This window comes from Macaca nemestrina, chromosome 12 (assembly GCF_043159975.1).
Source record: "Macaca nemestrina isolate mMacNem1 chromosome 12, mMacNem.hap1, whole genome shotgun sequence".
NCBI lineage: Eukaryota > Metazoa > Chordata > Mammalia > Primates > Cercopithecidae > Macaca > Macaca nemestrina.
Window position 1 is genome coordinate 59,839,763 of NC_092136.1, and position 142,880 is coordinate 59,982,642.

Here is a 142,880-nt window from a genome sequence, read left to right on the forward strand (position 1 = left end):
ACCGCGCCCGGCGAAATTTTTTAATTTTTAATTTTTGTGGGTACATAGTAGGTGTATATATTTTGATACAGGGATGCAATGTGTAATAATCACTTAAGAATAAATGGGGTATCTATCACCTCAAGCATTTATCTTTTTTGTTACAAATGATTGAATACTCTAAGTTATTTTCAAATGTATAATTAAATTATTTTTGACTATAGTCACCCTGTTGTGCTCCAAATACTGTGTCTTATTCATTCTAAATTTTTTTGGTACTTATTAACCATTCTCACTTCCCCTCTGCTCCCCCATTACCCTTTGCAGCCTCTGGTAACCATCCTTCTACTCTCTATCTCAATGAGTTCAATTGTTTTAAATTTTAGCTCCCACAAATAAGTGAGCCCATGCGAAGTTTGTCTTTCTGTGCCTGGTTTGTTTCACTCAACATAATGACCATCCATCAGTGTTGTTGTAAATGACATGATCACGTGATCTCATTCCTTTTTATGGCTGAATAGTAGTACTCTATTGTGTATATGTACTACATTTTCTTTATCCATTCATCTGTTGATGGACACTTAGGTTGCTTCCAAATCTTAGCTGTGAATAGTGCTGCAATAAACATGGGAGTGCAGATATCTCTGATTTCATGTCTTTTTTTTTTTTTTTTTTTTTTTTTTTTTGAGACTAAGTCTTGCTCCTTCGCCCAGGCTGGAGTGCAGTGGCGTGATCTCGGCTCACTGCAACCTCCGCCTCCCGGGTTGAAGCGATTCTCCTGTCTCAGCCTCCTGAGTAGCTGGGATTACAGGCACACGCCACCATGCCCGGTTACTTTTTGTATTTTTAGTAGAGATGGGGTTTCACCTTGTTGGTCAGGGTGGTCTCGAACTCCTGACCTCAGGTGATCCATCTGCCTTGGCCTCCCAAAGTGCTGGGATTACAGGCATGAGCCACCGAGCTTGGCCCCTCTGATTTCATTTCTTTTGGGTACATACCTAGGAGTGAGATTGTTGAATCCTGTGGTAGCTCTATTTCAGTCTTTTGAGGAATCTCCAAAATGTTATCCACAGTGACTTACTAATTTACATTCCCACCAACAGTGTATGAGGGTTCCCTTTTCTCGACATTGTCGCCAGCATTTGTTATTGCCTATCTTTTGGATAAAAACCATTTTAACTGGTGTGAAATGATATCTCATTGTAGTTTTGATTTGCATTTCTCTGATGATCAGTGATATTGAGCACCTTTTTTGTGCCTGTTTGCCATCTGTCCCATTTTGAGAAATGTCTATTCAAATCTTTTACCCATTTTTTGATCAGATTATTAGATTTTTTCCTATAAAGTTGTTCGAGCTCTTTATATATTCTGGTTATTAATCCCTTGTCCCCTGCCTTGGGTTGGTTCCAAGTCTTTGCTATTGTGAATAGTGCCGCAATAAACATACGTGTGCATGTGTCTTTATAGCAGCATGACTTATAATCCTTTGGGTATATACCCAGTAATGGGATAGCTGGGTCAAATGGTATTTCTAGTTCTAGATCCTTGAGGAATCGGCACACTGTTTTCCACAATGGTTGAACTAGTTTACAGTCCCACCAACAGTGTAAAAGTGTTCCTATTTCTCTACATCCTCTCCAGTACCTGTTGTTTCCTTATTTTTTTAATGATTGCCATTCTAACTGGTGTGAGATAGTATCCCATTGTGGTTTTGATTTGCATTTCTCTGATGGTGGGTGATGATGAGCATTTTTTCATGTGTCTGTTGGAAGTTTTCTTTTATGATGTATCTTTGTCTGGTTTTGGTATTGGGGTAATACTTGCCTCATAGAATGAGTTTGGAAGTATTCTCTCCTCTATTTTTTGGAATAGTTTGAGTAGAATTGGTATTCATTCTTTAAATGTGTAGTAGAATTTAGCAGTGAAGCTATTGGGTCTCGTGCTTTTCTTTTCTGGGAGACTTTTTATTATGGCTTCAATGTAATTACTCGTTTTTAGTCTATTCAGGTTTTGGATTTATTTTATTTTATTTTATTTTTCTTGAGACAGAGTTTCGCTCTTGTTGCCCAGGCTGGAGTGCAATGGCACGATCTTGGCTCACTGCAACCTCCGCTTCACGGGTTCAAGCGATTCTCCTGCCTCAGCCTCACGAGTAGCTAGGATTACAGGCATGCACCACCACGCCTGGCTAATTTTTGTATTTTTAGTAGAGATGGGGTTTCTCCATGTTGATTAGGCTGGTCTTGAACTCCCTACCTCAGGTGATCTGCCTGCCTCGGCCTCCCAAAGTGCTGGGATTACAGGCGTGAGCCTCTGTGCCCGGCCAGGTTTTGGATTTCTTTCTGGGTCAATCTTGGTAGATTTTATGTGTCTAGGAATTTATTTCATCTAGATTTTCCAATTTATTGGCATATAGTTGTTCACAGTCGTCAGTAATGATTCTTTGAATTTCTGCAGTATCAGTCATAATGTTCCTTTTTCATGTCTGCTTTTATATATTTGGGTCTTCTCTCTTTTTTCTTATTCTAGTTAAAAGTTTATCAAAAGTTCAAAAAGTTCAAAAGGCCAACCTTTTGTTTCATTGATCTTTTGATGTTTTTCTTCATTTCAAATTCACTTAGTTCTGGTCTGATATTTATTATTTCTTTTCTTCTACTAATTTTGGGTTTGATTTGTTCTTGCTTTTCTAGTTCTTTAAAATTATCATTAGGCTGTCTATTTGAAGTTTTTCTTCTTTTTTGACTAGGTAAGCTATAAACTTCTCTGTTAGTACTGCTTTTGCTGTATGCCATAGGTTTTGGTATGTTGTATTTTCATTATCATCATCATTTGTTTCAAGGAAGTTTTCATTTTTTTCTTAATTTCTTCATTGATCAACTGTCATTCAGTAACATATTATTTAATTTCCATGTGTTTGTATAGTTTCCAAAATTTTTCTTGTTTTTGATTTCTAGTTTTATTCCACTGTACAACACTTTCTTTTTTTTTTCCCTACCATTTATTTGCCTACACATATCACTTTCTAATATCATCTCATAACAAGCTCTGAGCCTCCCCTTGTACCCAGAGTTCTGTCCCATTCAATTATGGGTGGCTACCTGTCTACAGAAGGCCTTGTTTCCTGGTGCTTTTGCTTCCTCCCACTCCTGATGCAACTAACTCTTTTTATGCTATGTGCCTGATACAATGATAAGCACTTTGTATGCATGATTTTACTTAATTTTCAAAATGGCAGTGTAAGGTTAATATAATATTACCGTTTTACACCTGAGCCTAAAACTCATTTAGATAATGTGCAAAAAATCACACAACTTTTAAAAGACACACCTAGGACTGGAAAGACTTGAAAGAGGGCAACACACTATAATGGCAAGAGAAAAAGCTTGGAAGTCAGATACCGAAGCTCAATTCTTGGCTGTATTCTGGCTGTAGGACCTCGTATAACTCCCTTAAGCTTTCTTAGCTTCACTTTATTTGTCTTTTGAATGAGGAGAAATGTTCTGTGGAAGTATTCAGAGAATGAAATGAATCAGTGTATATAAAGTGCCTATCACATAGAATTAGATCTTACCACTACCCTCCTCTATCACCCAACCAGGCTCAGTGATCTTCCTACTACACGATGCTGCTCCCAGGCTGATAGGAGAAATTAGGTAGGAACACACATGACTATGGCAAAAGAGAGAAAGCAGTAAGTACAATATGAGCATACAAACTTTGCCAGAATGACAAAGTAGGACTTCATTGGGACAGTGATATTAAATCTAGACCTGATATGTTTTATCAGATTCCTAGAAATGGAAAATAGATGGAAGGAGCTTAAGAGTCCATATCTAACAGCTGAATAGGGCATGGAGTGGGGTGATGGAGGTACAAGTATTCTGTAGACCCAGCCCTCCCCTACCCAGCTCCCGGCTGACATTTCGTGGTCATCTGGAGCCCAGGCTCCAGCTAGAGGGGGCAACAGCCCCAGGCAGTCTTTAGAAGGGATGGTGGAGTGCTAGGGAGCCTATGGGCCAGCCTACTCCCACCTCACAGAGAAGGTGGCATGAGAGAGAAAGGCCCAATATCTGCCTGCGGCTCCACAGACCAGCTGGGATTCTATTTTTAACCATCCCTGTCGTAGCTGACAGCTTGGAACGCCTTCTCCCTCCTTTTCTTCCTTCTTCTTGCCTCTTGCAGCCCAGAATCCCATAGAAATGAGGGATGGGAGCAACCTCAGCACTGATAAACAGAAGAACCACTCTCCTTTCTCACTGTCCTCTACTCCATGCAGCCTTCTCCAGGGTAGTTAGTGGGTGTATTTTAGGGCATATTGGCTGTGAAGTGAATGAGGCCTAAAACTGAGGGCTTATCACTTGCACAGGCCCCTTTCAAGGCCCTGGTCAGGGTCTCAGTAATCTTGTATCTGTAACTTTGTGTTCTTTTTCTTTCTTAAAAAAAGAGCACCCAATTTTATAAACTTTAGGTCCCACAAAACTTGTTTCTGCTCCTCATGGGTGGGTCTTTTTCCCATCTCCAGCCCAGTGTCTACTTCAACACCATTATTTTATCTTGCTCTAACTTACTGTATGATCTTGGGCAGCTTACCTTCCTGCTCTGGGCCTCAGTTTCCCCTATCGGTTACAAGATGAAGCATCAAAAGACCCCTCCTCCAATATACTATGCCTCTGATTATCCATGTATGTCTCCTTAGTGAGGTCCTCAGTTCCTGTTCTTCCTCATTTGTCATTGTGTGTGGAGAGGTGATATTGCTGGTTTTTGCCTGTCTCGGGCTAGATCATTCTTGTAGTAAAAGGGAGACTAAGTTCTCAGACTCCTATTCAGTTCTTTTTTGTTGTAGCTGCTAAGAGTGCTTCCATTTGGCAGAATCTTGGCCAGATTTTGACACTGGAGAAAAGAGTACAGTAAAAATTCCCTGCTCTTTAATTAACTTCTGTATACTTGTCATGGTCTGATCTCTGGTGTTTCACACACACACTGAATAAACTTAGTCTTACTATACAGTGCTTCTTCTTTTATCTTTTCATCAAAATTTAACAAGTATCCATTAATATAGTATCTTAACAGTGGCACCACTTTGGGATAATGTGATCAGGAATCATGATACGTCATGGATATGCCATTTTCCATCCCCATTCACAGTTACTGCAACACTGGAATGTAGGTAGAGGTTGAAAATCCAGAAAGAATATGCACAGTCACATTGAGCCTCAGAGGCTGGGCTTTCTGGCAAGGGGTTGTGCACAGTGGTGTGCAACAGTGGGAGAGAACTGACAGAAGGATACTGCAAAATCCTTGCCTCCTCATCTGCCCCAAAAGAATCCAGAAAGGAAGTTCAGGAGGAAGCCAAATAATTTATTATCTCTTGAACAGTTTGGGTAAGGAAGGAGAGGGCAGGGCCACGGTCCTTAACTGGAAAGGAATGAAGAACGTTTTCAGTGCAGAATGGTCTGTTGGTCAGAGGTATGAGATTAGGCCTGATGGTATTTTCAGTACTGATTGGGAAAGGGCATTGTGATCTCAAACTAGGAGCATCCCAGAGTCAGTCCTGTGCCAGGCTCCATAGTCTCTAAAACAATCAGTGCCATTAATCTGTGTGTGAGAGGCAGGTCAGCACTTGTCGGAGTTCCCACTGTGTAGAAATAGTTCACTGCTAGGGACGCTGTGTCTGTCAGTGTCATGTTTCTATGGGCCAGGCTCAGTCCTGTATCAGAGGCATGCCTCCTTTCCTGTGTACTGCTCCATTCTTGTTCCTTTTGTGTCACATAACCTACCTTTTCCTGTGCTTTGGGGTTAGTCCATGCTTTGGGTGCCGGTCTCCTGCGTCAGTTGTGGTTTGTGTTTTGTGTGTCTGGAAGGGTCAGTACTTGTCATTTGCCCTGCCTCAGCCCCCACGGCCCCTCTACTCCTCATCCAGGGCCCAGTGTGCTGATGGTAGTGTAGCTAAGCCTGGACAGCGAAGCAATGGATGGAGTGGGAGGGTCCTCATCGGGAAGAGGCCTGGGGCGAGCTCGTGGAGGCCGGGGGCAGCAGCGAGCGCACGTTTCCAGGCAGGCCTGGCGAAAGCGACGGTGCATGAAGCAGTAGACCAGGGGGTTGACACAGGCCGAGGCATAGCTCAGCAAGTGAATGAAGGAGATAGGAGCACCTGAGAGTGCTCTGTGTGCACCCAGGCCATCAAAGGCGCGCCACGTGTTGGCACTATAAACTGGCAACCAACACAGAAAAAAAAGCACAACGATCACCAGCAACATTCGCACCACGCGCTTCTTAGCCAGCAGCTTGGCCTGGGTGGGCCGGGAGCCGGGCCCAGGAGCCGTCAGCGCAGACAGCTCCAGTGCAGGCCGGGAACGCGGAAGTTGCACATAGCAGCCATCACTGTCTTCGCCAACCGCGCCAGTCTCAGACCGGCAACGCCCGTTCTGGTGAATAGCACCTGAGCACAGAGGGTGGGCGGTCAGAGAAAAAGGCAAGAGTCCTCCCAGTTTCCAGCCCAGTCCCCACCTGACCTCCGCTCCCAGCCGTAACCCCATTTCCAGCTTTTTTCTCACCTCCATTTTAGCCCCACCCACTCCAGCAGGCCCTGTCGCCCTCCAAAGCTCCGCCTCTTCCAGATTTTGCTCACCTGGTCCAGCCCCACCTGGCAGCCTGCCTTGGCTTCGGACCCTGCTTTGGCTCCCGCTGTCACTGTCACCGTCAAAGCGAAGCCCTAAGTAGAGCTCGCGAGAGATAAGCCCATAGGCCACGGCCATAACCACACCCGGGATGAAGAACAAGAGCAGGAGCAGCAGTACGGACCTGAAGGCAAGACAGACAGATCACTCGGGTTTCTGTCCAGCTATAATCACAGATGGAGAAAAAGCCAAGGACTGGTGTTTCTAGGGCTGTGGCCAGGTACCTGAAATAGGAGTAGGATTTGGGGGTGCCACTGGGAAGGGAGAGAGAACTGCAGAAGAGACCCAAACTGGAACTCCAGGGTGGTGGATGCGGAATAGGAATTGGCGTGGTAATTCTCTGGGCAGCTGGAGGAAGATTCTGGGCAATGGTCGTAATCATCTAATAGGGGTGACAAAGGAATTCCTAGGATAATTTGTGGGTAAGCTCACCAGGTCTGGCGGACCCGTGCACTGGGCCAGCGATGCACGCACTGTAGCACACGAGGGCCCACTGGTTGCACGACGGTGTACACGGGGTAGGGCACCATGAGTAGTCCGGACAGCAGCCACGTGGCTACGATCACGCGAGCCGCGTGGGAGCGCGTCTGCCATACTCGTGCCTGCAGTGGTCGGCAGATGGCGCTGTACCGCTCCAGTGCTATGGCCACGAGGCTTAGCGTGGACACGCTCACAGACACCCCTAAGCAAGGGAAGAGACAGGAGGGAGTCACCTAGGAAACTTGCGCTGCACAACCATCAGTGGGACTTCCTCACACCCCTCCCTGCCAACTGGGGAGGACCCCTACATCCACAAGAGCTTTAGGAGGGGAGAATGGCAAATGGGGGTGCGTGGTTGTCTCACCCACCCATGAAGTAGGAAACCGCCTTGCAGATAACTGTGCCAAAGATGAATGTGCCCATGAGATTGGGCAGGAGGGTGAAGGGCATGCAAGCCACAGCCAGCAGGAGGTCGCTGACTGCCAGTGAGAGTAGGAAGGCATTGGTGACGGTCCTCAGGCGGCGGCTCAGTCCCAGGACCACGATGATGAGCACGTTTCCTCCAACGCTCATCAGGAAGATCACTGCGTAAAGAGTGATTCTAATGGCCAGCTCCAATTCTGGGTAAGAAAAGGGAGAGGTGGCAGTAGGTGGTCAGCCCTCATTCAGCCAAACCCCCCTCCTTCCCTCTTATCCCCAACCCTCATTACCCAGCCAGATGCCTACATTCCCCACCCAGGAACTGCTCAGTAAATGGTGAACTTGAATCCTTTAGCCTTCTAACCCCTTGAGGTTTGGTTAAATTGGCCCAACTCTGCCCTTCCTTAAGAAAGCCTGCCTCTTCTCAACGTTTGTTCCAAATCTTTCTCTTTGCAGCCAAACTTCTTAAGAGGATATTTGTGTCTTCTCATTTGCTCTTCAATCTATTACAATACAATATTCTGTACCCTATCGCTGCATACTTCTTCCCAAGTACACTAATCTTTAACTGCTAAATTCAAAGGTCCTTTCTTAGCCTATTCTATTTGACCTCTCTAGAGTATTTTACACTGTTGATAACCCACTGCCTTTTAAATCACATCAGATCATGTCTTTATTCTCTAAAGGCAAAAGCAAAAAATATCCTTCGCTTATTCTCTACTGTCTGCAACCCCTCAGAATGTCATCAAGATCTTCCCAGAAGGGATCTCTTTCTCCCCTACCCCCTCCCTGCACTGCAGCCATTTAAGCAAGCCACTGGATGACACAGTTTCTTGAATGCATCATTTGCACTTGTGACTCTCTTCCTGCTCAAGCTAGTTTCTCAGACCGGAATACTCTTTCACCAACCCTCCTCACAATTTCCACCCCTCATGACAAGCTTATTTTCTGTATCTGGTGAATTCCTATTCATCCCTTGTTGGTCAAGACTCAAAGTGACTGCTACTTCTTCTGTAAGGCCCTTCTGGATACCTCATTTGGTATTACTCTCTCCTTTCTCTGACCCATGCCTGTTGCTTACACAACTGTTAAAGCCTGTTTTACTTCTGCCTTGTATTTTAATTCTCTCCAAACATTCATTCTCACTCTATAAACATTTACAGAGGACTCTCTTTGTGCTAGGCACTGGGGACAAAGAGATGAACACGACAAGCTCCCTGCCATTTGAGAACTCACAGTGGGGAAGTAAATTCAGATACATAAACAGATGTGATAAGGAATGAGGCTGAAGGATATAAAATATGCTGTCAGAGCTCATAGGAGGGACACCTGTGTGAGGCAGAGGAGCTGGGAGGCTGACCCCATTCTTTTGTGCCATTGTCTACTAAAAGATGGATTAATCTTTGGACCACTATGTCACAACCAAGCAGATTTAGATAAAATCAAATTGGATTGAAAAGGCCTGAATCACATGCCTATGACCTCAGCATAAGAGGGATTAGAGCTCGAAGGTAGAGAGGGCAGGGGACAGAGCCTCCTAGATTGCAGAGAAGAAAGGGCTCAAAGCTGCAGTCCTCTCTTCCAGAGCCCTATACTTTGACCCTCATTTTAGCTCCCAAATTGAAAACTATAGCCATGCACTGAATACAGATGTTTTGGTAAATGACAAATTTCGTATACGATGGTGGTCTCATAAGATTATAATGAATAGCTGAGTGCAGTGGCTCATATTTGTAATCCCAGCACTTTGGGAGGCCAAGGCGGGAGGATCACTTGAGGCCAGGAGCTTGAGATCAGCCTGAGCAACATAGCAAAACCCCATCTCTACAAAACATAAAAAATTAGCTGGGTGTGGTGACACATGCCTATAGTCATAGCTACTCAGGAGTTTGAGGCAGAAAGATTGCTTGAATCCAGGAGTTTGAGGCTGCAGTGAGCTGTAATAGTGCCACTGCACTCCAGCCTGCACAACAAAGTGAGACTCTGTCTCAGATAAAACCCAAAACAACGATAACAAAAGATTATGATGGAGCTGAAAAATTTCTGTCACCTAGCTATGTTATTGTAACATTGCAGCATAATGCATTATGTATGTGCTTGTGGGGATACTGGTATAAACAAACCTACTGTGCTGTCAGTCATGTAAAAGTCTAGCACATACAATGATGTACATGATACTTGATAGTGATAATAAATGACTGTGTGACTGGTTGATGTATTTACTACATTATACTTTCAATCATTATTTTAGAGTATACTCTTACTTATTTTTTTAAAAAGTTAACTATAAAACAGCCTCAGGCAGGTCCTTTAAGATGTATTCCAGAATAAAGCACTGTTACTATAGGAGATGACAGCTCCATGTGTGGTGTTGCCCTGATGACCTTCCAGTGGGACAAGATGTGGAGGTGGAAGATGGCAATATTTATCCTGTCCCTGTGTAGGCCAATGTGTGTGTTTGTGTCTTGGTTTTAACAGAAAGGTTTTTTTTTTTTTTTAAAGTTAAAAACAGAAAAAAGCTTAAAGGATAAGAGTATAAAAAAAGAAAATATTTTTGTATAGCCATACAATGGGTTTTTTGTTTTACACTGTGTTATTACAAAAGAGTCATAAAGTTTATAAAGTACAAAGTTACAGTGTGCTAAGGTTAATTTATTATTAAATAAGGAAATTTTGAAAAATAAATTTAGTGCAGCCTAAGCATCCAGTGTTTATAAAGTGTACAGAAGTGTACCGTAATGTCCTAGGCCTTTACATTCACTCGCCCCCACTCACTGACTTACCCAGAGCAACGTCTACTCCTGCAAGTTCCATTTATGGTACGTGCCCTATACAGGGGTATGATGGTTTATCTTTTATACTGTATTTTCACTGTACCTTTTCTATGTTTAGATACACAAATACATAATATTGTGTTACTCTTCCCTACAATATTCAGCACAGTAATATACTGTATAGGTTTGTAGCCTGGGAGCAATAGGCTATACCATATAGCCTAGGTATGTAGTAGGTTATACCATCTAGGTTTGTGTGAGTACTCTCTGTGATATTTACACAATGAAATCACCTAATGATGCATTTCTCAGAAGGTATCCCCCTCATTAGTTAATGTATGACTGTATTTTCTCATAACAAAAACCAATTTATTTAGAAATTGTAGGCATCAAATAAATGCTATTTATAAAATCTTCCAAACTGAGCTCCACAGTAACATTCTTTGCTCAAGACCACACACCTGATAAGGGGCTGAATCAGAATAGAAGCCAAGTCCCTGATCCCTAAAGTGCTTTGCCTCCTACTGTTTGTTCCTGCAGTGCTCTGTCATGCATCATACTGCCTCCTTGTTTTTTTGTTTGTTTGTTTGTTTTTGTTTTTGAGACAGAGTTTTGCTCTTGTTGCCCAGGCTGGAGTGCAATGGCATGATCTCGGCTCACCGCAACCTCTGCCTCCTGGGTTCAAGCGATTCTCCTGCCTCAGCCTCCTGAGTAGCTGGAATTACAGGCATGTACCACCACGCCCGGCTAATTTTGTATTTTTAGTAGAGATGAGTTTCTCCATGTTGGTAGGGCTGGTCTCAAACTCCCGACCTCAGGTGATCGCCTGCCTTGGCCTCCCAAAGTGCTGGGATTACAGGTTTAAGCCACCGCACCCAACCCATACTGCCTCCTTCTTAATCAAATCTCAGTCTAAATGCCTCTTTTTCCCTCTCTCTCTACTCAACCATGTCATTTCTCACTGCATTAGTATGTATGTAATTCTCTGTCTTCCCCACTAGACTAGGAGCTTCTTGAGGACAGGGGCAAGGTCCATCTCACTCTCCAGTATATCCCTAGCACTTGTCATCCCTAGCACAAAGGAGGCAGTCAACACAATGACTTGTTAATGAATCTTGGATGATTCTGTCTTTCAAGACAGACGTGCACCTGCTTTCCCCCTCCTCATCCATCTCTCATCTCTGCAGAGGTGCTCCAGCATGCCCTCTCTTCTTCTTCTTTGCCTCTGTCTTTTTGGAGACACATGTTGGAAGGTCCTTGTGGGGGTCAGTGAGAGGCTATGATTTCAGATGCATAGCTTTTGTTTTTTATATGCAAACCATCTATATTTCCTTTAGAAGCTGGGCCTCTCTCTGTAAGGCAGGATTATGGAAGGCTTATAGGTGACAAAATTTGACGGTAATAAGTGTGTATGGTGGAGAATAAAACACCTTTAGGAGGGAGGCCTCTGTCAGGGAGGTCCTTGGACTCAGAAAAGAGCTGTGGTTTATCTTGGACTCACTGTTTCTCCTCCAAATCTATTGTCCTCCCACCCCCAGCCTCCACCTCTTTAATCTTTCTAGGTCCATTATCTTGCTTACATCTGCCTGTGGATGTCTTTCTTCAACTAATTATTGATGCAATTGCCACACTTCAAATTGGTACAGTACTGTGAAGTATAAGAAGCAATTTCTCATTCATTCATCCAGCTGATATGTCCCATGTGTGTGCCCTTGAGCTTGGCTAATTGTGATGGACCATAAAGATGTAGCTAAATCTCACCCTTATAAAGTTCGCAATATGCTTGGGGACTCCTGAAATGTAGAAGACAAAGTCCCGGTAAAAATGACCAGCAACTGTGCAGTGTTTTGCTGTTTTACCGGACATTCCTAGCTATTATCTTATTTCCAGCCACCACTGTCTCCACAGGTCTTTGCTGTTGAACAGTTTGGAAATGTGAAAAATTCTAATTTAAAGCAATTTTAGAGCCAGGAGTTTGGGGAGACAGAGCGAGGGATAAATAGGTGAAGCACAGGGGATTTTTAGGGCAGTGAAACTATTCTGTATGATACTGTAATGGTGGATACATGCCATTATACATTTGTCAAAACCATACAACACAAAAAAGTGAACCCTAATGTAAACTCTAGAATTTAGTGAATAATGTATTGATATTGGCTTATAAATTGTGACAAATGTACCACACTAATGTAAGCTGTTAATAATGGGGTAAATTCTGTGTATATGTGTGTTTGTGTGTGTATGGGCACTCTGTACTTTTTGTAAACTTAAAACTGCTCTAAAAATAATCTATTAGTTTAAAAAGTCATGCACAAAATAAATCAGAATTAGACTTGCATGCGTGTGTGTGTGTGTGTGTGTGTGTGTATTGATGTGTGTTTGCAGGGTGGAATATGAGTGATGACAGTGGCTTCAGTGACTAGAAAACAGGCATGGGCAGAAGGATGGGAGATAGCACCTACTGGAGTACATCCACAAGTGCCTTGATAGTCTACCCATGAGCATCATCTCATCATCTTCCTGGGGATGAGAGGAAAACTGGCATCAGACCAGGGGACTCAGAAGACTGGGACAGTTCAGTTCTTCTCCTGGTGTTTAGAAGATCGGTATTTGTTCTGTCTAGATAATTGCAGAGAAGTATGAGCACAAAAATCCAGACAATGTGACATAAAATGAAAACCAAGCCTTTCTAAGGAAAAACTCCACAGAACACTGAAGCTGCTGATGCCTCAAATTCTGCATTCTACTGGCATGTTTGATCTGTTCACCTATGCACACAGGCATCAAAGTAATACCCTTGTCTTTATGATAAGCAGGGATCACATGCAACTGACTGTGGGTAGTGGCTGGGTGAATGGGGGAATCCACATAGTGGGTACTGAGGGGGCAGAAGTAATATACAAGGGTGTGTAGGTAATATCAGAGTGAGTGTTGGGCATACTTTAGTCTTTGAAATAGTATATGGGTAGGTGAAAGTCACGAAATAACTGGAGAATGGTAACAGCTACATGCTTATAGGTAATATCCGATTGAATATGACTTACATTTAAGTTTAGATAATATCCGAGTAAGTGTAGTAACATTTGAAAGAGCAAAGGTTAATATTCAACTCTCTGTAGATAACATTTTGTAGGTAACATCTTCAGGAAGCATAGATTACATTCAGAGGTCTACTTGTGAATAGTGGAATATCCAGATAATGATAGAAATTGCTGACTGAGCAGAAGTAATATCCAAGTATGTATGGGTAGTATTTGAGTATGGATAGATGTTAGCATGTTAAACTAAATTAAGATGTTAATCTGGGCCAGACATGGTGGCTCATATCTGTAATCCCAGCACTTTGGAAGGCTGAGGTTGGCAGATCTGTTAAGTCAAGCATTTAGAGACCAGCCTGGGTAACATGGAAAAACCCTATCTCTACAAAAAATACAAAAAATTAGCCACTTGTGGTGGCACATGCCTGTAGTTCCAGCTACTCAGGGGGTTGAGGTGGGAGGATCACCTGAGCCTGTGGAGGTCAAGGCTGCAGTGAGCCGTGATCATGCTACGGCACCCCAGCCTGGGCAACAGAGGGAGACTGTCTCAAAAAAAAAAAAAAAAAGATGTTAATCTGAATAAGTGAAATAACTGAGCACCTGAGTGAATGTAAGTAATATTTAAGCCTTTGTGGGTATTATCTGTAATATTATCTGTGAGAGTAATATTTGTAATTTTATGGGTAGTATCTGGGGAAAGCTTACTTAAGTGAGCATAGATAATATCTGATTGTATGTGGATAATAATAAAATGAAAGTGAGTAGTGTTTGATGGATGGGTAACACCAAAATGACTTCGGACAATATTAAAGTGAGTGTGGTAACATTTGTCTTTCTGTGGGTACTATCTGAGTGAACATGGGTAATACTCAAGTCTGCATGGATTATATAAGAAGAATAAAGTGGTAACATCCAAATTTCTATTGGTAACATTGGAGTGAACCTGGGTAACATATGCATCTGTGGGGATAATATCTGAGTGAGTGTGGCTGACAGGGTCTCTGTGTGTAACATCTGACTGGCTGGGTAACATCCGAATGTGTGAGAAGCATTTAGATAAGTGAGGCAAATTTTTGCACCTGTGCTCTGAATTGCTTCACATCCCGCTTTCACAGGGACTCTTCTCTATTGACTATCCCCTTTCTTATCTGCACCTTCAATCTTCCTCTCTTGGCCCAATCAACATCAAACACTTTTAAAAGCTCTTGTTTTAAAATGTGTGCACACACACACAACAAACCTACACATATACCCGCCCCCCTACCCCAACCCAGCTGCCTCAATCTCATGCTATTTTTGGCAATATCCTGCTTTTCTCTCTCTCTCTCTCTCTCTCTTTCTCTCTCTCTACCAAACATTTGAAAGTTTTGGCTATATACCCTGGTTCACTTCTCATAACTCCCTCTCCCACCAGCCCAATCTTCAACTTACTATAGTCAAGCCTCAATACCTACAACTCCTAAATATTTTCTTGTTACTGAATCTGAAAGATGCTGTTCTGACTGTCCTGTTTTTTATTTATCTAACTTACATCAATAGCATTTGACATCGCTTACCCCAACCTGCTTGAAACTCTCTTTTTCTTGCTTTCTGGAAGGGCATAGCTCCTGCCTTTCTGACGGTTTCATCTGAATCTCCTTCATAAATTCTCCTTTCTCTGCCTGGGTTTTAAATAATGGTCTTATGCAGAGTCTTGACCCAGGACTTATTTTCTTCTCGTTCTATACAAAATATTATGATTTTAACTATTCTCATGGCTTCTACCTCGTGTAGGCAAATACCTTCAAGTCTGTATTTCCACCTCAGACCTCTCCTGTAAGTTCCAGACCCCTGGATTCAATAGCTTACTAGGTAACCTCACCTGGATGATCCCACTAACATTTAGACTCAATGGGTTCCAAACTGAATTCATAATTCCTTCTTCCAAACCTATTTCTGCTGTTTTGTTATCTTGCTCATTGTATACAATTGCTATAGCACCAATATCCATTCAATTGTCCAAGTTAGAAATCTGAATGTCATCCCTTGACCTCTTCCATCCTCTCTGCTTCTAATCTGTTGATTCCATTTCCAGAAAAGGCTCTCAAATCTATACACCTCTCTCTGTCCCCCTTGCCATTACCGTAGTCTCAGCTAGCATCATCTTTCACCTAAACCAGTGTAATATAGTAACCTTCTAAAGTACCCCCCTGCCTTCCATCTCATGTCTTCCAATCCATTCTCCACATTATAGAACTAATCCTGGTAGTGCTACTGAATCTTTTAGTAGTTCCTATTGCCCTCAGGATAAAGTCCACATTCCATGGTCAGGTCTAGTAGGCTCTCTGCAAACTCTCTAGGCTGGTCTCCAGCCTGTTCATTATTCCCTTCTTAAGATATATGTTGTAGCCACTCAAAACTATGTCACAGTGGATAAAAGTGCCATGAATTCAAACTTGGAGCTTTTTATACATCTTTTATTTGGGATGCTTTCTGCCTCTTCTGCCTGTTTACTTGACTGACTCTCATATATATATATATATATACATATATATATATATATATATATATACACACACACACATACACACACACACACACACACACACACACACACACTTTTTTTTTTTTTCCAACAGGAAGCTTAGAGCCAATCTCCCTAATTTTTTTCACTCTGTATCTCATTTCCTTAAGAGGCCAACCTTAATTCTCACGGAGGCTAGGCTGGGCTAGAGGTGCTCCACTTGTGTTCCCACTATCTTTTCCCTATCAAGGCTCTTCCACTTTGTGCTTCTATCCCCTGCTTGTCTGTCTCACGCATTAAGCTTTGAGCTCTGTGAAGTAGGAATTGTGTCAGTTTTGTTCAACTTACATTCACACTGCCTAGCACAATCTCTGGTTCAATAAATATTGGCTGAATGACAAATCCAAGTGTGAGTGTGTAACAAATGGGCTGAGAAAGCATAGATTATTTCATGGGGTAAATACTTGGATTACAATTTATTCCAACTTTCCCTTCTCAAGTTTAGAAAAATTTATTTCCTTCACTAGAATCCCACTCCTTCCTTTTCTGCCCACTCAACTTCAAGACCCAGCTCCAAGATTCTAGCCTCTGTGAAGTTCTTTTGGTGCCCACAGTTTAAACCTTTTCATGGGATTTCCACTGTGTCTGTGATTTTTCCATTTGCTTTTTTCTCTCTGCACTTGGCTATGGGTCATGAGGGACCAGACTGGGTCTAGTTTGCCTTGTACCCCCAGCACCTAGTCTAGGGCTGAAGAGGGAGCTTGGAAGATAGCTGGAGACATTACTTGCAGACAAAGAGAGAGGGCACAGAGCCTTGAAAGCTCCAACTAGGGAGGCAGAGGGGTTTGAGGAGTGAAATGGAGACAGGCAGTTTTAAGGGGCATCTCCTAGTGTCCAGCCTAAATCAGATTTGAGGATCTTTTTTTGGGATGCCTGGGGGCTGAGGTGTCAGATGTGATCACATCTTCGGTTTCCCATTCAAGCTTTCCAGAGTGCTCCCTCCCTCAACCAGCCCCCTTCTTTTCTCAATCCTGCCTTCCTTTCTTCCTTCCCTTCTCTGTTGTGGCTTTGTGAACTGGATGTAAGAGGGAAAAGGAGATCTGCAGGGTTGGCAAGAGGAGCTCCTCGCCTTCTAACTGGTGTCTAGGAGGGGCTGCGTGTTGGGGAAGGGGCTGTGCTTTGGGGCAAGCAGCGGCTCTGGGTGTAATCAGGGGACCAGGATGTGAAGGAGTTCCGACCAGGTGGTGTGAAGCTATGAACCTGTGAGCTGTGGGGGTGAAGGTGTGAGAGGAGCTGTTTGGGGGCTGAGGGGCACGGTGTGGGCGTTTGAGGAGATAGTGTGGAGCTCGTGGGGGGACTCTATTAGTGTTCTGGGGTACAGTGAGAAAGAGCTTGTGGAGGGGGATGAGGGGGGCACCCACCTCGTGTCCCGGCTCCGCGAATGCGAGGGGGCTCGCAGCTGAGGTTGCCCACACTGCTGCTGTTGAGGAGAGGCGCCGCCGGGCGGCACAGGGAAGCCCCCGGCCCGGGTCCGGTTCCCTGCACGCTCCGATTCAGCTTTAGCAGCTCCATGGCCCCGGCGGAGCCCGCCGCCTTACTCTGCTCGGCCTGGCGGGCTCCCACCGCGGCTCCACCTGCTCACGCTGCGATGGGCTCAGGCTCCCACCGCCCTCCTTCCCCGCCTTCCTGCCCCGCCTGGTCTCCGCCCCCAGCCCAGGCGCCTGCCCTTCCACTCTCCCGCGGCTCACCCCGCCTCGGTTCCCGTCCCTCCGCCAGCCTCTGTCCCACCAGGTGACTGTGCACCCCCTCCCGGGCTCGGGAGTTCTGCACCTCCCTGTGCGACTGTCCTCCAGGCTCGCCCCCTCCCTAGATCTGTCCTGTCTCCTCTTAGAGATTTCTCTCCTGCCCACCTCTCTTTATCACCCGCCCCCACCCTCGATTCCCCGGAATGACAGAGAGAGAGAGAGAGAGAGAAAGAAAGAGAGAGAGAGAGAGAGAGAGAGAGAGAGAGAGAAGACAAGAGTATTGGCAGCGTAGCGGGAGGTTTTGGGGAAGGGAAGGTAGGAGGCGTTGGGTAGAGACGGCTGCCACGGATCCAACATCTTTCTCTGGTGTATCAGGGAACGTGGAGGTGGCGTTGGAGACCGGGTCTGCGTGCGTCACCTGCTGAGGCGCGGATGCTTTAGTCTGCACCTAGAGCCGCATTTACGGTACTGTGTTGCAGTGACCGCAGTGACCGTGACACTATTGCTACCGTAGTTCCCTGCAGCTCCTCGCTGCGGGACTAGGGTAGCTCCTGCATCTGTCTCCGCAACCTTCACCTCCTATCGGAGGCTCAACACTCAGGCTTCCACTTAAGGTTCCCAAGGAGCCCTCCACAGCTGGGCGGGAGTGGGGGTGGGGCCGGGATTTGGCTCCAGGGGAGGCTTGCCAGGGGAGAGGGCTCCCGGGAGGCAGCTTCTGACTTGGCTGTTGAGGGCAGTTGGGGGTGGTGGCAAGAGCTGACAAGGATAAACCCGAGTAACGTGAAGATGGGATATAATTCTAACACCGGCCCAGCGCAGACAAAAGAGGAGGAGAAGGTTGGCTTTCTCCACCGTCTCCAGGCAGCGCCCACGCCGACCCGACACGCTAACGGCTCCCTGTTTACTCTCAGTGCAGGCAGAGCTGCCTGTGTAGGGTGTCAGGTTCCCACGAGTGGGGGCTGGAAGGGGACTGGGTCACTGGGGTGCAGCGGGAACAGGGCTGAAGGGTGCAGGACTGAACTGGGTTCATCTTCTCAGGGCAGGATTTGCCTCTTCTACTATTTCAGCCCTGCTCCTTATGCATTCTCCTATCCATTCCTTTTCTTCCCCAGATTCCTATCTCCAGATTCCTATCCATTCTTCAGATTCCAGATGAACTCCAATACGATGTGAAATTCTGTCTTTTGACCCCCAGCAGTAGCTGTAAGAGGTGGGGGGCGGGCATCAGTGGAAGAGCAAATTAGAGAATGGAGTCTGGCTTTATGGGGGATTCAGCAGGCCTTTATCCAATCAATCTTTTGGAGAGGACCTGGTTCAGCCAGCTCTGAGTTTATAGGGGCTGAAGCATTGAGAGAGAGTTGAAAGACAGTTTATGCCTGAGATGTCGTCAACTGCCCCTCCTTCCCTTCCTCCTGGCACTGCCTGTCTTGCCCATCAGAGAGCCTGGACCAGACGAGCTTGATTTCCTATTTGTTCAACTCCAGCGCAGGTGAGGCCTCAGATAACCTGCTCAAGTTTTCCCACATTGGATGGCAGTACGATGAGGAGGGAAGGGAGCAAAGGACATAAGGGAGAGGGGAGTGAAAATAGAAGTAGATGAACATTCACTTAATTAGCAAACTATGCCAGTTCTAGGGGTGTGCATTAGTTGTCCAATATAGTTTGCCCCTGAGTAGCACCTACTCTAGTGGGGATTTTCCCAAGTAAGCCAATGATTGTAATATACGGTCGTTAAGTGCACCCATCGGGATGTACATATCAGAAATTTAGGAATTATTATTGATGCCTTACTCCCCTATGATCCTTCACCCCTGTGCTGGATGCTGTGATGCAAAGCCCAGAACTCTCTTCAAAAATGAAGGATTTATTTTCCAGTTGCAGAGAGTGCTGCTAAAAGATGGCCCTCAGCTGTCAGAACCCTTCAGGAGTTGCCTAAGCAGAAGAAAGCCAGCTCATCCAAGGTTATGCTCCCTTTCTTGGGCATTCTATATCCAATGACCAATCAGCGCAGAGGTATAAAAGTTTAGTCCCCTCAACCCAGTGGTGGACAACTCTGAAAGATGCTCACATCCCCAGAGCTCTTCATAGGGTTGACTGAGGTCTTTGCTGGGTCTGAATTACTGCTCAGCTTCTCCTTTTGCCCAATCCTATTTTCATCCTCTCTCTTGCACAGGTGTTAACTCCAAGAGTACTCCTTAGTAAACATCCTCCACAGTAATCTTTGTTTGAGAGTCTGCTTCCTGGGGAACATAACTACATCCCTCCCATATTGAATCAATCACAAAGTCCTGTTCATTTTAGCTACTGAGTGTTCTTTGAATCTGTCTGCTTATATGTCCACTGATATTACCCTACTCTCGAACCACACTCCTAGCTTCCTAAGTGGGCCACCATATTTTACTGATGCCTCTTTACATCTATCCTTCATCTTTAGCCCATGTACTATGCTTAGAATACAAATCTGACTACCCCACTCTTTTGACCTTTGCTTTTGGGATAGAGAAAACATTTTAACAGAATCTAGAAAGCCTCTGTGGCCTGGCTCCCACTTACCTCTCTAGCCACATTATTTCAAATCACTATGAGTCACTGATTCTTTTTCTCTCCACTGTAGACACACTGGCCTTTTTTGGTCACTCCCTCTTTTTTTCTCTTTTCTTTTTCTTTTTCTTTTTTTATTTTTTATTTTTGCTATATGTCCTCCAGTTGCATAGCTTTTCCATATGCTCTCTGGAAGCTTCTTCTTTCCTTCCTTACCTAATTAACACTTACTCATCCATCTGATCTCAGCTCAAGCTGCAATTATTCAGGGATATTTCCCCTGACTTCCTCTCTTTGGGTAGGCAGAATTAGAAGATGACCCCCAATGACTCTCACCCTTATATAATCTTTTGTGTGTGGATGGACCTGTGCATATGATGAGATACTACTTCCACAATTACGTTATATGGCAAAAGGGATTTTGCAGATGGAGTTAATTCTACTAATCAGTTGATCTCAAGATAGAGAGATTATCTGGCTAGTCCTAACCAACTCACATGAGTTCTTTAAAAGCCAAGGGTTCTTTTTTCTGGCTAGTAGCAGAAGAGGAAATCAAAGAGATTGGAAGAATGAGAGGAATTCAACACACTGTTGATAACTTGAAGACGGATAATGGGCAAGGAATGCAGGTGGCTGTTTTCTGGCCTGAGGGTTAAGGAGGGCACAGGGCAAATCCTGAGAGTGGCCTCTAGTTGACAGCAGTCTCTAGCTGACAGCCAGCAAAAGAACAGAGACCTGAATCCTCCCCCGAGTCTGTAGAAGAGAATTCAGTCTGGCTGAAACCTTGATTTTTGATACCCTGAGCAGAGAACCCAGCCACACTGTGTAGACCTCTGGCCAATAGATCTGTGAGCTAATAAATGGGTGTTGTTTTTAGCCACTACATTCATGGTAATTTATTACAACAGCAATAGACAAATCATACACCTTTTATCTAATGAGGCAGCAAATGCAGATTCTTGCAAGCCATGCAAGGAAGAACTGGGAGCATTGGAAATTTGTTAAGATTTAGAAAGATTTGGAAAGATTGCAGTGGAGCTAGTGTGGAGAGCAACTTAAAAGGTGGGACCAACTGGGAGTCCATGACAGTAATTTGGGTGAGAGATGGTAGTGGCTTAACCTAAAGTCATGGACGTAGTGGAAAAGATTGATCTAAGAACTATTTAGGAGGTAGAAACAGAATTTAAAGATAATTTGCATGTGGAGGGTAAGAAAGAAGGATGAGATAAAAAATGAATAAGGTTTTGGTAACTCAATATAAACTATTTGATGATCACCTACTATGTTCAAGGCACATTACCTTTAAGCACATTTAATCCTCATGAAGAACCATGAATTTAGGTCCAATATTGTTGATTAATATTTTAGATGAAAAAACTGTGGCTTAGAGAGAGTTTAAGTAACCTGCCCAAAGCCAGAAAGCTACTAGGTGAAAGAGCCAGAATTCAAAGTCAGGGATTTTGGAAATCAGAATTCAGTTGTTCATACTGTGCTGCTTAGAATGAGTAGATGTCTTACCAGATTTCTCTGATTACCTTCTTTCTCTCATTTTACACAATATTGTTTTCAAATTTTCTTGTCTCATAAAATCTCTGATTTCTTCTCCCACCCTGACACACACACACACACACACACACACACACACACACACACACACAGCATTATTCACTCTGAACCTAGACTCCAACTTCATAGAGAAAATAGTAACTAGCAGAGAGAAACTCCCACCATTAAATCTGTTCTGTTTTGGACATATTAAGTTTCAGATGTCTATTAGATATCTAAGTAGAATTCCATTAGGAAGCTAAATATACAGATTGTATAGGAAGTAATGCAAACCACAGAATTAGAGTGTGTAGAATAAGAACAAGTGAAGTATCAAGTCAGACTTTTAGAGGTCATTATTTAAAGACTGGATAGAGAAAGATGAGCCTGCAAAATACATCAAGAAAGAGTAGACAGAGGGACAGGAGGAAACCCAGAGAGTGAAGCATCATAAAAGCTAAAAGAGAAGAGGTGCAAAAAGAAACTGGTGAACTCATTCAAATGCTGCTCCTGGGTAAGCAAAATGAGGAATGAGAAAAGTGGTCCAAAATTAGTGACCTGGAGATCTTTGGCAACCTTAGAGCCATTTTAGTGAGGTTGTTGAGGCAGAAGGCAGGGTAGGTGTCCTGAAAACTGAATGTGATGGGAGGAAGGGGAGTAAATGACTTTAGGTAAGTTTTTAAGAAATGTAGTTATTAAGGAAAGGGGATAGAGCTGCAGGAGGATGTCAAATGAAAGATTTTTTTTTTTTAAGATGGGAGGACTTGAACTAACTTTCTTTCTTTCTCTTTCTCTCTCTCTCTCTTTCTTTCTCTTTCTTTTTTTTTTGGCAGATGGAATTACTCCAATATATAAAAAGACTGAAGATATAGGAGAGAGAGAATGGTTAATTAATAATGCAAGGTTCCTGAGGAGTCAGGGATGTATGCAATCCAGAGTGGAAGTGGAGGATCCTAGCTTTTGATTACAGTAGAGACTCAACTGTAAGAGGAAATTAGTAGATGATTATACATGAAAATAAGCTATGGCCAACAAAATAACAGCTACATTTCCTAGATGTAGGAGGTGCAAAAAATGCACATTATGACTAGGTAGTATCTGTAGGTAGAAGTGATATATGCAGCTTCCACATCAAGGCCTTAAAGGAGAGAAATGGACCTTCTCTTCCTCTCTGCCCCTATGGGAGGGCAATAGGAATGTAAATAGGAAAGCAAGCCACCTTCAATCCTGTAGTAAGGGTAACATATTAGGGATGGCAGAATGACAAAATGGAAGGAGTCTGGGTCTCCTATACTCTCAATCCATTTTATCATCCCTGGTTCTTCTGCATGAAAAAGAAACTACAGTCTTAAGTTCTTACAATTTTTTTCTCTACCGTCATGGCAACCTAACCTACATCTTAACAAGACAGTTGTTTGTAGGTTTGGTAGGGAGCTGCTGTCTGATAGTTTTTATTTTTGCTATGAAGTTGGAGATCTGGTTATCAGAGAGTGGTGTGTGTGTGTGTGTGTGTGTGTGTGTGTGCGTGTGCCCGTGTGTGCATGTGTGTGTGTGTGATGAAAATTTTTAGTAGTCAAGATGGTTTAAGAAAACAATATATAATGGGAGAAGGGAAAGGAGACCTGAGGAATGTAGTGAGATAATAGGAAAATACTGAGGGCTCACTTAAGGGTTGATGACTACGAATTTCTAGTGGGATCAACTTCTCAGCAGAGCTCGGCTGGTTGGACGCAAGCAAGGAGAATGTTTATGGTTCAGTTCATCCAAAGTTGGAATTTTACCAGATGAACGGAATGGCAAAATAAAGGGACAAGTGTGAAATAATGAGTCATAAAATCTCAGCTGGACGTGGAGAAGAAAAAATTATATTCCAAGGGTCTGGCTCCTGCCCTTGTTACTGCATTTGGAGATAGGGCCTTTAAAGAGGTAATTAAAGTTAAATAAGGTTATAAAGGTGGGGCTAGAACTGTTGTCATTACAAGACGGGGAAGAGATACCAGATATCTTCCCATCCACCATTTCCCTCATCCCCTCCCACCCCTTCCCCCTGCAAGCCACACACAGAGGAAAGACCATGTGAGGATGCTGTCTGTAGGCGGCCCTCACCAGAAATTGAATGTGTTGGTACCTTGATCTAGGTTTTCTAGGCTCTAGAACTGTGAGAAAATAATTTCTGTTGTTTAAGTCATCTAGTCTGTGGTGTCTTGTTTTGGCAGCCTGAGCTGACTAATACATGCCCCTTTCTCCAACAGTTTCTCAGACTTCTCGCCATATTACTGTCATTACTTACTTTCTATCTTTTCTTTACTCTTACACCCAAACACTGGCTCTAGCTGGATGGTCATACTTGGCTTGAGGAGCCTCAAATATCTTATATTTTCCTTATGGATGCCATGTTTTCATTATCTTTGTATCTTGCTCATATTCTCCCCTCTAAGTAAATGCAGATGGGTATGGAAGGTGAGGGCTAGGAGATGGCATGTGTAGATTGATTTCAAGATGTTTTGTAAAAGGGAAAATAAAAAACAAGAAATAGCTATAGTGAAGAAGGGAGGGGGGACAGAGGATGGAGGGGAAAGGAATGAAAATGCAGTGCTAAAAGGGTAGAACTCATTTCTCGAAATCATGAAATTACATCTATACTTCCTTTGCTAGAGATAAGCCAGCATTTTGGAGAGAATGAGATATCTCAGGGCAGGAAAATAGGGATGCTTTAGATCAGAGTAAGGAGGGAATTGCAAAGCCAATATGGGCAAAGCCAATATGGGCAAAGCCATATGAAAGAGACTTGGACCCTTGTCCAGGAACAAGTCAGAAAACTAAGAGGTCAAGGAAGCACATGCAAGAGGTCCTGAAGTAGGCTTGGGCTCAGTCCTGAGGGACTCTGTCTTTCTAACTCAAGCCTTCACCTGACCAGGTTGTTCGTTATTTGGTTTTAGTTTTGGTTTTGGTTTTTTAGAGGGGGATTTTGGGCCACCTAGCTTGACTCTTGTAGCTAGAACAATTTACTTTCCCTTTTGGGAAGTCTCAATCTCCCATGGTACTGCCCCATTGGCCCAAATGTGGGCACATGATCCTTCTTTGAATACTCTATATCATAACTGAGATAAGAGGGGAACATTTAAATAAAACTTCAGTAAATATTCATGGGAAACAACTGAAGAGAGCAGAACATAGTGCCTCATGCACAGTGCCAGATAAGCTGCTTTATAAGGTACTGCTTATTTTAGGTAGCTTGCAAGGTCCACAAAATATCAGTGCTTTTAACCAGGAAACCCAGTGTTTACGTTCCCAGTAGTGTGAGGGTCATGTAATAGGCTCTGCCTCCAGCACTCCTGGTTCTGACGCACACACGTACAGCTAGGGTCTGGTGCTAGGAGAGAAATCAGCTACAGTTCAGTCTTTGGGGTGCCCAGCTTGCCCTTTTCTCCATTGGCTCAGCCCTCCCTCTGTGTCTGATTAGGCCACCTTCTCCTCATATCTTTCAAGGCCTTCTGTTCTCTGCATTTCTATGATGTGCAGACTTTCTTCTGTGCTGAGCTCCTGCCCACACATTCCCTGCTCATGCAGGAGGCCCTTCTCTTGGGATGATTAAACAGAGGGAGCCAGCTGAGAAGGCAGATGGGCTACAGCCAGAGCAGGCAGGGCTATTGAGCAGACAAAAGAAACCAGGACAAGGACTGGCCTTTCAGATGCTTGGGGCTTGTGTTGGGGAAGAGCAGAGGCACCCATTCAGGGGCTGACTCTGGCTGGATACTTACTTGACTTCAGATGTAGACCCTCACGGGTAGGCCAAGAGAGGCCTAGATCTCCCAGGTCAGGGCCTCACTCAAAGGTTAAAAGAGCCAACAGAAGATCATTCTGAGAGAAGGCTTCCATGAACGCATATAAGCTAATAGCCTCTGGGACCCTGTCTGTTGGACATACTGGTGAAGAAAAGGCTGAGGACAACAGGCCAAGGTATGGGAACTGAAAAGGTGGAGACAGACACAGAGAGGGTTCATGTGAGCTAGTAGTGAGAAGCACAAAGACTTTTCAGTCTGTGGGGAGGGCAGTCTGAATGTTCCCAGTCACTCATTCAGTGGTGCTGCCTGCGACAGGGCTGCTTTAGGCTCTGATTAGTACATCCTCTTCAGTAACATCTCTCAGCATTACCACTGGTATATTTCAGTCATTGTGACAAAAGCTTAAACAAGAGCAGTTGAGATCATAATTCCCCAACATTGTTGCCTGTCCCTAAGATTCCATTTCTCCCTGAGAAATTCTCCAAGGTTTTCAAGGCATTGCAATCCTAAAATCTGGGAGGGAGCTGGAAGGAAGGAAGGAGGAAGTGCCTTCTGCTCTCTGCTGGCCAGACCTGGTATTGCCTGCGTAACCTGGAGGCCCTGCCAGATGCCTGGAACAAATAGAGCAGGACAACCTGTGCCCAGGGCCCTCAAAGACACAGTAACTGCTAGAGGGACACGAGTAATAGCCATAGCTACTGTTAATTATTATGAAATTATCACCTTCTAGGCACTAGTAGGCAGTTTACATTCATTATCTTGTTTAGATTTTTAAATCTTCAGCATTTCTCTAAACAACCCTGAAAGATTTTGAGGAAGAGGCTGAGAGTCCCCCAGCTAGGAAGTGATGTTTCAGAACTAAAATACAAGTCTGGTTGGCACCTAATGCATGCTGTTTTCTATATGTTGTACTTTAAGGCCAGCCTAACATTTGCCCTGACTTGGGTCATGGCTCTGATCCCAGCTCTAACCCAGCTTGACCACATCCTCTGATCCTAGCCTCAAGCCAAACTCCAGCTTAGCCCAAACTAGAATCCTCTCACCCTGCCTCCTGCTTCTGACTCCTAGTGTTTGCACCAGGAGTAAACACTCCACTGGATTGAAAGGCCCCTTTCCCTAGGAATCTGATTTCCTCCCAAGCTTGATACTTTATTTCCATCTGTCTTATGAGGCTAGCAGCCAAACCCCAAGAAAGAAAGGGTGGGGTGTGGTGGGTCTAAGAAGATTCTGTGGGAGTGTAGCTAACTGGGAACACCAAGGAGGAGTCTACATCCCAAATCTTAGCCAGACTGGGGTTTCCTAAGGGTCATGACCCAAGGAAAGAAGTAAATGAGGCCCCAGGTCCTGTAGGAGGGAACAGAGCTAAGCCTGAAGCACTGGGGCTCTCAGAAGGAAGGTCCTAGAACAGTCTTGACACCTCTATAGAAATCTAGCAGTGACTCTCCAACTCCTGCCCTCCTCTCACAGCTGTATTTTGTGCAGACCCTGCGGCTGGAATTGGGAGCTCTTATCCAGAGTAGCTGATGGTCCTTTATCTTTGCTGGCAGGCAGCCTTGCCAGTGACTCACAAGCTTTCCCTGGCACAGCTGGCTTCTTCCCCCTGGTTACTGCAGTTACTACCCCTGACAGTCATTCTCAAGCAGGGAAGAGCTCGCTTGGCCCTGGCCTCAAATCAGGTGATTCCTTTCCTTATTTCGCTAAAAGAAACAATATGACAGACCTGGGCTTCATTCCTTGTGACTTAGGGACCCTGTGATATTGGGCAAGTTATCTAATCCCAGAATCTTGCTTTCCTAATTTCAAAATGGGGTAGCAATGACATCTTTCTCATACAGTTGTAAGGATTGAGACAATGCACTTAACCCAGGATCTGGCATAAAGAAACTTCTCAATAAATCAGATCTAATATCTTTAGTGGCTCTGTGGGCTTCAGATTCCTGATCTGGAAAGATGAGCATCATCATCATCATCATAGTATTAATATAATAATTTAAATTTCCTCACACTGTTTTAAGAACCAAATCAGATAATACATGTAGAGCAGTTTGTGAATTATTCCACAATAGTGTGTAAAAAATTAGACATTTGATTTTCTAAATCAGATAATTCTCATCCAAACTTTTAAATACTTACTTTATGAAAGATCGATCTATCTATCTATCTATCTATCTATCTATCTATCTATCTATCTATCTGCCTACCTATCATTTAATTTCAATAGTTTTGGGGGTACAAGAGGTTTTTGGTTACATGGTTAAGTTCCTTAGTGGTGATTTCTGAGATTTTAGTGCACTCGTCACCTGAGCAGTGTACACTGTATCCGACATACAGTCTTTTATCCCTTACCCCCTCCCAACCTTCCCCTTGAGTCCCCAAAATTGATTATATCACTTTTATGCATCCTCATAGTTTAGCTTCCACTTGTGAGAACACGCAATATTTAGTTTTCTATTCCTGAGTCATTTCATTTAGAATAATGGTCTTCAGCTCCATCCAAGCTGCCAAAGACATTATTTCATTCCTTTTTATGGCTGAGTAATCTTCCATAGTGTATACATACCACATTTTCTTTCTTTCTTTATGTCTTTCTTTCTTTCTTTATGTCTTTCTTTCTTTCTTTCTTTCTTTCTTTCTTTCTTTCTTTCTTTCTTTCTTTCTTTCTTTCTTTCTTTCTCTTCTTTCTTTCTTTCTTTCTTTCTTTCTTTCTTTCTTTCTTTCTTTCTTTCTTTCTTTCTTTCTTTCTTTCTTTCTTTCTTTCTCTCTCTCTTTCTCTCTCTCTCTCTCTCTCTGGGTTTTTTTTTTTTTGACAGAGTCTCCCTCTGTCGCCCAGGCTGGAGTGCAGTGGTGTGATCTTGGCTCACTGCAACCTCCACCTCCCAGGTTCAAGCTCTTCTCTTACCTCAGCCTCCTGAGTATCTTGGATTACAGGTGTGCCACCATGCCCAGCTATTTTTTTTTTATTTTTAGTAGAGATGGGGTTTCACCATGTTGGCCAAGCTGGTCTCACACTCCTGGTCTCAAGTAATCTGTCCACCTCCACCTCCCAAAGAGTTGGGATTACAGCCGTAAGCCACCTTGCCTGGCCTTACATACCACATTTTCTTTATCCACTTATTGGTTGATGGGCATCTAGGTCGGTTCCATATCTTTGCAATTGTGAATTGTGCTGCTACAAACATGTGTGTGCATGTGTCTTTTTCATATAATGACTTATTTTCCTTTGGGTAGATACCCAGTAGTGAGATTGCTGGATCAAACGATAGTTCCACTTTCAGTTCTTTAAGGAATCTTCATATTGTTTTCACTATATGGGAGATTTAATCTCAGTTGTGTTTTGGGCTTTCTTCCCACTCTCTTTCCCAATTTAGGGCCTTACAAAAGTCTCTGGGGCTTTTATGTTGAACAGAACATCTGGGGCAGGGCCTCTGGTCTTTGGAGCATGCTGATAATGCTGGTATGTGCCTTGTTCAAGCTTGCACACTTCTAGGGTAATGCTGGTATGTGCCTTGTTCAAGCCTGCACACTTCTAGGGGGTGCTGCTCTGAGTCTCCAGTACCTGTTCTGGCATAGTGATCATTCTCCAGTTATTTCCAAAGACTCAACTCTTAGTGTTCCCTATTTTGGGCCCTCATAGAAAATGGAGTCTAGGCTGCTTTTTTCCTTAGAAATCCTGTGGTGGAATTCTGACTTCTATTATTTTGCCCTCTGATGTTATTCCCAGGATTATGGAAAAGGGACATTGAGAATGTAATTAAGTTAGTTAATAATCAGTTGATCTTAAAATACGGAGATTATTCTGGATTATATAGGTGAACCTACTCTAATCGGATGAACCCTAAAAAGGAGAGATCTTTCTCAGCCTGGTAGTAGAAGGGGGAAATGAGAGATTTGAAGAATGAGGAAGATTTAATATGCCTTTGTTGACTTGAAGATGAAGGGGCCATGTGTCAAGGAATCAGAGATCTTTGTCCTACAGTCAATGGAATTCTGCTAACAACTTGAATGAACTTGGAGGCAGATTCTTCCCTACAGTCTCCAGGTAACAGCCTAGTCCAACTGAAACCTTGATTTCAGCATTGGGAGGCCCCGAACAGAGGTCTAGTTGACTGACACTGTGCTTGTATTTCTAACTTACAGAACTGTGAGAATAAATGGGTACTGTTTTAAGCTGCTAAATTTGTGGTAATATGTTATAGCAGCAGAAAAAAAAAAAAAAACCAACGTGCACACACACACAAAACAAACAAACAAAAAACCCCACAGAAACACAAAACAACAACAACAACAACAACAACAACAAAAGAATCTCATTCCTTTCCCTTGTCTTAGGGAATCTCCCCTCCGCAGAAGAAACTTCTGCTTCTTAAACTCTTCTTAAGCTCTCACAGACAACTGGGTACAATTTACCTCTAACTACATCATTTGTGAAATCCTAGGAGCCCTATTTTTCAAAAACAAAATCTTGGCTGAGCGTGGTGGCCCACACCTCTAATCCCAGCACTTTGAGAAGCAGAGTCAGGCAGATCTCTTGAGTCCAGGAGTTTGAGACCAGCCTGGGCAACATGGCAAAACGCTATCTCTGCAAAAAATACAAAAATTAATCAGGCGTGGTGTTGCACACCTGTGGTCCCAGCCACTTGGGAGGCTGTCGTGGGAGGATTGCTTGAGCCAGGGAGGTAGAGGTTGCAATGAGCCAAGATGGCACCACTGCACTACAGCCTGAGCAACAGAGTGAGACCTATCTCAAAAACAAAACAAAACAAAGAAAACCCCAAGACCCCCACAAAATCTCTGGCAAAAAGTTTCTGTTAATTTCTGCTTCTGATCCTGTAATTCAAAAAGCTTTAACTTTTAAGGGACAAAGATTTAGGTCCTTTCTTATGATGGGAGGAGGGATAAAATCAACAAAATCCAAATGAAAATTTTAATAAAATTTTTGGCCACATTTATAAGTGTATAGCCTAGTGCTTGATACACATTAGTTAATATTCTTTGGACTAAAAGAATTTATTTTATTTCTTGGTTATTCCAGGAACTTAAAATTGTGTTCACTTCTGTACATCCTGACCTAATTCTACTCAGCCTGTCCCAAATTGCCCAAATACTGTCTTCAACAGGGTGAAAAAACCAATTCCACAACTAGAGGACCTCAGAAAGCAACTGATGCTATTCAAGGTGTCTTATGATACGGTGGCTCCACCATGAAGATTCTGATCTCCTCATCCTGGAATAGCAGAGGCCAAGCAAAACGGATAGCTGGCCCTTTGAGAGTTTTGTTTCCGCCACCACAAAATGCCAGATAACCAGTTATCCCCCTGCTAGTGCTATAGACCAGAATTAGATGGCATGGCAAAGGCCAACTGTTCTAAGAGAGCCTTCACTGGGCACAGGTGTGCACATTGTAATATGTCAGTGAAAAACTTGTTCTCAACTCCTTAAATCCATCAGATGCCACCCAAATGGCCTTTACGATGTACCCATCCATTCTAGTTCAAGACGATAGGAGGGCAGAGATGACAGAAAAACCTCTCAAGAAATTGACACACATCTTCCTCCAACATTTATCCTCTGTCTGCTTCAACTCTCTCTTCTTACCAAACATATATCTGGGTACTTACTAGGTATCAGGCACATCCCTGGGGACACAGAGATGAACAAGAAAAACCCAGTGTTGGCCTTGTGGATCTTATATTTCGTGCAGAAGACATATCACAAAAAACTATATATTTTAATATATATATTTTATTTTTGATTTTATTTTAATATGATTTAAAGGTGATTACCTCATAATCTCTCCTGAGAGTACAGATACATCACTCAGTTATATCTATAGGTTAAATCCTGGATATATTTTAAACTACCACCTGGCACAGCTCACACCTCAAGACTGGCCAGGCCCTGGAGGAGCTGCAATGGTGACTCAGGGTGAATCTGGTTCAGATGTGACTTCAGACTCCTCCCCATAGACCCTATGATACCTTTCCTGCCCCAAGTACAGACCTCCTTCCAAGTATACCAGAGTCAACTCCAAAATTCCCAACACCCTCCTCTCTAATTGCCTCTGACCGTAATATTCCACTGAACCTAGTCTCTACTCTCCCCTATGTTTTGGAATACTGTGCAAAGAAGAAGGGCTGGATTTCCACCAGCACCAACACCAGTTCCAACAACTGTCATGGTATGGCTGGGCCAGGTGAATGGTCCTGTTGGAACTATTCACCCTCTTTCTGTTGGGAGAATGGAACTATTCTTCTCTTGGAATCAGCCCTGAACACAGGGAAGCCCCGGATCTAGGCTCCAGGGCTGGCCAGAGGGAAGAAAAAGAAGAAGTATCTGCTCTGGCCCATTTAACTAGATGAAACCTCTCAGAGCTTATAAATCGAGAACATATGCTCTGGTGTGGGATGCAAAGGCCAGTGTGCATGGGCACTGTTACAGCAGTGTGATGTAAGAGCCTGCTTTGCCTAGGCTGAATATTGATTCTCTATTCTTAAGGTACCTCACCTCTGACTCTAACCCACTAGATACTACACAGTTCATGCTCATCACCTCTGAGACTCAGAATTCAGGCTTCAGAGTTCAGAATTCAGACAGAATCCATCCCGGCCCACCATTGACTGTGCCTTTTCTTTCCAGCCCCATAAATGCTTAGGGAGGAGGTAAATTCTTTATTGAAGTGCAACTTTCAGGGTATACTTGTGAATCGCCCATATGGGAAACATTCAAAAGACATCTTAGACCTAGAGGGCCCAGGGTGTGCTTTTGTGTTTTCACAAGTGTGTGCACACCTGTGAAGGGCATCTGTGTCTATTGGTGTATGACTGCCAGCATATGTGTGTTTAGGAGGTGCATGACTGAATGTGTATATATTATGTAGGTGTAAGATACATCAGTGCTTGTGAGAAAGCATGTGTGCTGTGTGCTCTGAGAATGGAAATTCCAGAGCATTTTAGATGGAATGCACAGTCTTGGGGCCAACAGGTCTATGAGCAACTGTGTGTGTGTGTGTATTGGTAAGTGGGGGCTGAATGTACACTATACTCCTATGTCTCTAACTGGGCATCTACAGACCAATTTGCTCCTGTGTCTGTGATCCCACAGACAGGATGACAGAGTTGCAGCAATTAGGCTTTACTACAACTGGATTCACTAGGAGGTGGGAATCCTGGGGATAGGTATGGGGTCACTCTGGACCTGGGGGTCCCTCCTGCGTGGCCCTGCCCTCTTCATCTTTGGAAGTTCCCTCCCCAGGCTCACCCTCATCATCAGCCTCAGCCAGGTCCTCAGGCATCGGCCACTCTCGAGTCTGCCACTCCAGCCGCTCAACACGGTAAGCAATCTTAAGTGCGCTGGACTCCAGCTCAGCCAGGAGGCGAGCAAACTTCGTCTGTAGATCATCCAGCTGCTGGTCTAGGCCTCGTAGCCGGGACTCTGTGGCCTCCTGCAGGGCGATCTCAGCTGCCTCAGCATTCACGTCCAACTTGTTCATTTTCAGCAGGATCTCACGTCCCTTCCCTTCCATGACGGTCTGTGCCTGTGGATACTCGCTCAGCACCTCCCGCAGGTCCTCCTTGCTCAGGCAGAATAGGTCTGAATAACCTATGCTCTTGATGTTGGCTGTGCGGCGGTTCCCAGACATATTCCCTGTGGCCCATGGGCAGATGGAGGATAGTTAGCAGGAGGGTGAGAAGGTGGCATTTCACTCCTGAACCAGGGCCTTCACCTCCATATTTGTGCTTCTGAGCCTCTCCTTCTGCCTCATTAATTCTTTCATTTAGTAAAATACTGGGGACCAGGCTCTGTGCTGGGTGGGTATCAGTGACCTGCCTCAAATAATTCAGTCTAGAGGAGATACACTTATATTGGAATAGTTGCATAACAGTATGGCTGGTGCAGTGCAGACAAATTCATCAGGTGTTGTGGAAAGGCAGGCAAAGAACCCCTACCAAACTATAAGGCAAGGAATTTAGGGAAGTCTGGAGGAAGGGATGTCCTAAGATATAATTTGAATATTTGTCCCTGCCCAAATCTCATGTGAAATGTAATCCCCAATGTTGGAGGTGGGACCTGGTGGGAGGTGATTGGATTATGGGGGCAGATCCTTCATGGCTTGATGCTATCCTTGAGATAGTGAGTCACGAGATCTGGTTGTTTTGGTTGTTTGAAAGTGTGGCACCTCCACCAACCCTTGCTCCTGCTCTCACCATGTGACATGCCTGCTCTCCCTTTGCCTTCTGCCACAATTATAAGCTTCTTGAAGCCTCCCTAGAAACTGAGCAAATGTCAGCACCATGCTTCCTGTAAATCCTGCAGAACTGTGAGTCAATTAAACCTCTTTTCTTTATAAATTATCCAGTTTCAGATATTTCTTTACAGAAATGCAAGAACAGTCTAATACACCTGAACTGAATAGGAAGTAACTAGGGGGAGGAGGACAAGTCGGGGTAGGGCAATCTAGCCAGAAGGAGGAGCAGGAACAGAGGGAAGTGGGTAGAAAAGAGTCAGTTGGATGCATAAAATAGTAAGCAGCTCAGAGTGGGAGAAGTGCAGAGTGTGGGGACGGTAGAGAGAGGGGAGATCTAGGTCACGCTGGGTCTCATAAGCCATGACATGAAGTTCAGGCCTTATGCTGAGGGCAGTAGGAAACTATTGAAATATTTTAAGCAGGGAGCTGTGTGATATCCTCTGCAGTTTAGAAAGATGTTGGTGGAGAATGGGTGGGGAGATAGGTGAGGCTGATTATTGCAAAGTCTTAGAGCTAGAAGGACCTTGGACAAGGGAAAGGGAGCTACTATTTGTTGAACACTTGCTGTATGCCAAGCATTGCACTGGATGTCTCACTCACATAGCTCGTTTATTCTCACAGGTAACTCTGGGTTTTTATTATTATCCTCATTGGATAGGTGATTAAACTGAGGCCTAAATAGGGAAATGACTTGTCCAAAGTCAAACAGACAGCATCTTACCACATACAGGATGTGGAGCCTGAGGGGATCATTGGAGGACAGATGTGAGGCTTTCAGAATCCCTGAGTAGAATTCTCATGCTGAGAGAGCCAGAGCACATCCAGCCTCTCAGTCTGTGACAGTGTGCTCACCCCATTTGTAGGATTTCCTGCTTGCACGACCTCATGCCTAATACCTATGATTAGGCATAACAATTCCTACTGCACAGGGCTGATGAGAGGAAAAAGTAAGCCAGTAGGTAGTACCTGGCTTGGCCAAAGGTGATGGTCAGTAAATGGGAACTTCTTCTCTTCTACCTTTCTCTTTCCACTTGTCTGTAAAAAGGTTGTTCTTTCCACTCATCCCACATGTGTATACCTGTGAAACCTTGGGCAAATCACCCAACTTCACTGAGTTTGATTTCCTTATCTTTAAAATTGGGATAAGAATAGTACTTATCTTATAGAACTGTTGCAGGAATTTAACGAGTTTATATCATGTGAAGCACTTAGAACAGGGCATGCAGTAAGCAGGTAATAAATATTAGCTGTTATTATTATTATTATCTTTATCACTGTCCACTAGTCTATTGGTGCTTCAGGTGAATATCCACAGAGCAAGTCTACTCTCTCTTCCACGAACCCACCCTGTTCACTGGTCTTGGCTCAGCTTCTCAGGGAATGGATCCTCTATGTGTTGGTTTTCTCCTGAGCCATCTAGTGACTCAGAGAAGGGCCAGGTTTCCTCAATCAGAAGTTTAGGCCTGAAGTACTATCTGGTCCCAGCACTGGGCTCTGTTGTTCCCCCCTCCCCCCACCCTGTCCTCGTCCCTGGAACAAATACTGGGATACCCACCTTTGATGTTGATGATGCTGATCTCCCCAAAGTAGAGTCCTGCACCGAGCACAGCATACTGTGTGATACCATCATCTGCCACCACGGCCAGTTGACCCTCTCGGATGATGTACATCTCTCGGCCAATGTCCCCTTTGCGGCATACATATTCGCCTGGTGAGTAGGTCTGGGGCTGCAGCTTCAGCACCAGCTCCTCCAGCAGGCTGGCTTCACAGTTCTGAAAGATCTGCACCTGGCTCAGAATAGTTAGGTGCACAGACACAGCCACTTCTGCCCGCAGCCGCTCAGGCAAGTGCTGTAAGATGGCTACCTCATTGGTTATCTTCTTGTTGATCTGCAGGTGCTGATACCTGAGAGTAAGGACAGTGCCATTTCCTTACCAGCCCTTTGTATGTCTGCCTCCACCCCTTCCATCAGGGCTCAGCTCAGCTCCAGCGAAGAATCTCACCATACTGAGATCTAACAGGGGTCGTGGGAGTACCTGACAGTTGCATCATCTGTTTTCCAGGGCATAGACACCTCTACCACTTTGCATAACCCTTCACCTCCTCCTGTCAGGCTCTACCCTACTCACCAATCAGTGATGTCTTGTTCCACCCCTACCCTTAGCTACCTCAGCCACCAAGGTCCCCCTCCTCTCTGGAGACCCTCTGCTCTCCTTCCCCAACTTTGTGACACTTCCTTTTGTTCAGTCCACAGTATGGATCACCATACGTAGTCAATGATCTTGTTGCTGACCATTCTCAGGGGGATTGCCTTTCTTCACCCACTCCTTCCAGAGCCTTCTGAGCCCTACCAGGCAGTGGCAGTTCCCATTCCATGCTCTCCATATTATCCTTTTTTGGGTATGAGCTCCTCTCCCTTTCAGTCTCTTACCCACCCCCTCTCCCAAGTCCTGATTCCCTCAGTTGAAAGAAGTTTCCTCTTTCCAAGCCCCACCCAGCAAACCCACAGCTGAATGCTACATTTTGATTACCTTGCCTGGCTCACTAGGCACTAAGTACCCAGTCACCTCCCTCAGGTTCCATCACGTACACTGGTCCCTGTCCTGGTCGGGAACCCCGCCTTCTCACCAGTCAATAACTCGCCGTTCCAGCTTGTGGTTGACGTGCTGCAGCTTCATGTACTTCTTCACCAGCGCATGATCTGGGTAGAAAGCTGCATCTGCAGTGTTCATGTTGTAGATGACAGAACTCATGCTACCCATGATGGTGGCGAAACCCATGACGGCCAGCAGGAAGTCGCCCACCATGAAGAAGTACTCCTCCTCCCGGGCTGGCGGCGGTGTATCGCCCACTGTAGTCAGGATTAGCGTGGAGAAGTAAAAGCTGTAGAGGTACTGGCGCCGCAGGCGCTCAAAGCCAGGCTGCGCGGGGCCCGGGTACACCCATGTGTCACGCCCGAAGCCCAGATACCGGGATAGGGCAAAGTATAGGCAGCTGTTCCAATGGATGACGACGAAAATGTAAAGCATCAGTTTGGCAATGCGAAAGGCATTTGGGTAAGCTGTGCGGGTCTCTGTGCGGTCGAAGGCCTCGAAGAGGCGGGGTGCGCGGAGAAAGCGGTTCAGCCTCAGGGTGGGTGTGTGCGGGCCCAGCCGCACGTAGACCACGTCTGTGGGCATCAGGGAAGCCAGGTCCAACAAGAAACTCCAGGTGCGAACGTAGCGACTCGAGATCCTACCCTTGTCCACCACCAGGATGCCCTGTTCCAAGAATCCTGGGGAGAGGTGGCGGGTAGGAAGGGGACCTGCTGTAGTCAAGCTTGGACTGGGCATGAGCTGCCCAGGGCAGGGCAGGGAGACTGTCTGAAGGACAGGGTGGAGCCGGGTATAACTCTGCTCTGGGGTTTCTGGGGTGAGCATTGGGATATTCTCAGGCCTGGAGGCACGCGAAGGTGCTAGCATGGCGGGGGGTGCCTTTCTTGTTACTTCTTAAGTGGCTATCTTTAGGAAGGGAAGGTGGAACAAACGGTCATTCCTAGAAGCTCACTGACCTGTGTGGAAGCGCACCACAATGTCTAGTAGGTACAGCAGGTCACTCGTGTAGTCCAGCACCAACCAGGCCACCAGATAACCGTGCTGCAAGTCCGGGAAGCAGGCTCTGCAGGGCAGGGTTAATCATGATCGGATTAAGGGCACCCTCTGTGTGTGAGGCGTCTCCCTAAGGCCCTCAACCCTCTGTCTCAGACCCTCCCATGGAAGTTGCTCCTCCTCCCTGCCCCACCAAGGGTCTGCCCTTCTCCTTGGCCTCTCTTTAGTCCTCTTTTTGGCTTCCAGCCCCTCCCTTAGCACCCCTGCCACACCTGCACACGAGGATGATGAGGTTATACATGACTGGGAAGACCATTGTGTTCAGCCACCAGTAGTAGTAATCCCCAGATGGGTCCAGGACAGGCAGCGACTTCCTGTAAGAAGGAAAGTCTTGCTTCATTTATTCACCAGGTATTCAAAGTTGTAGTTGTGACTGGGGTACCAAGAGGAATGAGGAGAGATCCCACACAAGGGACCAGGACTTCTCACCTGTTCTTGGATGGGGCTGAGGGACTGGACTCTGTTGTCTTCACTTTGGTGTCCTGGCTCATAGTTCTGTGGTCTGGTGCTGGGGTGTGAGATATTCACACCCTCTCTGCCTGTAGGGGACTTGGGAGTTGGGGGCTAGTGTCTGACTGCCTGAAGGAGGCTGCCCTTGGGCTCCTGCTGTGACTTCTTTGTCTTTGAGGCTCTTAGCAACACTGCCAGAGCTAGCGCTACTGAAGGGGTGGAGACGGTCTAGCTCTAGCACTCTGCCTGCCCAGCTAAACACCTCTAATAAGATCCCTGGAGAAGGTGGGGGTGCATGCCTCAGAGGGAAGCCTGGGTCTTGTCTCTGTTTTCCTCCTCCCCTCTTTCCACAGCAACTGAGCTACATAGGTGTCCTCTGGGTCAGAAGACCTGAGTTTTAGTGTAGGATCAAACACTCTGTTTTATCTTTGTACATTCTCTGTTTGGGCCTCACTATTTATTTATTTAACAATTATAACTGAATGGCTCATCTACGTCAGGTGCTAAACTATTCTCCAGGGACAAAGAGATGTCTCTCACATGAGAAGTGAGCTCTATTTTTGTAACCTACATCCCACCCATATCTACCTCCACCTACATCTTCCCCCATCACACCACTATCATAGATAGTGCGATGGGGCCATCCTATGGTTCTTTTGTGTTCATTTCCTTCTTGTTACTTCTAGTACCTCATCCTACCAACTACTCCATATGTTTTATGGTCCCTAATCTTTCAACTTTTCTCTTTTTGTGAACCTGCTTAAATATCTCCTACATCAGAACAAACACTATAAGTTCTCCCTCAACCTGATGTTCCTTTCACTGCTATCATCTTTCTCAGTCAACAAGTCAAAATCATAACACCCATAGGCAGGTGTTCTGTGTGCCAGGCCAATATTGTGCTAAGTACTAGGAATTGGAGATGAATAAGACACACTCTCACCTCTCCAGAAGCTCACAGTCTGCTAGGTGAAATAGTCAAGCCAGCAGGTAATTACACATTAGGTAATTAAACAGCAGCAGTCATTGCCAGGCTACTGATGAGTACTCTGTTAGGTGGATACACAGAAGGTTATTATAGTATCCATGAAGTGTCCCTACAGAGCCTGGGTTCTACAGGATGAATAGGAGTTGGGTACAGAGATGGGAGGGTGAAGAGCACTAGAGGCAGAGTGCACAAAGTGGGCAAAGGCATAGAGATATCAAAAAGCATGGGTGACTGGGCAAACATCAATTGGCTTTTTTAAGATGGCCTAGCGGGTAGCGGTGAGAGATGAGGTTGAATGATAGACAGAGGCCAGCTCAGGAAGAGTTCTGTCAGCCATGTTATAAAGCTTGGATTTTACCTAATGGCAACAGAGAACCTGTGAAGAGTTTTGCACAGTTCAGTGATAAAATCAGGTTTGTGTTTTTGGAGTGTTTCTTAGAAGAAAAACCTGTGGTCCCTAATTAATTTTTGTAAAACTCTCTTTTCCCATGGCTTCTTAATTTCTTTTTGAAAAGTATTACGCTTGTTAAAATAAAAAGACAATATTCAAAATAATGCAACAAAATGAATAAAATCCTTTGTGATGCCATAATGTCTTAGTTTTCTGTTTATTTTTAGTGTCTTTCATAAGCTCCTCTGTCTATTCCTTCTATGACGGTGTTTTTTTTTTCTTGGATTCTGTTCTAGGCTTTCCACTTTTGCCATCCTCCTAACGCTGTCTGGTTGATGTCAGTCACCCACAGACTTGCTTTCCCATACAGTGGCTCCCGAGAACTCTCCCTGAGCTGCGGTTTTCTATATGACTAACTGCTCACTGGATGTTCCTACTTGGATATCCCGCAGTCACCTTCAACCCATTGAGTCTATAACTGAGCTCATTATCTTCCTCCACTTTTTCTTCTAGAATTCCTATCTATGCCCTTTCAGCAAAAAACCTATGACAGCATTTATTATTATTACTGTATAACATTGTGGCAGTTAAAAAAAAATGTTCACAAATTCTTCGACACCAATCCCTTGTGATAGTTTCAACCAATAGAGTATAGCAGGAGTGATGTTGTATGACTTCTAAGGCCAGATCATAAAAGGCCATGCAGCTTCCCTCTGGTTCTCTTGGAATGCTTCTTGTCTGGTAGCTCCCTCTCAGGATGTTCCCTCTTGGAACCTACCCATCATATTGTGAGAAGTTCTGTTTGACAGTTTCCCCACTGACTTTCGCTTTTTCGTTATCCCAGCCCAGGAATTAGATGTGTGACTGAAGAAGCCTCCAGATGCTTCCAGTCACCAGCCTCAAATCACCCCTAGATGTTCAAGCTTTACAGATAAGGCCCCAGATATCATGGAATAGAGACAAGCCATTCCTGTTGCATCTTGTCCAAATTCCCAGAATTTGTGCACATAGTAAAATGGCTATTGTTTTTATGACACTAAGTTTGGGTTGGTTTGTCACAGAGCATAGTAACCAGAACAAACAAACACAGAGAAAGGTGTATAATCCTTAAGTGTACAGCTTAATACATTTTCACAAAGTGAACACACCCATATAACCAAGCACTCAGGTCAAGAAACAGAGTATCACCAGTGCCTCAGGAGCCCCACTCTGCCCCTTTCAGTCAATGTTTTTCCAAGAGTAATCACTACCTGAATTCTAATATCACAGTTTAGTTTTACCTGTTTTTGAATTTATGTAAACTAAGCATTAGTTTTTAATTCTTCCTCTTATTTTCCTTTTCTATCCACCCAATAATCAAACCATGGTGATCTACCTTCTAGAAGTCCACATGTCCACTTCTCTGCATTTCTGCTACTCTAGTTTGGGCCTTATCAGCTTGTTTGGCCTTCTGCAAAGTCCCCCTCACTATCAATCTATGTATAAAATTCTTTATAGCTATCATCCCAAAAATAAAATCTAAATTCCTTAACATGGTTTATAAAGTTCTCCAGTCCATGTCTTCAGCCTCATCTCACAATGTTTCCTCACATGTTGCCTAGGCTCCAGACACACTATACTGACTGCAGTTCTTATAGCACCTCCCACATGCTGTCCATTCTTCCTTTCTCTGGTATATGTTGATCCTTTGGTCTGAAACTTCGATTTCTTTTTAAATACTTTTTATTTGAACTAATTTTAGGCTTACAGAAAAGTTGTAAAAATAATACAGGGTTCTTATAAATTCCTTATCCATGTTCCCCTAACGTTATGATCTTATATAACTATAGCACAATGATAAAAACCAGGTATTTAACATTGGCAAAATACTTTTTTTTTTTTTTTTTTTTTTTTTTTTGGAGACGGAGTCTCACCCTGTTGCCCAGGCTGGAATGCAGTGGTGCCATATCGGCTCACTGCAACCTCCGCCTCCCAGGTTCAAGCGATTTCCCAGGTTCAAGCGATTCTCCTGCCCCAGCCTCCCAAGTAGCTGGAATTACAGGAGCACGTCACTACGCCCAGCTAACTTTTGTATTTTTAGTATAGACGGGGTTTCACTATGTTGGTCAGGCTGGTCTCGAACTCTTGACCTCGTGATCCGCCAGCCTCGGCCTCCCAAAGTGCTGGGATTACAGGCGTGAGCCAATGCGCCCAGCCGGTGAAATACTTTTAAAACTACATACTTTATCTGAAACTTCTATTTTTCTATTTTAGTTTATCTTACTCTTGCTTGTTTCCCAAGACTCGGCTTAGACACCATCTCCTCCTGGAAATCTTTAAGCTCCTTCACCATACCTTCCTCTCATCCTCTATACATACAAATCATGCTAAGTGCTGCTTCTAGATGGCCCCCGTAGTAATGCACTTATTACACTACGTTGCAATTCTCTGAGGTCCCGGAGAGCAGAGACCGGTTCTAACTGATCTGGAATCCAGCTGGGCATGCAGGTACTTATTCCGTGTTCCTTGACTAAGTGCTCAAGGGGTCACGGAGCAGCACAGCACAAAGGTGTTGGGCGAGCCAGGGGCAGTCACCGCTGGGGTACTAGAGACCAAGCTATGCACGACGAGGCAGCAAAATGAACTAGAATGCCCGCAGTCAGCCCTCTCCAGGACTCGCTTTTCCGCAGGCCGGGCCCACCTAATGATTCCTCCTGTCTTTTCGTGACAGCCACGCCCCTCATGCCCACTCTTCCACTCCACGCGTCGCCCGGAATCCGTGGCCCCACCCCTTTCTCGTCTTTCTTCCGGCTCCATCTCTCTCAAGCCCCGCTCTTCTGATCTTTCCCTGCCTGTAAAAGTCGCGTCTCTCCTTAGGTCCCGCCTTCTGCCCTCTGGTTCGACCTTTCCTTCCCGGGCTCCGCCTCCGCTCTGCGGGCCTCCACCTTCCCTGAGGCCTTCCCCTATGACACGCCGGAGTCCCTCTGAGGGGCGGGATTTACGTACGAAGGGGCGGAACCAAGAGGAGAGGCGGTGCTCCTCCCTCGGATAGCCGTCGGCGATCCCGCCCCTGCGTTCAGCCGTTGCCAGGAAACAAGCGTCCTTGCTCGGGTTTGGTCGGGCTCAGCCAATGAGCTGGCACGCCATTGCCCAGTCGTGCGTCGCCGGGCGGTTACGTGTGGTGCGCGGGGGCGCGGACTGCGTGTGGCGTGGGGCGGGGCGCCGTTGGTGCGCCTGAGAAGCGATGGCGGCGGTCTGAACTCACCTAACACTGCCGCAACAAGCGGGCCCGGCCAGGTTCCGCGTTCCGTGAGTGAACAGTACGCATGGGCCAGAGGGCCTGGAGAGGCAGGCGCTTGGGAGGATGAGAGACTGGGAAAAGACAGTACCGGGTTTGGTTACTGTACTGGTTGTGAGGTGTTGGCAGGTGGTGAGGGTCCGGGTGTGAGTGGCTAAGAGAAGGAAGATGAGAGCTTACAGGTGAGTGGACAAATGAGGGGCTGTGAGAGGCTGGCTGCTTTCGGAGGTGCCAAGTTGAAGGGACTCCTGAACGCGGTTTACTAAGGCTGGGGCCACTGAGGGCTGAGTTGAAGGATACTCTGGGACTAGTGTGAGGGGGTAAGGCCTGCGCGAGGAGAGGGAGAGTCAAAGGCGCAGCTGGGAGCCTGCGGGGTGGCGGCAAATTGGTGAGGGAGTTAAAGGCGGGGCATGGATGGAGGGAATTAGGGCTGTGAGACTTGGATAAAGGTGAGAGGTTGATTCTGAGGCCTCCCTCGATGGACTGTCACGTTCAGTAAGAGCAATAGTTTAGGCGAAGTAGGGCAGCTTGGATGGAAGTGTTGTGCACCTGACTCCTCTGCTCCCATGGACTTTCCATATTCTGGAGGACAAGAAAATGAAGGTGTGTTGGGCAGTAGTACTATGGTAATGAAAATAATATTTGAGGCTCAGTCTTCAACAGAGTAATCACTGAAACTTCAGTTCCTTCGACTCCCTCCTCTGGACTGCATAGTTGAAGATGGGCCCTCTCATGAAGGGTTTTGCGCTGTGACAGCTTGTGTTTTCTCTCTACCTCCTTCTGGACAACCTTATTCGACTGCTGCTCCTTACCTGTGCTTAACTGTGGGTCTTTGATTGGACTGACCATATTCAGTTGCTAATTCTACTTTTATGGAGGTCATATGGTTTGCCCTATACAGCACTGTATTTAGGGTTCCGAACAGGGTGGCCTTGCTGTCCTTTCTTACAGTCGAATGTTTTAAAAAGCTAGCATATATTATATTTAAAATGTATGTTTGATGAGTTTTGACATGTGTAAACATCTGTGAAACCCATCATCACTCTCAAGATACTGAACATTTCAACCACCTGAAAATTCATCTCTTCATCTCCACACCCTGTAATTGGGTTCATCTTACTAGCATTCTTTTAGGTCCTCTTCTCCCCACCAACCCAAATGCACATGAAATTCTGGAAAGTTGTGTTGGCATTCAGTGATAACGGCCGCTTTCATACTACTAAATTTTCCTCTCTACTGCTAGTCTGTCATGGGGTTGGGACATCCTGATTCTTTCCACACTCAGGAAGAGTTAAGTCTTTCCTTAACTCTACATTGGACAGGGCGAAACCATTCACCGAGAATTAGACAGCCTCAGTCCCCATTATTTTCCAGAGTCAGCTTCAGAGCCGACTCCTCTGTCCTGTGGTATATTCTCATTGCTTCTTTCTGGAGGACAAACAGGCCTCCATATTGGTAGAACACTTGGCAACTTGCCCAGACAGTCAGAACTTATAGTTCAGAGTTTAGAGTAGTGATTCCTAAACACTGGACCAAGGACCCTGTACATGATAAAATTATCATCTATCCAAGATGGAGGGAGAGAAACAAAGACAGCATGGTTAGTTATAAGATAAATTTATTATCAGAGATTATCATTCATATTCTTTTGGTGTTGAAGTGCTCTTTCATTGATGCAGTAATGGTAACAGTAGATGGTGGGTTAAAAAAAGATCTAATTTACGTAAATAAAAAGTGACAACCCAATTTTTAATTTAAAAAATTATTTCTATAGCTTTATGAACTTCAGAAATTTAAAGTGATGATGGTGTGGCTGTTGTATTAGGTTGAGGAAGCATACATTTTTACAATGGTTCTGTGTAACTTGACATCTGAACAACATTCATGCTTTACATAGGGATTTCAAATTTTATTATACTGATTTATATAGATACCTTGTAAAGTAGACAAAGACAGGAACTTTCATTTTATAGATGAGAAATTAAATTCAATAACCAGAGGTCATATAGGGATACAGTGGGAAAGCTGAACCCAGAATTTTGTCTCGGAGAGAGAGACTTTGGTAAAGAAAATTTATAATAGACACTGAAGGTGATGTGGGAGGATTTTTTAATGATTTGTAATTGTTCAATTTCCAAAAGACAGAAAAGGGACTGTGAGGGTGACATAGGGATGAAGGTTATGGACACTGGAACAGGTATATATAATACCTGGATCACATCTTGATAGTGGATCATATCATGATAGTGATAGGATGAATCAAATCAAATATCAGATGGCTCTTAGGGACTGTCTAAATTCTTGGTTATAATGGAGAAAGCACTGGATTTGGTAAGCTTGTTGTTTGCTATACCAAACTCTGTTGAAATAGTAGTGCATTAAGTATAATGGATTTTGATTTGTGTCATATAGTGAGTGGTAGGTCTGAGAGGACGAAACATACAGGAGGATGATAATGTAGAGATAGAAACATGTTTAGGGTACTGTGTTAATCATTTATTCCATGTCTGCTCTGTGCCAGACACTCTACTAAGTACTAGGAGAATGAATTCATTTATTCATTCAACAAATACTTCTTGAACACATAGTTTGTGCTTGTGATGCTCACATATTATGGGATAACAAGATGAATAAAACATGGTCATCTGAGCACTCAAGGGATTTTCAGTCTAGTTGGGAGAGTTAGACACATGAAAACATAATTTCAGTTTAGAGAGAGAATGTGAAATGTGAAAATATATCATAATAGGCCGGGCGTGGTGGCTCATGCCTGTAATTCTAGCACTTTGGGAGGCTGAGGCAGGCGGATCACTTGACCTCAGGAGTTTGAGAGCAACCTGGGCAACATTTTGAAACCCTGCCTCTACCAAAACAACAACAACAACAACAATAACAACAAAACCACCATGAAAAAAAACCCACCAAAAATTAGCCAGGTGTGGTTGCACATACTTGTGGTCCTGGCTACTTTGGAGGCTGAGGTGGGAGGATTGCTTGAGCCTGGGTGGCAGAGGTTGTAGTGAGATGAGGTCACGCCACTGCACTCCAGCCTGAGTGACAGAGTGAGGCCCCATCTCACCACAGGTATCTCGAAATTAACATGTCCAAAACAGAATTCATAGTCTTTGCCCCAAAAGGCCGCCTTTGCACTCATATCCCCATCTCAGTCCAGGCAAGGACTACATTGTCATCTTTCATACTTCCTGCTCTTTTACTCCCTGCATTCAATCATTTGCTAAAATCTTAATACATTTCCCTCTGTGTTATCTCTCTTCTCTATATCTCCATTGCTACATCTTCACTGTTAAAGCTTTAGTTTAGCTCCCCCTCACCTCATGTGATTTTTTTAAAACAATTTTTTGTCTTAAAACTTGCTCTTTTCTAGTCCATCCCTAGAATGATTTTTCTGAAAATATACATCTGATCACCGAACTCCTCTGCTTAAAAACTTTTGGCTCTTTGTGTCCTGTAGGACAACATCCAAATTTCTTAATATGGCATCATTTAGCTTCAGCTCACCTCTCCAGTCTCATCTGTCACTCCCTAGTCTGTGTTCTAGTTTGAAGAAATTGTTCAGAGTTCCCTAAAACCGTGCTGCTTTTATGAGCCTTGAAATCTTTGTAGTAGCTGCTTCCTCTACTAGGAATGCCTTTTCTTCTCTGCCCAGCTAACTTTCCTTATCCTTTAGGATCTAGTTCAGTTTCACCTCCTTTTTGACATCTTTGTCAAGGTAGAGATAACTGTGTGTGACATGAGGATTCATTGCTGTAAAGAGGAGTCACTGTAGAATAGAGGTTCACTTTTGTGAATTAGATGGGCTGTGCTGGAGTCAGATGAGGAGATCCCTGCAAGAAGCAGAAGCGATACTGTGGGGAGGGAAGGGAATGAGTTGGGACCATACCCTGACATCCCATTTGTCTGAGGGATGGAAAAGCAGGGAAGGTATGTGTAAACTGAGCTGTAGTAAATTCCTAGTAGGTGGTGTTTTTGGTTTGTTTGTTTGTTTTTTCCTTTGTATTACTATGAGATTTTAATCAGGTCATTCACCTTTCAGTATTTAGGGTAACAGCCCATTCATCCTTCTTGCCTAGGAAGAGCCATCGTAAGGAGAGAGAAACCACAGAATTTTACTGACCTGTTCTTGGAAGATCATTTTGGTCTCTCCCTGTCCAACGTAGGTGTTGCAGGTATATCCCTTCCCCCAGTTCCCTCCTCTCTGCCTCTCCCAGTGCAAAGGTTCATAAGTGAGGCTGAGCCACTTCCTGCCCTGTATCTGCCGTTCTGAGGTTCGTTGTCACCCTTGCTGTGTGTGGCTGTAAGACTGTATTTTGGGCTGTAAGGTGAGTGCTTGATTTTGGCCATTTTGGGTCTGAGAGATCAGCTCCTGCCCCTTTTTACTCTGTGGCTGAGCCTGAAGGTAAATCAGGAGAGTGGGGGGTTCTGCTGTTTTTTTTTTTTTTTTTTTTTTTTTCTGGACTTTGCTATGGGAGGAAAGGACACCATAAGAGGGTGGTGATTTTAACTTCTTCTTTATCTTGTTCTGAATGTTGCAGAGAGTCTAAGTGGGTGATAGGAATACCAAACTATGACTTTCTTTTAAGCTTTTGTTGTATGTGAACAGGGCCCAGTTTAAGTGTTGGCTTTTGGAATCTGAGATGCTGATTCCAACATCTTCTCTTGAGGTCTTTGAAATGGCGTTGTAGAACTGGGGTGGGCAGGCGGGTGAGGAAGGGTCCTGGAGGCTAATCTTACTTGGTTCCATGAGCAGTGCCCTTTGTTGGTCAAGTGGTGGACCAATAATGGGCACCTCAGGTATATTGCAAGCTAGGAGCAGTTAATGTTCGGAATTAAATTCCAGAAGCTGGAGGCAGTTTAGTTTTGGATATGTTAAGACTTTACTGAGACTGAATGCTTGGCCTTTCTTCAGCTGACTGAGGTATGTATGGTAGGCGATAAGGATGGACACATCAGAGCAGGTTATATCTCTTCTCTTAGAGATATGGGCATCTGGGTCAAATAGGATCAGGAGAAGGAAGGAGGAAAGGGACATGTAATTTACAGAGTATCTTCTTTATGGTTGGAATGCTACCTAAGTTATTATATGATTTAATTTTTAAAACTAGCAGTAATTATTTCATTAGGAATTTATAGATGAGGAAGCTGAGGCTCAGATATGTGAAATGGTTTATTTAAGGTCACACAGCTGGAAAATGGTGGACTGAGATTCAAACCACTGAGGGACTCCAGAGTTCAGACTTTATCTACTACTCTGTGTTATTCTTGTTTGATTGTCTTTGTTTTCATTCTTCAAATGAGATACGATTGAGAAGAGTGTTCCATAAGCAGTAATACTCTTTTTCAGTGAGGCTCTTTGCAGGTGACAGATAGCTCAAGCTGGGTTTGGGAAGAATTTAATAAAGGGACTATATTTACAAAGATATGGGTAGGGTTTAAGGAAACCAACAAGGGGATGGTGCAGTATCCCAGGGCTAATAACTGTAAGAAGGGCTAGCCATAGGGGAGAGTGCTTACCACTTTTCTCAACTGTTGACTTTTCCAGTCCATACCATAAATAGCTGGGTGGATAGATAAGTACTTGTTCCAGTGCATCCCTGCTGATGGCTACTAGTCTTTGTGGCTGTGTTGATGATTTATTAAGAAACCATGTATGAAAGACTGAGCAGTGCTTCTGTGGCTTTGCCACCTTCTCACCCATTTTCTTCTCTCCCACCCACAGTCTTCTAGGTGAGTGAGGGAGGGAAGGCGGGGTGGGGTTGGTGGTGGATTGAATGTTAGCTTCTCTCTTTCTTCATGTTCAGATTTGCGTGAAGTAGCACCCATCCTTTATTTATTACTCTATTCTTCCTTTCTCAGAGAAGGTGTCTTACCTATTTTTCTGAATATACCTGATTTTAATGTCATTTATCTCTATCTTATTTATTTATAAATTGTCCCTTTCTTCAGACTACTTCTCTCACTTAACAGATACCCTTATAACTCCCCATCCTACAGCAAAACCAAAATGCTTTTTCTTGACTCCCCTTACCACAACTTCTTTAAGCTATTGCCCCGGTTTTTTTTTTTTTTTTTTTTTTTGAGACGGAGTTTCACTCTTGTTGCCCAGGCTAGAGTGCAATGGCGTGATCTTGGCTCACCACAACCACTGCCTCCTGGGTTCAAGCAATTCTCCTGCCTCAGCCTCCCCAGTAGCTGGGATTACAGGTGTGCACCACCACACCCAGCTAATTTTGTATTTTTTAAATAGAGACGGAGTTTCACCATGTTGGTCAGTCTGGTCTCAAACTCCTGACCTCAAGTGATCTACCTGCCTTGGCCTCCCAAAGTGCTGGGATTACAGGCATGAGCCACTGTGCCCGGCCTGCCCTATTTTTATCCTTTCTCATTTCACTGAATTTCCTGAAAGTACATCTTACTTTTCGATTCCTATACTTTAACCAACTAATTTGACTAAGTTTGTAAAAAACTTGATTATGCCATTTTCAGTCTTCATTCTACTTGATCTTTCTATAGAACTATACACTATGGGCAACCTCCAGTTTCTTGAAACTTCCTTTCTTTGATGTCTAGATCATCATTTCTTGGATTTCTCCTTTTATTTCTGGCTACCTTCAAAGTCTTCTTTAAAGACTCCTCCTTTTTAACTTTCCTACATCCTGGTTTTCCCCAGGATTTTACCCTTACCTCCTTTATGATCTGCTGTTCTCCTTGCATAATTCCATCTACTTCCATAGTTTCATAGTTGCCTATAAGCTGCTAACTCTTGAATTTATATCTTTTGTCTTGATTTTATTCATTATCTCAAGTATGGTATTCCTGCTTGCTTTCTGGACATCATGAATATCCTGTAGATATCTCAAAACTTAACATACTCAAAACTGTACTCAACCTCTTTTCTAAAACACAGTTCCCCTTCTTACGTGTTTCTAGTCTGTTAATGGCTTTATCTTTTACTGAATCTCCTATACTTCCTATGAGAGTCTTCTCTCATTCCCCATTTATTTGCCAGGTCTTATTGCTTTTACTTTGCAGTTAATTTAAATCTGGAGGCAGATACTCTGTATTTGCATTTTAGTCCTGTCACTTACTAGCTGGGTATGTTGGGCAATTTATTTAACCTCCCTGGGGTTTGATTTCCTTATATGTAAAATGTGGATAATAATACTTAAATGAGTTTTTATGAGGTTTAAATTAGCTACTTCGTGTAGTGCTGGAATGGAGCCTGGCATGTAGTAAATATATGTTTGCTGTAATAATTATTAATTCAGCATTCACTTTTGCAGGCATATTTGAGTTCAGGCTCTATGTTTGCACTGGGATATCAAAGAAAAATGAATGATATTTTTATTTTGTCAAGGAACTTGCTATTGATTGGCAGAGGTGTTACTGGTATAAATAATTTCAGTATTGCATGGAACATATTAAGATAGAGTTGAATCTCAGATTTATCTTTCCTGATATTTCTCTTACTACCATAGTTGATGCCTTACTTTTTTATTTTCAAATGTACTATTGAAACAGCTTCTTATAAATTGTCCACTGCAATCCATCTCTCTTTGCTCCACCTTATACTGTTATCTGATATAGTTTTGAAGGCCAATCTGATCTTATCATTTTCATGTTTAAAAACCTCCTTTGTTTCTAGGGTGTCAATAAGTAAAACCTAAACTCCTTAGCATAATATTTAGTGATATTTATAACCTTCACCCATATTTACCCTTCAACTAATGTTGTGCTTCTCTTCTCTGAATAGTCTGTGATTAAGGCACACTAAATTTGCAACTGTTCTTTGAATTTGTCATGTTCTTTCACAGTACCATAGTTTTGTACATAATGTTTTTAATATGAAGAAAACCTTTTCTTCTGCTCTCTACTTAATTAGTATCTCATTATAAGTTCAATATTAACTGTGTGGGACCCTCTAATAGCACCCCAGGCGGAGTTAGTTGCTTTCCTTCATGCCCCCTGACACTTTTTATAAATACCTTTATTTACAATATTTGTTGGATTTACGTTTATGCTACCTCAACTGTTTTTATCCATCTTTGTTATTTCCAGTGCTTGCTTAGAACAGTGACCAGTATTTTATCCATATGGAGGTACATTGAGTTAATCAATGAGTAAGCCCTACCTGCTCTTTAGGACTGGCCCCTCCCTTTGTAAGACTCACCTATTCTATAGAAATTTTCCTTAAACATAGTTGCTACCTTCCTTTAGTTGTGAGCTGGAAATTGTGTGAGAGAGTATCTGGGTGAAGGGAGATGTTGTTAATATAACCTTAGGGCAAAATGTGGGGCTGGTGCCAGGTCTCTGGATTCCTTCAGCCTTTGTTGAGTATAAAGAGGAAGGACAACTGAACCACCCCTTTCCTCTCCAGGTTTTAGGCTTGTGAGAGACAGTACTGATGAGGGTGTGGTGGCTGTAAAGGAGAAGGAACCATAGTTCCTTGCAATAGCTACTTGGTGCTTTTTTCCTTTTTCTTGTGAGGATATCTTAACATTTTCTTGGGAGTGAGTTTTGGATGTGTCTGGCAGCAGTGGAGATGGGAATGTGTCTGTCTTCCTTAGTGGAAGGGAAACAGCTCTGCTGTATTGGTTGGCTCTGAATTCTTCCTCTTAAAGAGTATTCAGTCAGTTAAGGGTCTATTTGCTCATCTCCCATGGGTCACTGGGTAGGTTTCTAGGGAAGCACCTGTGATAGACAGAAAGATATTTCTTCTTCAGTAGTCCCAGAGGGCTAGAGTCAGATCAAGGCTGGATTTCTTGATTGGTTGTTCATTCATTCATTCATTCATTCATTCATTCACTCACTCATTTACTTCAGCATTTATACATTCAACAAATATTTATTGAGTCCCTAGGCCCTGGGGATACAACAGACACAATAAGATAAACTCTGCCCTCCAAGAAGCTACCTAATGTGTGGAAGATAGACAAATAAATAAATCATTTCCGAGAGTGAAACTGCTAAGAAGAAAGGATTAGGAAGCTAGAGAGTGAAGGTGAGAAGATGTGCTATTTAGATAGAATGGTTAAGCAGGGCCTCTCTGGGGAGATAACATTTGAAAACAAACAAACAAACAAACAAAAAAATGAGCAATGACAGCAATGTGAAGAGCAGGAGAAGGACATTCTAGTCTAGGCAGAGGGAACAAAAAGTATTCAAGAAGGCTTGTGTCACTAAAGTGTGAGTGAGAAGGAGAATGGTAGGAAGTTATACAGATTACATTATTTAGGCTCCTGTAGGCCAAGATAAGGAATTTGAACTATTATAGTGTGTTAGGAAATTATTGGAGAGTATTCAACAGAGGACAGGTCATATAATTTAGGTTTTAAAAATATCACTATGGTTGTTGTGATAACTCTCAGGAGGATAATAAAGGAATCATGGAGGCCAGATTGGAAGCTACTGCAATAGTGAGACCTATTTTGAAGGTAGAGATGATAGGGTTTGCTGATGAACTGGATATTGGAAGTAAAGAAAAGAAAAAAGAAGGATAATGTGCACGTTTTCAGCTTGAGCATTTAGGTGAATTTTGGTATCATTTTCTTTTGAGATGGAGAAAGTTGAAGGAGTAACAGGTTTGGTGGTAGAAATCTGAGTTCTGTTTTAGACATGTCAGTTGCTGACTGTGTGTGTGCGCGTGTGCGTCCGTGTGTGTGTATGTATGTATAGGTGTGTGGAGTTTTCAGTGGGGTGGTGGGTCTGAGTTCTGGAAAGTGAGCTTCTGTTTATCCCTTCCATTATCTCTTCTCTGAATTAGATTTAGAAATCTGGACTGGCCAGTGACCTCATGGCTTGCCATTCCAGCCTGGTATAACCTCTGGCTCCATGGGCAGCTACTGGCTCCTACAGACCGGATGAAGCAGACTGGAGACGCAAGTGGAGAAAACCTCCAGCTGGCAAATCCTCAAAGTACAGGCCTCTGGCTGCCAGTCTTGCCCAGCCTGCCTCATGGAGAGGATGAATTGGCTGAGCAGACTGGCCTCCCGGGGCCCTGGGCACCGTATACCTCAAGGGGCCAATCTTCAAACCCCAGTCATGGCTGACCCTGAGACCTGCCTCATGGTCTTCAAGAATCACTGGTCCCAGGTAGGAGACTGTATGGCACAGGGCTTCGTCTGCTGACCACCTGAGTTCTCTCAACCTTCTGTATTCTCCTCATCCCATTTAGTCACCTTATCAACTTAGATTCCTTCCATCTTCTGTCCTTTTTCTCTAGGTGGTGCGAATCCTGGAGCGGCAAGGCCCTCGGGCAGCTCCTGGGGGTGCAGATGATCTCAGTGCTGTGCGCAACCACACTTACCAGATGTTGACACTGCTGGCAGAGGATCGTGCAGTTCCTTCGACCCCCACAGGCCCTGGCCCCCTGCTGGAGTTTGCTCTGCACGAGGATCTGCTGACCCGTGTGTTGACATGGCAGCTGCAATGGGATGAGCTTGGGGATGGGGTCGAGGAACGGCGGGCTGAGCAACTGAAACTATTCGAGATGCTAGTGAGCGAAGCTCGCCAGCCACTGTTGCGGCATGGTCCAGTTCGTGAGGCTCTGCTCACTCTGCTGGATGCCTGTGGCCGCCCTGTGCCCAGTAGTCCAGCACTGGATGAAGGCTTGGTGCTACTTCTCAGCCAGCTGTGTGTTTGTGTGGCCCAGGAGCCTTCATTGCTCGAGTTCTTCCTGCAGCCACCTCCTGAGCCTGGAGCTGCTCCCCGTCTTCTTCTCTTTTCTCGCCTTGTCCCTTTTGTGCATCGAGAGGGCACCTTGGGCCAGCAGGCCCGTGATGCCCTACTTCTTCTCATGGCTTTGTCAGCTGGGAGCCCCACTGTGGGCCGCTACATCGCGGATCACTCTTACTTCTGCCCGGTTAGCACCCCCTGGCATGGAGGGTAGGGTATGGCATGTAGATACTGGACAGCACCTTCCTACCCAGGAGAGGGGGAGAGGCTATGTACCAGGGCCCGTTCCTCTAGGAAATAGTTCCTGGATTTGAAAGCAGCCCCCTGGAGTTGTAGCGGGGATGAGTCATGGGCTTAGATGGATAGGGCAGATACTAAGGCTCTTCGTAGGCTCGTGAATTCTAGGTGAGTTTCCAGCACATTGGGTAGCCAAATGCTTGCTTTGGTAATAACTTATACCCCTATTCCCATCAAAAGTCTGGATTAATAGCTCCCCTATTCCACTTTCTATATTTTATAAATATATTTTATATATGAGCCTTTGGTAACTTCTCATAGGTGCTGGCCACAGGGCTCAGTGCCCTGTACTCATCACTGCCTCGAAAGATTGAGGTTCCAGGGGATGATTGGCACTGTCTGCGACGGGAAGACTGGCTGGGAGTGCCAGCCCTTGCACTCTTCATGAGTTCCCTAGAGTTCTGCAATGCAGTAATTCAGGTAGGACTGGAGTTTCCTGGAAGTCTGGCCCTTGATCATCTTTGGGAGATGAGGTAGGAAGGGATATATTCCCTGGAGTTCTGTCATTTTTCCATCTTGGAAGTAGGGTGCCTCTCTGTAGTGCACTGTTCTACTCCCTTCCAGGCAGTGGTTGCTTCATAACCCTCCCGGTTCTCTCTTACACTCCTACAGGTGGCTCACCCCCTGGTGCAGAAGCAGTTGGTTGATTATATCCATAATGGGTTCCTGGTGCCTGTCATGGGTCCTGCCTTGCACAAGGTGAGAGTCCTGGGTGGCAAGGCAGATAAGGGGCTAAGCTGCAGTGGTAACTTCAGTGCCAGGACTAATGTAGGAGGTGGTGGGTAGAGTACTCCTCCCTTTTCCCCTGTCTGCTCCTGATTTGTCTTAGAATCCAGGGAGCATGGCCCTGTATGTGCAGGGAAGCTGTACATTTCCAGACTTTCCCTTCTTTTTGTCCAGACCTCTGTGGAGGAGATGATCGCCAGTACCGCCTATCTGGAACTTTTCCTACGGAGTATCTCAGAGCCTGCTTTGCTCCGTACCTTCCTGCGATTCCTGTTGTTGCACCGGCATGACACCCACACCATCCTCGACACCCTCGTTGCCCGTATTGGCAGCAACTCCCGGGTATGGCCCTTACCCCTGTCCTGGCTTACCTGGATGAGCCATCTTCTCTCTCTGACCTTTGTTCTGGGAGGGTATTCCTGCCCTTCTTTTACCTTTATCTCCAGCAGTCACCTCAAAATTAAGTGGCATTAACTTTCCAGCATTAAACTTTTAACCATTTCGGGTACATATTTTAATCTATTCCCCTGCTTTTATAATAGATGAATCTAGAACACAGTCACCTTTTCTGGATGACTTTGGCTGTTCATCATGACTATAGGTTTTGCTACTGTACTGTGTTTGTAATGTAGTATTGGCCTGAGTTCTCTTAAACTGTTTGTCACTCTGTGGCCTGCTATGGGTGACTTGAGAGCACTTTAGGTTGTGTGTCTGCTTTGATAGATGATCCAGGTGCTACTGATATGCTTACCTTCTTTCTTCTTTGGATTTGCTGCTTTTGAACTATTACTTGGAGCACTCATCTACCCATCTATCTACTTTCGCTCCTTCTTTCTAAACATTTTTATTGAACATTCACTGTGTGCCATACTGTTTGCTGGTACTGGAGATACAATGATAAATAAGGTAGACATTGTTGCTGCTGACTTCCTGAAGCTTACTTTGTAGAGAAGACAGACAAGCAAACACATTAATAAGTTGTGGTCAGGGTTATGAAAAACCTGCTTAGAAATAATAGGGTGGTCAAGGAAGACCTCTCTGAAGAGATGACATTGAACTGAGACATAAAGATTATAAAGGAGTTAACTTACTGATCAAATAGAAGAACAGAAAAACAAAGGGAACAGCATGCAAAGGACATCAAATGGGGGAAGGGCTTAACATGTTTGAGGAAATGAAAGACTAGAGGTGTAGTGAGCAAGGGGAAGAAAGGAATGAGATAAAAATAGAGGAGAAAAATTCAGATCATGCATGACCTGGAAGATCATGGCAAGAACTTTGGATATTAACAAATAGAAATATATATAACATGGGAGTGGATAGATTCCAAGTTATAAAGACTTAAGCCTTTCTAGGAGAATAAAGCATTAATTTTGCCATGGACTTCATGGCATTTATTTTGCCTCTGGGACCATTTTTGCTTCCTTTTTTTATTATAAGTTAAAGTTCCCTGAATCCATGTGTTTAAAATAGAAGTTCTTTCATCACTAAGGGCTCTGGAAAACTTCGAGATAATGAGGTACTTGGTAGTAGAGTTCCAGGTCAGTTTCCTGGATAGCTGTGTTTTGTATAGGTGCAGTTTCTGAAGCTAAGTTAGGGTGTATAAGAAATATTCCAGACTGATTGATTAAACCAGTGTTTACAAACCAAGTGTATACTTTAGAAACATCTATGAATCTTTGAAGATGGCAACTAATAACTACAACAGCTTCTGAGCTGTACCTCAGATTTCTTGAATCTTTGGGAGTAGGCTCAGGGCATGTATATTTTTAAAATTTTCCAAAAAGTAATCATGATAGATGCCTTGGGTTAAGATTTATTGGAACCAATAGGGAATAGGTATTAAAGCTTTAATTTTACAAAGATACCAGAAGTATTTTTTTTCCCTCATTATGCTGAAATTAGGCCATGATTGGCCTCAGATTTTCCTGTTCATGTTTAGAGACAGTTGATTTTCTTTTTGAGGTTTTATCTGTTGTTTCTATCCATCTTCCTTTTGTCTTAACTTATCCTAATTTTGATTCTTACTCGCTATCTTTCATTTATTTTTAGTAGTTGTTTCTATTAGGCTCCCATTTGGTCCCCTGGTCTTAGGAGCCTTACATGTTCTTGGGATGTTTCTTCTTGGTTCCTGGTTCTTGGAGGAACAGATCTCTTCTAATTTCAGGATGCCCGTGTTGAACATGCAGATGCTTTCCTTTCCACTGTGGTCCTTTCAAGCTTGATTCTTTGGCTTGACTTTGTAACTTATATAGCCTGTGTGCCTTGAAGTGACTAATTTTGGCTAACCAGCCTGTGTTTATTTCCTATTGCTGTCATAACCAATTATCAAACCTAATGCTTAAAACAGATTTATTGTCTTACAGTTTTGTAGGTCATACGTATGACATGGATCTTGTCAGGCTAAAATCAAAATTTGGGGGGATGGGATCTGTGTCTGATCCCATCCTGAGACCCGATCTCCTTTCAGGAGGCCGTAGGGGAGGATCCATTTCCTTACTTATTTCTATTGGCAGAATTAATTTTCTAGCAGCTGTGGGATTGAGATCTCTGTTTTCTTGCTGGTTGACAACTGAAGAACATTCTCAGCCTGTAGAGCAACCAGATTCCTTGGCTCATGGCCCCCTTTCATCCATAGATAATAGATACCTGTGGATCTCTATTATCTGTGGATACCTAGGATAATCTCATCTCAAATTCCATAATCTTAATCACATTTGCGAAGTTGTCTCTGCCACATAAGGTGAAATATTTTTAGGGTCTGGAGATTAGGATGTGGACATCTTTGAGGGACCACTTTTCTATCTACTTACTACTTTTCAGTGAGTCTGAATTTTTTCATTGCTAGCTAAAGTGGTCATTTAGGATAGCCTCCTGAACATCCATGCTGTTCAAAATGTGAACTGCTATCATGTGTTTTTCTTGTTGTGTGGTTGACTTTTAATTCTCTCATGGTCATTTAGCAAATAATGAATGCCTAAACTGTTCAGGTAGTGCCCTAGACCAAGACCCATTTGTTATCTTCAGGGAGCTCAAGGTTTCTGACACACTTGCTATAAGGGAAGCTTAGAGATAGTGCTAGGAAGATTCAGAGAAGTGAGGGAGAGGTTACATTTGTGTTTTCTTTGCCTAGTCAGAGATGAACTAACCTTCTTCCTTTTCTAAAATTAAAGGTTTCCTTTAATCTTGACCCACCTACTTTTTCCTTTTCCTGTCAGCTGCCCTTGAGTTGTTCTTCATCCTGCCTTCTGAGAGATACACTAGTGTTAGAGAGGTGACTCAGACTTCATATTTGCAGCCCCACCTACTTCCCAGTTGGGAATCTTCCGGGTTCCCTCTAGTTTCTTATTGGTAGGCATTCAGTTACTGTGTTGCTACAGTCCCTTCTGGCAGGCATTCACTTAATTACCATGTTTCTGTTGTCCTGTTAGTCATTCACTCAATCACAGTATTTCTTAGAGTCTCTTCTCATGGACTTTCATTCAAGTGTTGCTGGAGTCTCTGCTGACCAGGTATTTGTAGCTAGAGAGTCTGTAGAAGTCCATTGGGTCTGAGATGCTTCATTTGTATGAACAGTAAAGTCTTGCTCACAAAGATCTTGTGATCATCTAGCTAATACTTGAATGACTTATGTGCTATGCGTGGTGCATGGGCCTCTAGGAGTTCCTCTAGGAGTGGTTGGTTGGCCAACTTGGGGTTGGGGGGGTTCCCATTTGGTGAATGGCTTGGAGGGCAGAGAGCTCTTATGGTGACTCCCTTCCTCCCCTCCACTCCCCCACCCAGCTCTGCATGGTCTCTCTGAGTCTCTTCAGGACCCTCCTGAACCTCAGCTGTGAGGATGTCCTGCTGCAGCTGGTTCTCAGGTATCTGTTGGGGCAGGGCTGAGGGATGGCTGACCCTGAAGCCTCAGAGTCTTGTGCATTGCTGGGGCAATGGGCTGTATTGGGGTTGCTCATGAGTTTCCACTTAGAGCCTGGCTTAACCATACAGTTTCATTGGCCTGATGTTCTTCTAGGCCCTGTCCTTCCTTCCTGATCTACCCTGTGTCCCCTTTGTGTTGTCTTTCTCAGGTATCTTGTTCCATGTAACCACGTTATGCTGAGCCAGAAGCCAGCTGTGCGTGATGTAGACCTATATGGACGAGCAGCTGACAAGTTTCTCTCCCTAATCCCTCGCTGTTGTCGGCACCACGCCCCCAGCCCACCTCGTCCAGAGCATGCCTCATGGGCACGAGGTGGGCCTAGCAGAGAGACAGGGAGAAGGGAGGACATCACGGGTATGGCCTGGGTTCTGGGGGAGCGTAACAAGGATGGGCTGGGGTGAGGGGAGGAAGATGGCCATGAATGACATTCTGTCTTTGGGGAGGTTGATGAGGGTGTCTTGCAGGGAGGATCCTTAACACTCACCAAAGAAAATTAGAGTGGGACTTCTGGGCAAAGCTATTCTTGTTCTTCTCTCTAGTCGTATACTCTTCCTGTTTCCATTGTTTCTTCAGTGGTGATGGTGGTGAGTGGGAGTGGTGGATGAGGATAAGGTTAATTAGGAGGTTGGAGAGTTAGCTGTCTGAATAGGTTCAGTGTTTCTGCCTTCTTATTGTCTTCTTTCTTAGTCTCTCGAGGTGTCTTATCTCTCCTCCTGAACCTATGTCTCCTTGATTTCTCTTATATTTTTTCCCTTTGCAGGTCCTGGAAGCCCAAGTGTGGACTCCTCTTCTGTGGTGACAGTACCCCGGCCCTCCACACCATCTCGTCTGGCTCTCTTCCTGCGGCAGCAGAGCCTGGGTAGCTCTGAGTCTCCAGGCCCAGCCCCTTGCTCACCAGGGCTTTCTGCATCCCCAGCCTCCAGCCCTGGCCGATGGCCTACCCCTGCAGAGGAGCCTGGAGAGCTGGAAGACAATTACCTGGAGTATCTGCGTGAGGCACGTCGTGGTGTGGATCGCTGTGTCCGAGCCTGTCGTACCTGGTCTGCCCCCTATGATGGCGAGCGGCCCTCTCCTGAGCCCAGTCCTTTTGGCTCCCGGACTAAGAAACGCAGCCTACTGCCTGAGGAGGACAGGAACAATGTGGGGGAAGGGGAGAAGGAAGAGCTGGGGAGTAGGGGGCTGGCTGGGGGTGCAGGGGAGGGCCCTGGTCACCTGCCCCCTCTCCAGCTCAATGGAGTGCCAGGATCATGGCCTGAGGGGGCCAAGAAGGTTCGTCTGGTGCCAAAGGAGGGAGTTGGGGAACTGCTAGAGGGCACCTCCGAGGGCATGGCAGGACTGGAGGGCTTTGGGCAGGAGCTCCGGGAGCTAGAGGTGGCATTGAGCAATGGGGGAACTGGCTCAGAGTCCCCCTTAGAACCTCCACTGCCCCTTGAGGAGGAGGAGGCCTATGAGAGCTTCACCTGTCCCCCTGAGCCCCCTGGACCCTTCCTCAGCAGCCCTTTGCGGACTCTCAACCAACTGCCAAGCCAGCCCTTCACTGGTAAGCTACTTAGCCTAGGCCTTCCCTTCTGTGTACTCTTTGCATGTTCTCGACATGTTTGTGCTGGTTTCTTGGACCTCTTGGCCATGTCATTTCTGTGTACTTGCCTAGTCCCTTATCCATCCTGCTTGCATCACTTCCAGATACATGTCATGTCATACTTGTGTCCCTGTGTCTGTCTGTATGTCTTTCATGCTTGTGCTGGTTTGAGTATTGACTTATATCTGAGCCTTGTATGTCTGTCCTATGTGCATGTTCCTCCTCTTTCCTTAGTCTGGCCATTTCCTGTGATTTGTAATTAGGATATTCTGTGTTTGGTGTTTCCTGGTGAATCACAACAATATTTCTGAACCATATGGAAGATATATGTGCTGTCCTGTATGGAGAGGCACCTGTAAACACTCTCTATGCCATTCCCTCCAGTGTGTCTGGGTATTCGGTTTTCTGTCAGCTCTCCTGGGGCCTAGGGTTAACCTTCTGGTATTTTTCTCCCTACTCAGCTCCTTCCTCCCCATCTCTTTAAAGAAGAACTTGATTTCAAGTTGTTCCTGTTCACTTCCTTGTACCTTCTTGGTTACCATGACTGTCTACTAGCACTAAGACTGTCTTAAGCAGATGGGGTGCAGTCTCTTCGAAGGCAAATGACAAAACGTGGCCCTGAGCTCCCTGGTGGAGTTCATTTGGACTCTCAAGGATGCCCTGGAGCTAGACTTGATCTGAGTGGTTGGACTAACTCCTCTTTGTTTTTGTATGAGAGCCAGCTTGCCCCGCCATTCCAAACCTCAGGCCAGGAAAACCAGAAAACCAAACAAAAAACAAACCCACCTCTGAGAAATAATGGCTAAGGCTAAGATCACAGGCCTTGGATTATGCATACCTTACGTTTCCATCTCTGCTATAGATGCATATAAATCATTTACTACAATTATGGCACATTGTGAGAACTCAGCAAGTGGTAGCTTTTCACTAGGATCTCTGGGTGCATAGCAGATTTAAGTTGACTAAGGCAAACACTCATCTTCCAGTTGTTCATAGGTTCATAGTCAGATTGTCATGCCTTGATAAGTTCGTGTCCTGACTGGGCCTGGGAGATGCTGGCCATCCTGCTCATATAGCACCAGGGCTTCTGCCATGGAGTTGTGCCAATTCCCTCTTGCCTCCTACAAAAAATCTGTCTTTCCATTTATTTAGCCTCTGCTCTATTCCTTTCAGCTCAGTACCACCAGGCGGTAACGTGCAGGTTTTACCACACTCTTGAAGTATTAGTTGAAGCTTTTGTCTTGTTTTCCTTTGGTAAACTTATCTGAGCTTTTCGAATTTTTTTGTTTTTTTGGGCAAGAAAATTCCAGGAAATGAAAGGAATAGGACAAAATTATGGGGTATCTTAGGACTCTGTTAAGCTAGAGTTGTTTTGAAGCTAATGTTAGACATGTGCCCCTGGAGTGAAAAATGTTTTAGGATCTTTTTCAGGATTCACTCCATCCTGCCCTCCATCATTCTTCTGTCTCAATTCATAGTACAGTTCTTAGATATACTCCCTTTCGCCAAAAAAATCACTGATCAGAAGGACTTGATGGCTATAGAGGCCTACTGCTGGTGATCTGGCTTAGCTGAGGTCAGTTTTCCCAGTGGATAATACTGATCCTTTCCCTTCCCTTCTCTCCCACCAAAGGGTCTGTCCTCAGTCAGTTTCTCTGCCCCTGCACTAAGCTATCCTTTTACTACATATTCTGTTCCACCTTCTTGGTTCCCAGCTTCTGAAAGACAAAACTGATGTCTTCTCTGGTCCTCCAAAGATTTTTTTTCCCTAACTTTAAATTGGCTCACATAGTTACTTTGTCTTTGCAACACCGTCTTCTAGCTTTCTTTCTGAGCAGGTTTAGTGTTATCCTCCGTTTTTTGTGGAACCTATTTCTTTTTGGACCTCTTTATCAACCTATTTGTTCTTCTGTTGTGCCTCTTGGGTGAGTCTTTTATAAAAACAGAGTATGTAATTGTATCTACGATTGTAATTGAACAGTTAAAATTTGCCATATCTGAGGCTAAATGCTTTATATTGATAACTATTCATCACCTTATGAGGTAGGTATATTTTCCTATTTTATGAACTAGGAAATAAGGCTTGGAAAGTTTTGACCTGTCCAAACTAGTAAAGGGCAAAGCCAATGAAACCAGATCTCTCAGACTTCAGAGCCTAAGATCTGGCTCGTCAGCTTGAATGTGTGTAAAGCTGGCATCTGGAATCTTGTGGGTCCATATGGTGTCTGCCATCTTATTTCCTCCAGAATAGGTGGCCACAGGATATTTAAACATACCCAGAGGCTGACATACAAAAAATTTTCATCTGGTGGGGGTCTCTTGTTTTGGGGAGGAATGCGTGTGACGTGCATTGTGTTCAGGCCTTGTATCCTTGTGCCCACCTCCCCCCCAACCCAGGCCCCTTCATGGCTGTGCTCTTTGCCAAACTCGAGAACATGCTGCAGAACTCCGTCTATGTCAACTTCCTGCTGACGGGGCTGGTGGCCCAGCTGGCCTGTCACCCCCAGCCCCTGCTCCGCTCTTTCCTGCTCAACACCAACATGGTCTTCCAGCCCAGTGTCAAGTCCCTGCTGCAGGTGTGCGATGCATGCATGCGTGGGTGCGTCCAGGCTCCATGGTGGGCCTGGCCCGCAGCTGGAGTGACCGTGGGTGGGCTGGGAACAGGTCCAGTGGGACTAGAAAGGACTGTATCAGTCTAGAGGTGCTCAGAAATGTCATGAAGGTGTGCTTCATAGGTGCTGGGCTCTGTGAAGAATAAGATTGAGAACTTTGCGGCTTCCCAGGAGGACTTCCCAGCACTGCTATCCAAAGCCAAGAAGTACCTCATTGCCCGTGGCAAGTTGGACTGGGCTGAGGGCCCTGCAGCAGGACCTGCCCCGCGCCGTTCTGATCCCCTAGGTGAGGCCTATCCCACCACACCTGCACCTGCCCTCCCTAAATAGCCTATTAACCCAGGTTAATTGAACTCTTATTAAGAGTGAAATGTGCCAAGACCTGGTGAGTTATAGAAAATTGAGTCTTCATGTTTGTTTTCAGGCTTCTGGTCAGAGGATAGAACATAGTTCTATCTATTAAGAGCCAGATGAGAAGTTCTAGCAAAAACTACTCTAGAATTTGGGGACAAGAAAGAGGACAGAGTAGTCTCTAGGTTGCGATATTATTACAGCTTTGTAAAGGACATGACATTTGACATGGGCCTTGAGAGCTGGGTAGGACTTAAGTAGGCAAAGGAGTGGGGAATCTTTTTTTTTCAGGAGAGATCCTGGACTGTTTAGTTGGAGTAGGGGATTTAAAAGATGGTGGTTGGTAGTAAGGCTAGAGAGATTTGGCTGGAGCTCAATTTCTCAGAGTAGAAGTTGGGATGTTTTAGGCAGTGAAAAACCACTGGAAGTTCTAAATCTGGAAGTGGAGAGATTACTATGTTAGCTCAGATGAAGTCAAGCTAGGAGAAAAGAGTCAGGAAGCATCAGGAGGCTTCTGCCATATGTAGATGTTACCAGGGAGGCTTGAATTAGAATAGTGGACATGGAAGGGAAGCATTTAATGAGGCAGAAATGAGAAGGAAGTGTTGGTAGAGTTTGGTGAGTGGTGTAAGGAAGGAGGAAGAATTAAATGTGGTTATGAAGTTTTAAATCTAGACTTTTCGCTTAACAAGTATCTTGAACATTTGCCATGTGTGCCGGGCATTGTCTTTGGTACAGGGAATTCAGGGAGGTACAAGATGTTAATTTCTGCCTTCAAAGAATGTACAATCTGGAGAGTGACTAGAGGAATGTAATACCAGAAGTAGGAAGGTCCTAAAGGTGTTGGGAGTAATGGGATCTAGAACAATAGAAAAGGATTAACTTTGGACAGGAAAAGGCTTTTTGTTTTTCTCCCTTTGAGGAAAATGAGCAGAGAGCAAGAAGGAACTGACAGGTGCCAGTGTAGTTGTGAAGTATAGAGGAGAAAGGGATTTCACATCATTCTTTATTTACTAATCAAAGTAGAAGGCAAAATGATACGCTGAAAGCAGAGGTGGAGGCTTAATGAGAAAAGTGTACGGGTTGGGAAGAGAGTACCACAAAAGTTACTGCACAGCTGTGAAGTCTCAGGTAAAGTTCTTTTGCATGATTTCTTCATGGTCTAGTATTGTAAATATTTCTTCCTTCTACAGTTCTGGTGCTGGGGTCACTGTAGAGGGGCCAGGTAGACAAGGTAGACAAGACACAGTCTAAGCCCTTAAGCTCACAGGTTAGTGTGTGAGGTAGAAGACATAGAAATAAATTAAGTATGTTGAGTTAAGGGAAGTAAAATTGGGATTCAGTGGAAGACAAATCAAGAGGAGGCTTCCTAGAGAAGTGGGGATTATAAAATTTCACCTAGAATGATGAAAAAATTAGGGAGAAGAAAATTTAGGCAGAGAGAGCTACAGGTGCATGAAAAGTGCCTGGAGGGTTCCAGGGTGATAGATGTGGATGCAAAAGCAAGATGGGGTGTGGAGAGTTTGACAAGAAATTGTAGGAGTGTGAGCCTGATTGTGAAGGACTCTGAATGCCAAATTTAATAGATCGGTATAGTATTTCTGTAGCCAGTATTAGATGTAGGAAATGGGAATTGTTATTAGAATCTAGGCCTTTATAGTAGATATGGATCCAGACCCAGAAATCTAGGCAGAATGTTAGAGGCAAGAGGACATTGTTTTGAATGGCTCACTTGAGTCTAAGCTGACTTGAAATTGACTGCAACCAGTGGGAGAGAGGCTTTGGTGCAGGACAGGGGCTGGTGAATGGTGAAGTGGTGAATGGTGAAGAGCAGATTTTGGAGGGACAGTAGAGTATGACAGAAGTGAAATTGTCACTGAACTATAATTGCATATATAGCCCCTGTGGGTATTGTAGGAGCAGAGGATGTGGATTGGGTGTTATAGATAAGCTGGGAAAGAGGTGGTTGACTGGTTCGGAAGGGTGATGGGAAGCATGAAATCAGGGCATGCTGTAGACAGAGGAGAAATAGCTTGGTGGTGGTAGATTAGTGATTGGAAAGAGGAGAATTCATCAGGGTCAGAGGGCATGGAGAAGGAATGATCTTAACTGGGAATGAAGTGGCTAAAGTGTTGATTGGTTAAAGACTGAGAAGGATGGTTGGCTGGGTGGGGAGGCTGGATAGAGGGAAAAAGGCTGGGCAGGTAGTATTTTTGGTGTTAGAGTGAGAAAGAACTCCTCACTCTAGTCCTCAGAGTCAACTTCAGGGATGGGACAGGAAATGGTACCTGAGGTTCATTTCTGGTCCATTTTGTCCTTTTTTCCATTTCCTCAGAACCCTAAAGAAGTCCAAGAACCTAGGGGGTGGGGGAATCTCCCCTCTCAGTCCAAGGGAGGTTCCTTGATCCCAGCACCTTCATGATACCCCTGTTTATTCCCAGTGAAGAGCCGGAGGCCATCCTTGGGGGAGTTACTCCTGCGGCATGCACACAGTCCAACCAGGGCCCGGCAGACGGCACAATTGGTCCTTCAGCCTGGGCGAGACGGAGCAGGACTTGGCCTAAGTGGGGGCTCCCCTGGGGCTTCAACTCCAGTTCTACCTGCCCGGGGCGGGGCCCCTGAACGCCAAGGTGAGGCTCTTCGAGTCAAGAATGCTGTCTACTGTGCAGTCATTTTCCCTGAATTTCTCAAGGAGTTGGCTGCCATCTCCCAGGCTCATGCCGTCACCTCACCTTTCTTGTTGGAGACTTCAGAGGAAGGATCTGGCCCTCTCATCTCAGGCTATGGGCCCCTCAATCCTTAACTTTCTTCCATGGACAATCAGGGCCATGGGTGGCCTGGGCCCGGGCTGGGGCTAGGGCACAGGCTCCTTTTTATGTTTCGAGGCAGTGGCAAAAGGACTTTTTAATTTATTTCAGATGAATGTTTTATGGAGAACTTGTTGCAATATGTATAAAAGGGAAATCTCTATTCTGTGCTCATTTTTCTTTCCCATTCTTTTTCTGTGGGGCTGGGGCCCCAGAAAAGGTTGTATATAGTGGGGGAGGTGGTCAGGAGTATTTTCTCTTTGGTGAGGACATTGCTGCCAAGGTTTCAAGGTACCCCTTATGCCCTTAGAGGGTGAAGGGACTCTTCCCTCTTCTCTGGATCCCAGAAGGAATAAGCAGCATGGGCCCAGGATGGTTTGGGGGAGCAGCAGCTGATGTTTATTAGAGACCAGTACCCCTATGCCAGATCTTGGGGGCTTTGCCCCCGGAATCTTTTGCTTCAGCTTCAGTCGTCGCTGTCGAACTCTGAGGATAGACCCTGCAGCAGGGGCAGGGACATGGAGTGCCCGTCGGGGTCCCTGGGGCCCCCACCCTGGGCTCCTGGTGGAGGGCTGCGGGGGCTGAAGAGCCAGTTCTCTGCCAGGGTTGGGGATAGTCACAGCTTGACTTATAGCTGGTCTTTTTCCTCCCTAGCTTTTCCCTCTAGTCCTTTGTGCCATCCCAATCCCCTTACCAGGGCCTTCTTATTCCATCTCACCCTCCCCGGGCTCCCTCATTCCATCTTTTTCACCAGAGCCCTGTGCTGAGTAATGGATTCCCCACATACTTAATTCTCATGCCTTCTCCCTCCTTCGCTTTGTCCCTCCCATCCATCTTATCATCATTTCCCCCTAGCAGTACCTGACAGTATCTGGGGCCCCCTCCGGAAGGGGTTTCGGCCCTTGTAGGAGAATCTGGTGGGTTTGCCCTCTGGCCCTTCCTGGGGAGGTGGTGTAGGTGGAGCTGGGACAGGTGGGGGCACATCAGCAGCTTCAGGTGTATCAGCAGGTGCTGATGTGGGGGCCAGAGGTGGCATGATGCTGAGGTTGGGTCTGACCCAGTTGGCCCCATGGAGCAATGGGTCTTTAGTCAGAGGCTTCTGTGGTCCCAGCACGCCCTTGGACTGCAGTGAAAACTTGAGGCAGGAGAAGGCAACAGGTAATGACCGATGTAGCTGGAGGAGCTGGGGCTCATGGGCTGTAGGCATCAGCCCCAGCTGCAGCCAGGAACAAGAGAAGACCTGGTAGATGACATAGATGCTGTGGGTGCTTCGGAGCCAGGAAAGAGTCTGCTGTAGGCTCACCTGCCCTGGTGGCAGCAACAGGAAGGCAACCTTCTTGCGCAGGCCACCCATATGTAGGCGGATCTTGCATGGCTGCCCATCCAACATTCGCATCTCTTCATAGGCTATCTCTGCTTGGCCATTTGGTGAGTATTCCCGAGTGCAGTGGGCGAAGGCACCCTCAGATCCTGCCTGCTCCAGGAGGCTTGGTAGTGGCCCCACTGGTTTCAGTGCCCTCCGACCCTGCCGACCTGGCAAAGCCAGGCGGGTATGGGCTGGGCGGGACTGTTTTACCAGCACACCCAGTAGGTCATAGCAGACTGCATCTGACAGGAAAGGGACTGCTACTGCATTGGGCCCAAAGTGCTCCTCGATGACCTGCAGGTGGCCAGTTTATAGGTCAGGGACTTAGGGTCAGAAGTTAACTGGTTGCCTACTTTAAATTGACCCCCAGTGTTCACTGTTCAGTTACATCTCTATAGTGTTCAGATTTGTGCTTTCTGCTTATCTCCCAGCTCTCCTGCAGCAAAACTTTGAATGTCTACATGTCAAACTATCTAGGTAATGGGAAAACATAAAAGAATGAGACTTTGTCTTTGTCCTGATATAGTTTAGTCTAATGGAGAAGACAAAAATGTAAACAGCTATGTAAAATATTAATAGAAAGCAAGATGTGAAGGAGATAAGAAGTGATTGAACAGTCTTTACCTTTCATAGAAACAGGATCAAGGAAGGTTTCTAGATGGTGATACTTGAGTTTTGAAGGAATTATCTAGGTAGGAGAATGGTCAATTCAGGCATAAGAGTCAGCCAGTGAAAAAACTTGAATTTATAAACCAAGGGGGGCACATTTAGGAACACATAATTTTATAATGCTTGTGTGTATGGTATGAAGAGGGAAAGGCACACAGGAACTAGATTATGAAAGGCTTGTGTGCGTGTCAAGTGAATTGCCCTGAAGGCAGTGGGAAGCTGCTTGAAGGGCTCTGGGTAGGAGGAACAGGATCAGATAGGTGTTTTTGAAAGCTATTTTTTTTTTTTTTTTTTTAAATTGAGTCTCCTTTGTTGCCTAGGCTGGAGTGCAGTGGTGCGATCTTGGCTCACTGAAACCTCTGCCTCCTGGGCTCAAGTGATTGTCCTGGCTCAGCCTCTTGAGTAGTTGGAACTACAGGCACCCACCACCACACCTGGCTTATTTTTTGTATTTTTAGTAGTGATGGGGTTTCACTCTGTTGCCTAGGCTGGTTTTGAACTCCTGAGCTCAGGCAGTCCACCTGCCTCGGCCTCCCAAAGTGTTGAGATTACAGGTGTGAGCTACCGCGCCTGGCCAGAAAGCTAATTTTTAATAGGAAGGCATAAAATAAGGGTGATAGATGAGCTAAGAGTATGGCAATACTCCAGGCAAGGCATGATAAGGTCCTGAACTAAAATAGAGGGGGAAGATACTAGAGATATTTAGGTTATAGAATTAGTAGAACTTGGTCACTTAGGAGATATGGAAAAAAGAATCCTCAGCGGTGCACGCTGGCTCATGCCTATAATCCCAGCACTTTGGGAGGCCGAGACAGGTGGATCACCTGAGGTCAGGAGTTGGAGATCATTCTGACTAACATGGTGAAACCCTGTTTCTACTAAAAATAGAAAAATTAGCCGGGCATGGTGGCACACACCTGTAATCCCAGCTACTTGTGATACTGAGGCAGGAGAATTGCTTGAACCTGGGAGGCGGAGGTTGCAATGAGCCGAGATGGCACCACTGTACTCAACAGAGTCTCAAGCAAAAAAGAAAAAAAGAATCTTCAAGGATTCTTCTTAGGTGACTGGTTACATGGGTGATGTCTTTAATCAATAGTAGGTTACACAGAAATAGATTCGGAATGTCCATTCTTTTACCATGTCTGTTACCTCATAGTATATACCTTCTACCCTAGCTGCAAGGGGTAGTTTTTATAGGGAATTTGAGGCCTCATATTTATAATGTTAGTTAAAGTATGCTTTCAGGGATTTTAATTAATTGTGTGTGTGTGTGTGTGTTTTGTTGTTGTTTTGTCATGGCCTTTTTGGGGTTGGTAACCCTGGAAAGTTTATTTTTCATGACTAACTGGGAAACATAAGAGCCTGTCTAGTAATTGTACTTAAGTATGGTTTCAACCCATTCAGGATTTTGTGGCTGACGTTTCTGGTTCTCTGCTCTACTAGGGAGCAAGGGCACACAGAGTTTCCTCTTAGGGCATCTCGTATATTTGAGCCCAGTGCTTACAGTGCTGTACTCTACTCCCTACCTCCAGGCCCAAATTCCGCATGGCTATGCCCGTACTGATGGCATTGCCCTCTTTGTTGGCCTTCTGGCAGAATTCACCAGTGGCTCCTTAAGGCTGATCTACTTTTTGCTACAAAGCTGTTTTGGAAGTACTGCCTCCTAGCATAAGAGGAAGGTAGCTAACTATGGAGTTGCATCTGCACCTTGGATAAGCTGAGGTAGCTTGTAGACTACTGTCTTGTCACCTGGCCAAAGGAATAACTGATGTTCTTTTGTGGTCTGCATGGGAGAGTTTCCCATTATTCCTTCTCCTTTGCTTCACTGGAACGCTTCCTTTTGGGTGGGGCTCTGAGAAGGACCAGTGGGGTTTCCAGGGGAGAGAGCAGAACACTGGTGGGTTGACATTTTTGGATGCAATGCTTGCGCCATGACCATGAAATCAGATGCACCAAGCATGACATCAGAATCTCACCGTAACTGCTCCTTTGGTGTCAAGGATCCTGCACAAGTAAGATAAATGGGAGTGTCTGTTGAAGAGCCCCCTCTGATAGGAGTGTGACATTTAAAATACCTGGTGCTTATTATCCAAGTTTCTGCTAAAAGGGTGAATCTCGGTTTACCTGGAGGCTCTTTATTCCCCATATGCTCTTCCTATATGCTGACAGGCATTAAGTTGCCTAATTCTAACTCTCCCTGACCTTGACAGCTCCAGTGGTTATCCTAAAATAGGAAAAATAAGGAGCTCAGCAGTTCTTTGTTAGGGAGACTGTGTTCTTGGTAGAATCACTATTTAAGACTACTATGTGCTCCTACAGAACTTTTGCTTCTGGATAGAAATTGTATGGACCTTAGGCCCACAAATTTAGGTTTTCCAGGGGCATCCCAGGAAAGTGATGGTGGAATATTGTTTTCCTAGATGTCCCTTGGTTCCATCGAATTCTGAATGTGGAGTTCTTGAGCCACATTCTGTTTAGCCAAATGTTTTACCATATGTTCAGTAAACTGTCAGTGGTTTTGGACACAGGAAACCAGGTCACTTAAAGGTGACCTAATCCTTGAATTTGCCCCATAATGCCAGTGATTTATCCTGCATATCTCTACTCCGATTTTCCTGACAATTTTCAGTTTAAATAGGATAATGAGTTTTTCTGATACTCAGAGATGGCATAGCTTTCTAATAGTGGGAGACTCTGTTTGTTTTCAGTCTAATTCTGCTTGATCTAGTCCAGGACCAACCTTCTACACTGCTGAAACCAGTTGCGCTAATACTTGGGAAGACCTTGAGTTCTCCTGATTTTGCTTCCCTGGGAAGCTGGCCTTTGTGGTAAGCAGCTACCCTATTTGGAATGGAAGCAGCATGCCATTAAATCTTCTTTGAGTGTGGTAGGCACTGCTTTAAGATTTTTTTTTTTTTTTTAAGCCTGGTAGGCTGACTTCTATGAATGTTATAAATTCACCTTCCTTCAAATCACATAGTCAGAATCTGATTCTAAATTATCTGATCTGAAATTTCCTGCCATCCAACCTGCAACTGAAAAGTGATTTGGTAGGATTTTTGGATACCTGCAACCCAGATACAGCTGAGATTGTCCTGCTCCTTAAAATATAAAAATCTGCCTCAAAATCCAAATTTCTTATTTTGTGGAAGTTAAGGTGGAGGAGATCTGTGAAAGAGTTTCAGATAAAATTCAGATTCTATAGGAAGCTGGTTCTGTAGGAAGTCCAGGTTCTAAGATTAGCCCTTATATCTCTTTGGCTTTATTTTTACTACTGCTTCTTTGAACTCTGCTCTAGAAGATTATTAGGAGTTCTCAAATATGAATTATTATTTTTCCTCTCCTTGTTTTTACAAATGCTCTACATTTAATTACTATTAAATTATTATATACTCACCACCCCCCTTCTCATTAATTCAGATATTTATTAAGTACCTTTTATTTGTCAGGTTCTCCTCTCCCTCTTTGTGTGAATAACTCCTGCTTGCCTAGCTAGAATGTCACTCTTTCCAGGAAGCCTTCCTGATCTCCTGTCTCACCCCTGACTTAGCGTGTCTCCTCTTTGTTCATAATTCCCTATACACTGCTTTTCAGTGAACGTTTTTACTATTTTTACAGTTGTCATTAAATGGGGGCAGTCCATGCCAATAACTTTACTGCAGTGCTTGGCACATATGGAAGCACTGAGTAAATGTTGGTTATTATTGTCTTCAGACTTCCCACCCCTTCCTACTCACAAGCTGCTCAGACCCATGGAGGTCATACTTTGTTACTTCCTCTTTAGCCTCCTTACTTCACCTACCTTATCCTTGATGAGGGTCCAGGTGGCATCAGCTTCATCCAATGTCAGCAGGTGGGGGGTACCCACCAACATGGTGGAGTATGGGAGGGATTGGGCCGGGCAGTGGCTGCTGCAGGAACCCCAGGTGGCCCAGGGAGGTGAGACCTGAGGTCTTGGGCTCTAAGCCATTGCATGACATCATAGAGGTCCTGCTAGATAATTGTGCCTTGGATAGGGGGAGGACAGTGACTTTCCTAGCTTCACTGCAGCGTGTAATTCATACTCTTGAGTCACTTATCCATCCTCCTGCATTAGGGAAAGAAAATGCAGGTGTCTGTTAGGGTGTGTTTATATATGTGTATGTGTGTGTGTAGTTCTTGGTCTGAGTTCTTTAAGGAAACAGGATCAGGTCTCTCCTCCCTTCAGCAGCATCTCTGAAGCAATTTACTATCTTAGCTGCAGATGCTTCTCTGTGAGGTTGGATTGGGGTCCTAAAGGACATGGGAGAAGTACAATCATGAGCCACATAACAATGTTTTGGAAAATGATATGTGACTGACAGTGGTCTGACACCATAAGAGTATATTGTCGTGTTTTTACTTTACTTTTTCTATGTTTAGGTATGTTTTGATACACAAATACCATTGTGTTACAATTTCTTATGGTATTCACTACAGTAACATGTACAGATTTGTAGCCCAAGAGCAATTGGCTATACCTTAGAGCCTACAGCCTAGGTGTGTAGTAGGCTATACCATCTAGGTTTGTGTAAGCACACTCTATGATGTTTGTGCAATGATAAAATTGTGTAAGGATGCATTTCTCAGAACATACCCTGTTGTTAAGCAATGCATGACTATGTAGATCAGGACTTATACTGAGAACCAAGCAGTGGTTCCCAACCTTGGCTGCACTTTGGAATTGCCTGGGAGCTTAAAAATTACTGGTGCCTGGATCAATTACTGGTGCCAGAGATTCTGATTTAATTGGTCTGGGGTGTGCCTGGGCATCACAATTTCTAAAAGCTCTTCAGGCAATTATAATGCATAACTTAGGTTGAAAACCATTATTAATGGGTGGGTTACAATTGCAGTGAAAACCAGGAAAATGTGTAGGAGGTTGCTGTGCTCAGCAGTGTGACAATGTGGAGGGTAAGAATATAATTGGGATAATGTTGCCTTAGTAACGAGAGAATCTTCAGGAAGGCAGAATTACGCAGGTAAATTTGAGGAAAAATTTCTTCATGCTCCACTCCATGTCCTAGTCTGATTTGTGCCTAGTAGCTAGATAAAAGCTGGAATATTAGCTATATGTTATCTCCTTTGCATCTTTGCCCAGAGATCTCAACTGTGTTTTGCTGAAGAAGAACCATTCTAGAGAGCCTTTCCTGTAGTTACTTTTCTACTCCATACCTTAGCTGTTCAAGGAGTCCTTTCTCTGAGTCCTTCTAGAGAATCTCCTTTGTGCCCAGGAAGACCTCTTTTGTGTAGGTGGTATCCTTGCCTAGCCCAGCCCTGCATAGCTCTGTAGAGCAGTCCCACAAAGTTGGCTGTCATCTGAGCTGGCTGAGGTGGTATGAGTGGGGGCATAGGCAAAGGTCCTGCAGTGGTGGGAAAGAGCGTTAGGAAAGTTTTCCTAAAGGAGATGTAACTGGCCTCGGGAGGGCAGATCTCCTTAGATAGAGCTATGGATATGGGTGCTGGGTCTTTGAGCAAAGGTTTTACAGTGGGTGTGGTCCTATTTTCCAAGAGAGGAATTAATATCAAATATTTCCAGGAGAGGAATTATACCAAATATTAATGTTGAGCTCTTTTGTGCTAGGGGCTGTGCCAAATACTTTGAATTCATTATATTAGTTAATCCATTTGGTATCCTCTTGAAGTAGTTACTACTGTTATCTCATTTTACAAGTAAAGAAATAGGCTGAGAGGTTAAATAATTATTTCAAAGCATATGATGAGTTTATAGAGGATCTAGGATTCAGGTAAAAGTCTGCTGGACTGAATCTTTAACTAATACATTCCTTTGGCTCACTTTAGTGTGTGGTGGGAGGAGTGAGTGCCAGATGGAAAGTACTAAGTGGTTTAGTGAAAAGGAAATGGGCAGGATAAGAGGAGCCACGATGAGCCAAATCAGAAACCCCAAGTTTCTTGTTAAGACAAGTGAAACCAAATCCCTTCCTTCTAATGCCCCTTTAACACATTTTGATTATGGTTGACAAAAAGAGGTCACCTGGTGTAGTATAGCTGCACCTCTGTTCTCTCCAGGGAATTCTGAGTGAGGCAGGTGGAGATAGAGCAAGAGAGAGACATACACAAGAACAAGAGACATAGATATGGGATAAAACTGACAAATGGCGCAAGGAGACAGAGATGTAGCGATATAGAGACAGTGAGAGTGACTGAGAGAGAATGGTGTACATCCAGATCCCAAGGAGATTCCAGAATGAGAAGGAGAGGAATGAGATTGGTGCAGGGATGGTGGACTGTGGTGACTTTACCACCGTGCAGTCTGCATATAACAAAATTGCCCTTGTACCCTTTGAATTTATACAAAAAAAAAAAAAAAAAAAAAAAAAAAGGACGAGGAGGATCTCTTTAGGACTTTTGGGAGAGGGACTCAGAGGGGAAATTGGGAGTGAAAACTTCTGTCTGATTACTCCTCAGTCAGAAGCCCATACATTCTTCTGCTGGCTGATTGTCATGATTCCCTAAGATCCCTAAATTCCCTACTGATCTACCCCAACACTAAGTCGGTCGGTCTTTCCTTTTGACTCAGAAAGACTGAGTCTAAAAGTTACTGAAGGAAAATGGATGGCAACTGGGTCCTGGATGGAGATGGTGAGCCTAAGGACTGGGCTCTTTGGGCCATGTCCTGCTTATAGGATTTGCCTCTGGTGTGGCGTGAGAGACAGATCATCTGTAGGGTATCTGAGAGTGATCTGAATGGAGAGCATGAGGGTAACAAACAGATGGATCTTTTTATCCAGAGAACATGAGGTTCTCAGTATGAACCTGTAGGGCAGTATAGAATAGTATTGACAGCAAAGACTTTAGAGTGATAAAGAGCCTTAACAAGTCTCTTCATGTCTCTCAGACTTCAAGATATATATATATATATATATCCTGTATTAAGGAATACCCCAGTGGGATTCAGGACAGTGCCCTATAATCAAACACATCAACACTTCTGAAGTTAGATGTATGAATATTCACACTAAATAAGATAAATAAAGATTATAAATAGGATCATGATGGTTGAGGTGTCAGGTTTTGGGCCAAAGTTATAAAAAATATTGTTTCTTCAGAGTTTTTTTTAAATTTTGGAATTATGGATGAGGGATTGTGGGCTTATAATTAATTCTCAGGTTGTCATGAGGAATGAGAGTGTGGTAAAACTCTTGAAACTATCATATGGCAGGTATGTATGCAATCTCAATTTGGAACAAGATACAAATGTCCAAGGGAGTGGATTTTTAGCTTGAAGGAAGAAAGTCGCTACAATGGACAACGTACAGCTCTGGAACCAGCTACCTTGAAAAGTTGTGCACAACCAGGAGTTGAAGGTGCCTTAGAAGAGAGTCTTCATGTAGTGGGAGGGTGACAGAATTCATTGTTTATGAATGTTGGCTGCAGATGATTTCCCTTTCGTGTATCCGAGGGGAAGGCAAAAAATCGTATACCTGTATATATGTGAGACACAGGATTATCACACATATTTATTTATAATCAATAAATATCTTACTGCATATATGCTTGTTCACATGTCAATTATTTTCTTAGGATAGATTTATTAAGGGGGAACTTATTTATTTATGAGACAGGGTCTCACTGTCACCAGGCTGGAGTGCAGTGGTGTGATCACAGCTCACTGCAATAAAGGGGAATTTAGAGTAAGAGAAGGATATGAACATCTTCAAGACTTGTGACTCATTAGGATTAGAATTGTGTCACAGTTATCTGCAAAATCATTGCTTGGAGGCCGTTTAAACTCAGAACCTCATGAAAAAAAAATTAGTCTTGAGAATGAATGAGCCCACACTTAGGCTGACTGTAGATTTCCTCTGTATCTAGTTGTGTGCAGTGTGATGATGCCTCTGAAAATCATACAGAGCTTCTGGACTCTTTAGTCCTTGTTATTGATGACCTGGTAAGACCCAGTGTGGCACCGGAGATGGCATCATCTTTTTCTGATCTGCAGCCTCCTTATCTGTGTGGTGTTCCGTGGTCCAGCTTGGTCCAGCTATCTGTGCTGAGCGGACTGGGTTGCTCTTCGCTTCAGGTTTTCCTGTCTAACTCCAGTACCTGTGGTTATGATAGTTTTCCTGGAGAGCTTGGGTTTGCCTTTGCAGTCTGCAGCTTTTTCTGATCTCATAACACTGACTCCCTGCCATATTATACTTATTATATTATACCTATTCTGAACTCCATGATGGTATTAAAGACCTTTTGTTATGTAATGTCCCTTCCAGTGTGGTGTCTTAGCTGAAAATGAATCCCCTGTTGGGCAACACCGCCACACTTCCTGTTCTTTCTCTGGCAGGTACAGAAGTGCGAAATGTTTCATTTATCATATTGCACTAACGTCATGTGCTTCTAATGATGTTGGCGAAGACAAATGGGGGTGCCGATGGGGATTTTATTTGGGGATTGTACCTTCTTGTTGAGGGTGCACAAAAGGGCAGATTGACAAGAAACCGTAGTAATGCAGCCTCAGGCAATCAGATGATGTGGCTGCAGTGATTTTCTGGGATATCAACATTTCTTTCAGTGGACCCCTGACCTCTGAAGCTGCAGTCAAAGGGGAAGAAGTTCTAGCTGTTAATTTTGGGGGCTTTGGTGGGAGTTGGGGTAAGGAAGAATAGTAATTACAGATGAGACCAAAAGAGGATTCTTTGAATTTGAAGTGGCCAAATTGGTACCACAGGGCACATTATTTAGATTATCAGAAGGTGGGAGACTAGCCTGTATAATAACTCGTTTCCTGAGGGCAGTCTGAAAACAGAATCTGGCTCCAGGAGTAGAGAGGGCTGTGATTTCAGACAGGTACCCAAGCACTTGACTCCAGGGACAGCGCCACCATCTGCAGCAGTGCCAAGCACATCCATCAAGTTTGAGATCTATAGAGGAGCTTTTGTGTGGGAGCATGGGAAGACTTAGACTGAAATAATGGAGGTGGCGAGCAGGAAGGGGAGTTAAGTTAGATCTTGTTTATTATGATCCTTCACTGATTTTTCCTGCATGGTAGTGTAGCCCCCTGACCTCTACCTCCTGCCTCCTCCCAAGCAGAATACATGTTTAAGTCAAAGTTTACAGATGCCAGTGTTGCACATAGTAGGGACTCCACAACAATTACCTGTTAAATGATGGTAACAGTCATATGCAGACAGTGGGATGAAGATAACATAATTCACACCCCCAGACTCCCCTCCGAGTGTCCCCTCACCTCCACTCTTAGGCTCCATTGTTACCACTGGACATTACAACGGGCTTTTTCTGAATGTGAAGGTGTCCAGGAGTTGGTTCCTGATCTGCTTGGTGCGGGCCCCATAGATGAGGAGGTTGAGGGCAGGTGGCAGCAGCAAGTAGATGTTGGAGAGAAGGATGTGCACAGGCTTTGGGACGGTGTGATGACCAAAGTGGTGTGTGAGGTAGGAGAAGAGACCAGGTATGTAGAAGGCCAGAATGACACAGATGTGAGAACTACATGTACCAAAGGCCTTGGCACAGGCCTCCCGGGTAGGCAGCTGCAGCACAGCATGGGCAATGAGTCCATAGGAGCCAGTGATACCCAGAATATCCATACCTGAGATGGCCAGTGAAAGTGCCAGACCATATAAATTGTTGACCCGTGTGTTACCCACCACCAGTTCTACCACCGCCATGTGTGCACAATAGGTATGGCCTATGGTTTTGGCTTGGAAGTGCTCAAACTTTGCCACCAGCAGTGGGAAAGGTACAACAATAGCCACAGCTTTCAGTGCCAGTGCCAAGGCTGCATAACCCACATGGGCTTTGGTGACCAGGACAGGGTAGTGCAGTGGACACCCTATTGCCACAGCACAATCACTGGCCATGGCCAAAAGCACACCTGATTCCATGGCAGTCAGTGCATGTACAAAGAACATCTGGACCAGGCACACAGCATATGGCACAGATCGGGGCCCAAGCCACAGCACAGCCAGTAACCCTGGGGCTATAGATGTGGCTAAGCCCAGGTCTGTGGCTGCTGGCATGGCCAAGAGTAGAAACATGGGCTGGTGCAGTGTGGAGTCTATCCACACCACTGCCAACAGTGCTCCATTGCCCAGCAGGGCCAGCAAATAAATGGGCCCAAAGGCCAGTGTCAGCCAAGTCTGGGCACTTCCTAGCCCTGGAAAGCCAGTCAGTATGAAGAAGGTTGGGTGTAGGAAGGTGGAATTGAGTTGTAGAGTTTCTGTCATTCTGTGGTGGGCACAACTTGAGGGCTCATGGGGGGCATGACTCCTGATAGGAAAGACAAGGGGAGAGATTTTGGGGGTGTCACAGTGGCACAAACCCATCCATGGCATATGTGTAGGAGTAGTGCAGGGCTGGGAGGATCACAGGGTTATAACTTTTGGTTAGTGGGGGTTTGGATGGATAATTAAAGTCGAAATTCTATCTTAGATAGGAGAATCCTTTGCTCCTAAAAGTTTATACGTATTGTAGTGGGAGGAAGGGGTAGTGAGGAAGAGGCTGCCTGCTGCAGTGGCTGGTATAGATAGCCAGAGAGAGCCTTCTAACTGGATGTCAGCAGAGGGTGGAGCGGAGATGAATACTTTTTTTCCTCAGGGTCCAAATAGAGTCAGTCTCAGTCTCTATGAGGAGAAAGCCAGTGCTGTGGGCAGGGTGGGGAATCAGGCTTCCGGCTGTCCTGTCCCTGCCTGTGTATCCTTGGGCAAGACCTCTGGACCTCAGCTTCTTCAGCTGTATAGAGCTGGTGGGTACAGTGATATTGATATTAAGGTTTGCCCAGCTCTGAGCAATTGCCCATTCTCTGCACCAACTATCCTGGAAGAGAGGAGGCAGAGTAGAAAGAAAGGGAGAAACCGTAGTGGGAGGCAGATGGAATCTGGAGTGAATCTGGGAGCTTGGTGTGGCAAGGGAAAACTTGCTAGGTTTCTGGGGTGCAGGGTGCTTACGTTCTGAACTTGATGCTGAACACCAGCTGGAGAGTTGAAGTTGGGGCTGGGGAGCAACAGAGAGAGAGATGGCAGTATGAAACGGGACTTTTCTTCTCCGTTTCCTTTCCTTCTTCACGATACGAAAGTGGGTCCCACTAGAGTCTCATTCCTGGCATGCCAGAGGGAGAGGAGGTGACATAGAGGGAGAAAATGGCACTCAACTCAGAGTAGCAGCCATCTGAGGAAGAAGCATCTCTGACATTGGAGGAGGCAGGACGAGTAGATTGACTTCTCCCAGGATCTAGCCCACCTAAGAAGCTTAATACATGTTGAATGGATAAATGAATGAGGAAGAAATCACCAGCAGAAGGCTTGACTGGGAAAGATCTCAAGCACTGTGTGTTGGCAGCTTCTTTTTGCTTTAATCAGTGCCTGTGGGGCTCTTTATGTGGCTGTTCTACCTGCTTCCCTCAGGGCCTTTCTCCCTCCCACCTGTGCCACATTAACTCTTTTTGTATCTCTCTGCTCAGTGCTGATGGGCTGGTGACTCAGGAAGTAGAGTAAGGAGGCAGAAATGGGGACAAGCCAGGAAAGAGACTATCGGGTGGAAAGATCTGGGAAAGGAACACTTTCTCAGGGAGGTCTTTCCTTCCAGGAGAAAATTCGTTGCTTTATTCTTTAATAGCATCTAACCCAATCTGTTGTAATTTCTTGTCTCTCAATTCTTGTCTCCCACTAGACCAAAAGAGTTGCAGATGTTGCTTTTTATTAGCCACAGTGTCTCTACTGCTCACCACAAGTCTGGCATGTAGTTAGCTATGAATAAATATATATTGCTTTTAATTGTGGGACAGACTGCTAGTCCAAACAGCTTTTGCTGATGAATAGGGGTTCTTACAGTTTCAGGAGTCTTAGGTATCCATGAAGAAAAAGAGTTATTTACCATCAACCACAAGTCTGTTGAATACGGTTCTTTTTATTATAAGGAGACATATTGTTAAACTCATCACACTATGTAAAGTTATGCAATAAAGACCACAGGACCTATTGGAAAAATGAAGGTAGGGGCACAACACTCAAAAACTTCATCAGTGACACATTTAAGAAAAAGATGGGCTGGGCACAGTGGCTCACACCTGTAATCCCTCCTGTCTTTGGGAGGCCAAGACAGGAGGATCATGAGCCCAGGAGTTCTAGACCAGTCCATGCAACACAGTGAGAGCCCATCTCCACAAAAAATTAAAAAAGTAGCCAGCCATGGTGGCATGCACCGGTAGTTCTACCTACTCGAGAGGCTGAGGCAGGAGGATCACTTGATCCCAGGAGTTCAAGGCTACAGTGAGCTATAATCATGCCATGCACTCCAGCCTGGGTGATAGAGTGAGATCTTGTCTCTAAAAAATAAATAAAATGAAATGAAATTGGACAGAAAGTTGTAATACCAGATGTGAATGGGTGTGGCTCATAACACAAGTGGTGAACTGAAGTAGCTGATCGATGTTTGAGGTATATGCATGTGTGCATGTTGAGCTTTCTTACTCAGTTCAGTTCAGCTGCATTCAGTTTTCTGTGTTCACCTACTTTCTTGAAAGTGGAGTTACATGCAAGAAAACATGAAATTCACATTATTCTCAGTTCCCTAATACATATGTCAATTGTCTTTGAACTATTTGTATTTCAAAACTAGCATTATAGAAGAACTAGTTGAATCTATTTTCTGCCTGGCCTTGTGTCATGTGGTGAGGATACAGTGGCAATAACAAGACCATGCTGCTCTCAAGGAGTTCACAGTCTAATGGACACAGTGATCTAAACAGTTGTTAAAGGGTTGTTAAGGTAATTGCCTTAACTCAAGTCAACACCAGATACGATGGCAGCACAGAGAAAGAAGACTTTCACTCTTCCTGGGGGAGTCAGGGAAATCTCTGAATCACAGTAATGGTTAAAAGTTTTGTGGAGTTTCCTGGGTACATGCACTGCTCTAAGCCCTAACCTCACAACAGTCATCTGAGGTGGGCACAATTCTTTCTTCCATTTTACAAAAGAAACTAAGAGATAGGCATTAACTTGGTCAAGGTCATATAGCTAGTAGACAGCAGAGTTAGGATACTAACTCAGTCTGGCTCTAGCATACTTGCTCTTAGCCACTACTTCAAAAATTGTTGCTGAGGTTTAGAACATGAGTAGGAATTTTTAGAATAGTTGGAGCAAAATGCACCCATTCCTGCAAGAAGGAGTTCAGGAGATTTTGGGATTGGCAGGTGATCCTAGGATTGCTGAATGGAGAGATGTACAAAGAGCTGTAATTATTTGGTAGTAAATGGTGAGCTGTCACCAATTCAGGGAGGAGAGGAGTACTGAGCAGGTGGGAGTGGTGGGTTAAGAGCCGTGAAGGAGAGGGTTAGGAAAAAGTGCTCTTGGCCTCAAGAGAACACTAATAAAAGTTTTGGCTGTCTTGGACACTTGCTCTTTGTGCAAAGATTGTTCATAAGATAAATTACAGAATCCATAAGCCCAACAAGTCCAAATTTGAAGTCATTAGGTTCTTGGAAATCTACTGTGTTATGTATTTCCTATTCTCCAGTAATCCAAGATACGCTGGGAGATATCATTGACTTCGTCTTTAGAAGATTCCTTGGTTAGTCTCCCAAGCTCCAGTTCATACTTACAGAAGCTGTCTAAGCACACCTTGGGAACCAACTGTCTGGTCTTTTCCTGTGACATTGACCATTAGAGGAGGGGATTTGACACCTGTGACCTTGTGGGGGCTATATGCAAGAGCTGACACCCCCAGAGCAGGGTGTCAGCTCTCTGTGAGGAGTTGGGTGGGGTGGGGAGAAGGGAGGCTCTTTGGATTTCTTAGTTGCTGTTAGACTGATATGGAAAATAGGATAGGAGGGTTCTGTCTGGAGACTGACTCTGATTTTCTTACATTTTTGACTAATGCAACTACCACCAACATCTATAGAATAGTGTTCTTAGATAACAGCTGGCTCCATGTGGGCCTGTTCTATTGTTTTCCATTTAAAATGATCCATGAGCAAGAACACATATAAGTAGCTTATCACTTTACATGATAGATTACAGATCAGAAATCTTGGGTTCTCGTGGTGTCATACAGCACTAAATCCTCTTCTAGAAACCTACTAAAGCAAACTCAATTGTCAAATCCCAATTCCTGGGTCAGTATGAGATCCTTTTGTGACTAATGGCACCACAGTAGCCCAGGCTTCCTTCACTCAGTTTCAGGAGAGGTAGAGAGATCCTGTAAGATCAGGTTTGCCCTAGCCTATGGAGATGTGGAAGGAGTCGTGGAACCACTATGCCCATTCTTCTAGCATTAGTTTTCCTCCTCTACTTCATGCTTCCCAGCCCTTCCATGAGCAGATCTTTAGTATTCTATAAAGCTCTGGAGCATTGGGCATCCTCAGTTCCTAGGAGGATAGTAGATGTGCTTGCATTGAGGTTGTAGATTTGAGAAGGGAAATGTTTTCCCTCTCCATCATAATAGGATCTTCCAGAAGTCAGGTTATGGTAGGGATATGGAATAGATCACATCTAGTTTTTAATTAAATCTCTTTTAATCTTGTCTACGCTCCTTATCCATGTCTCCTTCCTCTGCAATAGGCTTATTCCTTCCTCTACCCAGAATCCAGAGATTCTGGGACTGACACTAACTTTGACCATATATAGAAGTGACTCTATGAATGCCAAGGTCACAGTTGCCATCTTTGTTTCCAAGGCAAAGCTATACCTGTAAAATTGGGTTAGGACCCTGAAACTCTCTTAACTTAGCAAATCGTTGTATTCCTTCAAGAGATGTTTTTTGACTAAGCCTCTCTGACCAGTAATGGCTGAGGAGAACACTGCTGGGATAGTCTTCCAATGACTTTTAAAAATAGAAGACAAGTAGTTCCCTGTAAGTGTTCTCTAGCATTTAGAGGAGGGCTTTTGAAGTGACTCACCTTGTTGAGATTGGGTTGAGGTTATTGCTCAAGAAATTAATCCCTTGATGTCGTTCTCTGAGGTAATAGATAACACTTTTATCTTTTCCCATGATTATCCTCCCTCTGAATTCACATTGCATGGGTGACTCTTTACAACCACGAAAAGTATAAATGTCATTCACAGAATTCAGCATTGTTCAGAACTCATTACATATCAAGCAAAGTACTGCAGATGGGTAAACAGCCTCTCTTATCATTACATTTGTTATGTTGGTGTCCCCCTACTAAATTCACGTGTTCCAGCCACAACCCCCAAGGTTACGGTATTTGCAGATGAGACCTTCAGGAGGTAATTAGGGTTAGATGAGGTCATGAGGGTGGGACCCTCATGAATGGGATTAGTGTCTTTATAAGAAGGGGAAGAGAGAGACACACTGTGAGGACAGAGTGAGAAGACAGCACACTGTAAGCAGTAAGAGAGTCCTCACTAGGAGCCTACTCTGTTGGCAGCTTGATCCCGGGCTTGCTGTCCTTCAGAACTGTGAGAAAGAAATGTCTGTTGTTTAAGCCACCCAGTCTATGGTATTTTGTTACAGAAGCCTGAGCCAACTAAACATTCAAACAGCCACTAAGACCTATCTCCTTAAGAGCTGTGTATCTGACTCCTCTCTGTCTCCAATGTAATATAACCTATTTTACACCTCACAACCTTATTGTGGAATACTGCAGCAACCTCATGACTGATCCTCTGGTCTATAATGTGCTTTTTTGTATTTTATTTTTTGTCATACTTTTGAGAAATGACAAATAGATATAAAAGTATAAAGAATAAGAACATGCACATGTATCAACATACCCAGAATTGACAGTTATTAACGCTTTTTCCTACTTGCTTTCAATTCCTTTTTAATAAAGACATTAACAATTACAGGTAAAAATGTATCTTTTTAATCCCCTGTAGTGTCTCATTCTCTCACCTTAGAAACAATAATTATCATGAATTCAGAGTGTACTCTTCTGATTCAGCTTTTAATGCTTTTGCTGTAATACTTGGTGCTTTTAAGTGTTTACATAAATTATTTACTACTGTATACAGCAAGTTAAGTTTTTGAGTTCTTTTTATGTGAATAAACAGATCTTTATTATCCCTTTGAATTGTTACGTAGTTTTATAGCATATGATTATGCCAAATAGTTATCATTGATAGAGTTCAAATTGTTTCTGGTTATCTTGCTATGTACACTGCTATGGATATCTTTATACATGTCTCCATTTTCACATATGTGAAACCTTCTCTTGAGCATATATCTAGAATTGGAATGGCTAGGTCATAAGGCATGTACATTTTTATCTTTAGCAGATATTATCAAATTGCTCTTCAAAATAGTTGTTCTAGTTTGTATTCCCACTAGCAATTTTATGAAAGATCTTGGTTTTTATAACATCCTTGAAAACACTGTATTATCGGACTCATGTTTTTATAAATCTGATTTATTTTTATTTTTCTATGTTTTTTTTTTGTTCTTGTGCTCAGGTGAATTGAATTAATTAGAAATATTATCTCATTTTGGCCGGGCGTGGTGGCTCACGCCTGTAATCCCAGCACTTTGGGAGGCCGAGGTGGGCGGATCACAAGGTCAGGAGATCGAGACCATGGTGAAACCCCGCCTCTACTAAAAATAGAAAAAATTAGCCGGGCGCAGGGGCGGGCGCCTGTAGTCCCAGCTACTCGGGAGGCTGAGGCAGGAGAATGGCGTGAACCCGGGAGGTGGAGCTTGCAGTGAGCCGAGATTGCACCACTGCACTCCAGCCTGGGCGACAGAGCGAGACTCCGTCTCAAAAAAAAAAAAAAAAAAAAAAAGAAATATTATCTCATTTTAACATATTTTTTCATATATTTGTTAGTCATTTAGTATTCCTCTCCCCTGTATTTATTTGTAGAAATTCTCTATGTATTCTAGATGCTAACATTTTGTTTTATGTTGGAAATATCACCTTCCAGTTTGTTGCCTTTTAATTTTATGTGTAATTTCATTTGTCTTACAGAACATTTTAATTTTAGCTGAAAGTACATCAAGGACATGTGATTTTTGTATATTATTTATTTTTTCTTATCCTCGGTGTAAAGACGGTATTATATTTTTTCTTTTTATAGTGTGTAGACCTTGACAACACTTAGTATTGCCTCCCAGTTTATGATGTGTTGAACACTTACTGTGAGTGAGGCACTGGGCCAGGCACTCTATGCATATCGGCTCACTCAATATAATATCCCTATGAGGTAGACACTATTATTATTTCCATTTTACAGATGAAATAGCTGAGGCATAGGTGGCTTACTTCAGATCACAAAACTTCTAATGTATCTTAATTTGAATTTAGGTTAGTGTGAGTTCAAAACAAGTTTTCTTAATGATTATGTAGCATCAGGGTTATACAAGCTTCATAAAACTAAATCAGGTTGTTTTTCACCTTTTTCTCATGGGTAATTTCATTTCTCCTCAGTCTGCATTTCCCCCTCCCTTCCCTAGACAATGCACCCTTTAGGGTTGAAGGAGCAGCCACATTGCTTTGCCTACAATCTGCAGGGAAATAAGACAGCTTTTCTCCTGACCTCTGACTTTATTTGAATATTCTTGCATCCACCCAAATAATTATCTTCCTTATCTTTTCCATTATAGCTTTTTGTCCATGATACAGCTAGGACTTTCTGCCTCCCCTCTGTAGTTGCTATTGTGAATTCTATATCATACAAACCTCCCTGCCAAAGGTCTGCAACTGTGATTTCCAGCTTACCTAGAGAGTCAGTGAAATGTTCTGTAATTTCCTGGCCAGCATCCTTTTTCTCCTCTCACTTCTCTTGTGTACTCACAGCAATGTAAGCCACTCTGTAGATATTCTTGTACTCCAAGTGTGTCACTGGCCAGGGCTGAGAATTTATTGTAAATGTCAGTTTTGTCCATTTTCACATTACTTAAGTCTGCAATGTGTCACTGCCACTTCCCGTATTGGCCAACCACCTTTGTGTATGTGTTCCTACCCATCCTTCTTCATTTTTGTGTGGAGAAGGTAATATTATAGAGTTTTTTTGTAGTCTATGGAGCCTGAATATGGACTCCATAGACTCTTTAGTTCTGGCCAACATGTCATCACAGAGTTTTCTTCTTCATTTTGATGCTTGTTTCTTGTGCTTCATCTGTTGTCATCAAACCTCTCAACTCTTTTCTTTCCTTGGGCCCTCACCACAACATCCTTGAAGAACTTCATTTACCTCATTTTGCAAATTTTGTTACATTTGACCATCACTGTGCTCAACTCATCCTACAGTCATATTCATGCCATTCATATTTTTTGCTTTTCATTTTATTAGGTTGTTTGCTTTTTTCCAAATCATTTAAATATGTTTAAAAGTATTATTTATTGTCTATGAAAATACAAATTTTACAAGTATTTACTACAACCAAAATATAAAGATATGTAAAGGAAATTTTAATAATCTCTTCATCCTGTCTTCCTCTTTCCAACCTCTCCTTTACTACTAAGTTAATTTTTATTAACATCTTCTTATGCATCTTTTCACACCTTTCTCCATGCTCATCTGTACTTATATGAACATAAATATTTTTATTTTTTTATTTTTATAATTTTAGAATCAAATAATATATATTTTCTATAATTTCCTTTTAGTCATTCAATAAATAATGAGCACCTACTTTATACTGAGTACTACACTTAAATATTTAACAATAACATATTGCATACATTCTTTAGGTCAATAGATACAGCTGTTCTTTTTAAATACAGTTATGTGTTGTTTAGTGATGTGGATATGTTCTAAGAAATGCATCATTAGGTGATTTAGCTGTTTTGTGAACATCATAGAGTGTACTTACATAAATCTAGGTGATATAGCCTACTACACACCTAGGCTGTAGGGTATAGCCTATTGCTCCAAAGGTACACACCTGTATAGCACGTTACTGTTCTAAACATAGCAGGTAGTGGTAACACAATGGTAAGTCTCTAAACATAGAAAAGGTAAAGCAAAAATGTGACACTATAATCTTATGGAACCATGATTGTATACATAATCTGTCTTTGATTGAAATGTCATTATGTAGTGCATGACTGTAGCCAAATTCATATACACATACCTTTTTTATTATAAGTTACTATATATTCACATGCAGTTGTAAGAAACAATACAGAGAGATTTCAGGTAATATTTGTCTAATTTCCCCCAATAATAATACCTTGCAAAACTATAGTACAGTATCCACAACCAGTACGGTGACAGTGGTACAATCAAGATACAGAATAGCTGCAGCACTGCAAAGGTTCCTCCTTTTGCCCTTTTATAGGCATATCCACCTCATTCCTTCCCTCCTTCACTCCCAGTGATAACCCCTAGAAACCACTACTCTTTTCTTTTTGTTCATTTCTATAATTTTGTCATTTGAAGATTGTTATATAAATGAAATCATACAGTATGTTACCTTCTGGATTTTTTTTTTTGACTTGGTATATAAATAGTTCATTCATTTTACTACCGAGTGGTATTTTCTTTCTTTCTTTTTTTTTTTTTTTGAGACAGAGTTTTCACTCTTGTTGCCCATGCTGGAGTGCAGTGGCATGATCTCAGCTTACTGCAACTTCTACCTCCCAGGTTCAAGCGAGTCTCCTGCCTCAGTCTCCCAAGTAGCTGGGATTACATGCATGTGCCACTACAGCCGGCTAATTTTGTAGTTTTAACAGAGATGGGATTTCACCATACTGGCCAGGCTGGTCTCGAACTCATGACCTAGGTGATCCACCCACCTTGGCCTCTCAAAGTCCTGGGATTACAGGCGTGAGCCACCGTGCCTGGCCAAGTGGTATTTTATTGTATAAATGTGCCTCAGTTTGTTTAACTGTTCATCTGTTGAAGGATATCCAGGGTGTTTCCAGTTTTTGGCTAATAGCAATACATCTTCAGTGAACTGTTATATATGAGTTTTCTGTGGGAACATAATTTTTATTTTTCTGAGATAAATGCCCAAAGGTACAATTGCTGGGCCATATATAGTAGCATATTTAGATGTTTAGTTTTATAAGAAACTGCCTGCTATAGACCAAATGTTTATGTCACCCCAAGTTTATATGTTAAAACCTAATTCCCAATGCAATGGTATTTGGCAATGGGCCTTTGGGAGGTGTTTATGTCATGAGAACAGAACTCTCATGAATGGGATTAGCACCCTTGTAAAAGAGACCCCAGAGAGCTCCCTTATCCCTTCTGCCATATGATGAAACAGTGAGAAGACAGCTAGCTATGAACCAGGAAGCTGCTTATTAGACACTAAATCTGCTGGTGCCTTCATCTTAGATTTCCCAATCTTCAGAAGTAAAATAAATGTTAAAGTCACCCAGTCTGTGATATTTTTGTTACAGCAGTCTGAGCTAAGATACCCAAACTATTTTATGCGCGGGTATACCATTTACATTCCTACCGACAGTTCCCATCTGTATGCCTTTTATTTCTTTTTCTTATCTTATTGAAGTGGCCAGAAATTCCAGTATGATGTTGAACAAGACTGATGAGTGGATATCTTTGTCATGTTCCTGACCTTACAGAAACAGCATTCCGTTTTTACCATTAGTATGATGTTAGCTGCAGGTTTTCTGTCAATGCTCTTTATCAAGTTGTGGTAGTTCTCTGTTTCTACATTGCTAAGAGTTTTTGTTATGAATGGATATTGGGTTTTGACAACAGATTTTCCTGCTTCAATGGATATGATTTTATGGTTTTTCTTCTTGAGCTTATTCATATGGTGGATTACACTGATTGATTGTTGAATGTTGAACCAACTTTACAAACCTGGAAAAAAATCTCACTTGGTTGTAGCATATGATTTTTTAAATACATTGTTGGATTAAATTTGCTAATATTGTTTTGACGGTTGTTTTCTGTATGGTCTTCATTTGATTTTGGTTCAGGGCAATATTGGCTGCTTGAGAAGTGTTTCTTAGTCTTCTATTTTCTGGAAATAATTATGTAATAATTGGTGTTAATTCTTTAAAGTTTAGTAGAATTCTTCAGTGAAACCATCTGGGCCTGGAGATTTCTTTTTTTATTAATTAAAGATTCCATTCTAAAAATAGTTATGAGACTATTCTTAGATTATCTGTTTTGTCTTGAGTTTAAAGAAAATTTGTGGGTTTTGATAAATTGGTCTATTTTTTCTAAACAGCCAAATATGTGAGCATAAAGTTGTTCATATTATTTCCTTATTTTCTGTGGTAATACTAGAATCTACGGTGAGATTTCCCCTGCTTTATTCCTCATATTGATGATTTGTATCTTCTCTTTATCTTTGTCAGTCTTGCTAGATGGCTTATTAATTATAATGATGTTTTGAAGAGCCAGCTTTTACTTTTATTGATTTTTTCTATTTTTTTATTTTTCACTTTCTTTAATTTCTGCTCTTAATTTTATTACTTTCTTCTTTTTGTTTGTTTTGGGCTTATTTTTCTCTTTCTCCCCTAGTTTCTTGGGATAGGAACTTCAATTATTGATTTGAGGCCTTTTGTTTTTTCTAAAGTAGGCACGTAGTGCTAAAAATCTCTTTTAGCATTTCTTTAGCCACATTCCACCCATTTTTATATTTTATATTTTCATTTCCATTCAGTTCTGTTTTTTTAAAAAACTATTTTATGACTTTTTTTGACCCATACTTTATTTAGAAGTCTACTATTTAATTTCCAATTATTTAGAGACTTTCTTCTTCTCCCTCTGTTATTGATTTCCAGTTTGATTCCAGTATTGTCAGGAACATAGCCTGTGTAATTTCACTTTTTGGTAGTTCTGTATCCTTATTGACATTCTGTCTTGTAGTTCTGTTAGGAGTTGCTGAGATAGAACTTCAACTGCAAGGGGGCTTTTGAGGTCCCAAATTTTAATTGTGGATTTGTCTATTTCTCCTTTCAGTTGTTTCAGTTTTTGCTTCTGAAAATGTTTTGAGACTCTGTTGTTTGAAGCCTACATACTTGGGATTATATCTTCATAGTGAATTGATTACTTTATCATTTTGTAATGTGTGACTTTATCACTAGTAATTTTCTTTGCCCTAAAGTCCACTTTATCTGAAATATTAGCGTTCTTGCTTTCTTTTTGGATAAATACTTGTGTGATACATTTTTTTTTTTTGCAAACTTGTATTTTCAACCTATCTATGTCATTGAATTTGAAGTTAATTCTTGTAAACATCATATAGTTGGATCACGTTTTATTTTTCCACTTTGCCAATCTGCTTTTAATTGGGTATTTAGACCATTACAATTACGGCAATTATTAATATGTTATGGTTTACCTGCCATTTTATTGTTTTCTCTTTGTTTCTGCTGTGTCTTATTCCTCTATTAGTTTTCTTCCATTTCTGTGGGTTACTTGAACATTTTTAGGATTTTGTCTTGATTTATTTATAGCACCTTGACACCAGGGGCCAGTTTTGTGGAAGACAATTTTTTCCACAGATGGGGGAGGGCGGATGGTTTCGGGATGAAACTTTCACCTTAGATCATCAGGCACTAGATTCTCATAAAGAGCACGCAACCTGGGTCTCTCGCATGCTCAGTTCTCAATAAGGTTCAGGCTCCTATGAGACTGTAACGCGCGGCGGATCTGACAGGAGGCGGAGCTCAGGCGGTAATGCTCACTTGCCTGCTGCCCACCTCCTTCTGTACGGCCTGGTTCCTAGCAAGCCACAGGACGCCTGATTTATAGTGTTTTTCAGTGGATTGCTTTTTATAGTTTTCTTGGTGATTGCTTTGTGTATTAAAATATACATATGTGACTCATCACAGTCTGCTAGTATCGATATTTTACAACTTTTGTGGAAACCTTACTTTAAGTTCCTTTACTCTTCCCACTTTTAAATATCATTGTCTTTAGTATCAGATGGTTTATAATTTGTTCTAATTATTGCATATATTATAAAGAACTGATGGGAAGAATTTACTCATATTTCTATTCTTTCCATTGCTGTTTATTCTTTACTAATACCCTCAAAAGTCCTTTGGACAATTGCAGACACCTATGTAACTTACACTCACCTCAGAAGGTAGAATATTTTCATCAAAGAAATGTCGTCTGGTTCTTCCTACCCCCAGAGACAATTGCTATTCTTATTTCTACACTGTAGACTAGGTTTTATCTGTTGCAGAACCTCATATAATGCAATCCTACAGCATGTAGACTTTTGTATCTGGGTTCTTTCACTTGACATAAAGATCTTGAGTTTAGTCTGTATTGTTACATGTTTTAGTAGTTTGTTCATTTTAATTGCTGAATAATATATCACAGTTGATTTGTCCATTCTCCTGTTGGTGAACATTTTTTTCCCCCAATTTTTGGTTACTATAAATAAAGCCACTATAACATTTGTGTACAAAACTTTTTGGTTTTTTTTTTGGTAGATATCTAACACTGGTATTCCACCCCCTTTCCCCCATTGTTGGATTCCTAGCTATTTCATTGCTCCAAAAGTTACAAGATGATTTGAGAAGAATTATTCTCCTCCCAACAGTGTTGGAGTACTTTAATTAAATGCTCATAGAAGGTAAATTTGCTTTTTTCTTCAGTTTTTTATTATGGTAAAATATACATATTGTAAAATTTACCATGCTGACCATTTTTAACTGTACAGTTCAGTGAGATTAAGTACATCTATATTGTGCAACCATCACCACAATCTATTTCCAGAGCTCTTTTCATCTTGTAAAACTAAAACTCTATACCTACTAAGCAATGACTCCCCATACCCTCTTCCCTAAGCCCTTGACAACCACCATTTTACTTTCTGTCTCAATGATTTTGACTACTGCAAGTAGCTCATGTAAGTGGAATTGTATGATTCCAATAGTCTTTTTGTGACTGGCTACTCTCAATGTCTTCAATGTCTTCAAGGCTCATCCATATTGTTGCATATGTCAGAATTTATGTCCCTTTTAAAGCTGAATAATATTCCATTGCAGGTATAGATCATATTTTGCCTACCTATTCATCTGTTGATGGACATAGTTGCCTCTGTGTTTTAGTGATTATGAAAAATGCTGCTGTGAACATGGTTGTACAATTATCTTTTCAGGACTTGGTTTTCAATTCTTTTGAATATATCCCCAGAAGTAGAATTGCTAAATCATATGGTAATTGTATTTTTAAGTTTTTGAGGAATCACTATTCTGTTTCCCACAGTGATTGTATCATTTTACATTCCCATCAACAGTGCACTGGGCTCCAGTGTCTGCACATCCTGGCAAAAACTTATTTTCTGTTTTAAAATTTAAATTTTAGATTTTTTATGGTAGCCATCCTAATGGGTGTGAGGTGATATCACATTGTGATTTTGATTTGCACTTCCCTGATAATTAGTGACATTGAGCATCTTTTTATGTGCTTATAAATTTTGCTTTGAATGGTGCAAAACTTTTAATCAATCTTCCATTTATTCTGCTTTTTCTTGAACTTATCCTCAGTGATTGACCCTGTAGGGTTGCTTCAAAATTACTCCTCCAAAATTAGACCTTCTGAGGAATTAATGAGTGTTTTCAGACTGAGTCAGAACACTTTGACATGTTCACTTGAGGGCTTTTGTCTTTTCTCCTTATCAGCTACTTAGTCTTTCTAAGCCTCCATTTTCTCATCTGCAAAATGGATATATAATAATAGTGCCTTTTCTCTTTGGGTTGTTCTGATAATTAAATGAGATAATTTATGTTAAAAACTTAATGTAGTGACAGGGATGTAGTAATCAATCAACAAATGTTAACTGTTAAATGTTTTTTTATTGTTGAGATCTCTGTCACTGCTCTATGCTGTGTCTTCTAATACTTTATGTGCTTTCTGTCTGGAGCTACTAATTATCCCTAGAGTTATTGTTCCCTATTGGCACTAGGGGAAATGTTTTTATGTCTCCTTTTGTTCATTGACCCCATGCTCAATGATCCCAGGGGTGACTCTGACACCTGCCTCCAGAAGAAGGAAGCAAGTAGCTTCTCAGTCTGCAGATATAAGGGTCCTGTACAGGGTAGGAACAGTGACACCTCCTCACGCCAACACGAACAGTCTCCAGCTTTCTCTTTTCTTTTCATTCTTCTTTCCTCAGAATAAGCAAAGTGATATTTTTTTTCAACTCTTCCCTACCATTTTCTCAATCCTTCAGCTGATATTGTGATATAGTAGGTGAGTTTAAGAGCATTGGTGGTGGCAGAGGGAGGGATTGGCAGGTGTGTGTTTGTGTGTGTGTGTGTGTGAGAAAGAGAGAGAGAAAGAGAGAGAGAGTGTTTGTGTATTTAGGAGTATCCGTAAAGGACAAAGGCTGAAGTTGTGAAGAAAGAAATGGGTATGTGGGAGAAAGATAAGGGGTCAGTGAGACAAAGGATGAGAGAGGGATTGCAGCATGACAGAGCATAGAGTAGGGAGTGTGGGCATTGGGAGATACATCAGTGGGTTTAGTTGGTAGACACTGATGAGAGATAGGAATAGGAACGCAGAGAGGGCCCAGGAAAAGCACCAGGAGCATGTGAGAAAGAGAAAACTTCCTGTATAAGGGTTTGAGGGCAGTTTTTAGAGCCATCAGAATCAGGCTATACCAGGGAAGGGTATATTAGTGGGTGCTATTCATGAAAATGGCTAGGGTTTTGATCAACACCTTGTTTTGGGGAAACAAGGAAAGCTACTGGAGAAAGATTAATTCACTAATTCCATGGCTTATTATTATTTTTTTTTCAAATATTTCCTAAGAACCTACAATGTGTCAGGCTCTGTATTTAGTGCTATGGGCTCCTCAGTCTCAAAGTCTTAAGGAAACTTTCTTTGGTAATCTGGGTGTCACATGTGTCTAAACCTGAAAAATCTTCTTTCTTCTGTTTTTTGTCCTGCATCTTGTAGGACAGATATGATATAGACACTGGGAAGGAAGAGGTGACACTTTGGAGCTGGGGTTCTCCACATTTTTGCTACTACATCACAACAACATAGAAGATATTTACACATGATACATCACCATACGCTTACTCAAATTTTGACAAAATACCCAAAATGTTTATAGATAGTAAAACAAATGGATAGGTGGGAATTTTTCTTAAGATGTTTATTCATTACAAAAGTAAATCATGCTGGTTGCCAGAGGCTTGAGGTTCAGGGGTGATTAAAGAGATGCTGGTCAAATGAAAAAACAATACAATTAGGAGGAATACGTTTAAAAAGTCTACTGAACATCATGCTGACTATAGTTAATAACAATATATTATATACTTGAAAATTGCTAAGAGTTGATTTTGTTTTAACAACAAAAAGTAAATATGTGAGGTAATAAGCATGAATTAGCCTGATTTAGCCATTCCACAATGTATTCATTTATCAAAATATTATGTTGTACAACATAAATGTATTCCATTTTTATTTGTCAGCTAAAAAATAAATAATTGAAAAACCATGAGTTACTATTAAGTGTTGTCTGAATTAAGGGAATTTCAGTGCCTCTGCAGCATGGATAGCACTGGCTTTAGATTATGAAAACATCTTCTTACATGCTGGCTTTAAGTGCATGTGGGCAAGAGTGAGCTTATTAAAGGCATAAATCTGAATTTTCCCCAATATATTAGAAGGGTAAATAATTCATAAATTTTGGGACCTTATATGTTATTAGAAACAAATTTCTTATGACACATATAACAAAGCCTGCAAGATATTGTGCTGCAAACAGAGAGTAGTCTTATAAGCAAAGGGCAGTGGGGTAGTGAGGTTTGCAGCTGTTTTATCCATTAGGGACATGGCTTTAGTGTACAGAGGCAGTGCATTTTGAAGAACCTAAGACTGGTGAAAAATGCTTGACATCTAAAATGCACATAACAAAGAAAATGGCAAAGTGAAACTGATACTTGTATAAATAAATATCTAGATAATACAACTAGGCAAAAAAGTAACTCAACTCCTATATAGTTACCTAAAGGTTATATCACATGTAGTTTGTGAGCACATTTTCATACATTGTTATGATGGTAGGAGAGTCTTCTGAATTGAGATTGCATAAACACATAAAAGACCTTTATATAACCCCCTAAAGAGGAAATGGTTATTACCAAAAAATAGAGCTGGTTAGGAAGTCTGGTCAGGAGCCACAGAGAAGTGGCTCCATTTCGCCTTTAAAGTGTGGACCAAATCTCCTCTATGATTCCCATCTCCAAATCTCCTTAATTCTACAGTTGAAGCTGACTCCCATTATTCTATGATGTTCCTGAGGCTTCTGTAAATGATGGAGATAATTTCTCTTTATGTTGAGACAGGTGGGTGTTTTTCAGAGCATTTGAAGGAAAACTTCCAGGTAGTTCTCACCCAAGCTAAGTCCATCACTACTGGACATGCCTGGTGTAACACCCAAAGCCCTTGGGTCTGGTTTTTGAGACACCAGGTTCATCTGAGATCTGGTCTCAGGCTATTTTCCTTTCATTGGGCACTTCCTTCATTCCCTTTCCTCATCTTTCCTCCTGGGAAAGGAGTTTCCCTTGGTCATATTTGGATGAAGAATAACACTTTAATGTTGCTAAATATTCATTAAGGTGTTTTGCCTACTGGAAAAAATACAACAGAATGATGGCCAAACATGTAATAATAATAGTAATAATTATGATATAAACAAGAATAATAACCTACTTTTCTGAGAACTTAATACAAACTTATTTAATCCTCACAATTACCACATGAAGTTTTTTTGTTATCCACATCTTACAAATAAAAAAACTGAGGCATGCAGAAGTAAAGTGACTTGTCCAAGAGGGGCAGAGCAAGATGGCCAAATAGGAACAGCTCCAGTCTCCAGCTCCCAGCGCGAGCCACACAGAAGACAGGTGATTTCTGCATTATCAACTGAGGTACTGGGTTCATCTCACTGGGGAGTGCCCGACAGTCGGTGCTGGTCAGCTGTTGCAGCCCGACCCGCGAAAGCTGAAGCAGGGCAAGGGGCATCGCCTCACCTGGGAAGCGCAAGGGGGAAGGGAATCCCTTTTCCTAGCCAGGGGAACAGAGACCCACAACACCTGGAAAATCGGGTAACTCCCACCCCAATACTGTGCTTTAAGCAAATGGGCACTCCAGGAGATTATATTCCACACCTGGCCGGGAGGGTCCCACGCCCACGGAGCCTTCCTCATTGCTAGCACAGCAGTCTGTGATCTAACCGCAAGGCAGCAGCCAGGCTGGGGGAGGGGCGCCCGCCATTGCTGAGGCTTAAGTAGATAAACAGAGCCCTGGCAAGATCGAACTGGGTGGAGCTCACAGCAGCTCAAGGAGGCCTGGCTGTCTCTGTAGACTCCACCTCTGGGGACAGGGCACAGCTAAACAACAACAACAACAACAACTACAACAACAACAAAAAGCAGCAGAAACCTCTGCAGATGCAAGCAACTCTGTCTGACAGCTTTGCAGAGAGCGGTGAATCTCCCAACACGGAGGTTGAGATCTGAGAATGGACAGACTGCTTGCTCAAGTGGGTCCCTGACCCCTGAGTAGCCTAACTGGGAGACATCCTCCACTAGGGGCAGACCGACACCCCACACCTCACACGGTGGAGTACACCCCTGAGAGGAAGCTTCCAAAGCAAGAATCAGACAGGTACACTTGCTGTTCAGCAGTATTCTATCTTCTGCAGCCTCTGCTGCTGACACCCAGGCAAACAGGGTCTGGAGTGGACCTCAAGCAATCTCCAACAGACCTACAGCTGAAAGCCCTGACTGTTAGAGGGAAAACTAACAAACAGGAAGGACACCCACACCAAAACCCCATCAGTACATCACCATCAGCAAAGACCAGAGGCAGATAAAACCACAAAGATGGGGAAAAAGCAGGGCAGAAAAGCTGGAAATTCAAAAAATAAGAGCGCATCTCCCCCTCCAAAGGAACACAGCTCATCTCCAGCAACAGATCAAAGCTGGACAGAGAATGACTTTGACGAGATGAGAGAAGAAGGCTTCAGTCCATCAAACTTCTCAGAGCTAAAGGAGGAATTACGTACCCAGCACAAAGAAACTAAAAAGCTTGAAAAAAGAGTGGAATAATTAATAACCGGAATAATTAATGCAGAGAAGGCCATAAACGAATGGACAGAGATGAAAACCATGACACGAGAAATAAGTGACAAATGCACAAGCTTCAGTAACCGTCTCGATCAACTGGAAGAAAGAGTATCAGCGATTGAGGATCAAATGAATGAAATGAAGTGAGAAGAGAAATCTAAAGAAAAAAGAAGAAAAAGAAATGAACAAAGCCTGCAAGAAGTATGGGATTATGTAAAAAGACCAAATCTACGTCTGATTGGGGTGCCTGAAAGTGAGGGGGAAAATGGAACCAAGTTGGAAAACACTCTTCAGGATATCATCCAGGAGAACTTCCCCAACATAGAAGGGCAGGCCAACATTCAAATTCAGGAAATACAGAGAACGCCACAAAGATACTCCTCGAGAAGAGCAACTCCAAGACACATAATTGCCAGATTCACCAAAGTTGGAGAATGGCTTGAACTCAGGAGGCAGAGGTTGCATTGAGCCAAGATCGTGCCACTGTACTCCTACAGCCTGGGCAAAAGGGCAAGACTCCCTCTCAGAAAGAAAGAAAGAAGGAAGGAAGGAAGGAAGGAAAGAAAGAAAGAAAGAAAGAAAGAAAGAAAGAAAGAAAGAAGGAAGCAAGGAAGGAAGGAAGGAAAGAAATAAAGAAAGAAGGAAGCAAGGAAGGAAGGAAGGAAGGAAGGAAGAGAAAGAGCAGTTTCAACACAGTGATAGGACAAGATTTTAGATGTATGGCCATAGGTTTTAAAGATGAGGAAGTGAAGGCAATATGCAAGAATGTCTCTTACAAGAGGTTGGGTCAGTGAAATGTAGACCTTAGGGATACAGGAGAGAGTCTAAGAGGTGCCGTGGAAAGACCTAAGATGTACATGGAATTGAGGTATTTTTTGAAACTGGCAGTCCTTGGAATCTTTGTATACTGAGGAGCATGATTCGAGAGAGAGGAAAAGACTGTTAATATAAGAAAGGGAATATAATCACATCAGCTCTTTTATTTTGAACACACACATACATTAGTTACAACACTATTGATATATTAGTAAACAATTTAAGTCTAACTGAATTTTACATTTGCTTATGTTCAATTTCATCCACTAGAAATACTGACTGAATGCAGTGTCAAAAGACAAAATTACAACAAATTTAGGTTAAAAATGCAATTGGCTTTGATTTATTATTCTAGAATCAGGTAGCATTTCATTGTATAAAACAGAATGAGGGTTCTGATTAGCTCAGCAGAGGAGGTTGACTTTTTAGGCAGAAAAGAGCTGAAGAAAGTAGAAACAGAGAACAAGAAGCAGGTTGGACGTTTCAAAGTTTCTTCCACTATGGAATTAAAACAGAGTAGACATATCCTTTGCCCATTTTTTGATGGGGTTGTTTGTTTTTTTCTTGTAAATTTGTTTGAGTTCTTTGTAGGTTCTGGATATTAGCCCTTTGTCCGATGAGTAGATTGCAAAAATTTTCTCCCATTCTGTAGGTTGCCTGTTCATTCTGATGGTAGTTTCTTTTGCTGTGCAGAAGCCCTTTAGTTTAATTAGATCCCATTTGTCAATTTTGGCTTTTGTTGCCGTTGCTTTTGGTGTTTTAGACATGAAGTCCTTGCCCATGCCTATGTCCTGAATGGTATTACCTAGGTTTTCTTCTAGGGTTGTTATGGTATTAGGTCTAAAATTTAAGTCTCTAATCCATCTTAAATTAATTTTCGTATAAGGAGTAAGGAAAGGATCCAGTTTCAGCTTTCTACTTATGGCTAGCCAATTTTCCCAGCACCATTTATTAAATAGGGAATCCTTTCCCCATTTCTTGTTTTTCTCAGGTTTATCAAAGATCAGATGGCTGTAGATGTGTGGTATTATTTCTGAGGACTCTAGAGGACATTCATACAGCCAACAGACACATGAAAAAATGTTCACATCACTGGCCATCAGAGAAATGCAAATCAAAACCACAATGAGATACCATCTCACACCAGTTAGAATGGCGATCATTAAAAAGTCAGGAAACAACAGGTGCCGGAGAGGATGTGGAGAAATAGGAACACTTTTACACTGTTGGTGGGATTGTAAACTAGTTCAACCATTATGGAAAACAGTATGGCGATTCCTCAAGGATCTAGAACTAGAAGTACCATATGACCCAGCCATCCCATTACTGGGTATATACCCAAAGGATTATAAATCATGCTGCTATAAAGACCCATGCACACGTATGTTTATTGTGGCACTATTCACAATAGCAAAGACTTGGAATGAACCCAAATGTCCATCAGTGACAGACTGGATGAAGAAAATGTGGCACATATACACCATGGAATACTATGCAGCCATAAAAAAGGATGAGTTTGTGTCCTTTGTAGGGACATGGATGCAGCTGGAAACCATCATTCTCAGCAAACTATCACAAGAACAGAAAACCAAACACCGCATGTTCTCACTCATAGGTGGGAACTGAACAATGAGATCACTTGGACTCGGGAAGGGGAACATCACACACCGGGGCCTATCACGGGGAGGGGTAGGGGGGAGGGATTGCATTGGGAGTTATACCTGATGTAAATGACGAGTTGATGGGTGCTGACGAGTTGATGGGTGCAGCACACCAACATGGCACAAGTATACATACATAACAAACCTGCACGTTATGCGCCTGTACCCTAGAACTTAAAGTATAATAATTTAAAAAAGTAAATAAATAAATAAACTTGTGGTCTATTAGAGGACCACACAGCCTATAGCACACTGCAAATAAAAATGTACCCGTAAATCCTAAAAAAAAAAAAAAAAAAAAGTGACTTGTCCAAGATCTAGTCAGTTAGGGAAGAACTGGGAAATGAATTCAGAAACTCTGGCTCCAGAACTTAATATCTACACCTTCTTTGTTGTGTTCTTTCCCAGCTAGCTTGGCTTCTTCCCCATCTCTACTATTCTGGCTCTTTTTTTCTTGCTCAGCTGGTAGTTCTCTTGGAAGCTCTGGGAGGTACTTCTGTGAGACATTGGATATTCCTCTTTCTGTCTGTGAGTTTCCTTTCTTCTCACCCTTAACTCTTTCCAAAATGAGGCTCGAACCCTCCAAAGGTGCTTGACAGAGAAGCAGCAGGGCTTGCTGGAGCTCTAAGAAGCCACTGAATAAAATGAAAGTCCTTTCCACGGGCAGTAACCTCCTTTCCAGGACCTCATTAACAGCCATCTAGGCCTCATTGCCCCTCTCTCCACCCTGCGGTGATAAAACATCACAGAGTCATAAGCAGAGAGCAGAGCTGTTTTGATGAGGATGTATATCAGGTGTCTTACTGTTTTATTGAGAAGGAATATGTTAATAACTGGAGGGGTTGGGAAAGTTGTGAGAAAATAAATGTCCAATAAATTTCCTCCTAAGGAAAATGAATTTGTTTTTTTGGTGAGGCTTTTGCTTACATAAATTTGAGTTCAATACTTTAAAATAGAGCCAGAGCAATGCTACTAATGACTTCTTCTATATGCTCATTTCAGCAAAGCTCAGGCTCTCTTTTAAGTAGAAGTTGAACATATATATACACACACACACATGTATACATATATGTGTATATATAATATTTTATATATATATATAAAAATTTTTTTAAGAGACAGAGTCTTGCTCTGTCACCTAGGGTGGAGTGCAGTAGTGCCATCATAGCTCACTCACTGCAGCCCCAAACTCCTGGGCTCAAGAGATCTTCCTGCTGGGACTACAGGTGTGTGCCACCGTGCTCAGCTAATTTTTAAATTGTTTTGTAGTGACAGGGTCTTGCTATGTTACCTAGGCAGGTCTTGAATACCTGGCTTCAAGCCACCCTCCCATCTTGGCCTCCCAAACTTCTGGGATTGTAGGCATGAGACACTCTTCCTGGTCCAAATATTTAAAATATACTGGCTTGAATGATGTCAACTTATTAGCCTGCCTGTGGCCTTTACTTGTCTGAATTTGACTCTATTCCCTTCCTTGTACCCATCTGGAGTCCCATTGCTCCCTCCCCACAGCCCACAGTGCTCTGAGCAAGTTCATTTGCATAGAGGCAGAGGGATGGACTAATGAACTGAGGACTATTCCTTTGCATCTCTTCTTTGGGACCCTCTGAATACCATTATGAGAAGATCAATCTAGTGTTTATTTGGTACCTTTATACTTCTGATTCTGTCTTTACTGTCTCTATGGTCCCTTTTCTTCAGGTTCCCTTCTAGATTCTTTTTTTTTTTGTATATATATATTTTTTTATTATTATTATACTTTAAGTTCTAGGGTACATGTGCATAACGTGCAGGTTTGTTACATATGTATACTTGTGCCATGTTGGTGTGCTGCACCCATCAACTCGTCAGCACCCATCAACTCGTCATTTACATCAGGTATAACTCCCAATGCAATCCCTCCCCCCTCCCCCCTCCCCATGATAGGCCCCGGTGTGTGATGTCCCCCTTCCCGAGTCCAAGTGATCTCATTGTTCAGTTCCCACCTATGAGTGAGAACATGCGGTGTTTGGTTTTCTGTTCTTGTGATAGTTTGCTGAGAATGATGGTTTCCAGCTGCATCCATGTCCCTACAAAGGACACAAACTCATCCTTTTTTATGGCTGCATAGTATTCCATGGTGTATATGTGCCACATTTTCTTCATCCAGTCTGTCACTGATGGACATTTGGGTTCATTCCAAGTCTTTGCTATTGTGAATAGTGCCACAATAAACATACGTGTGCATGTGTCTTTAAAGCAGCATGATTTATAATCCTTTGGGTATATACCCAGTAATGGGATGGCTGGGTCATATGGTACATCTAGTTCTAGATCCTTGAGGAATCGCCATACTGTTTTCCATAATGGTTGAACTAGTTTACAATCCCACCAACAGTGTAAAAGTGTTCCTATTTCTCCACATCCTCTCCGGCACCTGTTGTTTCCTGACTTTTTAATGATTGCCATTCTAACTGGTGTGAGATGGTATCTCATTGTGGTTTTGATTTGCATTTCTCTGATGGCCAGTGATGATGAGCATTTTTTCATGTGTCTGTTGGCTGTATGAATGTCTTCTTTTGAGAAATGTCTGTTCATATCCTCCCTTCTAGATTCTTAATCACACATTCTTTCCCTAGTCCTAATAGCTGGCAGATAGTTCAGAACTTCAGAAGGAAACAAATATTACCTGAGTGGCAGGAAAGCCAAGAAGGGCTCTATACTTAATCCTTCTTGGCACCAGGGAAACATAGTTCTTTCTGAGGGTTGGGGAACAGTGGGGTGGGAAAAAGGGCAGTATTAGTGGAGTCAGAAGTGGTTACAGCTGGGCGAAACATTGATTTCTTTTGCTCAGAATCATTTTCTTGGGGGGCTTCTGTAGATAAGGAAGCCCAGACATAACCAGGAGGCTCCTGTATACAACTATTTGGGGAGGAGCATGAGAAGTCCATGAGGAGCTGGTGATGAAAATTGCCTGTCTCAGTTTCATTGGCTGCCCCATTGCTCACTGCGTTAGGGAAGATATGAATCTGGATCAGAGTGGAGAAATGTACCCCTCTAGGTTTCCTCTGGATTTCCCCTTGATACTCTACTTCCTTGCAGAGGGGGCCACAAGTGCAAGTGTCCTGTGAAATGTTCAAGGCAATAGCCAGATAAACTTAATAGGATTAAATATAACAAAGTTAAAATATAGTTTAGCTAATAGGCTTTTAGGAAGGAGACATGTTGCTATGAACACAGACCATTACAAAGTGGTATGTCTTAAGGAGTTATTTTCAGGTTATTTTAAGGAGTTACTCTGGTGAACAGAAGTAGAAGGGGAGGGAAATTAAAGGTAAATGCAGAACAAAATCTTAGGGAAAGGGACAAGGACAACATAGGTAGGTGGAAAATGCTGCTTGTGTGAAAATAGTAGAATGAGGTCAGAAAGGGAGGGTGCAGCCAAACTCTGGGGGCAGGGTGGTTGAAGGCAGGTGCTGCCATCTCTGTTCATACTTGAAGCATTATTCCCACAGAAGCTCTATCTGCAAAGGAAGGACCATGGGCCAGAAGCCATTCCTACACCAAGTGAACATTCTCTGGGAGAACTTGCCCCTGGAGAGTCCAGCAATTTAGAAATCTATGCTGTCTTTTATGATATTTATACATATTCAGGAGTGCTTTCTGTTTCCTTCAATTTCAGGAGACTCATCAGCTTCTAAGTCATTATAGAGAGGACCATAAAGTGCATCATGAGTCACAGCAATGTTACCATCTTCCATCCTGCAGGTTTTGTCCTACTTGGCATCCCTGGGTTGGAGGCTTATCAAATTTGGCTGTCAATACCTCTTTGCCTCATTTACATCACTGCAGCCCTGGGAAACAGCATCCTGATAGTGGTTATTGTCATGGAACATAACCTTCATGAGCCCATGTATTTCTTCCTCTCCGTGCTGGCCATCATGGACATCCTGCTGTCTACTACCACTGTGCCCAAGGCCCTACCCATCTTTTGGCTCCATGCCCATAACATTGCTGTTGATGCCTGTGTCACCCAAGTCTTCTTTGTCCATATGATGTTTGTGGGAGAGGCAGCTATCCTGTTAGCCATGGCCTTTGACCCCTTTGTGGCCATTTGTGCCCCACTGAGATATACAGCAGTGCTACCTTGGCCTGTTGTGGGAAGGATTGCTCTGGCCATCATCACCGGAAGCTTCTGCATCATCTTCCCAGTCATATTCTTGCTGAAGCGGCTGCCCTTCTGCCGAACCAACATTGTTCGTCATTCCTACTGTGAGCATATTGGAGTGGCTCGTTTAGCCTGTGCTGACATCACTGTTAACATCTGGTATGGCTTCTCAGTGCCCATTGTCATGGTCATCTTGGATGTGATCCTCATCGCTGTGTCTTACTCACTGATCCTCCGAGCAGTGTTTTGTTTGCCCTCCCAGGAGGCTCAGCACAAGGCCCTCAGCACTTGTGGCTCCCACCTCTGTGTCATCCTTATGTTTTATGTTCCATCCTTCTTTACCTTATTGACCCACCATTTTGGGCGTAATATTCCTCAACATGTCCATATCTTGCTGGCCAATCTCTATGTGTTGGTGCCACCAATGCTGAACCCCATTGTCTATGGTGTGAAGACTAAGCAGATATGTGAGGGTGTAGCCCACCATCAAGACTTGGTGCTGTATCTCCCCTCTGGGCTGATGGATCCTCATGAATCTTGATGTCCAGCTCCCTCAAGGAAGCTAGATGTGAAATACAGAGATTTCCTGGACTGAGAAGACATTTCTTCCTCTTCTTTCTATTTTATCCTCCTCCCCCCACTTTTCTTTCTTTTCTCATAATTCTTCCTCCTTCTCTTGTTTGTTTTCTCTAATCTCTTTACACATTCCTCCCTACAACCCAGAAATAATAACTAAGTGTATATGCCTCTGATATGAGGTTTTGGTACCCTCAGTAGACTAGATAGACACCAGAAGCACAGGGATCTGAACACCACATGAAATGAGGTTATAAAGAAGTGGATAAAAATAATTTTATATTTACTATTTTAAGGGGTTTTATTTTTTAAAAAAAATCCTAAATGTGCATTGATTCTTTGTACAGAATCAAGTGGCCTGCCACCCACTACCATAACGGCAGGTGAGTTTGAGGAACAGCCATGCATGACCTTTGGCCATCTGGAAAAACTTCCTCTCCTTCAAATTTTAGTTCAAGAACTGCCTTCCCTGAGAAGTCTTTTATAATTTCTTCAGGCAAGCCAAAGGTCCTATCTTTGCATGTCTAATGTATCTTGTACAATTCTCCAAATGTGCATAATAAATTGTAAATTAATAAGTTCATTTATCTGTACCCTCAATTGACTGCAAACTCCTTGAAATCAGAAGAGTGTATATTATTCATGTTTGTATTCCCAAAGCATTACAAAATGCCTGACAAATACTACATTTTTGAAAAACGAATGGGAACACAATTATCTCCTTGAGGTCAGAACAGGCATCTCTATGGTACACTGAAATGACCAGCTAAATTAGTCCACAAAACCAGTGATTAGTAAATCAGCTCCTCATGAAAGCAGTTTGGCATAATTGAGCCAAAGCAACTGCTGATTTGCAGTACTTCTCTCTGCTGTAACTCAGGGACCAGGGAAAAGACAAAGTAGGAGGAAACAGGGTACTCTTGATTCTCCCTTATATGTAGTTTTTGACCAGACCCAGAATTAGGAATTATAGCACATTGTTCATGGCCAGATTGGCAAAATTGGAGTACTCTCTTGGGATTCACAGTCTCGACCCTCATTCTTTCATGCTTTTCCAGAAAAGGTCATGTACACTCATTTCTTTAGCCACCACCAACACTAGTGAGTCCCATATCCCTGTCTCTAGCCTAAAACTCTCTTTTGAGTGTTAGACACATAAATCCATCTATTAACTGGTTATTCCTCATAGGACATAGAACTCCCACTCCACTTTTCTTCCTACATTTCATTTCTTGGGAACTAGATTATGATGATCCCATCAACATCACTGAGCTGGAAACCCTATAGTCTTTTTAAACCTCCTCCTCTTAGGGCTGATACTCAAAATGCTATTGGTTGATATTTATATTGATTGTGCCACTAAACAAGTATGTGGATAGTATTTGGACTCCTATCAGGACTCAAGTTTTGTCATCATCATTTTCTAGCTATGTGAACTTTCACAATTTATTTAACATTTTTAGTCTTCAATTTTTAAATCTATAAAATGGGTACCTTATAGGTTACCTTCAGAGCATTATTTAGAAGATTAAATGAAATAAAGCTTATGACTATACTTAATGTAATCTTTAGCTCATAGTTTCTGAGAAATATTTTGTTAATACTTATTAGTATCGTTAGTCTTTTCAACACTACCTCTACTAATTACTTATTACTTTTCTCATCTTTCACTTCAGATATTGCATTACTTTCTTAGCTGAGATCAATGTTTTCAATCTTTTACACGTTTGCCTAAACTATGAAATGACTCTACAATAAATGTTCTAAAAGACAGGGCTGACCAAGCTACTTTCTGTCAAATACTTTGGAGGATTTTTCATTACTTACAGAGTGTTTTGCACAGAATATTCTGTAGCAGTAGATATCAGATATGAATAAATGTTCTATTAAAAATTCCATGGTCAAATAATTGTGGAAAATGCTGATATTCTGTGAGTCATGCACATGGCTGTCCAAGAGAAAGTTAGAGTTTGCAGTGTTTCCCACACTTCTGTGACCATAGATACCTATATCAATGTCCATATAATTTTGGCATAATTTTGATAGCATATAAATTTACATCTGTAAAATAAACTAGTGTTCCATTAGACATAGTTTGGAAATCACAGGACTACATAGTAAATTCTAAGCTAAGCATTAATTTAATAATCTGGTCCTAACTTATTTTCCATCACTATCACAAAACATACCACTATATAATAACACACTAATATTAACATAATATTAATGATAACAATATTACAATAACAGCTAATGTTTATTTTATTAAAAAATTTTTAAATCATCTTATGCATTTATATTTTGGCAAACAATCCAATTACACTCTTTTATTTATTTACTTTTTGAGATAGAGTCTTGCTCTGTCACTGAGTGCAGTGGTGCAATCTCGGTTCACTGCAACTTTTACCTCCCAGGTTAAGCAATTCTCATGCCTCAGCCTCCCAAGTAGCTGGGACTACAGGCACCCGCCACCATGTCCGGCTAATTTTTTGTATTTTTAGTGGAGATGGATTTCACCATGTTGCCCAGGGTGGTCTTGAACTCCTGAGCTCAGGCAATCTACCCACCTCAGCTTCCCAAAGTGCTAGGATTACAGGCATGAGCCACTGAGACTGGCCCAATTATACTTTTAGTTATTTTAAAATATGCAATTAAATTATTACTGACTATAGTCACCCTGTTGTGATAGCATATACTAGGTCTTATTCATTCATTCTACTTTTTTTTGTACCCGTTAACTATCCCCACTATCCTTCCCGGCCTCTGGTAACCATCCTTCTCTCTATCTCCAAGAGTTCAATTGTTTTAATTTTTAGCTACCACACGAGAACATGCTAAGTTTGTCCTTCTGTGCTGGGCTTATTTCACTTAACATAATGAACTCCAGTTTCATCCATGCTGTTGCAAATGACAGGATCTCATTTTTTTTTATGGCTTACTAGTACTCCATTGTGTATATGTACCACATTTCCTTTATCCATTGACCTGTTGATGGACACTTGGGTTGCTTCCAAATTCTGGCTATTGTGAATAGGGCTGCATATATGGGAGTGCAGATATCTCTTCGATATACTGATTTTCTTTCTTTTGGGTGTACATAGGAGTGGGAGTGCTGGATCATATAGTAGCTCTAGTTTCAGTTTTTTGAGGAATCTCCAAACTGTTCTCCATAGTGGTTGTACTAATTTACATCCCTGCCAACAGTGTACGAGGGTTCCCTTTTCTCCCCACTGTCTCCAGCATTTGATATTGCCTGTCTTGGATGAAAGCCATTTTAACTAGGATGAAATGTCATCTCACTGTAGTTTTGATTTGCATTTCTCTGATGATCAATGATGTTGAGCACCTTTTCATATACTTGTTTGCCATTGGTATGTTTTCTTTTGAGAAATGTCTATTCAGATATTTTGCCCGTTTTTTGGTCACATTATTAGATTTTTTAATGGAGTTGTCTGAGCTTCTTATATGTTTTAGTTACTAATCCCTCATCAGGTACATAGTTTGCAAATATTTTCTCTTATTCTTTGGGTTGTCTCTTCACTTTGTTTTTTCCTTTGCTGTGCAGAAGTTTTTTAACTTGATGTGCTCTCATTCTTCCATTTTTGCTTTGGTTGCTTGTGCTTTTGGAATAAAACTCATGGAATCTTTGCCTACTCTCATATCCTGGAAAGTTTTCCCACTCTTTGCTTTTAGTAGTTTTATAGTTTGAGGTATTATATTTAAGTCTTTAATGGATTTTGATTTGAATTTTGTTTATGGCAAGAGATAGGGGTCTAGTTTCATTCTGCATATGGATATCCAGTTTTTCCAGCACTATTTATTGAAGAGAATGTCCTTTCCCCAGTGTATATTTTTGGCACCTTTGTTGAATGTGAGTTCACTGTAGATGTATGAATTTGTTTCTGGGTTCTTTATTCTGTTCCATTGCTCCAAGTATCTGTTTTCATACCAGTGCCATGCCGTTTTGGTTACTATAGCTCTGTAGTATAATTTAAAGTCAGGTAATATGATTCCTCCAGTTTTGTTCTCTTTGCTCAGCACAGCTTTGGCTATTCTGGATCTTTTGTGTTCCATAGAAATTTTTTTTTTTGTATTTCTGTGAGGAATGTCATTGGTATTTTGATAGATATTGCATTGATTCTGTAGATTGTTTTGGGTAGTATGAACATTTTAACAATAGTGATTCTTCCAATCCATGAACATGGAATATCTTTCCATTTTTTTGTGTGCCCTTTTCAATTTCTTTCATCAATGTTTTGTAGTTTTCATTATAGAGCTCCTCTAATTCTTTAGTTAATTTCTAGGTATTTTATTTTATCTGTAGCTGTTATAAATGACATTGTTTTCCTGATTTTTTCTTGAGATTGTTTACTGGTGGCATATAGAAATGCTACTGATTTTTGTATGTCAGTATTGTATCCTGCACCTTTACTGGATTGTTTATCAGTTTGAATAGCTTTTCTGTGGAATCTTTAGGTTTTTCCAAATATAAAATCATATAATATATCTGCAAACAAGGATAATTTGACTTCTTTTTTTCCAATGTAGATGCCTTTTATTTTTTTCTCTTACCTGATTGCTCTTGCTAGGATTCCCAGTATTATGTTGAATAACACTGGAGAAAGTGGGTATTCCTGTCATGTTACAGATCTTAGAAGAAAGACTTTTAGTTTTTCCCCATTCAGTATAATATTAGCTGTGAGTCCTTTATATATGGCATGAGCTATATTCCTTGTGTCCCCAGTTTCTTGAGGGTTTTTATCGTGAAGAGATGTTGAATTTTATCAAAAACTTTTTAAGCATCAATTGAAATGATTATGTTGTTTTTGTCCTTCATTCTGTTGATATGACGTATCACGTTGAAGGATTTGCATATGTTGAACCATCCTGGCATCCCTGGGATAAATCCCACTTGGTCTTGATGAATGATCTTTTCAATGTGCTGTTGAATTCAGTGTCCTAATATTTTGTTGAGGATTTTTGCATCAGTATTCATCGGTTATATTGACCTATAGTTTTTTTCTTTGATATGTCTTTGGTTTTGGTATAAGGGTAATACTGGCTTCATAGAATGAGTTTGGAAGTATTCCCTCTTCCTCTGTTTTTCAAAATAGTTTGAGTAGGATTGGTATTGTTTTTCTTTTTTTATTATTATTATACTTCAAGTTCTAGGGTACATGGGCATAACATGCAGGTTTGTTACATATGTATACTTGTCCATGTTGGTGTGCTGCACCCATCAACTCGTCAGCACCCATCAACTCGTCATTTACATCAGGTATAACTCCCAATGCAATCGCTCCCTCCTCCACCCTCCCCATAGTAGGCCCCGGTTTGTGATGTTCCCCTTCCCGAGTCCAGGTGATCTCATTGTTCAGTTCCCACCTATGAGTGAGAACATGCGGTGTTTGGTTTTCTGTTCTTGTGATAGTTTGCTAAGAATGATGGTTTCCAGCTGCATCCATGTCCCTACAAAGGACACAAACTCATCCTTTTTTATGGCTGCATAGTATTCCATGGTGTATATGTGCCACATTTTCTTCATCCAGTCTGTCACTGATGGACATTTGGGTTGATTCCAAGTCTTTGCTATTGTGAATAGTGCCACAATGAACATATGTGTGTATGTGTCTTTATAGCAGCATGATTTATAATCCTTTGGGTATATACCCAGTAATGGGATGGCAGGGTCGTATGGTACTTCTAGTTCTAGATCCTTGAGGAATTGCCATACTGTTTTCCATAATGGTTGAACTAGTTTGCAGTCCCACCAACAGTGTAAAAGTGTTCCTATTTCTCCACATCCTCTCCAGCACCTGTTGTTTCCTGACTTTTGAATGATTGCCATTCTAACTGGTGTGAGATGGTATCTCATTGTGGTTTTGATTTGCATTTCTCTGATGGCCAGTGATGATGAGCATTTTTTCATGTGTCTGTTGACTGCATAAATGTCTTCTTTTGAGAAGTGTCTGTTCATATCCTTTGCCCACTTTTTGATGGGGTTGTTTGTTTTTTTATTGTAAATTTATTTGAGTTCTTTGTAGGTTCTGGATATTAGCCCTTTGTCAGATGAGTAGATTGCAAAAATTTTCTCCCATTCTGTAGGTTGCCTGTTCACTCTGATGGTAGTTTCTTTGGCTGTGTGTAAGCTCTTTAGTTTAGTTAGATCCCATTTGTCAATTTTGGCTTTTGTTGCCATTGCTCTTGGTGTTTTAGACATGAAGTCCTTGCCCATGCCTATGTCCTGAATGGTATTACCTAAGTTTTCTTCTAGGGTTGTTATGGTATTAGGTCTAACATTTAAGTCTCTAATCCTATTGTTTTTCTTTAAATGTTTGCTAGAATTCAACAGGGAAGTCATCAGGTCCCAAGATTTTTCTGTGTTTTTTTTGTTTTTTTTTTTTTTTAATTCTGGAAGACTTTTTACTATGGCTTCAATTGTGTTACTTGTTATTGGTCTGTTCATGTTTTGAATCGCTTAATGGTTCAATCTTGGCAGGTTGTATGTGTTTAGGAATTTATTCGTTTCTTTTAGATTTTCTAATTTGTTGGCATATAGTTACTTATACTAGCCACTAATCATCCTTTGAATTTCTGCAGTATCAGTTTTTATAATGTGTCCTTTTTTTGGCTCTGATTTTATTTATTTGGACCTTCTCTCTTTTTTCGTATTTAGTCTGGCTAAAGGTTTGTCAATTTTGCTTATGTTTTCAAAAAACAAACTTTTTGTTTCATTGATCTTTTGTATTTTCTTCATTTCAAATTCTTATAATTCTGCTCTGATCTTTATTATTTCTTTTCTTCTGACAAGTTGGGGTTTGGCTTGCTCTTGCTTTTCTAGTTCTGTAAGATGCATCATTAGGTTGTTTATTTGAAGTCTTTCTTCTTTTTTGATGTACGTACTTTTGGCTATAAAATTCTCTGTTAGTACTGTTTTTGCCGTATGCCATAGGTTTTGGTAAATTATATTTCCACTACCATTTGTTTCAAGACAATTTTTATTTTCTAGAAAATTTTTATTTTATTTTCCTTCTTAATCTCTTCATCGATCCACTTGTTGTTCAATGATATATTGTTTAACATCTTTGTGCTTTTATAATTTCCAAAATTCCTTGTGTTAATGATTTCTAGTTTTATTCCATTTTTGTCAGAGGAGATGCTTGTTTCATTTGTTTAATGTTTTAATACTTGTTTCATGATCTAACTTATAGTCTATCCTTAAAAATGATCTATGTGCAGGGGAGAAGAATGTGTATTCTACAGCCATTAGATGAAATGTTCTGTAAATATGTATTAGGTCATATTTGGTCTATAGTGCAGATTAAGTCCAATATTTCTTTGTTGAATTTCTGTCTGGATAATGCTGAAAGTGGGGTGTTGAAGTCTCTAGCTATTATTGTTTTGGGGCCTATCTATCTCTTTAGCTCTAATAATGTTAACTTTATGCTCCAGTGTAAGACGCATATATATTTTAAATTGTTATATTCTCTTTCTGAACTGACCTTTTTATAATTATATAATGACCTTCTTTGTCTCTTATAGTTTTAGCCTTGAAATCTATTTTGTCTGACATAAATATTTTCCCATCCCATTATTTTCAGTCTCTGTGTCTTTATAGGTGAAGTGTGTTTCTTGTAGGCAACAGATCATTGTTAATTCTTTTTTGAATCCATTCAGCCATTTTGTGTCTTTTTATTGGAAAGTTTAGTCAATTTACATTCAATGTTATTATTGATAAGTAAGAACTTACTCCTGCAATTTTGTTACTTTTTTTTTTCTGTTTGTTTTGTGGTCTTCTCATGCTTCTTTCTTTCCTGTCTTCCTTTTAGTGAAGCTGATTTTCTTTAGTGGTATGCTTTAATTTATTGCTTTTTATTTTTTGTGTACTTATTGAATGTTTTTTGACTTGAGGTTACCATGAAGCTTGTAAATACTCTCTTCTTTTTTTTTTTTTTTTTTTTTTTGAGATGGAGTCTCGCTCTGTTGCCCAGGCTGGAGTGCAGTGGTGCAAGCTCTGCTCACTGCAAGCTCCACCCCCTGGGTTCATGCCATTCTCATACCTCAGCCTCCCAAGTAGCTGGGACTACAGGTGCCTGCCACCATGCTTGGCTAATTTTTTTGTATTTTTAGTAGAGATGGGGTTTCACCATGTTAGCCAGGGTGGTCTTGATCTCCTGACCTTGTGATCCCCCTGCCTCAGCCTCCCAAAGTGCTGGGATTACAGGTGTGAGCCACCATGCCCGGCCATAAATACTATCTTCTAACCCATTATTTTAAACTGATGACAAGGTGGGGTGGGAGTGGTGGCTCATGCCTGTAATCCCAGCTCTTTGGGAGGCTGAGGTGGGTGGATCACCTGAGGTCAGGAATTCGAGACCAGCCTGGCCAACATGGTGAAACCCCATCTCTACTAAAAAATACAAAAATTAGCCAGGCATGGGGTTGTGCACTTGTAATCCCAGCTACTTGGGAGACTGAGGCAGGAAAATTGCTTGAGTCTAGGAAGTGGAGGTTGCAGTGAGCCAAGATTGCACCATTGCACTCCAGCCTGAGGGACAGAGCAAGACTCCATCTCAAAAAATAAATAAATAAATAAATAAAATAAACAAATAAATAAAAATAAACTAATGACATCTTAATACTGATTGTATAAACAAACATGCAAAAAGTAAACTAACAAAAACTCTTCACTTTAACTTTGCCTACTTTTAAAATTTTTGTTTCTCTTTATGTCTTATTGTGCTGTCTTAAAAAGTTGTTATAGTTATTATAGTTATTATTTTTCATCATTTAGTCTTTCTACTTAAGTCAAGAGAAGATTGTACACTACAATTACAGTGCTATACTTGTGAAAGAAGTATATCTTGCGTCCCCAAAGTCACCAAGCTAAAGGGAACAGTCAAGGGGGGAATTGCTTAGAACCAACTGGCCTCCCATTCTGTTCAAAGCTGCCCCTCTGCTTACTGAGATAAATGCATATCTGAATATTTGCTTTGGAGAGGCTAATCAGAAACTCAAAAGAATGCAACCATTTGTCTCTTTTCTATCTATGACCTGGAAGCCCCCTCCCTGTTTGAGTCATCACACCTTTCCAGACTGAACCAGTGTTCACCTTACATTTGTTGATCAATGTCTCATATCTCCCTAAAATGTATAAAACCAAACTGTGCTCTGACCACCTCGGGCATATGTCATCAGAACCTCCTGAGGCTGTGTTATGGGTGCCTGTCCTCAACCTTGGCAAAATAAACTTTCAAAATTAACTGATACCTGTCTCAGATTTTTGAGATTCATATACTACCATGTGCTTTTTTCTGTGTTTACTATTGCCAGTGAGCTTCATAACTTCAGATGACTTCTTCTTGCTCATTAACATTGTTTTCTTTCAGATTGAAGAATTCCCTTTAGCCTTTCTTGTAGGATAGGTCTGGTGGTGATGAAATCCCCCAACTTTTGTTTGCTTGGGGGATTTAATGCTTAATGGATATCTTCACCAGATATACTATTCTAGGTTAAAAGTTTTTTTTTTTTTTTCTCCCAGCACCTTAAATATGTCATCCTGTCAGAGGCATGAGAACCAGAACAACTCCATCTTGAATAGAAGCTGGGTAAAATGAGGCTGAAACCTACTGGGCTGCATTCCCGGACAGTTAAGGCATTCTAAGCCACAAGATGAGATAGGAGGTCGACACAAGATACAGGTCATAAATACCTTGATTATAAAAGAGGTTGCAGTAAAGGAGCCAGCCAAAACCCACCAAAAACAAAATGGCGATGAGAGTGACCTCTGGTTGTTCTCCCTGCTACACTCCCACCAGCGCCATGACAGTTTACAAATGCCATGGCAATGTCAGCAAGTTGCCCTATATGTCTAAAAAGGGGAGGGATGAATAATACACTCCCCCACCTTTTTTTAAAGCATATCATCAAGAAATAACCATAAAAATGGGTATGGAGTAACCATTTATGGAGTAACCATTCTTTTATTTCTTTACTTTTTTAATAAACTTGCTTTCACTTTGCATTGCAGACTCACCCTGAATTCTTTCTTGTGTGTGATCCAAGAACCCTCTCTTGGGGTCTATATTGGAATCCCTGTCCTGTAACATATTTCTGGTGACCAAGAAGGGACTATAATGCAGAAATCCTGACCCAACGGCTACTTTTGAGTAGGGATTGGAGTCCCATAACATCTTTCTGGTGACCACAGAAGTGACTATAACTGTGGAAACCCCTGTCCCAAAGGCTAACTTTAGGTAAGTGATGGGGTCCAGTAACATCTTTCTCACAAACCACAAAAGGGACAATACTGAGGAGACTCACCCCCTGCTTCCCCCACCCCCACCCCCACACCCCAGCCCATCAACCTGAAGGAAACAGACTGCAGCACTGATTGGATGAGTTTGGGCAAGTGGTGGAGTACCTGGGTGAAGAATGGGTTTCCGTCAGAGGCCCTACTTAGGGGAGTTAGAGTCTCTCCTAAGACAGAGTAGGTTAGAGGCCCCTCTTAATAAAAGGCAAGGACGCTTGACAGACCTTGGATTAGAGACCCAATTTAGGAGGGTTAGAGTCCCTTCTAAGATTTAGGGAGTTAGAGGCCCCTTTCGGTAAAGTCCCTCTCGGCTAAGAACAGGTTTGGCACTAATGAATGTTAACTGCTATTCTCTTTGGGCTAATCTGCCTTGCACTCATTGCTGATGGCTGTGGATGACAGGGCTGGGCATGTACAGGATCATGGGACATAGGGAGCTTTTTCCTCCCTAAAACGGGAAACTTGAGAGCTGATGGGACTGCTAGAAAAGATTCCTTTGCTACCGACAAGTGACTGCTTGAACTTTTCACTGTTGCTGCAATGAGTGGATCTTTTCTCTGGCCTCCCTAAGCTCTTTACTGTCCCCACCCTGCCACAGGCAATACTTTCCATCTCTACTTTTCCTTTCCTATCTTTTCTGTTACTCAGGCAACCATCTTGCCCAGAGACCACGTGTGGAAACTTCAAGTCAGAGGTTGGATTAACAATGACAGGGCCCATTTAGGGGCAAATTTAATCCTTGATGGTTCTATTGGCTACTAAGCAGAGTGGCTAATGTTTATGTTTTATCACATGTATTTTGCTCTGGCCAGAACAAAGAAAAAATAATTTTCCTTTATGATATGACTTGGCCCCCAGGGCAATGGTGCTGCAAGCCAGATCACTAGGGCCACTCAGGGTAAGGGAAGCCAGAAGCCTGGCATGCCGGCAAAAGGGTTAGAATTTCTTACCAGTCAGATTTCCAGCTTCTTTCTCTCTGTACAAACAGTTGAATGAATGGAAAAAATATCAACATTTATCTCCTCTGTAAAGTTTTCACTAATATGAAAAAGAATTCTAAGGTTAGTCTTAAGCTGGTGTATTTTGTGCGATGAATCCATTTTCTGCGTCGAGGGATACTTTAGCATAAAACATGGGCTTAGAACACCTATAAACCCACTTTTCAAGATGACCCAGCAAAAACAAACAAAAAAATGGGATGAAGTCTCCACCTTGTTTTTTGCCCTTAGGAGCTTGACCTTTTAACCATGTGGCATACTTTCTCTTGGTCTCCACCTTCCAGGGAACAGGAATTTTAGAGTTCATGTCATAGTTAGCTCTAAAAAATATGTCAAATAGTTAAAACACTTTGTAATCTCAAAATGAACTACTCTGGACTCCTTCTGGGAAAAGGAATGGAGACTGTCCTGTGCTGTGTAGCTCAGTAGCTAAGGTTTTACTCTTTCACAGTGGTGGTCTGGGTTGGATTCCCCACATAGGAAGTAAGTTATTTCTGGTTTATTATCTGTGTGACCTTGTCTAGTCTCTTCTTCTCCACAGACTGTCTTAAATTTCCCTTTCTTTAAGCACCCGGGAAGTTACCTTTGGTAAAGTTCAAAAGCCAGAAATATGGGCCGTTTGCATAAGAAATTCTAAAAGGACTTTATTAAAAACTGCTATGGTTAAAAATCAGTTTAATTAAAAGCAGATATTCAAGCTCTACAGCCTGGACTACTTGGGAAAAACAGGAGACACCAGAGACCCCTTTCCTGGCCCTGTTCGTCTAAGGGCTCCACCCTAAAGCCAGCAATTCAATTAAGAAACTGCAAAACTGGCTGGGTGCTGTGGCTCTTGCCTGTAATCCCAGCACTTTGGAAGGCCAAGCTGGGTGGATCACCTGGGGTCAGGCATTCCAGACCAGCCTGGCCAACATAGTGAAAGGCCGTCTCTACTAAAAATACAAATAGTCAGGTGTGGCAGCACACGCCTGTAATCCCAGCTACTTGGGAGGCTGAGGCAGGAGAATCACTTTAATTTTGGAGACGGAGGTTGCAGTGAGCTGAGATCACGCCACTGCATTCCAGCCTGGGTGACAAAGTGAGACTCCATCTCAAAAAGAAAAAAAAGAAACTTAAAAACTGGCAATTGAAAAATCTTATACCTACTGTAGTAATCTTCTTTCTTTCTGTGTAGCTATATATATGTTGTGTGTAATGCTTAAATAAAAGAGCTCCAATTAACTGGCTGAAAAAAAACAAGCACTTAAATCAACTATTTTGAAAGCAAAATAAAAACTGTAGTGCTTTTTAGTTCATGTAAGTTTAGTCATCTTTGGGAAACAAAAACAGCTTTAATAATGATTGATAAAGTAAAAACATTTAGTCTTAATTATGTAGGTTAGATATTAAGTTTGCTAAATGCTTTAAGATCATAAACTGCTTCTTTAACTTTTGAAAATTGTCCAATTTGCCTACTTTAAAACCAGTAGATTCTAGATAAGGCCTAAGGACATGTGGAATTAGCCATGCCCCTTAGCTATATAAAGATTATAAAGAAAGATATTTTATATAAGAAAGGATCCTACATAGTAAATTCTTGTCCTAAAGTAAAATGACTGGTTGTTTAAAGGAGGAATGTTTAAGGCAAGTCAGAAAGTCCAAGAATGTCTCAGATGATTTTTGTAAGTCATGAAAGGATTTATAAAAGGGAATTTATGCAAGAAATGTTGTACAATTCAAAGGTTGTTAGGCCTCCTAAATGCTTTGTAAAATGACACTATGACTCTTACTGTACAACTTGCCTGCTTAAGTAAGGTAAAGCCTGGACACATGTGGAGTTAGCCATGTCCCCTAGCTATGCTGGAGGGTCAGCTTTTATCTGCACTTATGCCTAGGTGTGTCTAGGCTCCACACCTGGCACATAATTAAAATCTTGAACTTACCAAGGTTTTCACCAAAAATAAGAGTTGGTAAGAGTTAACATTGTAACATGTAATTGAGACTACCGAAGAAACAATTTTACATGCAAGGTGTGTAGGAAAAGTGAAATGTGTTTTTGGTAAACAAACAAACAAACAAAAGATTATAAGAAGGCATGGGAATATGGATTTTTCTTGCCTAAAGAGTTAAAGGATTGTTTTAAGTTAGGATAAAGCTGAAGGTTTAAGGAAGTTGTGAAAGGTTTGTGAAAAATTAATTGTAAAAGAGATTCTGTGTGAACATATTGGCTAAAGTTAAAGGGGTATTCAGGTTTTTTGTTTTTGTTTTTGTTTTTGTTCTCTGAGATGGAGTTTCACTCTTGTTGCCCAGGCTGGAGTGCAATGGCACAATCTTGGCTCACCGCAACCTCTGTCTCCCAGGTTCAAGTGATTCTCCTGCCTTAGCCTCCCCAGCAGCTGGGATTACAGGCATGTGCCACCATGCCTGGCTAATTTTGTATTTTTAGTAGAGATGGGGTTTCTCCATGTTGGTCAGGCTGGTCTCAAACTCCCGATCTCAGGTAATCTGCCTGCCTCAGCCTCCCAAAGTGCTGGGATTATAGGCGTGAGCCACCACACCTGGCCCGGGGTATTCAGTTTTTCTGTAAACTGAACATTGGAATAAAAGCACAACAGGTTTTTCTTAGAGCAAAAACCTACTTATGATCTCCTCTTTAACAAAAATTTGTAAAACTGGCATTTGGTTTTCTTTGGGCTGTATTTGTACAAATGTGTAATTGGCATATGTGATCCAAAATTATAGGAAACTCATAATTCTGATATCACTTAGTTTACATTATCAGTAATAATTATAATTGTGTTGAATTATTGTATGCCACAGAGGTAACCAAATTTCTTTGTCAATTGTATTTTTAACTGTGGCTGTCTTAAGATGTTTTGTCATCCAAAAACAATTGTTTCCTTGTCTTAATCCTCTTTAGAAGTTGGTTTATAATCAGTTACAGAACTCTAACATGTGTTCTTAAATTCAGGTTTTCTGATAACTTTGGAGGTGGCGACATCAGAATAGAGGAAAAAACTTTCAGAATTCTCATAGAGAGCTAAAATGTACATAACTGTCAAACAGAAGATAACTACATGGACTAAATTGAAGAAGTCTAATCTTTTTAACTTTGCTTAAAACACTGCTGGTCCTTTGTTTTGTTTTTCAGAGTAAAGAAAACATTTCTTTTGAGTTGTTTACAGCTTTTAACAATTGAGTAAAGTATACTTCTCTAAACAAAATTTGGAGCATATTTGTTTCTCTCTACCTGATTTCTCCAAAATTCAGAAACAATTTGTGAGTATTCTTAATTTATGGTAATATAGTTATTTGCATAAGTGCGGTAAGAATTTGTTTTCTTTCGTAACAGGATATAATTGGAGAAACTGGTTATTTTGGCAATGCTTTGACTGGAATGGTGAGCTTTCCTTTAAGGAATCAAACTTGACTTATATTGCCAATAAAAGCCCTTTGGGGAAGTGGCCTCATACCTTGCCTACACAGTTCCTGTACAGGGTTTCTGACCTATATGGTAAGTAAAGAAGGTCACTTTCTCACAGGTCCAGGAGTCCCAAGTTATCTTGGGACCTCAAAAGGAGAGGAGTTTACCCATACTCATAGGTATTTGAGGGTAAAAACCCATGCCAGGGCTCGGGTTTTAAAAAGTCTTATGTGAGATTCCTTCTATGGAACAGAGTTCATCAAAGCCAATTTAAAAAGGGCTTTTGTGAAAAATAATTATTCTTGCTGTACTTTATAAAAATAATCAGGCCAAGTATAACAAAACAAATTGGTCTTATGATTTGTCTTTAGTAAAAATTGGAAACTGGAGAGAGAAATATTATGTTTCAAGAACTATGGTACACTTTTTATTAAATTCTAGTCTCATTAATTGTTTTAAGTTTGTTTCTGCAATTTAGGGTAACCCTGCTTATTCCAGTGAACCAATCAGCGATCTCTGACTGCTGCTTAGAGTAAACAAGAGGGATGGGTAATGTAAAATTCTGGATCAGCATTCTAATTCTGGGCACATTACGATTAGCTAACAACTCCATATCAGCTTAGTTCCAACAGTTGCCCAGTTCATGAAAAGCCTTCTAATTTAGTTTACTTGAAATAACTTTATTTCTTTTGCTTTACTCTTGTGGAATATATTGCTGTTGTACTCTTTGTGTAGGAATACGGACAAGCTTACTGAATGTTTTCTTAAACTAAACACTTAATCTTCTAGGTATCATCTCTTGTCGAAACTCAAGAGTCATGAATGACCTTTGCTATACTGATGCTTTCTGAGTGAGCTCCTCTCTACCCTGAACACAGGAGACCCTCATAGTTACTCAGGAATGTCATCACCCTTATTCACCCTGAAGAAGTTACAGAAGATGGACCTTCATCACTCTGCAACCCCTAGGATTAAGGGTTCTCTTGTAAAAAGGAAGGAGGAAATGTCAGAGGCACATGAACCAGAACAACTCCATTTTGAGTAGGAGCTGGGTAAAATGAGACTGAAACCTACTGGGCTTCATTCCCAGACAGTTAAGGCATTCTAAATCATAGGATGAGGCAGGAGGTTAAGACAAGATACAGGTCCTAAAGACCTTGCTGATAAAACAAGTTGCAGTAAAGGAGCTGGCCAAACCTGCCAAAATCAAATGGCAATGAGAATGACCTCTGGTCATTCTCACTGCTACACTCCCACCAGCGCCATGACAGTTTACAAGTTACCCTATATGGTCTAAAAAGGGGAGGCATGAATAATCCACCTCTTTTAAAATATATCATCAAGAAATAACCATAAAAATGGGTAACCAGCAGCCCTTGGGGCTGCTCTGTCTATGGAGTAGCCATTGTTTTGTTCCTTTACTTTCTTAATAAACTTGCTTTCACTTTGCACTGCAGATTCACCCTGAATTCTTTCTTGTGTGAGATCCAAGAACCCTCTCTTGGGGTCTGGATCAGAACCCCTGTCCTGTAACAATGCCACTCTCCTGTAAGGTTTCTACTGAAAAGTCTGCTACCAGACATGTTGGAGCACCATTGTATGTTATTTTTTTCTTTTATCTTGCTGCTCTTAGAATCCTTTGTTTATCCTTGACCTTTGGGAGTTTGATTATTAAATGTCCTGAGGTAGTCTTCTTTGGGTTAAATCTGCTTGCTGTTCTGTAACCTTCTTATACTTGAATAATGATGTCTTTCTCTACGTCTGAGACGTTCTCTTATCTCATTGCATGAACTCTCTACTCCTACCTGCTTGCCTATCTCCTCTTCAAGGCCAGTGACTCAGATTTGTGATTTTGAGGCTATTATCTAGATGTTGTAGGTGTGCCTCCTTCTTTTCTATTCTTTTTTCTTTATCTCTTGTGTGTTTTTTCAAATAGTCTGTCTTCAAGCTCACTAGTTCTTTCTTCTGCCTGTTCAATTCTGCTCTTAGGAAACCAATGCATTCTTCAGTATGTCAGTTGCATTTTTAAACTCCAGAATTTCTAAGTGATTCTTTTAAACTATTTTCAATTTCTTTGATAAATTTATCTGACAGGATTCTGAATTCATTCTTTGTGTTATGTTGAACTTCTTTGAGTTTCCTCAAAACAGCTATTTTGAATTCTCTGTCTGAAAGGTCACATATCTCTGTCTCACCTGGATTGGTCCCTGGGGACCTATTTAGTTTGCTTGGTGATGTTATGCTTTCCTGGATGCTCTTGATGTTTGTGGATGTCTGTCAGTGTTTGGACATTGAAGAAATAGGTATTTATTGTAATCTTCACAGTTTGAGCTTTTTTGCACCTGTTCTTCTTGGTAAGGCTTTACAGCTATTTCAAGGGACTTGGGTGTTGTTTTAATTTTTTTGTTGCTGTTCTTTTTCACTACTCCAGTCAAAGGAGAGACTTGGGTGTTTTGATCTAAGCCATATCTGCATTAGTAGGCACCCCAAGCCTAGTAACATTGGTGTTTTGCATACTTATAGAAGTACCACCTTGTCAGTCTTAAACAATAGCCAGAAGAATTATTTGGATTATTAGGTAGAGACTCTTGTTCTCTTCCCTTATTTACTGCCAGGCTACCACCTGTGTTTGCTCAAGGCCTTAGGGGTCTACGATCAGCATGCAATGAAGCTAGCCAGTCTTATGCCCTTTGCTTCAGGGCGATAAGTTCTCCCAGGGCCTGGACAGCTCCAGAGATGCTGTCTAAGAGCCAGGGACTGGAGTAAAAAAACCTTGTAAATCTACCTGGTGCTCCATTCTTTGCAGCTATGCTGGCATTCAAATCATGAGATACCAGGGAAGGAAGAATAGCTTCTTCCCATGGCCATCACCCCATAGCCCATGGGGAATACTGCCAAGCTACTGTTGATGTTTACTTAAGGCTCAGGACTCTTCAGTCAGCTTATGGTGAATGCTGCCAAACCTGGGACTCACCCTTCAGGGTAGTGGGCTCCACTCTTGCCTATGGCAGGTCCAGAAATGATATTCAAGAGCTAAGACCTAGAACTGGGGACCGTAAGAGTCCACCTGATGCTCTACCTCACTGTGGCTGAGCTGGTACCTAAGATGCATGACAAAATCCCCTTTACTTTTCCCTCTGCTTTTCTTAAGCAGAAGGAATCTCTCACTTTAGCCACCACAACTAGAAATGTGCTGGGTCTCACCTGAAGCCAGTATGTCTCAGAGTCTCACCTAAAGCCCACGGCTACTACGGTGGTACTACTGGTGTAGTGTTGCTGATTATTCAGGGACCAAAAGCTCTTTAGTCAGCAGCTGATGAATCCTGCCAGGACTTAGTCCTTCCTCTAAGGATGGTGGGTTCCCTTCTGGCCCAGGGTGTGTCTAGAAATGTCATCTGGGAGCTAGGGCCTGGAATGAGGGCCTCATGACTCTGCCTGTGTCCTATCCAACTGTAGCTAAGCTGGTATTCAACTTGCAAGACAAAGTCCTCTTTACAATTCCTTCTCCTCAAGCAGAAGGGAGTCACTTTCATTTGTGGGAGCTGTGCTGCCTGGGGTTGGGGGAGGGGTGGTACAAACATTCCCTTAGTCACCTCAGCTGGTGTCTCACTAAATTTCATGCCTTCCGTGTCCACTAGCTCTGAGCCCAGCACAGCACTAGAACTTGCCTATGAGTTGCAGCCCTTGTGCCCTAAACTGCCTTTCAAGCTTATTTAGGACTCCAGAGAACTTTAGCTTGTGGTGGTGAAACTTACCAAAGCTTGAGTTCCAATTGCTGACGTAGATGATTCACCTGTGGCTAGGGCTTATCTAAATGCTCCCTCTGTGGGTATTGGCTGAGTTCAGCTTGTTTTTGCTTTCTGCTGTGACAGGGCAGCACTGAGTTCCAATGCAAAATCCCACAATCACTGTGCTCTTCCTCCCACAAGTGCACAGATTCTCTGTGTCAGGTGGCCGCTGCTGGGGGGTGGGGGAGAGGTGGCGTCAGTGATTCAAGACTATTTTTCCTACACTCTTCAGTGCTGCTTTCAGTGATATAAAGTTAAAACCAGGCACTGTGATTGCTCACCTGATTTTTTGTTTTTATGAAGCTGTATTTTTGTGTGTAAATAGTTGTTAAATTTGATGTTCCTGTTGGGGGACACTCAGTGGAGGCTTCTATTTGACCACCTTGCTCTGCTCCTCTCAACAACTCATGTTTATTAAGGGATGACTCTATGCTAGAAACCATGTTCAGCTCTCTGCTGCATTATCTCATTTAATTCTCATACAACCCCATTAGAGAGTGTTGCTGTTATCTCTGATTAATACACAGAGGTACCCAAGGCATAGAGAGAATAAGTAGTCAAGGTCACTCATCTGGTAAATGGTAGAGTTCTTTGAACTCTTCACTGATTCCCCCAGTTTAGAGGTAATCACTTTATCTTCTTGGTCTCCAAACCAATGACATTTATCGTCTCAACTAAATATTAATAACTCTATTTATGAACCCACCAGAACTTGAGTTCTGTGATGGCAGAGAATATGTCTTCCTCATTATTATAGTTCCAATATCTAGCATAGAGCATCCATATGTATATTTATGGATTGAAATATTAGTGAGGTGGTTGACCTCTGAACCTTTGTTAAATATTATCTAGTTTTATAACTGGAATCACTTACACACACACACGCACACACACCCACCCATATACTTAGTTCCTTTTAACCTACTATTTCTTCTATCTATCCACTTGTTTATATGCTTATTGAGGTCTAGTAGGTACAGCTTGGGCTTTAGTATTCTATGTATTAACCAGTAGCAGCTCTAATCCATTCTGTGTTTATATGTTAGTCAGAGATATGGAGTCATTAGGAAACACAGTATGTACGGAGCGCTGCAGGAATGACGGTTAAGTTACCCATCCTCTTTGGTTCCTGAGGCAGTGATCACTGGAGACTGGTTCTGCTGGGGTCTGCTTCTGTCTAATTAAATCAAACACTCCCTAAAGACCTAGTAGGGTAGAAGCTATCTCCTCACCCCAGGGATTCCTAAGGATGAGGTACAAATAACGTCCTGTTTCACTCCAGAGAGTGCATCTGGCAGCTCCTTCCCCATGTTGGAGAATAACTTTCTCTTCAACTGGGGTAAGTTTTGGGGCAGGGAATAAATGTTTGCTTCCTAGGATTTTTAGGTTTTCCTGAAATAAATCCAATAAACTGTTGATTCAGACAAGATCTTCACAATTCTTCTGGACAGTGTATTATAAGTACACACTATCTAAAGTGTGTATCTTGACATCTTGAACTGCTGCAGACATTTCTCCTATGCAGGGCTGGGACTAGGGCTAATATTTTTTCTGGAATATTAAAGTATTTTAAATATATTGAAATATTTAAAAGTAAGTATATTAGAACTCATAACATCAGTATAAGTTTAAATATTTTATTTAGATAAAAATTAGAATTTAAACAAATTTTACTGGCTTTAGTAGAAGAAATAATGAATAATATATCCAAAATAAAATTATGGAAAAAATTAGCTATTAACAATACATGAAAACATTTATAAGGGCTTCAGACTCCAAACAATAGCTCAGTATATAGCACTGTCAGATCCTATCTTTATTTAAAATTTTAATATTGTGTTCATTGTGAAGTTTTTGCATTAATTTTCTTTCTAAAACCTTATATTAAAGTATTTATCTTGCTTACTGTGTTTTTTAGTACCCACTTAAATTTTGCACTCAAGGTAAGTGTCTCACTCATCTCACCTTATTTCTGGTCTTAGGAGAGTCAACACCTGGAGGGCTAAGAGAGTTATAAAGAAGTGGAGCCCCCGATAATGTCTTGAATCTTTAGATAAACCTGATAGTAGAGTCATATTTTTCAGTTACAGGCCAAAGACATTCCCTTTGTTGCAGGCCAAAATCGAGTTGGATTTTTTCTTATTCATAATATAAACTGACCTGATAGACAGAAAAAAGAATTACCTTACACATTTTAATCTTCAATTTGCTTTTTTAAACTTAACTACAGAAGGCTGGGCATGGTGGCTCACACCTGTAATCCCAGCACTTTGGGAGACTGAGGCGGGTGGATCACCTGAGGTCAGGATTCAAGACTAGCCTAGCCAACATGGCCAAACTCTGTCTCTATAAAAATACAAAAATTAGCCAGACACGGTGGTGTGCGCCTGTAGTCCCAGCTACTTGGGAAGCTGAGGCAGGAGAATCTCTTGAACCTGGGTGGTAGAATTTGCAGGAGCCGAGATCATGCCACTGTACTCTAGCCTGGGCAACAGAGTGAGACTCTGTCTCAAATAAACAAACAAACAAACAAACTGTATGCCATGATGAATACTTTTTAATTTTTAATGGAAGCAAAACATTCCATTGTAATGTGTGTACCATAATTTATTTATTGTCCTATTGATGGATATGAGAGTTTTAGCAGTTTCTTTTGCCATTGCAGCAGTGTACCAAAGAATATCATTATAGATATATCTCTATGTTCTTATGCTGTAATTTCAGCAGGTAGTTGCCAAAAGTGATATTATCAGATTAAATGATTTGAACAATTAGAATTCTTAATAGCTACTGTTAAATTACTTTCCAAAATCACTGTACTAAGTTGGCTGCCACCAGCAGTGGCAGCTGTTTTCCAATATAATAAGAGAATTATGACATTTCAAGATGATGCTAATTTCGTTTCTTGAAATTTTGTGAGGTCAAACATCTATTCATATGTATATTGGTCATCTGTTTATTGTGTTGACTTTATCTATTTTGATTCTTTGCATATTTTCTAATTTTTTTTGTTAATTATACCAACTTTTAGTGTTTAAGAGTATATTAACCTCTTTTTTTTTTTTTTTTTTTTTGAGACGGAGTCTCGCTCTGTAGCCCAGGCTGGAGTGCAGTGGCCGGATCTCAGCTCACTGCAAGCTCCGCCTCCCGGGTTCACGCCATTCTCCGGCCTCAGCCTCCCGAGTAGCTGGGACTACAGGGGCTGCCACCTCGCCCGGCTATTTTATTTATTTATTTATTTATTTATTTATTTATTTATTTATTTTATTATACTTTAAGTTCTGGGATACACGTGCAGAACGTGCAGGTTTGGTACAAAGGTATACATGTGCCATGGTGGTTCGCTGCAACCATCAACCCGTCATCTAGGTTTTAAGCCCTGCATGCATTAGGTATTTGTCCTAATGCTCTCCCTCCCCTTCCCCCCACCCCCCAACAGGCCCCAGTGTGTGATGTTCCCCTCCCTGCGTCCATGTGTTCTCATTGTTCAACTCCCACTTATGAGTGAGAACATGTGGTGTTCGGTTTTCTGTTCCTGCCTTAGTTTGCTGAGAATGATGGCTTCCAGCTTCATCCATGTCCCTGCAAAGGACATGAACTCATTCTTTTTTATGGCTGCATAGTATTCCATGGTGTATATGTGCCACATTTTCTTAATCCTGTTGATCATTGATGGGCTCCGTCTCAAAAAAAGAAAAAAAAAAAAAAAAGAACTGTGAATGTATGTGACATGTTCCCGTTCAGGGAACTAAAAATGGTTTGGTCATCTGGCACTTGTTACCTGGGCTGGAAATGGAGGAACTGGATCACGTGGGAGCAGTGGGAGGTGCTGGATCAAGGGGTCCTGAGTGAAGGGATAAAGATTATGTCCTAGAGGCCAGAGATTCCCAATTCCCATTTCCCCAAGATTTTGGAATCCTGACATGGCCTGTCCCCTTCCAGTATCTAGCTACATTGTGGACAGTTGTGTTTACATTCAAGAGCTGTAACAGCAGAACGGGGTGGAAAACCCCAGCTGAGGTCATGGAGAGCCCTTTGAAGGTTGATGGGTCACATGTCTGGAAGCCACATGGGACCCACACACCCCTTGACGTCCTCCTTCTGCTTTTAAGAAGTTACTTAAACATTTAACAAATGAAGAAATAGGTCTCTTCAACCACTTGTAAACTGCCCAAGGCTAGGGGCCTCCACAGCACTCCACCAAGCAAAGCTCCTAAAAGGTGCTGCAGAAGAGATAAACCAATTTAAAAGCTCCACGAAGCTAAGACTTGGAGCCCGGCTATTTTTTGTATTTCTTAGTAGAGACGGGGTTTCACCGTGTTAGCCAGGATGGTCTCGATCTCCTGACCTCATGATCCGCCCATCTCGGCCTCCCAAAGTGCTGGGATTACAGGCTTGAGCCACCGCGCCCGGCCCGAGTATATTAACCTCTTGTATGTTACATGTTTTGTGTTTTTTTCCTCTGAAAATTGTTATTTATTTATTAAGTTTTTATACAATTGCATCATTCAGTGGCTACTTTCTATGAAATTTTGTTTTCTTTTCTCAGTTAGATCTTTCCAACCTTCAAAACATTTTATCATGTTTTTGCTTCAGACCCTCATTGAAGTTTAAAAAATATTTTTATAGTTTTACCTTAAAAATGTACATCTTTAATTAATCTGGAATTTCTATTTGTTTACTGAGTGAGGTGGGAACTAATTTTATTCTCTTACAAAAATAATATAGTCTAATATCTCAAAGCCATTAATCGAATAGGCTTTCCTTTCCCCCACTAAATTGAATGCTACTTTATCACATTTTGAATTCTAAATATATTTTTATTGGTTTCTAACATGTCTATTAAGTTGTACTGATCCACGTAATAGCAATAACTAGCATTTGTTTAGTGTTTCTCTTCCAGACACTATGCTGGGCAGTTTACAGAAAGTATTTAAATTAATTCTTGCAAAATAAGTGTGGATAGTTCTATTTCACAGATCAGGCTAAATTTCTGAGATGTGAAAAACTCTTTTTGCCAATAATCAGAAAATCAGAAGGCTAGGATTTGAACCTGGGAAAGGCTTCCCCTATAATGAAACTTTAAGCTGTGACTTGGAAGATCAGTAGGACTTTGACAAACACTAAAGATAGAAAAGTATGTTCCAGGTTAGGGTAAAAACTTAAGAAAAGTCATGAAAGTTAGAAACCCAGGTTTTGTGTAAAGAATATTCAGTATAAGCAGGCCTGCAATTACAGCACTTTGGGAGGTAGAGGCAAGAGGATCCTGGAGGCCAGGAGTTTGAGACCAACTTGGGTAACATCGTGAGACCCCTCTCTACAAAAAATTTAAATCTTAAAAAAATTCATAGAAATTTTGAAATCCCTATTGGGAAGACATTGGGAAGGCTCCATACCTGTGGTCTTAGAGAAGTTTCTTAATTAGACCCTTTCGGAGGTACTCTCTTGTTCATGCATCTGTGTTGCCAATGGAAGCTTCTCTTTGGAAACTTCTTTGTTTTCTTCCTAGGCTACATCTGAAATGGGCATTGTGAGCCAGGTGTGGTGGCATGCACCTGTCATCCCAGCTACTCAGGAGGTTGAGGTAGGAGGTTTGCTTGAGCTCAGGAGTTCCTGGCTGCAGTGGGTTGTGGTCCCACCACTGACTCCAGCCTGGGTGATAGAGTGAGATCCCATCTCTAAAAGAAAATGTGGCACATATACACCATGGAGTACTATGCAGCCACAAAAAGGATGAGTTCATGTCCTTTGTAGGGACATGGATGCAGCTGGAAACCATCATTCTCAGCAAACTATCGCAAGAACAGAAAACCAAACACCGCATGTTCTCATTCATTGGTGGGAATTGAACGATGAGATCACTTGGACACAGGAAGGGGAACATCACACACCGGGGCCTATTGTGGGGTGGGGGGAGGGGGGAGGGATAGCATTAGGAGATATACCTAATGTAAATGACGAGTTAATGGGTGCAGCACACCAACATGGCACATGTATACATATGTAGCAAACCTGCATGTTGTGCACATGTACCCTAGAACATAAAGTATAAATAAAAAAGAGTTAAACAAATAATAAAAGGGGCATTGGGAGTTACCCTTTTCTTGGGACAGCACAGCCTTCTCAGTCCACTTGTCATTGCAGAAAGATTGAGATGCAAGAGTTATGTTAGTTCTTAAACAGTGAAAGTCTTTATTAACTGAGCTCTAGGTTTCTTTGGCAATACTGTATATGTTTATTAAGACCTAGTAGGCTTTTCATCTATTTGGTTCCACTTACGTGCCAGTAAGTATACTCCAAAATCTTTTAAAGACATAATTCTCAAGTTTTCTATTTTTCCCTTTATCATTCTCATGTACATTTCCCTGAACTTACTGGAGACTCACTTGGAAATATAATGCTTTAGTGTGATGGTCCCATCTTTAATTTGACCTTTGTTCTCAGTTGCTTTAGTTGCTTTATCCATCTGGGATGCTTACTGGATACCATACCCATAACAGGATCTTTATCCTTAAGCACTTAAGTTAATAAAAAATTTTGGGAGATATTGCTGAAGGTTTTTAAAAACACCTGTATTAGTCTGTTTTCATGCTACTGATAAAGGCATACCCGAGACTGGGTCATTTATAAAGAAAATGAAGTTAAATGGATTTGTAGTTCCACATGGCTGGGGATGCCTCACAATCATGACAGAAGGTGAAAGGCACGTCTTACATTGTGGTAGGCAAGAGAGCATGTGTAGGGGAACTGCCCTTTATAAAACCATCAGATCTCCTGAGACTTATTCACTGTCACGAGAACAGCATGGGAAAGACCTGCCCCCAAAATTCAGTTACTTCCAACTGGGTCCCTCCCACGGCACCTGGGAATTGTGGGAGCTACAATTCAAGATAAGACTTGGGTGGGGACACAGCCAGACCATATAACTAACTATCTGTTTTTGTTTGGAGTTTAGAAGAGAAGTTCACTTTTCCGTCTCTTCAAGGCTCTGAGTTTTTTTTTTTTAAATCTTCTGTGGTGGGCAGAATAATGCCCTCTCTTTCTACCTGAGAATGTGTTACCTCGTCCTTGGAACCTGGGCCTATGTTAGGTTATATGACAAAAGGGAATTCAGGTTGCAGATAGAATTTAAATTGTTAATCAACAAACTTTAAAATAAGGTTATAAGATTCTTTGGTTGGGGACAATTTAATCACAATTTCATTTATAAGAGTTCTTATAAATGAAAAAGGGAGGCAGAAGAGTCAATATTGGGGCAATTGATTGGAAAATACTCAACTGGCCGTTGTCATCTTTTAAGGTGAAATAGAACCATGAGCCAAGAATTGTGGACCAGCCTCTAGAAGTTGGAAAAAGTAAGGAAACAGGTTCTCCCCAGAGCCTTCAGAAAGGACTGCAGCTTTGCTCACACCTTGATTTTAGCCTTGTGAAACCTGTTTCAGACTCTGACACCCAGAACTGGAAGATTAAAAACTTTGTTATTTTAGACCACTAAGTTTGTGGTAGTTTGTTGCAGCAGCAATAGTAAACTAACATACTCTCCAGTCTCACTCTTTTCTCTTGCAAAGTGCCCAATTTTTCAATTTTTTTCTTTCCAATTCTTTCCATCTGGCTACCTCACTAAATGTTGCCAACACATATTACCAACACTATATTTTCCAACATCTTTTCTGCTAGAGCTACAAGTTTAGGAGGTTGCTGATCTATTCTCCTGACATGCTGCAGGTATACCAACTATTTTTCTATTGCATAGCACAGATCACCATTTTTTTTCAATTTCTGTTATCAGATTATTATCTTCTCACTTGCAAATAAAATTCTGCATCTACATTGTTACTCCTCCATTTTTGTTATTTACTTCCAGCCATGAAGATGGGTGAGACAGTCTAGAGAACTCATAGTCCTCTTAAATGCCAATCACATTCCCAGGTGTAAACTCATTCATACGATCTCCAGCAGTCAATTAGGCCATGATGCAGAAATATTTAAGCCATTCTGCTCCTTCCATAGGAGAGACCTGTTCCTGGGAAACAGCTAACAAGCTAGTGATACATTAAAAAAATACTAATCTTTTTTTCTAGATGGGACCACATAACTAGGATGGCCAAAGAAATGTGGGCAGAAGTGATGTGTGTCACTTCCACATTGAGGTAGTTAAATATCCAGTGTAGCTTTTCATGTGCTCTTTCTTGTTCATGGTGACATCAGAGAACACATGCTGAAAATAGCAGCATTTCAAATAAAGAAGAGTTTGGAATCCTAAGGCAGTACTCGAAGGACAACCAATCAGTAGCACAATTCAACCAGCAGCATCATCATTTTCTTCTTTTCTCTGTGAACAACAAATCATGTTTTATTGTGTTAACCAAAACTTTGAAGTTATAACCTTATTAACACAGTAAGTCATTGAATCACTCTGATTCTCAGAAGTTTTTGGATGTGAAGAAGCATATTGAGCAGAATTTTATGAAGACTAAATGAGATTGTGTTTGAAGTAATTTTTAATCTGCCAAGTATTTCATATAGGATATAACTGTTACTCTTATGCCTCTTCCAGATGGAAACATAGAAGCTATTGGTTTAATTGGAACCCTTTTCAGTGATTGCCTCTCTCCTTACCTCTATTCTTTGGGGTCTGAAATTGCTAACCATTGTTGAAAGCAGCAGCCTGTCTTGTTAGAAAAAATGCAGCTTCTCTCCTCACAGTTATCTCTCAATAGCTCTCAAGTTCATCCATCTTAGTGTAAGGGCTCCTTACTTGTAGCTCTGCTCTGGGTTTTTAAGCCCCTGTGTGATGTCCTTCATTAAACCATTCAGTCCTGATGGCCTCATGGTTCCTATCACTGCTCCACATCCAGGTTCTGTCCTCCAAAGAGCTGATCCTCAAGAGTGGATTCATCCATGTTTCCTGAAGACTACCCTCAGTTCATGGTCTGGAAGATTTTTTCCTCTTACCAACTGAACTATTCATACAGAATATTTTAGGCCACTGTGGGATGCAGAGTCCTGTGCTAGACACATTGCTTTGTCCAGAGTTTTACTAGAGATAAAAATAGGAGGTCGGGTTTGGTGGCTCATCCCTGTAATCTCAGCAGTTTGGGAGATCAAGGAGGGTGGATCGCTTGAGGCCAGGAATTCGAGACCAGCCTGGTCAACACAGTAAAACCCCATCTCTACTAAAAATACAAAAAACTTAGCCAGGTATGGTGGTACACACCTGTAATCCCAGCTACTCTGGAGGCTGAGGCACAAGAATTGCTTAAACCTGGGTGGCAGAGGTTGCAGTGAGCAGAGATTGCGCCACTGCACTCCAGTCTGGGTGACAGAGTGAGACTCTGCAAAAAAAAAAAAAAAAATCATTTAGGCTCCACCAAAAGGGCACTTAGAATATTTTTTCCAGGCTTTGAATTTTATTGCAAATTAATTTTAATTACCAGTATAGGGGATAGCACATTCAAGGCATATTCTCTTTTGTTATCTTTTGAACTTCTTAAAATCCTAGTTACATATTTACACAATTACTATTTCCAATGTACAAATAAAAAATTAGGGAGGGTAAATAAATTGAAAAGGACACTATTTGTTCTGTTGTTTGGGCTGCAGCTGACCAAAATAGAGCACACACCGTCAAGCAAAATTGGAACTTATTGGCTTATAGACTAGAAGGAAAGACTGAGAAACTAGACTGTAGGAAGGGCAAGGATATTAGACTATAGGAAGGACTAGAACTAGCCTCCTCCATCTGTCATATCTATTTTCAGTCTGGTATTTTTATATCATGCTAAGATTGGCTTTCTCCATAGCCTGGAAGCAGTTTTTCAGTTTTACATTTTGAAAATGTTGTCCGCTGGAGAGTGACAGTCTAAAAATTTTGGGGAAGGATCTCTTGGCTCAGCTAATGTCAGGTTCCTACTCCTAATCCAGATTGCTGTGATGAAAGGTGGGATGCCATTAACACAGACATGGTTGCTCCATGTCAACCATATGAATAGGGAAGGTGTTTTTCAGAAAAGGCGAGCAGGGCAGATAGAAGTTGCTGACTGCAGTCAAGCGGCAAATCAGAGGCAGAATCAGGTGCAGGATCTAGATATGGTTCTCAGAGACCCCTGTATTCAGATGTATTTCTGTGTTTTCTGTCTAGGTTCTCTTTTAGACTATAAACAGTATGAGGGCGAGGTGATGGATTTCTTGTTCACTATTGTATTTCCAGCATTTCACAGTCAATAAATAATTACATTTTGAAGAAGTGACTTCAAAAGATAGCCTAGAGTTGCTTTTTTTCTAAACTAGTTTATTGCTTATATCTAGAAATTTTTGAGTAGCAACTCATAAAAATATGTAGTCTTAAAAAAATCTATTATTCTTCCACAAAAATGTGTAAAATTTTAAGTACTTTCTCATCTAGATAACAGATATCTTATTGGATATGTTTTATAGTTTTCTTTTAAAAATTTATATTATTTCATAAGAAATTTCTTCTGTGATTACAAAGTTCTGCAGACATAATGCATTTAATCTTGTGAATACAGATGCAATGAAGATTTTTCTAAAGAAAAATGTTTTAATAGATTATTTTCTTGAAATCAATATTTAGGATAAAATTACTAGTTTCATTGATTTCCTTTATTTTTCTGTTTTCTACTTCATTGATTTCTATCCTGTTATTATTTTTTCTTTTGGTGTTTTTTTTTTGTTTTTTTTTTTGTTGTTGTTGTTTAAGTCTTATCCTTCTACAATAGAAGTACATGGGTTTGTCCTGGAAAAATATTCATGTGCACTTGAAAAGAATCTATAGTCTGCTATCATTGGATGGAATGTTCTGTAAGTGTCAGTTATGTTAAGTTGGTTGATAGTGTTTGTTGCTGAAACCTTCAAAATTCTTGCCAATATTCTACTATGTCAATTATTGAGAGTGGCATATTAAAATGCCAGCTATTATAGTTGAATTGTCTGCTTCTTCTTTCAATTATGTAAGATTTTGCTTCATACGTTTTGGGGCAATGTTTATACATTTTATAATGAATGTATCTTTACTTATTGACCTTTTAAACAAAAATCACTCCAGAAATATTTTGTGTCTTAAAGTCTATTTTATTTGATATTGATATAGTAACTTCAGCATTCTAATGGTTATTGTTCACATAGCTTATATTTTTACTTTCTTTTTCTTTCAAACTACTTTTATTTTTCAACCAAAGTGCTTTTGGTTGGAGTGTTTAGTCCATTCACATTTGGTGTTATTGTCAGTATGTCTGGATTTACATCTGCCATTTTTCTTTCTTTTTCTTTTTTCTCCCCTGAGGAGTCTCACTCTGTCGCCCAGGCTGGAGTGCAGTGGCACGATCTCAGATCACTGCAACCTCCCCCTCCCAGGTTCAAGCAATTCTCCTGCCTCAGTCTCCTGAGTAGCTGGGATTACAGATGTGGTTTTGCCATGTTGGCTAGGCTGGTATTGAACTCCTGACCTCAGGTGATTTGCTCACCTCAGCCTCCCAAAGTGCTAGGATTACAGGTGTGAGCCCTCACGCCCAGCCTCATTTTTCTTTTTATGTCTCAAGTTCCCTTTTTTGGTTCCTCTGTTACTCTTTTACTACTATGTGACTTATTTTGTGGGAAATCAATATTTTTAGTGTACCAATTTCTTTCCTCTGTTGATTTTAAATTATGTTTTTGCTATTTTTAGCGGTTCTATGGATTTTTAAAAAATCACAATTTACTTCAGATTAATACAAACAGTTCTGATAAAATGTAGAAACTGCTCCAATATAGGTCCATAACCTTACCCTTCTGTGCTGTTACTTTTTTTTATAATGTCAAGTTTTATTTTACTTTTAATAAATATTGACTATTCATTTTCAACTTTTATTTTAGATATAGGGAGTACATGTGCAGGTTTGTTACATGGGTATGTTGTGTGATGCTGAGGTTTGGGGTACAGGTCCATCATTCAGGTAGTGAGCATAGTACACAATAGGTGGATTTTCATGCCTCCCTCATTTCTTCCCCCATCAGTAGTCTTCAGTGTCTATTGTTCCCATTATGTTCATGTGTATTCAATTTTTAGTTCCCACTTATAAGTGAGATTTATATTTTAAACCATCTTTGTATCCCAGTAATAAATCTCACTTAGCTATGGTATATAATCCTTTTAGTATGCTGCTGAATTTGGTTTGCTAGTATTTTGTTGAGGATTTTTGCAGCAATGTTCATAAGCGATATGGGTCTGTGGTTTTTTTTTCTTTTTTTTTCCTGTAGTGTCTTTTTCTGGCTTTGGTATCAGGGTAATGCTGGCCTTGTAAAATGAGTTTGGAAGTATTCCCTCGTTTTTAATTTTTTGGAAAAGTTTGAGAAAGATTGATATTAGTTCTTTAAATGTTTGGTGGAATTCACCAGTGAAACCATCAGGTCTGGCAGGGCAGAGCTAATGGTAGCAACCTCCCTCAGTTTTTGTTTCTCTGGGAAAGCCTTAACTTCTTTCTCATCTTTGAGGTACAGTTTGGCTGGACATAGGATTCTTGAGTGACAGCTTTTTTTTTTTTTTTCACTCTGAATATATTGGTCACTGCCTACCATGCTCCAGTGTTTCTAATGAGAAATCTGCTGATAATCCTCTTGTACATCACTTGTATGTGATATTAGTTGCTCCTCTCTTGCTCCTTTAAAGATCTCTCATTGTCTTTTAGAGAGTTTGCTTATAATGTGTCTTGATATGGGTCTCTATGAGTTCTTCTTACTTGGAAATTATTGAGCTTCTTTAATTTCATATTTATGTCTTTCATCAAATTTTGGAAGTTTTTAGCCACTATTTCTTCAAATATTCCCTTTGCTCCCTTTCCTCTCTCTTTTCTTTCTGAGACTCTATAATGCTGGTTGTTGTTTGGTTATGTTGGTCGGCTTGATGCTGTCCTGTAAAGCCCTTAGGCTGTGTTCACTTTTCTTGAATTTTTTTCTTTCTGTTTCTCATACTTAATAATTTCTATCATTCTATCTTCTAGTTTGTTAATTTTTCTTTCTGCTCAGATCTGCCTTTGAATCTCTCTACTAAATATTTCAATTGTCCTTTTCAGCCCAGAATGGTTATTTTTTTGTTTCATTTTAGGTTTTCTATCTCTTTATTGATATTTACATTTTGTTTTTACATTGTTTTCTTAATGTTCTCGACATCTTCCTTTAGTTCTTTGAGCATTGTTAAGACAGTAATTTTAAATAAAGTCTTTGTTTAGTAGTTCTGCCGTCAGTTCTTTTTCATCAAGTGTTTCTGCTGATTAATTTTTTCCTTTGAATAGGCCACAATTTCCTGGTTTTTTTTTGTATACTTTGTAAATTTTAATTGAACATTGGATATTTGATTCTAATTATGTGGTAACTCTGGAAATTAGATTCTTCTCCTTCTCTAGGGTTTGATTTTTCTTGTTTATTTATTTGTTATGATTATAGGCTATCTTCAGGATTAGCCTGAGGTGAAAACTTAGGGTCCTCTCAAGTCTTTTCTGAGCCCGTGCTTTTTCCTGACATGCACAATCACTTTCTAAAGTTCATTACATATGCAGTGCCTTTTGAATGTCCTAGTAATTAATGTCTAGCTTCCAAAAGGGGAAATAAAATAAAGGGGGCAGGCAGGGAAAGTGTACCAGTCCTTTAAATTCTCTGGAAGTCACTTCAGCTGGATGAGGGGGAGAAGTTTGAAAAAATGAGTGAAGGTACAACAGCAATGGCTCCTGTCTGTCTGTATCATTGTGATTAGAAGCAGCAATCAGTGATAAGAACCTCGATCCATGATGTTTGGAGGACAGGGTGTATTTTTGCACACTCAGACCTTTCCAAGCTGCGTGCAAGCTGCTCCTAGAGCACGTGCACAGCTGTCTGCCACGGGACTGATGGTGGGGGATGGGTAGCTGCTATTGTGCTATGTGCTGAAATTAACTAAAATTAACCACAATGATCTCTTTTGGGTATATATGCAAAATAGGAGTTGCTGAGTCATATGGTAGTTCTATTTTTAATTTGATTAGAAACCTCCATAGTGTTTTCCATAACGACTGTACTAACTTACATTTTTTCCAGCAATGGAATAGGGCATCCTTTTCTCCACATCCTTGCCAACTTTGTTTTCTCTTATCTTTTTGAAAATTGTCATCTAAAAAGTGACGGGTGATATCTCACAGTGGTTTAAATTTGCATTTTGCTGATGATCGGTGATATTGAATGCCTTTTCATGTACCTCTTGGCTATTTGTATGTCTTCTTTAGAGAAATGTGTATTCAGCTTCTTCGCCATTTTCCAGTTAGGTTGTTTTTCTGCCATTGAGTTGTAAGAGTTCTTTATAAATTTTGAATATTAATTCTTTATTAGATATGCAATTTGTGAATATTTTTACCAGACTCTAGATTGCCTTTTCATTTTGTTGATTTTTGTTTCTTTGCTGTGCAGAAGCTTTTTAGTTTGATATGATTTCATTTATTTATTTTTGTTGTTGTAGCCTGGGGTTTTCATGTGATATCCAAAAAAATTGTTGCCAAGGCCATGTCAAAGAACTTTTTTTCCTATGTTCTTTTCTAGAAACTTATGGATTCAGGCCTTATATTTAGGTCTTTTATCCATTTTGAGTTGATGCTGCGTATGGTGTAAGATAAGGGTCAATTTCATTCTTTTCTATGTGAAAATTCATTTTTCCAGGCGTCATTCATTAAAGAAACTATCCTTTCCCCATTATATGTAGAAGGATTGTGAAAAAAACTTCATGTGTGGTCAGGTGGGCTAAAACCGAATGAATTTATTATGAGTTTTTAAAAAATGAGCATTAATATAAAAGCATCTAGTCTTTCATTTTTTAAAATTATACTTTAAGTTCTAGGGTACATGTGCACAACGTGCAGGTTTGTTACATAGGTATACATGTGCCACGTTGGTGTGTTGCACCCATCAACTCATCATTTACATTAGGTATTTCTCCTAATGCCATTCCTCCCCCAGCCCCCGATCCCCTGACAGGCCCCAGTGTGTGATGTTCCTTGCCCTGTGTCCATGTGTTCTCGTTGTTCAACTCCCACCTATGAATGAGAACCTGCAGTGTTAGGTTTTCTGTCCTTGTGACAGTTTGCTTAGAATGATGGTTTCCAGCTTCATCCAAGTCCCTGCAAAGGACATGCACTCATCCTTTTTTATGGCTGCGTAAAAAAAAGCACAAAATAACCCAGGGTTTCCTTGGAGTGTTTATAGAAGACTAAGAAAGGTTTTCTTTACCCTTTAAGTGATCTGCATAAGGAAAAATAAAGAAGAAATTCTGTGTTTTACGAAGATAATTTCTTTTACTTTATGTTGTCTTTTATTAGCTCTTTTGATTGCTTAAAAAATAGAATCTTCTTAAGGTTAAAAGAGCTACTTTTTTTTTAAACTGTGTAACTTTTCCGTATTTGCTTTTCATTGTTTCATAATTACTGATGATTCTGTATAACCGTGTGTTTTAAATCTTTTGACATTTTTTACTAACTTTCCAAGATCAAATTCCAAATGACATCTTTTGACCTTGAACTATTTGATATGTTAAATTATATGGGAAGTATTATTATATAAGAAATTACATTTAACCTTCTTTGAGTTACATTTGTATGAATATGTTATTAATATGTGTTCCAGAAACTATTTGAAATTCCTAGCAATCTGATATGTCTTGGTATAAGGCTATCTGCCATAATTTTGGTTATGTTCATTGGGAGTTATACCTGATGTAAATGACGAGTTGATGGGTGCTGACGAGTTGATGGGTGCAGCACACCAACATGGCACAAGTATACATATGTAACAAACCTGCACATTATGCACATGTACCCTAGAACTTAAAGTATAATAATAATAAAAAAAAGATGTATGCCACAAAAGTAACAAAATTTCTTTGCCAATTGTGTCATTATTATAGTAAGCTCTTATCATTTCTTCAACCATGCCATTTTGTTTATAGTTAATTACTTTATTCTGATGCTTTTCTAAAAAATTTTTTGTTTTGTAAGCCATTATATTCCTAAAGTGCTTCATCCTTAAGGAGATTCATGGGAAGGACTCTAACAGAAATAGGTTTCTGATGGTTTTCAGATAATACCTTTGAACTGGGTAAGAATTTCCAAAACTCTAATGAAGAAACTGATGGCTTCATAAAACTACTAACCAAAATCAAGCAGAACGAGAATTAATTACATGGAATTGAATGAACTGATGAAGATGTTTTAATGACTTTTAAGTTTGGAATTGTGCTGGTTCTTTTGATGTTTTGTTTTCCAGATTTAAGGAAACCTTTTTCTTTTAAGGTATCTAAAGTTTCTAGCAAATTGGTAAAGTTCCTTAAACAAAAACGAAAATATTTACTTCCTCCCATCTGATCTCTTCAGAATTTGGAAATTATTATGAGTATTCTTATTTTTATGGCAATATAGTTATTTGTATAAGTTCGGGAATAGTCTTCTCTCTTTATGACAGGATAGATAATTGGAAATATTGGTTATGTAACCAATGCTTTGACTAGGAAGTCATATTTGAGAATGTATGTAGAATGAACCTATAAGTACTTCAGCCAATTCTGAAGTCTGCCTTGGTTTGGCTTCTGATTCTTGAGGTTTTTAAAAGTGCAATCTAGGATTCCTTATCAAAAGTTCCAGTAAAACAAACTTTAACAAAGCCATGTGGTCAATCACTAGTTTTGTGTCCTTTATGTAAATAATCAAGCCAAGTTTGATGATATTAAGCTTATTTTGCAAACAAATTAGACTTACTGTATCTTTTGTAGAAATAGAGGTGATTGTAGAGAGACAAACTATGTTCCAAAATAAAAACTATAGTACACCTGTTATTAGATTGTAACTAATACTCATTGTTTTTGAGTTTTTATTATCTACCTGTAGACTGGACTAGATCCTGAATTATTCTAATTTTTTTCGGTATCTAGCTACAATTCTCCAACTAAGAGCAAGAAGTGTTCTGTTCATGAATCCCTATAAGGTGAAGCTGGACAACTAGATGTAAATTTCAAGGGACAAATCTTGTACCTGAGGTTTGGGCCACTCAGAGAGTCCACCAAAACGTGTGATGTTATAACCACAGATGTTGAAACTGCAAACCAGGACAAGAAGTTGGCAACTTCATGCTGTGCACAGCTTTTCCCAAGACATCAGACAAGACTCCCTATCATGAGACTCTTACCCCTTCTAATTTTTTTTCGTTTTAAAGATGCATTGTCTCACTCCATCACTGAGGCTGGAGTGCAGTGGCATGATTAAAGCTCACTATAACCTCAAACTCCTGGGCTCAAGCAATCCTCCTGCCTCAGCCTATTGAGTAGCTGAGACTATAGGTATGTACCACCCTGCCCAGATAATTTTTAAATTTTTCGTAGAGATGAGGATTTGCTGTGTTGCTCAGATTGGCTTCAAACTCCTTGACTCAAGTGACTTTCCCACCTCAACCTCCCAAAATTCTGAGATTACAGGCATGAGGCACTGCACTTGGCCTTACCTCTCTTAAGTTTTTCTTACTTGTGCCTACCTCCTGCTGTAGTTATGGAATTTCACAATCAGTAGCTTCTATAGGCAACATGACAAAATGTCAGATGTGCCATGCCAAATCCAGCTTTTTTACATGACCTGAGAGATCCTTTAGTCCACCCAGTGACTAACTTTAGTAACAGCCCTAATATAACTGCTTGTTCAAATTACACTACTGCTCTATTTTATAGAGTCAGACTTCTAGACCCACATATTCTCACTCCTTGCTTTTATTTAACTTAGTTATGGGATACTAGATAACAGAATTTCTATTTAGTAGCTGGACTGGAAGGAGTCTGTGCAGTTGCTAACACTTCTCGTTAAACTTGGATAAATACACTGGTATTTTCGAGATTTAGTTTCAAAAAATAAATGAGTAGGCTACTTGGTTAAAGTGGGTAGATTCCTGATGTGGCTCATTCTTCGATCTATTTAATTTTAGTTGGTTTTGTTCATGGAGACTCTGGCCGAAGGGCATACTCAAACGTTTGGTGTTATCCTCCTTAGAGTCAACATATTAGCCTGTTCTCATGCTGCCAATAAAGGCATACCAGAGACTGGGTAATTTATAAAGGAAAATGGTTTAATGGACTCACAATTCCACATAACTGGGGAGGCCTCACAATCATGGCAGAAGATGAAGGAAGAGGAAAGGCATGTCTTACATGGTGACAGGCAAGACAGCTTGTGCAGGAGAACTCGCGTTTATAAAACCATTAGATCTTGTGAGACTTACTCATTACCAGGAGAACAGTATGGGAGAAACCACCCCCATGATTCAGTTATTTCCACCTGGCCCTGCCCTTGACATGTGCACATTGTTACAGCTCAAGGTGAGCTTTGGGTGGGGACCTAGCCAAATCATGTCAGTCATAATAGTAGTAGTAGTAATCTTCCTGGTGTGCTGTATCTTCTCAGAAAGTCTTAATAGCTACATGCAGCCATGTGCTGAATGCTAAGTGGTCTCTCCCTGTCTGGATGACAAACTCCAGAAGATGCATGATAACAAGGACACTGTAATCTATGAATAACACGATGAGACTGTAAACTCAAAACAATGGTGATGGAGAGTGACAATGATGCTCTAACCTAGGTGAGTGCATGACCCAAAGTGGGGGAATGGTTAAACAAAGTTTATGGGATACTATTATTTTGAACTAGCCTTCTATACTAGGCCCCAGTAGACCAGCTCAAACCAGAATGGAGTTATTTGTGCTAGGTGCCAGATAATCAAACTAAACTTTGAAATGGGCCAGTTTTCCATCAAATAACAGAAGATTTCAGTCAACCTGAGTCAGCATAATATGGAAGTCTACTCTTTTTTTTTTTTTTTTTTTTTATACTTTAAGTTCTAGGGTACATGTGCATAACGTGCAGGTTTGTTACATATGTATACTTGTGCCATGTTGGTGTGCTGCACCCATCAACTCGTCAGCACCCATCAACTCGTCATTTACATCAGGTATAACTCCCAATGCAATCCCTCCCCCCTCCCCCCTCCCCGTGATAGGCCCCGGTGTGTGATGTTCCCCTTCCCGAGTCCAAGTGATCTCACTGTTCAGTTCCCACCTATGAGTGAGAACATGCGGTGTTTGGTTTTCTGTTCTTGCGATAGTTTGCTGAGAATGATGGTTTCCAGCTGCATCCATGTCCCTACAAAGGACACAAACTCATCCTTTTTGATGGCTGCATAGTATTCCATGGTGTATATGTGCCACATTTTCTTCATCCAGTCTGTCACTGGTGGACATTTGGGTTGATTCTAAGTCTTTGCTATTGTGAATAGTGCCGCAATAAACATACGTGTGCATGTGTCTTTATAGCAGCATGATTTATAATCCTTTGGGTATATATCCAGTAATGGGATGGCTGGATCATATGGTACATCTAGTTCTAGATCCTTGAGGAATCGCCATACTGTTTTCCATAATGGTTGAACTAGTTTACAATCCCACCAACAGTGTAAAAGTGTTCTTATTTCTCCACATCCTCTCCAGCACCTGTTGTTTCCTGACTTTTTAATGATTGCCATTCTAACTGGTGTGAGATGGTATCTCATTGTGGTTTTGATTTGCATTTCTCTGATGGCCAGTGATGATGAACATTTTTTCATGTGTCTGTTGGCTGTATGAATGTCCTCTAGAGTCCTCAGAAATAATACCACACATCTACAGCCATCTGATCTTTGATAAACCTGAGAAAAACAAGAAATGGGGAAAGGATTCCCTATTTAATAAATGGTGCTGGGAAAATTGGCTAGCCATAAGTAGAAAGCTGAAACTGGATCCTTTCCTTACTCCTTATACGAAAATTAATTTAAGATGGATTAGAGACTTAAATTTTAGACCTAATACCATAACAACCCTAGAAGAAAACCTAGGTAATACCATTCAGGACATAGGCATGGGCAAGGACTTCATGTCTAAAACACCAAAAGCAACGGCAACAAAAGCCAAAATTGACAAATGGGATCTAATTAAACTAAAGAGCTTCTGCACAGCAAAAGAAACTACCATCAGAATGAACAGGCAACCTACAGAATGGGAGAAAATTTTTGCAATCTACTCATCAGACAAAGGGCTAATATCCAGAACCTACAAAGAACTCAAACAAATTTACAAGAAAAAAACAAACAACCCCATCAAAAAATGGGCAAAGGATATGTCTACTCTGTTTTAATTCCATAGTGGAAGAAACTTTGAAACGTCCAACCTGCTTCTTGTTCTCTGTTTCTACTTTCTTCAGCTCTTTTCTGCCTAAAAAGTCAACCTCCTCTGCTGAGCTAATCAGAACCCTCATTCTGTTTTATACAATGAAATGCTACCTGATTCTAGAATAATAAATCAAAGCCAATTGTATTTTTAACCTAAATTTGTTGTAATTTTGTCTTTTGACACTGCATTCAGTCAGTATTTCTAGTGGATGAAATTGAACATAAGCAAATGTAAAATTCAGTTAGGCTTAAATTGTTTACTAATATATCAATAGTGTTGTAACTAATGTATGTGTGTGTTCAAAATAAAAGAGCTGATGTGATTATATTCTCTTTCTTATATTAACAGTCTTTTCCTCTCTCTCGAATCATGCTCCTCAGTATACAAAGATTCCAAGGACTGCCAGTTTCAAAAAATACCTCAATTCCATGTACATCTTAGGTC

General features: G+C 41.8%; 6 protein-coding genes across 11 annotated transcripts; 2 read left to right on the forward strand and 4 right to left on the reverse strand.

The window, feature by feature from the left end:
- Positions 1-5,316: 5,316 nt before the first annotated feature.
- Positions 5,317-17,720, reverse strand: LOC105488679 (cholecystokinin B receptor). 2 transcript variants are annotated; one of them, XM_011752975.2, is made up of 5 exons: positions 17,293-17,720; positions 7,505-7,756; positions 7,089-7,338; positions 6,623-6,780; positions 5,317-6,418 (listed from the first exon to the last, which is right to left on the reverse strand). In XM_011752975.2, exons 1-5 carry the CDS (start codon positions 17,441-17,443, stop codon positions 5,892-5,894), a joined length of 1,338 nt encoding a protein of 445 aa, XP_011751277.2. In that variant the 5' UTR covers positions 17,444-17,720; the 3' UTR covers positions 5,317-5,891. The 2 variants fall into 2 exon arrangements, with proteins under 2 accessions (XP_011751277.2, XP_011751276.2); XM_011752974.3 differs by having other exon boundaries at positions 6,608-6,780; positions 17,293-17,715.
- Positions 17,721-31,245: 13,525 nt separating this feature from the next.
- LOC105488678 (cyclic nucleotide gated channel subunit alpha 4) lies at positions 31,246-42,258 on the reverse strand. Of its 3 annotated transcripts, XM_011752971.2 has the most exons (7): positions 42,194-42,247; positions 37,809-37,928; positions 37,592-37,693; positions 37,283-37,389; positions 36,361-37,006; positions 35,288-35,637; positions 31,246-33,131 (listed from the first exon to the last, which is right to left on the reverse strand). In XM_011752971.2, exons 2-7 carry the CDS (start codon positions 37,868-37,870, stop codon positions 32,671-32,673), a joined length of 1,728 nt encoding a protein of 575 aa, XP_011751273.2. In that variant the 5' UTR covers positions 37,871-37,928; positions 42,194-42,247; the 3' UTR covers positions 31,246-32,670. The 3 variants fall into 3 exon arrangements, with proteins under 3 accessions (XP_011751273.2, XP_070931294.1, XP_070931293.1); XM_071075193.1 differs by lacking the exon at positions 37,809-37,928 and having other exon boundaries at positions 42,194-42,258; XM_071075192.1 differs by lacking the exon at positions 42,194-42,247 and having other exon boundaries at positions 37,809-41,716.
- Positions 42,259-42,363: 105 nt separating this feature from the next.
- On the forward strand, positions 42,364-75,040 carry FHIP1B (FHF complex subunit HOOK interacting protein 1B). Of its 3 annotated transcripts, XM_024795005.2 has the most exons (13): positions 42,364-42,507; positions 52,267-52,595; positions 52,726-53,364; positions 53,736-53,894; positions 54,087-54,173; positions 54,375-54,542; positions 57,984-58,063; positions 58,271-58,476; positions 58,883-59,662; positions 62,099-62,277; positions 62,437-62,599; positions 65,106-65,294; positions 74,711-75,040. In XM_024795005.2, exons 2-13 carry the CDS (start codon positions 52,458-52,460, stop codon positions 74,767-74,769), a joined length of 2,847 nt encoding a protein of 948 aa, XP_024650773.2. In that variant the 5' UTR covers positions 42,364-42,507; positions 52,267-52,457; the 3' UTR covers positions 74,770-75,040. The 3 variants fall into 3 exon arrangements, with proteins under 3 accessions (XP_024650773.2, XP_011751255.2, XP_011751268.2); XM_011752953.2 differs by lacking the exon at positions 74,711-75,040 and having other exon boundaries at positions 65,106-65,634; XM_011752966.2 differs by lacking the exon at positions 74,711-75,040 and having other exon boundaries at positions 58,271-58,434; positions 65,106-65,634.
- C12H11orf42 (chromosome 12 C11orf42 homolog) lies at positions 65,848-71,460 on the reverse strand. The gene is made up of 3 exons (XM_011752969.3): positions 71,312-71,460; positions 66,333-67,131; positions 65,848-66,068 (listed from the first exon to the last, which is right to left on the reverse strand). The coding sequence occupies exons 1-3, from the start codon at positions 71,381-71,383 to the stop codon at positions 65,938-65,940; spliced, it is 1,002 nt and encodes a 333-aa protein (XP_011751271.1). The 5' UTR covers positions 71,384-71,460; the 3' UTR covers positions 65,848-65,937.
- A 1,729-nt stretch (positions 75,041-76,769) lies between the features above and the next one.
- LOC105488675 (olfactory receptor family 52 subfamily W member 1) lies at positions 76,770-77,732 on the reverse strand. Its single transcript, XM_071075194.1, has one exon. It carries the CDS (start codon positions 77,730-77,732, stop codon positions 76,770-76,772), a length of 963 nt encoding a protein of 320 aa, XP_070931295.1.
- A 24,945-nt stretch (positions 77,733-102,677) lies between these two features.
- LOC105488674 (olfactory receptor family 52 subfamily B member 2) lies at positions 102,678-103,635 on the forward strand. The gene is given in 2 exon segments (XM_011752951.3): positions 102,678-103,597; positions 103,599-103,635. Coding segments are annotated over 2 exon segments (957 nt in total).
- Positions 103,636-142,880: the final 39,245 nt, after the last annotated feature.

Coding starts and splice junctions, on each gene's coding strand:
- LOC105488679 (XM_011752974.3), bottom strand. CDS start 17,443: ATGGAGCTGCTAAAGCTGAATCGGAGCGTGCAGGGAACCGGACCCGGG. Junction 7,757..17,292: donor TCGCGGAGCCGGGACACGAG/GTGGGTGCCCCC, acceptor TTTCTTACCCAG/AATTGGAGCTGGCCATTAGA. Junction 6,781..7,088: donor GCACGGGTCCGCCAGACCTG/GTGAGCTTACCC, acceptor TCTTGCCTTCAG/GTCCGTACTGCTGCTCCTGC.
- LOC105488678 (XM_011752971.2), bottom strand. CDS start 37,870: ATGAGCCAGGACACCAAAGTGAAGACAACAGAGTCCAGTCCCTCAGCC. Junction 37,390..37,591: donor CTCATCATCCTCGTGTGCAG/GTGTGGCAGGGG, acceptor CCTGCCCTGCAG/AGCCTGCTTCCCGGACTTGC. Junction 37,007..37,282: donor TGTGGTGCGCTTCCACACAG/GTCAGTGAGCTT, acceptor ACCTCTCCCCAG/GATTCTTGGAACAGGGCATC.
- FHIP1B (XM_011752953.2), top strand. CDS start 52,458: ATGGAGAGGATGAATTGGCTGAGCAGACTGGCCTCCCGGGGCCCTGGG. Junction 53,895..54,086: donor TCTGCAATGCAGTAATTCAG/GTAGGACTGGAG, acceptor ACACTCCTACAG/GTGGCTCACCCCCTGGTGCA. Junction 54,543..57,983: donor GTATTGGCAGCAACTCCCGG/GTATGGCCCTTA, acceptor TCCCCCACCCAG/CTCTGCATGGTCTCTCTGAG.
- C12H11orf42 (XM_011752969.3), bottom strand. CDS start 71,383: ATGTTGGTGGGTACCCCCCACCTGCTGACATTGGATGAAGCTGATGCC. Junction 67,132..71,311: donor GGACCCTCATCAAGGATAAG/GTAGGTGAAGTA, acceptor GGCCACCTGCAG/GTCATCGAGGAGCACTTTGG. Junction 66,069..66,332: donor GGGGCCCCAGATACTGTCAG/GTACTGCTAGGG, acceptor CAACCCTGGCAG/AGAACTGGCTCTTCAGCCCC.
- LOC105488675 (XM_071075194.1), bottom strand. CDS start 77,732: ATGACAGAAACTCTACAACTCAATTCCACCTTCCTACACCCAACCTTC.